The sequence below is a fragment of the Alosa sapidissima genome, chromosome 19 (assembly GCF_018492685.1).
Source record: "Alosa sapidissima isolate fAloSap1 chromosome 19, fAloSap1.pri, whole genome shotgun sequence".
Classification (NCBI taxonomy): Eukaryota; Metazoa; Chordata; class Actinopteri; order Clupeiformes; family Clupeidae; genus Alosa; species Alosa sapidissima.
Genome location: NC_055975.1, coordinates 12,067,692 through 12,195,646, shown reverse-complemented (window position 1 = coordinate 12,195,646; position 127,955 = coordinate 12,067,692). Strand labels below are relative to the sequence as shown.

Here is a 127,955-nt window from a genome sequence, read left to right as displayed (position 1 = left end):
GCAGCTATGGGAGGCTGCTAATGCCTCTGTCCCTTTGAGGCTCTCTTGGTCTCCCTGCCGACCCTCTGAGGGGATCAGGCCGGAAAAGGGCTCATTTTCCCATTTAACGCATGAGCGCGTCTGTTAACCAGCGCCATCGTTACACCATCATCCCAATCACTTCCACACTTTGATGCCAGCATGGGGAAGACTGAGGAGGGGGAGGGGAGGAGACTTGGGGTGGAGGTGGTGGAGAGGGTATACAGATGCCTGTGGTCATTAATAAACATGATCATGAATAATTAATGACACTAAGTGGGCGATATAGATGAAGCGCTGTGAGCAGATTGAGAGCACCGCGGGGGGTGGTGGGGTTGGCAGCGGAGGGAAGATTGAAACTGAGCAGAAGAGGAGCTGCAAATCACAGGCAAGATGCACCCATCCACAACTCAAGGGCCCATCCACAGCTCATCAGGTCTACAACTGAGTTTCAACAATGTTTTACTGCGATAAGCCTCTGAAACCCCCCCCCCCATTTTTTTTGGTTCATTTCTGATTCATAACACATGCAGTTTTCCAACGATGTCTATGGTACGAAAATATTTGACATTCTGGGTTTGTCCTGATATTCACAGATTTAAGCAACTGTTGATACTGCAAACTGATTTAGTTTGTTATTATTATATGGCAAAGATTCAAAGGCAGCACTAGAGTCTGACAATCTCTTAAAAAAATGATGAAGTGCAGAGTTAACAAACCGCATAGGTCATTGAAATTCACCTCATGTAGACTTGCTGTTTCCAAGCCTCCAGACTGAATAGTGTGTGTGTGTTAGGAAAGTGTGTTTGTGCATGTCTGATGGGTCACGTCTTTAAACAAGCAGGGGTTGCGACTGAGAAAACAAACAGAAAACAAGGCAGCCCTCGAGGCTAATGGCGAGTCGTGTACATCTGTTTAAAACAAATGCACTGGAGACAGGACGGCCATGAGTGGGGCAGACTCCGATCCCTAAGTGGAAAAAGTGAAATCACTTATGTCATCAGGATGCTAAACCAGGTGTCATGCCTCGAGGCGGTGTGTTACTCATCGTGTGAAGCTATGAGAAAAATAGCTGGTGCTCTACCTACATGTAAGCCAGTCTTGGGAAACAAGCTCGTCATGACGCACGACCGAATATTGACTTAAGTAAAACAAATGAAGAAAAAAAATATGGCTTAAAAAGGTTTAATTGGAAACGAACAACCATTAGCTTCTTTTTGCACTAGTGTTGTGAATCATAGCCTCGTTTTGTTCTCTAGTGTTTTGATTGATATATCCACAGGCCAAGCTGTATACCGTCCTGTAATCTGAATGTTGTGATGCTCTGAAAACCCAACCCAGTAGGTCTTCTATCTGGCTACCAATACCAATACTGTCTGGGCCACTGTCCCAGAAAGCCTTGTACTAAATAATTGAACTTTAGGGGTCATATAGGGCTGTAGAGCCCTAAGCTTTACTTGTGACATGCTTATGCGATAAGAGTGAGTTCTAGATCCAGCAATACCCAGTGTTATATAACTTTCACTCATGTAATGTATAATGTACATTTATATATTTTATATTATCAGTGTGCTGTCTGTATATGATCTGTATGTTGTCCAGTACATTATCATTTGAGCTACCCATGACAAGAACCAAATGTGGACACGTTACCAAGAAAGTGTATAATGATTCCGACTTACTTTTAAATTGGTTCAATAGCTAGCTGTCTAAAACTGCACTGTGATCAATATGAGCGCAGGTGAAAGAAAAGTACACTGTGTGGAATTCAGTGAAATTGTGGTAGAAGAATTTGAGGAGAGGCCTATATCCGTTTAGATATGAGATCCATGCTCCCCGTCCCATGACAAGTATAGTCATATCTTAACAGTGAAGATTACAATGAACATTTTAGTCTCTGTACATGGCTTGAATAAATCACTCTACAATAAATTAAAAATTACACGTTTATCGTGCCTGTGGAATTAACAATGACCGTTTTACTGTGACAGTCAGTTTGAATGGTGTTTATTATTGATATTTTGTGAAATTCCAGTTATTGTGTTAGCTGGCACTAGGGCATTATTCAAATTGTGCCCAATATAGACTTTGGTCACTTCAGGGCAATGGACACATACCGCCTAACGTTCAACAAACTTCTGTGCCATTTGGCAAATGAATGGATGAACTCTGATCCCATCTTACACAATGAATACTGGCACAGTGTTGCCTGAGAGCTTGAACAGGAGGAACATGTTCATGTATTTTGCTCATTAGCCATCCTTACCCTCAGGTCTAAAGCTGATTGAATCACTCACACACACATACACAACACATCACAGAGACCTAATTGTGGCAGACAGAATTCAGTGAAACCCAAAGTGAAGTGTCTGCCCATGTGACAAATTAAGGGGACAACAAAGTTAAAGTCAGGGAGTGTCATAAGGTCATACGTAGGGCCATGCTCCCAGTCACAATCTTGTCTGCTTTTCAAGCTCTGCACTGACACTCCAAGGGGGTAATAAGGGATCATGGGACCACAATCAGGACAATGGCCCAATCCCAAAGTGAGCCCTGAGGACTAAGGACTAAAGACTCACAGACTTAATTGATCTCAGGTGCTAAGTGAGTGAGTGTGTGAGGCCACATGGGCTCAGATGGGTATAAATAGGATTTGGACGGCACTTCACGAGATCACGTTACCTTGGCGATGTTAAATAACAAAGATGTAATTTCCGGATTTCCCTATGATCACAACGCGTTGAACTGTGGGTAATTCCCTTTGGTGAAGTCTGCACTGATGCAGACTAATGAAAAGGACTCGGTAAGTGTGTACTCAAACCCTAACGCCCTTGGAAATGCGGAACAGCCCTAAGCCCTTATGAATTTCGCGAGAGCGTGCAGCAAAGTCTGTGAGTCCGAACTTTGGGATTGGGCCAATATATTGCAGCACCTGACTTCACTCCCTGATAGATTGTCAGGTGAAGACAGCTGGGTACAGAATTTCACAGATTTGCATCTACGCAATCTACTAAGTGCTATTTGCGGGAAAAATAATAATAGTAATTCTGGACAGGGGACTCTGCTAAGAATCTCCCAGTAGTGCGTAGCTCAAGGAGCCTCGAAATGCACTTCTGAATGGCTGTGACCCTGTGCCCGAACCCAATTCCGAGGGAGCAGAACTCTCTCATGCATCCTCCGGCCCCTGGGAGTCTGCTAATACTGATAAAAGAGCTCCTTGGTTGGCCTTCCTCCAGATGCAGCAGAATTTCACAGAATCTCTCCGCAGACTAATTACAGAGAGAGCGACCGGGCCGTGATGGAGGGGAATAGAGAAAGCAAGTAAGAGTGGAGATACGTTCCGTCTTCCGTACTATTTCCCATCACTTTTCTGAACAAAAGACAATTAGAGTTGAGCAGGAGTTGTGCTCTGTATTATTGCAGAGTCTGCATTAAACTGTACCTTATCATTCATATTTGGGTTTAAGAGACATATGGAAAGGCTTAGTCACAGCCTTAGGCTTAGTCACAGACTATGGATGCTTTGCGAGCATCACGTCAGGCAGTTTTATGTCCAGGCTGCTTCAGAGTCTAAGCGTCTGTTAAACGCATGGCACTGTCAGCTTCGCTCATTTCGGGCACCGCAGCGCGTGGATGCTCTTTGAGAAAAAGACGACTGAATAACCCTCCACCCATCATTTGGCAAATACCCTGGATAACCACTCCAGCAGAGCCACACTGCCCTCTACAGGCTCTTTGGAGCACTTGTGTTTAGAGTAGTGCGTCAGACTTGATAGAACTCTGTGCAACTACTCAGAGACTGATTGTGTATTCCTCTAACAATTTTATTAAAATGACTTACAAATTGAAGAGCACAGTGTTGGATTTGTGCTTGAACGACTCTACAGGAGGCTTGATTATGATTTGATGATAATTTCAGCACAAGCTCATTAGGCGAAGCTCAATCTAAAGCCAGCATGGTGTAGTTTAGAATGTAGAACTCACTGCTCGGATGACTAATCATCTCCACCTGGCCACAGCTGGTACGTAATGAACTCCGGATCTGTGTGAACATTCCACTGGGGGTTCATGCCACGACAATAAAGGATCAGCACAACTATGGTGCCCCTTGGGGCCTGACAAGAGCGCGAATTTGTTTGTGTGTGGTATGAATTGCCTGGATTTATGGCTTGTGCCTGGGTTGGCATGAGGACTGCGGGAATGCCAGTCCAAAAAAAGCCCTACTACTCTCCGGTAGACAGAGACTTAGCACTAGGGTGGACTTGTGACACCCTTGCGGGTGGACTTGTGACACCCGTGCGTACTGCACTTTTCCTAATCGGTCACATCCACATGATATGTGTTGGATTCACAAGTCACTTTCTTTGCTAGATGGGACTGGTTCAAATGGCAACTTTGTTCAGTGGGGGAAAAAAGATCTGTTGCTCTCCTGCGTATACTACTCCTGCACTATTGGCAAGACTGGTAGTGGTTTTTAATGAGGATTGGGCGGTGGTTGGGCAATCTGTGCGATGTAGAAAGCTGGATCCTCTCTAGATCTAGAAGGCATGCTGCTGCCAGATGCTAAAAAAAATGGTTGAATGCATTGCGTGAAGAAAGCTCGTAAAGCAGCATGCCTCAGAAACCAGTCTGTCACTGCTTGTGGGGCTCAAAGACTGTGCGAGTCTATTATACTGTAAAAAGCTGCCAACCCACTTGAGTGTTGTCCGAAACAGGACAATGTGATCTAAATCAACATTTGTGGGATCATGCTGCTGAGGACAAAGGGATGAAAACAAGACGAGCGCAAGTTTCCTTTATCTCTGTCCGCTATGAATGTTATTTACAGCCCTGAGGCAAGAACAGATCCTCTCTCGCTGCAGTTGGCATATGCTGAGACCAAGGCCAAGATGCTAGGCAGGCCAAACTGCAGAATGGTGCACTCGTCGCTTCCTTTCTTTTTTTTTTTTAACAGGGCTGGTGCTTAGTAAGCACTCCTGAAGCGTCAGTACTCTGGAAGGAGAGCATTACAGCGTCCCTGTATATGCTCCCAAAATCCCCCACCCGTGCTGGCTACCAGCCCACCTTTGTTGTGTTGTGTGCCGAGCCCTCACCAGATGGTCAGATGAGCGGTCTCCTCAGATCGACTTCAGAGTGACTGGCCTCCTCAAGCCCCGTAAAATACATCGTTATAAGTCACAGGTGAAAAGGGCCGCTTTCAGGCGGAATGTTGTGATTATTTTTGTGATGCAAATGTGAACTTAAAATTCCATCGCAGCAGATGTGAGTTTGAAGTACATACTATTTTGTACTTCATTTTGTATATGAAAATGTGACAATGATTAACATTATTTTTTTTGTTAGTATAAAAAATGTGATGAGGTAGTGTTTTTGATAGTGTAACATCGACATGATTTGTGCGTAAACATAAATTATTTGTTAAAATTATTTAAAAAAAATGTGATGTGATGAGGTAGTGTTTTTGATAGTGTAACATCGGCATGATTTGTGCGTAAACATAAATTATTTGTCTCTTATCTTTTAATTTCAGCTTTGGACTTGCAACTGACTACAATTCTTGTCAGCTAATGTCATATGTATATGAAAATCTACATAATTTATTAATGGTTAGTATGCGTGGTGCATTAATAGATAATCTTTGAATTTTCACATAATCATATTAATACATGCAGCATTAATTGGGTGAAATTTCCTACATGCCTGGTTATTCTGTTTTTATAGCTGTGATAAGTATTTGCATGCATCTATCATGAGAAAACAATGAAGTTCTTTCCTTTACAAATTTCAACCTTTATCCTCATTTTTCTGCATAAAAACTGGACTGGTTTTTACATTTACATTTAATCCTTTGGCAAACGCATTTATCCAAAGCGACTTTAGAATAACATGGTTTTGCATAATGAGGCTATGACATGGCATTTGTCTTGGAGCTTGAAGTGTGTTTTTGTGAGCCTAAGTTTTGGTTGGTATAAGAATTATCATCACAGAAGTAATCAGAGAAAAACAAAAGCTTTTTCATAACCACAGCTTGGCAAGAGATTAAAGTTAATACAGTCCAATTTAAATGTAAGGTAAAACATATAGTTAAAAGTGCCAAAAAGAAACCGGTCAGATGTGACCTTATTGAGGACTCTTGAGTGCAAGCTGGTTACTGATGTTGACAGCTCTGCCCTACTGCCATGAACTATAGCAAGCCAACAGTATCTAAATAGAAATTATGGGAATTTTGGGAGGCTTGGACACATTCAGATGAATGGCTATGATCAGACCACATAAAGACTATTTTTAAACCATGTAGGCCTAGCGTCCATCCCACACAGCAGTTTAAGTAGCTGCCAAAAAATAAATCACCTAACTTCTTTCAGCAGAAGCAAACTTGGCCTGTAGGCTTCAGAAACTCATGCCTGAGCAAACATCTTTCAGACGAGGAGACTTAGAGAAAATAGAAGACACAAGGCAAGAACGATCAAAAAGCAGCACACCTCGGTTTTCTCATCCTTTCAACCACCCCCCCCCCCCGACAATAACTTTGTGATCTCATGATCTGTGTGCAAAAGAAGCATTCCTCCAGAGAAAATACAGTCCTAAAGCATTTTTTAACAAACAGAGCATGTTTATTTTCAACTAAAAACAAAATGTACCCAACATCCATTTTTCCTTTATACGACTTTTTTTCGGCTTAATTATTGAAATCACTGCAATATGATGAATAAAATCACAGACATTTAACATGGGGTAACATCATATTTCATTTTTTTTTTCTTAAGGTTCCTCTTCAAAGCAACTAGACTTGTACTGTTCTCACTGATTTGCTGTGTATGTATGCATGTATGTATGTGTGTGAGTAGATATATATTCATATATATTCTGCTTAAGAGACAAGAAGCAAGGACACCACAGAGGCATTCATCAAACTTTGCAGCAGTATGTTTTTTCTTTTTAAAACAGAGGAGAGAAATAGGCCAGCAACCACTGTTTTCAAGTATTCAGCCATCGATTGGGAAAAGCCAGGTTTCGTACTCTCTTCCATAGGAAGGTCAAAGCTCTCGCCCCACCCAATTTACATTATGCTAAAACATTTTGGCAAGCAATTTCAACAAAAGAAACCTAGCTTAAAAAGTAGTGGAATTGCATTTAAAACCAAATAAAATATAAAACAGAACAAAACAACAACAAAAAAAAAAACATTACCTACCCTTTATTCCTCTATCGTGAGCCATCTAGGACGTTCGCCATCATAGTGAATAAAATCATTTGTTAGGTGTCAAGACAGCGTGTGTTAACTTTGTGGCGATTCTGTGTAGGGCCACTTAAAACGAGTACAGAGATGACAACTTTACAAAATGATCATTACCTACTGAGTGATGATTATGTCCCCTCAGTGTCTGTTTTCTCTAGCACTGGCTCTGTCTCAGCATCCTCCATCGACCCACTTTGTTCACTGTCAGTGTCCACCACAGGGGGGCTGAGTTTAGCCGGGACATTCCCTTGTTCAGGGGGCTCGTCCGGGATCGGGGAGGGGGATGGTGACTGAGTAGGACTGGGCGTAAAGCTGCAAGCTGGTGGGGTTGCGAGGTCTGGGGCAAAATCTTCGGTGGGCCCCATGTCAGTCTCTTCACCATTCATACATGGAGTAGAAGACTCTGGGGTCTGTGGCTCTGCTGTCTCCTCCTCAGCATTGCTGGTTACTGGTGGGGATTCAGGTAAGGGCTCTGGTTCAGGCTCCGATTTGGGTTCTGGGCTAGGTTCTGGGCTAGGTTCGGGGCTAGGTTCTGGGCTAGGTTCGGGGCTAGGCTGGGGGCTAGGCTCGGGGCTCAGCTCTGGTTTAGGTTCCAACGTGGGTTCCAGTTTGGGCTCGAGGTTAAGCTCTGGCTTGGGGTCTGGTTTGAGCTCTACTTTGAGCTCTGGCTTGTGGTCTGGCTGCATTTGAACTGTTGGGACAGGCAGCAAAGGTGGCCGAGGCTCAGGCAGAATGGGAGGGCGGGGATCAGGGAGAAGAGGAGGCCTGGGATCGGGGAGCAGAGGTCGAGGCGCAGACCCGAGCTGGGGCTGTGGGAGGGGTAGCAAGGGCTGGTTTGGGGCTTGAGGTTGGATAAGAGGGGCAAGAGGGGTCCACCCACCTCCACCACCGCGTTCTCGCTTCCGCTCCTCATCCCTCTTCTCTCGCTCAGCCTCGCGGTCACGATCTCGATCCCGGTCCCGCTCCCACTCTCGGTCTCCTCGTTCTCGGTCTCGATCGCGGTTGCGATCTCGGCCGCGGTCCCGGTCTCGGTCTCTCTCGCGGTCCCTGTCCCTCTCCCGTTCGCGCTCCCGATCCCTCTCTCTGCTGTGCCGGTTGCCGTTCATCTCCCTTCGGAAGTCAAAGTCTCGCTCTCGCTCGTCACGGTCCCTCTGCCTTTCCCACGGTCGCCGCCTGTCATCAAAGTCTTTGTGGACATCTGCGTTGAAGGCAGGACCTCCTCTATTCCAGGCAGGACCTCCTGCTGCAGATCCTGCCCCACTAGCACCACCTCCTCCTCCTCCTCCTCCTCCTCCTCCTCCTGCAGCAGCAGACGCTGAGGCTCCTGCTGCTGCCGTTGCTCCTCCACTACGCATCTCGAAGCGGTTAGGGAAGTTGGCCATCGGCCGTTCTTCCTGGAAACCCTTGGGGGTCCCCGTCGTGGACCCCCGTATGTCCCGCTCGTCAAAGTCTCCTCTGGGTGGCCCCCAACGGCTTTCGCCTCGGAAGCCTCCGGCCAGGGCTTCTTTGCGACCGTCCCCTAGAAGCGAGGGTCGTGGAGGTCTCTCCAGGAGTGGGGGTCTGGTGGTGGCCGGCTCCCGCATCTCGGGTGGGGGGGTCCTTAGCAGGCCGGTGCTCTGTTTCTTCTCTGGCGGGGGGAAGCGGTAGTCCTGGTCTCCGTCCTGCTGAGCGTTGCCCTCTGCCCTGCTTGGGGCCTCCTCCTCAGGCTTGTCTGTGCTAGCAGCTGGGGTGTTAGAGGCCCTGCTGAAGGCCTCCATCTGCTGGAAGGGGGCCCGTAGACGAGCTTGGGCTTGGGCCTGTGCCTGGACTTGCGCCTGGAGGGAGGCGTCCAGCAGGCTGGCCTGGTGGGAAAGGCCTTGTTGCATGAGCAGTGGAAAGCGGGCATTGGCACCCTGAAGGAGATTGGGCCGGAGCTCCAAGGGCAGAAGGCCAGGCATCCTCTGGCCTGCGAGCTGATGGCCAAGAGCTGTCGAGGGGTGCATGCCAAGCAGACCCATGCCGCTGCGCACCGCGTTATGCATCCCTGGTAAAGCAGACAGACACACGTGTTACAGAAAAGCAGAACTCAAAACAGACGATTCTTGCAGAGCATCCATTCCCCACAAGGTTTACATCAGGTTTATTTCGTTTCCATCTGTCATTTTCATTCGGACATGGTTGTCCTTCTATACCCAATAAAACTGACACAGTCCTATGATGCCTCTATTTTCCTCTAGATTATTATACAGGAACATGCAAATGTTTTGCTAATATATAAGCAATGTCTGGAGAGTGTCATAACCCACAGCAGGAGTTCTATCTGACCTTGCAGTGTGAGCTCTGCACTTGCGGCGTCCATGCCCTCTGAAGGCTGCTGTGCTTTTTCCATGCCTCCCTGCTGCTGCTGTTGATGTTGTTGTTGCTGTTGCTGCTGCTGCTGCTGCAGCTGTTGTTGTTGTTGTTGTTGTTGTTGTTGTTGTTGTTGTTGTTGCTGCTGCTGCTGCTGCTGCTGTTGCTGTTGCTGGACTCCCAAAGGGTTGTAGACTCCAGGGATGCCCTGAGGCAAGAAGCCAGCCTGGGGGAGCATAGCTCCGTACAGAGAGTCCTTACTGCTCTCCTGTGTGCCAGACATGGAAGGCTGCACTAGTGCTGCAAGAGAGAGAATGAGGAAAATCTCTTGAGAATGCATCACACACGTGAGATGAAAAGGCTTGACACAATGCAACAGAGAAACATGCCTGAGCATCTATGCTATAATTTCCATGTATTCATTTAGCAGATACTTCTATCCAAAGTGACTTATGCTACCCATGCATCAGAAGACTTTGACAAGATTTGGGGAAGATTCTTGATTGTAGTCTTTTGAGTAAAGGATGAATGAGGGGCATTAGATAAAAGACTCCAATCTTTCAAGAATCTTTCACAAATCTTGTCAAAGTCTTCTGGATGGCTTTACATATGTCAATTGCATTGCAAGGGCCATTGTCCCTAGAGCAACTCTGGGTTAAGTGCCTTGCTCAAGGGGCACAACGGTGGAACTTTTCAGGCTTTTCAGCTCCTTAGCCACTGCGCTACCATCGCCCGCCCTTTTATTTCCATGAGGAATAGTGTGAATGTGAGGATGCGTTATGGTAGTGTTAAATTGTGACTGCACAACCAATAAGAACAAGTTTTAAATGCGAGCCGAGATGTTCTCTCCCCTCATCTACCCCTTCTTCTTCTTCTTCTTCTTCTACCACTTTCTCCTTTGAATATTCTTGACTAGTCCTTAAAACTTTCTGCATTCTTGTCCTCTGGTAGTAGAAGTAGTACTTATTGGTGTAGTATTAGCTGCATTCTTGTCCTCTGGTAGTAGTAGTAGTAGTAGTAGTAGTAGTAGTAGTAGTAGTACTTATTGGTGTAGTATTAGCTGCATTCTTGTCCTCTGGTAGTAGTAGTAGTAGTAGTACTTATTGGTGTAGTATTAGCTGTTGTTACCCAAGGCCTCCTGCATTGTGGCTTTAGTGTTAATCCGTTATTTCTGTAAGTCACTTTGGATAAAAGTATCTGCTAAATGAATAAATGTAACTGAATATTATGGTATGTCAGACATACATGCTGCGGCTGATTGGAGACCAGTCCCCACAGTGGTCTGAGCAACTCCTGGAGGCATGAATCCTGTGAAGACAGGACAAAAAAAACAACAACATTAGGGACCTCACTTGCGGCACGGAGAGCAACAACACAATTACAGAAACAGAAACGGATCTTTTTTCCTTCTCTTGATGCTAACCTGGTGGAGGCTGAGAGGCGTTGAAGCCTGCTCTCATGAAAGGCGGAGGAGGACCAAAGCCAGGCGGGGGCATCGCCATGGTAACCGGAAACGAAGGCGGCACCAGGCCTACCGCAGGGACAGCAGACTGTGCCACGGGGATCTGGAACAGAGACACGAGAGTCCTATTTATTCACCTCTCCATTTCCATGGAAAAAAAAAGTGCCTCTAGTGTGGTCTCTAATCAACAGTGTGACCTCTGACAACCAAGTGGGGATCATGTTCCTTTATGTACATTTTCACAACGCCAAGTAGGACATGAGTAAACAGACCAAGGTGGCGAGATAATCTACTTTGGATAATCAGAGCTCGATAGACAAACAAACAAAGCAGTCTGAGACAGAGCGACTCGTTTCCCTCACTGGATAATAAACTCTGATGGGCTGGGCAGCAGGGGGTAGCTGAGACACCCAAAAGAGTTTCAGCACCAATATAAACACGCTAGACTAGACAGGCAGGCAGAGAATTGGTTGTACGTTTCCTGCTTAGCAAACAAACACAGTGGGGATACTTCAACACACCCTGAGTGTGATTGTGTATATGTGTGTGTGGGGGGGGGGGGGGCAGAGAAGGAGGGTTTGAAAAAGCCATTAACACAACACCATCTCTATTATTGCTAACACACAAGAAAGCCCTCATATACCATGTTTGAAGGGGAGGAAGAAAGGCACTGCACTAAGTTGCCTTGACAATTACATTAACAAACACAAATGTGCACACACACACACACACACACACACACCTGTACAGGCATCATGGTGACGGGTTGGGCGTAGGCCTCGCTCTGGGCGTTAGTGACAACGCTGGCCTCAGCTGCGGCAGCCTGGCTCTGTGTCTCCTTGGCTGCCTCGGCATTCTTCTGAGCCTCCCAGTCTGCAATTGGAACGTCAACAATTAGCCCCGACAACTTCAGAGTATTGGATTCAGAACTTGCAGTTTTTTATATTCATAAGTGGTTTATGTCCTAATGTTTCTGTTATGTATTCTTCTACATGAGATGACTTATTTCATTCTGTTCCTGTACTGTCCCTGCCTATATCTATGTGTGGCTATGTGTTTAGAGATAAGAGGGGATATTAAGACTTTTGCAGAGTTTCACTGTTCTACATCGCTGTAACAGTAACTATCTGCTTCAGATTGCCAGGTTGCCACTAATCAAAGCCTGATTCAGTGTAGTCCACGTGGGATGTGATGACCAACGGCATCTCCCGTCAGCCTGGAAGGATACTCAAACCCTAACTATTTCCATGTCTAGTTAGAGCAGCTGGTGGATCTTTAGGTGAAGTCATGCTGTCTCTCCCTTGATGCGCAACACTAAGTAAAACTGTTCCTGATTTTTCCTACCATTGGTCTGACTGGGTCTTCATTCATCTGTGGTATCAAAATTACCATCAATACCATGACAATTGGCCTCACTGACAGACTACATGAAATGTGCTTAGGTTATTTGCCTGTATCCATGTTAAATAGTTATTTTTACACATTTGATTTGCTCTTACCACTATTAACTGTTTCTTGATCAATCATTCCTCCTTCAGCAAAGCCTTCCAGGTCATCCAGCTTGACTTTTTCCCAAGGGATGTAGGTAACGCCAAGGTCCACATCCCAGAACTGTTTATATTCCTGCTTCACACCCTTATTGAGCGCCCATGCAATCTGACAGGAAATAGAAGAGAAATGGACAATGTGTTCCATTAGCCAAGACAGAAGAGTGCATTAGTGAGATACAAGTAAAAATAGCCAACAGACAGGTGAGGAGGGCTGATGTGAATATGGATATCTTGAGAACATCTGAACCTATGGGATAGCATTTCAAATGACAAACATGATTCCGGTGACATTCACATGACACGATGACATGCTTGTATGCACGTACCTTGATGACCTTGGAACCAATCTTGAAGGAGCCGGTGCTGAGCTTCTGTCGTGCACGGTAGGCATCCTGTCTGTGCACCATGCAGATGTAGGCACAGCCCCTGGGGGGAATCATCTGCAGAGACACCCAGAAAGGAAAATGAGCCGACATGTGTCAAAACCGATACAAGTGGGGACGGGGGGTGTCAAAGAAACGAGACTATGATGTCTGCCGTCTTTGTGCTACAAGAGGCTAAAAAAAGACTGGACTGGACTGTGAGACACTAGTTTCAAATGTGAAAAGAAAACAACAGCGGCAGAAAAGGAAAAAAAAAAAAAAGTGATTTATTCAAGCCTGACAGTGAGGTCTGAGAGCGGTGAGCAGCACAGGGTGCAGGGTTAGATATATGGTGCCACACACAGACCCAAATGACAGAGAGGGGGTCAGGACAGACTTAGCACTCACATTGATTGATTCAATTTGACCAAACTCCTCGAACAGGTTGGTGAGGTCCTGCTGTGTGGCCTTCTTGTCCACTTGGCCCACCCAGAGAGTAGTGCTGCAAACTGATATATGAGAGAGAGAGAGAGAGAGAGAGAGAGAGAGAGAGAGAGAGAGAGAGAGAGAGAGAGAGAGAGAGAGAGAGAGAGAGAGAGAGAGAGAGAGAGAGATTGTCATTATTAAGGGCAAAGGCACATAAACACTATCGGACATGTTGAGAACATGATCGGAGGAAGCACAGTGGCTTACACCAATAGACATGTTTAGAGAAACCAAAAGGTCACTGAGACTCTGGCAAAGATCTAAGAGACAGAGTGCATGTGGGACATCTCAGAGATGATCAGAAGCCTAATCTGAAGCAGTGGTTCTCAACATATGGGGGGTTGTGAGAATTTCTGGGGGTTGCCAGATTGTGTGAACATCTACATTCTACATGAACCAATCCCTTTTCATCCATTGTGTTTAATTTCCATTACCACACATGCATACAAAAAGCATTGTTGGTCATACCAGGCAGTCTTGGCAATCTGGCCTTAGTTATGCAGTAAACTGGCAATAGTAATATTGCAGACTTTGTGCACTAAAACTTTTAGGTCAAGATACATATACATTAGCTGTGCATTGTTGTGTATAGTCAGGAATGGCTGTTATGATATAACATTTGTCTTACATAACACCTGTGATCGCTGGTAAAGTAAAAAATGGAGAAGGCTTCTCAGAAAACAAGTAACATTGTACCAAGTCAACACTCCAATCTTAACCTAATCTAAAAACACAGAAGTAAAGGTAATATAGCAGTGTTTCCCATACATTGTCTTATTTGTGGCGGCCCACCACAATATCAACATTGACCACCACACAATGATTTTCCTGATTGTACCAAATTGGGCTTAAATCTGGTTAGAATCATAACTGCGCTGCAGTAATTTGTTAAAAGCTGTTGCATTCGACTTAATTCTGCAAACCTACCACCACAAATAGAATTCAATTCTGTGGGAAACACTGTATAGAATTTATCATTCTGACTGAAAAAAAAGTGCTGGGAGCATGCAGGTAGAGGTCAAGGTGGTGGGCTGCCAACTTCATTATTCTGGGGGTTTGTGACTCACTGAGAATCACTGATCTACAGTATTACAGGATTTTTAATCAACTTTGTTGATTTACACACTCACACACACATAAAAAACAAAGACATCGGACATTTGGATGCACTCCTGACTGATAAAATGTGCCTACCACTGAGGAATTTGGAGCGTATGGGAGGGAGCCCCTTCTTCTGTCGCTCTTTTTCTCGCTCTCGTGCGCGGCGTTCACTGGAATAGGAGCGTGAGGACTTCCTCTTGCGGTCTCGTGACCGGGAGCGGGAGCGCTTGCGGTGTTTTCGCTTCCGCGACCCAGAGCGTGACCTTGACCGTCTTTTGCGGGGAGATCTAGGGGGGAGATTACAGCTCAGCGGTGCGATTTCAGAACACGTGTGCTGTAGAAGGAACTAGGGATGCACCAGTTGTGAAATTCTGGGCCGATACCGATGCATTAAATAACAATTTTAATAACAAATTTTCTTTGTTTGTTTACTGGGTTTTTGTTGTTAATTATAACAACAAATATTCATAGAAGAAAATACCTGAACCATTTTCACGTCTTTTAGGGCTTCATAGCACAACATTTAGCTTTTGCAGAATTGATGCAAAATAACAAATCAGAAACTGCCATTGGTAAAAGCCATATAAATTTGCCGATAGCCGTTATCAGTGAATAAGGCCGATATTGGTCGATACCGATGTTGGCCGATATATCGGTGCATCCCTAGAAGGAACCAACTGAATGAATGTTCCATAACAACAAAAACAATAAAGGACATCACAGCACATTAAAAAGGCTGTTATCACAGTAAAAGAGAAAAATGTGGAAAAAGTCAGCATAGTAGCCATTGTGGTCCCAATAATTGATCCCACGTGTCTCACCTGGAGCGAGACCTGGAGCGAGACCTGGAGCGTGTGCCACTGGTCTTTTTCTCATCAGTCTCAAACATCTCCTCGTCCATAGTGTCTTGCCCCTCATCTATGTCCATGTCCTACAGGCACAAATGCATCACCATGAACCAACCATCACCAACCATCCTGGCCCAACATAAAAAAAAAAAAACGCTTTCATTTGGCACCTTACATCATGGTATCAGGAGCACTAGCTGTTAGTCTTTCATAATTAGAGTCAAGAGGAAGGACAGAGAGGTCACATACCTGCTGCTGGTTGTCTATGGAGTCATCCATCTTGGAGTCTGTCTCCGGTAGCTGGAGTTGGCTGCCGCCCTGTGTGGGCGTGGATGTGTTATCTGGGCCATACAGGGATTCTTGACTCTCCATCGACATAGTCTGTGGAAAAGGGGGGGGGGGGGGGGAATGTAATGGTAAAGGACTATGTCGACAGTAATATAAATGTCTTATCGCACCAGGCAAAAAACAGACATTTTGATACACACAAAGCAGTTTCGTAAATGTTGTTTTTATTGCGAACCTTCTGCTGATGCTGCTGGTGTTCCAGCAGTTGCTTCTGGAACTGCTCCAGATTCTGCTGCTGCAGCTGCTCAGCCAACTGATGGAAGATGGAGCTGTTGATGGACTCAGACACCATGGGCCTGCAGAGAGAGAGAAAGAGAAAGAGAGAGAGATGGAAGGATGGAGAGAAGGATGAGTTAGAGAGGAAAAATACAGTATGCTACAGCAGGTTCAACTTCATATCAACGCACAGGTCTGCACAGGAATGTCAGCGTGCAGGGCAGAAAAGTGCCAAGACAGCATTATTATACAGACAACATTTTCATACAGACAGCATTTTCATATAGACAGCATTTTCATACAGACAGCACTCACAATTGAGGCTGCGCCGTTTCCTTTTTCGTCTCCTCTTGCCGCTCAGCTTCATTCCCAAAGTCAAACTGCCCCAACAGTTTCTGAGGAGAGACCCACAAAGTTACAAAACATTCCAAATCCTGGGCTATTAGGGAAAAACTGCAGAATCATCTCAAAGACTTGAACTTGAAGCACATAAGCACCCTCAGAATGTCTGACCTCTGATAAAGCGGAATATATGTATGAGGGCCTGAAATTATTCAACCTCTGTCCTGTTTGAAATATGCATGTTAACGAGATCACATACAGAAGGCCTGAGGTCATACAGAGTGGCACATCAATAATGCATCACACGGAAATGTATTTAAAATAATTAACATGCCCCCTTAGCCGGGCACTCTATGGTGAATACATGGCATTTTCCTCTGTCCATCTCCATCCCTCAGGTCAGACAACCCTGCTCCTGTACACTCTTCCCCCTTATTCTCTGTACTCTTCTCCCCCCGCCACACACACACACACACTCCCCTCCACTCCTGCCCACCCACCTTACTCTCTGTACACTGTTCTCCCCCGCCACACACACACACACACACTCTCTGTACACCCCCCCCCCCCCCCCCACCTTACTCTATGTACACTCTTCTCCACCCCTTCTTACACCCTCACTGTACACTCTTCCCTCTTACCCCTCACTCTCTGTAGAACCCCCCCTGCAACCTCACTCTCTGTAGAACCCCCCTGCAACCTCACTCTCTGTAGAACCCCCCCTGTAACCCCACTCTCTGTAGAACCCCCCTGAAGAAACCCCCTGCAACCTCACTCTCTGTAGAACCCCCCCCTGCAACCTCACTCTCTGTAGAACCCCCCCATGCAACATCACTCTGTAGAACCCCTCCTGCAACCTCACTCTCTGTACGCTCGTACCTCTTGCGATGACCTGCTCTTTGCTTCTTGTTTGCCTCCACTGACTACTGACACACTCCTGTCCTGTTTGAGCAAATACATTTTTGGTATACGCTACGCTACGCTACGCTACGCATGCTTAGTCTCCCTTCCTGTTGTGGCTTCACTGAGGCCTTAACCCTCCCGCTCTCGGTCCACTCTTCCCCCTCCCTCGCCCCCCTCACCTTGTTGAAGGAGGAGACCCGCTGCTCCAGTGGGTTGAGTGTGTTGGCGGCGGCGGCGGCCGTGAGCTGGGCAGTGAGGGCCTGTAGCTGTACCACCAGGCCTGCGTCCAGCGCCTGCAACAGGGACGGCTGCGGCTTCTGCTGCTGCATCTGCAGACTCTGCACAAGCTGCTGGAGCTACACAACAGATGGAAAAGCAGTGAGGGTGTTAAGCAGGGACAAACAACGTTACATTTCCACCTTCGCCTTTAATATTCGCTTTATATTAGCCGTTTCTTTGGGAGAGAATTAATTTCATTTGATTGTTGATTTCTGTGACTTCAATGTGCCACTTCGTTATCGTTTCAAAAAAGGATCACAAAAACTGTACTAAAAGATGGCCTGTGCAATCTCTCAGCTCATAGGCTCACCTGTTGGCCCTGGGGGCTCTGTAGAATTTGAGCCACTGCAGCCACCGTATCCGTGTTGGATATCTGTGCGGCCCAGTCTGGTAGACTCTGCACTATGTTAGCAGGGGTCGCTGGAGTGGCAGGAGTACCTAAAGAAGGAAAGGAAAAGAGATGAGAACTCACTGATATATCAGTAAGGAGCACATTTCCATTTCACCACAAGGTGGCACTATAAACCAACATCATGTGCATGCCACCCCCACTAAAAGCTATAGCTTTCAGTGAGATCCTGTTAACTGCTACCAAAGTGAAGGAAGAAAGGGTGAGCACTTAAGGATGGATACAGGGACAGAGTTGGGTTTATTGCCAGGATGATGGGAAATTGTCAGTGCAGATGCCCACCACAATTGATTCCATTTATTCTTTTCTTTTTTCAGCAGACGCTTCTATGCCAAGCAACTTGCATATTTCAATTACATTACAAGGGCCATTGTCCCCGGAGCAACTTGGGGTTAAGTGCCTTGCTCAAGGCCACAACGGTGGAAGCCGGGAATTGAACCCACAATTTTTTTCGGCTACTACATGTTGAGTGTGTGTGCACCTACCAGGAGTAGTGCTGTTGACCGGCGCAGCAGAACTGGAAGTGACTGGTGTGACGCTTGGGGGTGGCAGACCAGCCGCCATATCCAGCAGAGGCTGGATGATGTCACTTTTGAAGACTTGGTTCTTCTGCCACAAGTTTAGGACCCTGACAATCTTACTCTGCATGACACAGGAACACACACACAGGTAGATGAGTCAGGAATCCTTTCATAGTTTTATGGTTCGTAGCTCCAGTTATGCCTACTATTAACATATATCAACATAAGATGACTAAATACTGAATTTCTTCAATTAGGTGAAAAACAATCAACTTTGACAGTTGTCATGGAGTACAGATACAGTAAAATGTGATCATTCGGACATTAACTTTGTGCTAATTCAGTGACCGGACAAATATCCAGACCCTTCAACAGATCACAGGAATTTCAGATTTTAAATACATGTTTGGATCATGGTAGGATGAGAACCCACTTTGTCATCAGATGGACATCGGTAGAGGTTCTGAAAGGTTCCAATGATGTTTTTGCTGAACCGTGGCGCAAACACATCTTTTTCCTGACCGAACTGGTGCCGTGACTGTCGTACAATTGAGTCAATGACGTACAACCCTGGGACCTTGTACTCTGGTTTGCACTGGAATACAGACGAGACCATGTCAGAGGTGAAGTGGTCAACAGAGACAAAGGCAACTCATTCAACCTCAAGTGCTGAATGGCAATTTACAAAAGCCAAAGCGACAACTCAACCTCTCATTAAAATATGTGGGGAGAGATGTGGTGAATAGAGCAATCTTTCACTGGAGAAAACTCACCTTCTGAACGAACTTCTCAACGCTCTGGACCACATGTTTGTAGAACTAAAACAGAGAGAAAAAAACACAACAAACACAGAACATCAGCGACTAAAACGCAAACAATGCACTAAAACGTAAACAATGCAGAGGCTCTAAATTGATGTCAGAATTACAACAGAGCAGTGTCATGACTGGTATCAAAATAAAAGCTGTGGAAAAAATGGCCTGTGTGAAAAAAAAGACTTTGCCACCATACACCAACACTGGAAAAGACAATTTGGTGAAAACCAGTGTGTTCAGAGGAGCAGCAACAATCACCAAGTAAAGCAGGGATATTCATAAGTCGCTTTAGAAAAAGCGTCTGCTAAATGAATAAATATACATGTTTTCAACTGATTGTGACCCAGGGATCTCCAAGTAAGGAACCCGATGACCATCACTGATAAAAAAAAATAAACAGTGATTCCCACAATGAAACTACTTTACTGAATCCATGGTCAGGGACCATCAGCAATGCCTTCACAGACAACCAGTGGGTCACAGACCACTGGTTGAAAACCAGTAAGTGTTACTAGATATGGCATTGTCAGAAGACAGAATGCAAATTCAATTCTGTCTTATCATCATGAGACAAAATTCACACAGTCTGAAATCTTGTTAAGACATTTTTGGCAGAAGAGACAGTTTGGATTTAATATCATGCCACAGAAAAGAGAAGCAGACAAAAGATGTTCAATGACAAAGCCCTGGGTTATGGTTTCTGCCTTGTGACTTAACTTTGAAGGTCAACCCCTAAAAGTATAAAAAGCTTCTGGCTAGGGGAAAAACAGGGGCATGAGCTCCTAATCTGAAGCTTTAGGTAGCACAGACACACAAGTGAAGTGGGCCAGATGTCAATTCAGATGCTTGTTTTGATGCATTAAATCTAAGAGACATGTAGCCAAAACTAGATGGACAACTGCTCAAACCTGACCACTGAAACACCTCAGGGGTAGTTAGTTTGCTGTTACATGTGACAGTGTTACAGGTGTAAACCACAAATCCAGTCATATTTCTGAAAACTACCTCTACCTGTGACTGGTACAACTTCACACGCATCAACAGGAAAACCTCTGCACTCTGATCCTCAGGCAGTAGTTTCTATTTATGCAGTATTAATTTTTAGTCTTTAAAGTCTCCTCTGCATTGTAGCTTTAATGTCATTTCTCATTTGTATGCATAAACACATCTGCTAAATTAATAAATGTAATTGTAATGACAGACGTAACAAGTTGTAGGACCGTCATCATCTTATATAATTGGGTAACATTATGTTATGTTACTGAAATGTTACTTTCAGAAGCATACAACCCTTTTCGGTGCTATATTAAGAAACAAGCACAGTTTTTTTTTTGTGACGTGAACGAATTTATTTTGGGGAAAACTATTCAGCGTTGATTCTGATTTGTCTAGACTTTAGGCCCACACACAAATACTGCACTGAAGCTCCGATCTGCAGTGCCTGATGCATTAAACTGCTGAGAACATTTTACTGGACATCTACACTCAAAGTCATATACTGTGAAGAGTGTGACTTTAGCCTCTTCTAGTCACTTGATTAGCCCAGAAGTCATGTACTGGAATGAGATTGACTTTAGCCTCTCCAAGTAAATTGATTGGTTTAGAAGGTGCCAAATCGACTTCTTCTGATGTGCTTTATTTCTGTCTCATCCACTCATAATGTAATTGGGTTATACCAAATAAATTACATCTGCACTTGCTTTGAAGTACACATATACTTGCAGTATGGTCAAGGTGATTTACCAATCTTGATAATTGCACAACTACACCAAATATATCCTACAACATCCTTTATAATTCTAACAACCACAATTTACTCAGTGCAGTTGAAGCAACTTTATGGGTTTGGTCTAAAACTAAGGACAACAGCCAGTGAAAAACCTTGCAAACACCACCATCAACTCAGTTGGCACTGAAAAAAAAGCTTGCCAACATGCTAACTGGTGTCTTTAGCAATTTAACAGGTTATTTTGTATCATGAAGGCTTATGTTTCCATGGAGTTATCTACACAGTGCAGTCCGGACAGCTAGCGGGTACGGCATTGTGTATCTGTGATTCACGCAACCACATGATGCCGGCACCAAAATTAGAATTTTAACTCATGACTTTCTGCTATATGAAATGAGAGCACAATACTGGAAAGTATTAGAAAAACACTGAATGCAATATCCAAAGCAAACAGCCAGAGGACTTGGGGGAACTTTACCGTCATCACTCGAGTTACATCAGCATCTCTCAATTTGTGGGTTGATGGGTAAAATGTTTAGGTAATTGTCTATACCAGGGGTCGGCAACCTTTTTTGCCTGGAGAGCCACTTTTACCAAATGTATTATTTTTTTAATCTCTGAAGAGCCACATAAAGACGGTTACAAGAAAAAGTTTGGATATTTAAAGTACAGTTAGGCTACTTTCATTCAACAGAGATTTTTAAATAGCCTACATTTTCTACTAGTTTTAATGTGCAAGTAACTTGAAATGTAAAGTGGAATGACCGAAGTATAGGCCTTAGGCTTCCCATGTAAGCTAAACACCACCCCCTATTTTTCCAGTGTCCCTTGGTATGCAAAGTAACATAGTTCACAACACAACACTCAATTTTCGTTGACATGTCATTGGCGAAATTGAACATTAGGGCCTACCAGAGATTTGGTGATGGTCTTGGAGCCTGGATGGCTCATATTCAGTGAGGTGAAGTTTCATGCAAGAATTGAGGCTGTGAGCATTTAAGGGCAACTCCACGCAAAACTGTCATATCCACAACGCCAACTAAATACCATGGCATTGTGTTGCCGTTATGGATGTGACAGTTTTGCGCGGAATTGCCCTTAAACTTGAGCGGCGCTGGATTGCTCAATGAGCGCAGGTTTGTCTTTATATTTTTCATATGCGAGTAAGATTTCTCACATGCAAGTGGAACCGAACAGGGTTAACACAGCAATAGCCTACTAACTAGTTGCAGTGTGCGATATATAACGGGCAGTTCATTTCACGTTTTCAGAATCAGTCTTCGGATGGAAACTTTTCCATTTCAGCCTTGTGGTCACGGTCGCAAGCTGTGGTCGCTGACGTTTCCTTTTTGACATTTTCCTTATCTAGCCTAGGCTACAGCAAGCGCACACATCAACAATAACAATTAAAGTGTTCTCGTTGACTGAAATGGAGGGAAATCGGTGATTTTGTTTGATATTGACATGGCAACGAACCGCGAATGTAACAATATTGTGCAGCTACGGTTACGGAGTCAAGTGATTCATTAATTTCAAAAGCTGAGCCGCATCAGAGGGATCAAAGAGCCACATGCGGCTCCGGAGCCGCGGGTTGCCGACCCCTGGTCTATACAGTAAATTATTGCTGCAACATATTTTATTATAATTCTCTCTTAGCATGTGACTGATATTACCTATGCTACACAGGAGTTTTGCAGGTGTGTTTGTGGTAATTATGTGTAGGTAATAGTTCATAAATATCATATATAGGTAATAGTTCATAAATATATTATATTATATATTTTATACTACGCTGTCACTGTCAAGTGTAGTCAGATTTAGGTTAAAGTGCTGTAGAGATACAAGTATGCCCAAAATGCATATTAAGTTTACTTTATGGTTTAAATGAAGTTCAATGTCACAACTTAATGCAGATGGGAAGCTGAGAGCCCCAAGGCCACACAACTGAGTTAGATGCATTTGTGACGATTAATTTTAAGACACACTTGTTTTTTCGCCAAGTGGGACAGGTTCCTACTTCGTTCAACAAGCCAAACAGTTATTATAAATAGTATCTAATAATATAAACAAGGAACCACAATGAAATCCTATTACTAATGGTCATGGTGGCAGCTGAAAAGCATCAATGTAACTCCTTAGAAAGTTTCTTATGAATTCTAGAAATCAATTAAAAAAAATCTGCTAGTTTGGCAGTAGACAGCTAAACATAATAGCTGAACATAGCCAAGACAAAGACGTCTGGTTAATGTTATTACTCATTTGTTCAACTATTGATGCTTGTTCAGCTCTCAGTTGTCAAATAAACATGACCTAGGTTCCAATCACATTTCAGGGTGAACCAAACGTATGACTTTGTGTTTCAGACTAAATTTTAAGTGCATTACCCATTATGGAACATGTCCAATATTTTGACTTCAGACAATCAGACAAGCATTAATGGCAAGCACAGAGATGAAACCCAACCTAGAGCTGGGTATTGCCACAGATGCCACAATTTATTTATTTTGATTCACAAGCTAGGGATGAGTCAATCTGTTACAATATCAATTGCTTTCTATGTTTGAAGAGTCTAAAAAATTTTTTTTAAAGTGACCAGATCCTGGAAAACATCAAAATGTCCCTTTGATCCAGATTTAACAGATTAAGATCACATTAAAAAATAAAAAACATTTTTTTGATAAAATACTGTTTTTGCACTCGCCTACAGATAAACACACCAGTTCCACCAAACACACCACAGATGACATAATGCTAGGAAGAGGAGGGAGGACACCTGCCTGTTCACAAAACTAAAAGTTAACAGAGCTACAACCCCATCAGCACTGCCTTGCTCTCCAGAAAAAAACAGCATTAAGGCCCCATGTCTAGAAATCCTGTCAATCCCAGACGACCCATCTCAAGCAAGTCCTCTGCATTAAATGGTAGGTTAGGATCCCTGCCACTCAGGTAAAAGCCAACAGACTTAGACCTATGGCCAATGGTTGAGCTCCGAATTCTCACCAACAGTGGTGTGTATGCTACAAGGACACACACATATACTATAATTCTACTGTGTCTGCTGTAATGCAGAAAAACACATTTATTACTAATTCATTACTTATTTGCAGGGACCTCTCCGGGAATTAAGTTGAGATGTGCAAGTGCTAACTATCCATTTTAATGAGATGGATTAAGCATGGGCTAGTGGAAGGAAAAGTGATGAAAGAGCAGGCGAGTCAGTGAGGATGGGATGTGAATGGGCTCAAATATCAAAAACAAACATTATGAGGGGAGAAAATACATAAATAAAATGAAAAAAATATATGAATTATTTGAAATGAATGAATTGGCCAATCATAGATTTTTAAAAAGGTCATCTTCCATCCAAACATTTCCCTGTAGACAGTCACATGCCAATTCAGTACCAAAGTAGATGCCACCCAACACTAGTAGCCAATCCAACCATTCACAAAGTCTTCAGGGAAATCCTTCTCTGTTCCCAAACAGTATCTGAAGTAGCTTAACTGCATACGAGCAGAGACTTTCTAATGAGGCGACACCGACTCAAAGAATACTCCATAGAAATGTATGGAGTTAGTTTGTTGTTGTCTACACATATCCTGCACCTTCCTGTAATGTAAATAACCAATCGCATTTTAGCCTTATTTTAGCGATTTGGGGGGAGATATTTATATTCAGATTCAAACACAGATTCGCCTGATGTACTTTTTTATGTCAATATGTGATGGGTTTTCCCAAATCCCATCACATGGTGACATTTCACCAACTTAAAATTCTGATACCATCCTAGCCATATCCTTACATACATCTCCCCATTCACTTGAATAGGAAAATAGCTGCCAGATAACTGCCCAAAGCGCGTTACCAAGATGGCCGCTGAGTGGGGGGACATGCCTGTAAGGACCTTGATAAAGAGTACAGTACCTACACTGTGACCCACGATGTGCATGGTGGCACAAAGGAATGGTAGAAAGACACTACAAACACTTCACATAAAGTACCTGGTAGAAAGACACTACAAATACCTCACATAAAGTACCTGGTAGAAAGACACTACAAATACCTCACATAAAGTACCTGGTAGAAAGACACTACAAATACCTCACATAAAGTACCTGGTAGAAAGACACTACAAACACCTCACATAAAGTACCTGGTAGAAAGACACTACAAATACCTCACAGAAAGAATCTGCTACCAGGAAAATCTGCATCAAGGAAATTGCAGCAATTGAATGACTAGAAATCTAAAATATTATTTTATATTATTTTTGAAAATGTCAAAAATTATAATGTCATATAATATTTGAAAATGTCATTGCCATCATCAATTCTGGTCAGAACAATATCCAAATCAATCCAAACCAATATGTAGAAATAGGCTACCATCTCAAACAATGAACTTTGTTAATTAACTTTTCTTGCATAGATAAGATTGCAGATTAATATATTAGTCAGCTTGACCACTAAAACCTAACCAAAATTCTTCACAAGTAGAAATACTCTTTAGTGTAGTTGTTTACTAATGTGCCACAGCAGATGAGGTCAAAGCCTAATCATATCTAGATGAAATTAAATAAATGGGATAATCTGAACGGTACTTTTACTTGCTGCAGAATATTTAATTGAATGATATTTGTGCAGGTAGCCTACCATACAGCATTGTACAGTAATGCTCGCCATGCTGTGTAAAACTATGTATGACAAGGGCTCACAGTAGGCAGCTTCACTAAAAGGAGGACAAAAGGGCTTTTACTCATATGTGATGGCATGTGGGAAATCTGATTGGATCTGGGAAATCCCACCATATGGTCAAATTCCACCAGTTTAACATTTTGATACCATCCTGGATGGTATCTAGGATGTTGCTAGGGGATGGTATCCTGGATGGTGTCAGAATATTAAAATGGTGAAATTTCACCAGAGAGGGTTGAAACAAAGTAGTAATCAAGGATTTTTGATTTCACCATGTGATGGGTTTTCTCAGATCTAATCACATACAGGCATGCATATTTAAATCTATGTGAGTAGGGAAACTATACATTTTGTATCACAAACTGCTTAACAATTTCTACTATTCAGGCATTCATAATTCTACTTTTGTTCAGATATCCTGTATTCTGCTGCTTAAGAGCTACATCAGTGCTTTCTGTCCTAGTAATGTAAGTAAAGTAAGTAATTTTTATTTATAAAGCACATTTAAAACAGTGCAAAACTGACCAAAGTGCTGTACAGTGACTAGCTAGAATGAAAATAGATAAATAAATAAAAGCACGCAGTGTACAGTTGCAACACTGACAGCATTGATTAATAAGAGACATAAAGTGAGCTAAGAGCAATTTAGATACATAAAGTAATTAAAACAGTGTCTTAAAGGAAAGAAGAAGCTAAAAACTAAGGGGCAAAGGCTAAAAGTATACATAAAGTACAATAAAAGCAAGATAAAAGAAATGAAGATCTAAGAGGCAAAGGCCAATGTATATGGTAGGTTTTAAGTCTAGATTTAAAAGCAGCAGTCGTGGGAGCAGATCTGATATCGGGAGGTAAACCGTTCCAGAGGCGTGGAGCTGCAATTTCAAAAGCACGATCCCCTTTTTGCTTCAGGCGGGACCGGCCTACATGGAGAAGATCTTTGTCAGTAGACCTGAGGGGCCTGGATGCAGAGCAATGCTGTAGCATGTCTGAGATGTATATAGGGGCCTGGCCATGGAGGGACTTAAAAACTAGGAGGAGCATTTTAAACTGGATTCAAAAACAGATAGGGAGCCAATGTGGTTATGGTCATGCCTTACTATTTCTCTCATCCATGTTCCCATGTTCAGCATTTACAAAGCATCCTTATCTCTACTTGGTCCCTTTCAGCCTTCGAAACAAACTCAGATCGATGACTCAGCATGTTTTGTGCACATGTGAACACACCGAACAAACTCTCTAATGCGAACCGAACTGAGATCACCTCGGGAGGTAGTCTCGGCGTGGTTCGCTTTAAGTCCGCGACACGGTTCGCATTATCTGTGCATTGTGTACACAAATCGCCCTTAACCAAATTTTGCATTGTAGGCAAGCCTATTTTGTCCTACTTGACATCAGCAAAACAGAAGGCATGTTGTTTATTATAAAAAATAATCTATTATCATTAGGCTCTTGATAGGCCTACAGACATTTGTAACATTAAATTGGCTACAGCTAGCGTTAAGGTTAGGCTGAATATATTTTCATCCAAGCTATTTGTAACTAACAATGTAGAAATCAGCGAACTTTGGATAGTATTGCTCACCATTTTTCATGATCTGCCAGGCTATTATCTCTTTGCCAAACTCTCATAGCAAACATATAAAAGAGACTGCGCAGCGCAGTTAACAGGCTGCTGTTCACATATCATTTTGGACGTGAGCTAAAGTTGGACATAGCAACAGTTACTAGGTGGGGCGGGCCTACCAATGAATTAGAAAGTGTAATTGCCTGGCATGTTGACTGACAGTTCAAGTGGATCTTAGCAATAACTTTAGATCAGAATCCATTCTGAAAATATATTATAATATGTATATTTCAGGAAAAAAATAAACAATATTACCACACCAATTATGGGTTATGACAATTATTTCAACCTGATAATGAATGATGATGAAAATACATAACTAACCCAAAGCAACTACATAGCCCATAATCCAAAGCAGGTCTGAGACCTGCAGAGAAGGTATAGGTACACAGAAGAAAACTGAGGCCCCATCAGAGCTAAAGTGCACCAGAAAGAGATCGGAGTGCTCCTTCAAATGAACTAACAATGTGACGGTTTCAGTCACAAGTCATAGGCACTTGAGTAAAACACAACTGAAAATCCTGACCACATAATTGTTAAATACGGTCCTCATCCCCTAAATGGCATATTATGTAGATTTTAATACTGTTCTGAAATGCCTCAAGTTGCATTCAATTTCACTGAGGAAGAGAATTGATACACCAGTAGCCCAACAAACTCTTCACTCTCACTGTTGTCATCTAAACAGCATTCATTTGCGGTTCAGTGTTACTGACACAGATCGACCTGCCTTTGCAACTAGTTGGCTCACAGACAACACCCTGACAAGACAATGACCAGAAAATAGGACTTTGGCAACATCCACATCAGATAAAATCTGGAAAAAGGTCACTCCAAAAAATAAATTGGGTCACTCCAAAAAAATAAAAAACAGAAGACACAAAAGTAGCATCTTAGGTGCTATTTGCCATTTCAGTAAGAGGTCCAGACAAAAATGTAAGGGGAAATGACAGGTCTGACCAACTTGTCAAACTGTCTCTTTTAGTCTTTACACTAATCCTTCAGGTGTCATGCTTCTTTAGACATGAAGACAAGCGAAGAAAGAAAGTAAGTCACAAAGATACTGAGGCAGGAGAGGCAGCAATACGCAAGTGGATAACAGGGTTACATCAGACCATATAGAGGGAAAATCTGTGTGTTGGAGGTCTTAGCACAGTCCAGAATGAGAAGAGCAGCTAATAGACAACCCATTTCAGTGCATGGCATTCAGTCCTGGGCTTAACAGATCAGTTGTGAATTAATCGAATTATCTAATGTTTCTACACAGATCTACACTGACTTGTCTGTAAGATGCTAATTTTAAGCACTTTAATTATTTCACTGGCCACACAGGGCAAAACTACAAAAGCATTCAAAACTACTGCAAGTCAAAAGCTTTGAAGCCTCTGCTAAATTTCTCATCAAACTGTCACTAGTCCACTACATAGGGGTGATTCCTTCTACATTTTATGCATCATTTTGTCAGGTTTAAATATGATACGCACACACACAAAGCACACAAAAAAGATAAAGGACCACCATGTAACTTATTCAAGGTGACCTGAAGTTTTGTTTTCTAATACACAGTATATATCAGTAGGTTGCTTGTCAAAATCATACTGACATGTTTGCAATGCAGACAGGGACTGCAGAAAAAGCTACCATACAAAACTGTTCACAGGCATCAACACATAGAAATTATCTTGAAACTGTACCAGGTTCAAAAATAACTACACATGTAGTCTGTTATAATTGCTTTGCAAAGACCAAAACAAAATAGCATAGTTTTCACTTAAAGGTGCTTTAAGCGATGTTGAGTAACGTCACTACTGTTGATGTTCAAACAAAACAGAGCGAGCTTGCAACTCCCTCCCCCTTCATCCAGTGCAATTGAAACTCTCCTAAACACGCATCTTGTCGGTGATTGGCTGGAACAGTTTTTTTCTGGTCCAGTTTTGCTGTATGTAACAAAAAATGTTTTAGCTTTAACCGTGTGACATCGCTTATAGCACCTTTGATAAAGCTTTTTAACTTGTTTTTGGCAATATATTTTGTCATGTCTTGCTGTAAAACCTGTTCTTACATTACTGCAAAGCACCAGTTTTCACATAAAACTGCATAAACAATTGCATGAAACTACATCACCATGTGCCATTAAAGGAGAAATCTGACAATTTTTCACATAGATCTCTATATAGATAGATGCTTTATCTGTTGGAACTAGCAACTCGAGCAACTCGATTTTTCCGTAACAACAGTATGTTAAAAACTGCGCACAATCACGTCTTAAAAGCTGAACATCTGATATGTATAAATAATTGGTGCCGATAAGGGGGAATCCTGACCATGTTATTAAGATACAACCAAGGTCAGAGATGGATGCAAGATAGTATAGGAAATTATAATCCCAGATAGTGATAATGGTTGGTCAGGATCTTAAGAATAACCCGTCACCCTGCTGTGTTCTAGACAGAATAAAGTCCCTTAGATCCACGATAAACAAACTGATTTGTGACTAATAAGCCTATACTGTGTGCAGCCCTCATACAATGTTAAAGAGGTTAAAATAAATGGCAATGCTTACAATCCAAGCTTGTATTCTGTTTTGCAAGATATTTCATAAGAGTGCATTTGACTTGCTTACTTGCATCAGTGCTTAAGTCCAGGGCTCTGCTAGTCAAATATAATGTTACTTTCAAACAACTGTCAAAAGCCATTGATGAAAAATGCATGTCTGAGCTGTTAATCTGTTAATTACAGTGAGACACGCTACCCTTTGAGACATTAAATGAAGCCAAATGCTGAATGTTGCTCTTCAGGAGCATAGGCTGACTGACTTTGTATTCATCAACTACAACAGACAAAAAAAAGAAAAGACGCTCCGGCTTCCCCAAGCTGGACGGAAATGATGGGGGAGAATGTCTTCCTGTTCTTCATAAGATAAAAATGTTTTTCATCTCTCTCTACCGGAGATTTAAAAACAAAACAAAAAAGTTTTACCTTATATAATTCGCAAGAAAACAATATGTCACAAGACTCCCATGCATTTTGCATGCTGCTCAGGCTTGAAATGTTTCAAAGGCATGGAAGGATTTCAGTTTTAGACAACAAAAAGAGGACTACAACACAGGAAACAACATGCCTCGACATTTTACTTGGGCTTCATCTGATCATTAGAACTATCTTCTACTCCTCCAAAATTCACTAGATGGGAACATGCAGCACCTTAGTGGTAGTATACAGTAGAATAGGAATCCACACACAAGCTACTATTTACATTAAGTGCCTTTCCAGTGACATGGATGGAAACGTCACCATTATTTGGACAGCGAAGTCATACTCAAGGCCAACTTTCTGTTTACATTGGGCATTCACTAAAACGTCATACTGAAGGCCAACTTTCTTTCTGTTTACAATGATGTAAGGTATACACTAAAACGTCATACCAACAGCCAACTTTCTGAATTGCTCTCATTCTTGGAATGACTCTTATTTTCCCCCTCTGTCCAAGAGCATCCAACAAATTTCTGGATATACGTCTTGCGCACAGAGCTACCAGTCATCCCACTGTCCAACTTTCTGTTTACATTGATGTAAGGCATACAATAAAAAAAATGTGCCTTACTGGGGCAACTAAAGTAGTCACCCATGGAGTTAGATTTTTCCTCTGATGGACCTCTGGTTTCCTCTTGCTCATTGATTTTTTTTGCCAATATCAATTTTTTCCATTCAAGAACACACACACACACCACCACCATCACCAACAACAACAACAACAGACACAGGAGATGTCAGTCGACTGCAGGACCCCGTCCCACAGAATATTAGCTTTTTAAGTTATGCGAGTACACAGTCGGACTGATGGACACACACACACAGACAGACAGACAGACCGATGGACACAATTACAAAACCATCTTTCCCTCAACCATGACGTGCCACCTTCAAACAACCCAGTGATATATCAATAGACTATTAAACATATCAACAGTGAAACACAAGTAAGGGATAATGTATAGAACGCCGGTCATTATTGGGAAAATAAGTCCCGACAGGGCGAACCGGACCCCGACGCGCAGTGGAGCCCTGAAGGGACGTTCTATACATTATCCCCCTTATTACACGGCTACTTGCCAAACCGAAACAATAAACTCCCCACGATATGACTCTTTAGCCTACATAGCCTAGGCTATAGCCTATTTGTTACCGTTTCATCGTGGCTTTTGCTAAGAAACAAATAATTCGCAACAGCACACGCTGAACTTGAATCAAACATTCTTTAGAACACAGCTGATCAACTGTCCACTTTCACTTTTGAATGAAGTTCCAGTCCTTGCATAGTGATAGGAAAGACGTGAAATAGAAGCACAAAACCCATTTTCCTTGACAGCGGTCTGTTATACTTAGCAACGGTCTGTTATTGAGAATTAGCAGACCACCGAACGTTGGGAAGGCCCATTCAAGTGAATGGAGCTTTCTTCAGCATTATGAAGAGCCGTGTAATAAGTAAAACTAAAAGTAATTTCTTTGCGACTCATGCCACCAGACAAAATCGATGAATCTGTTTCGATTTTGTAAAAGGTTGGTATTTGAGCTCAACAGCCAATCAAATAATGGCCATTCTAGAACACTGAACAGACAGCCACAGTGATTCTGACAAGTGTGTGGGATTACAAGTCCCTCCTGCAACCTTAGTGTGAGCGTATGTGCATAGGGCTGTATCCAATGATCCTATGACCAATGCTAGATTTCGCAACTTTTTCACCTGCCTGCTCGAGCATTTTAAAAATAGAAAAATCTCATCTAGCAACCAATCTGAGCAGAGGACTCTCAACTTTAGCAGCACCATTTTTCCCACGTTGAGCAACATAATAAAACCACCTTTTCCGAGCGTGTGAATGACATAACTTGCCTTTTTTGTGCTCAGCTCATGAACACTTGTGTGGAAAAAATATGACAACGAGCACCCGGCTGTTATAGCTTATAATATTGTGTGAGACCTTAATCACAATCAGTAAACATAAGTCAGTGTGCCTTGGCATTTTGGTTTAACCTTAGGTGTGCCTTAGCCACATACATGTTGAGAACCTCTGTTTCAGAAACTTGATAAGGTGTCCGATTTAGAAAATGGATTTGTCCTAGATCTGGTACGACAGCCAATTTGGTGCACTTTTCTCCTATTTAAACAACACCTCACTGATACGTGCCTCAGTTCACACTGAAGTATTTCCATAAATGTTTTGTTACTGTGACGGAGTGCCATCACTACGGTTAAGTATGCCTGGCTCTTTGGCGATGCAGTCAAGTTGAAGGCTTAATACCCAGGAGACCCGGGTTCGAGGCCGAGTGGGGTGACTGCTCTCTCCCTTTGCTACATATGGGGTGCAAGTTTGACAGTGTATTTTGCTGACAGTGTATGCACACTGTGGCCAAAGCGAAGTCAAACCAAAGTTAATTAATAAAAGATAGATGGATAAATCAGAATCCCTGGTTGCATGTGACTGGTTTATTCAATTTCAATTCACCGGAGCGGTCTCGCCCATTTCAGTGTCCCCGCCTTGACATAGCATCCTGCTGCCTATATCGCCGCCGAACTCGGGCCCATAGTGTCAGAAGTGGGATGGCTTGCCGTAAGGCCATCGGAGGCGTGTGTGAGCCGTATGATGGACCCCCAGGATAGGTAGACCCCTATGTGACGGACCCCAGAGATGGGTGAAGCACTAGTGTGTGGGGCACCCTGGGATGGGAGCAGCACGGCTGGCGGATGCATGAGTGATGGATACCAGCGTGGTATGAAGTGAATGGGCAACCTTCCTGAAGGGGAGGGCAGTGTGACGGGAGTTCCGTCACAACGGTTGAGTATGCGTTCCGGCTCTTTGGTGTTGCCGTCAAGATGGACACTTGGGTTCGAGGCGCCTGTTCTCCCTTCGCTACAGTTGCATTACTTACTACATTAGTAGTACAAGAGGATGAAGGGATAAAATGGCAAAATAAGGTAAAGGCTTCTTTCAATCACAACCCTTCGGTGATTTCCATGAAGCAGAGTTTTTAAAGGATCTTTTCAATTGGCAATGTGTATCTGACCTCTCTGCTTGAAACGTGACTGCCTTACAGCTAGTTGTGATACCTTTCATTGGTATCTAAGACACTGTTTGTGAGCCTAATATCTCCAAAGGATCTGGAGTCTACAAAATCAGACATTTAGCCTGTCTTTTCAACAAAATACAATAAAATTCTTAATATGTCGAGGATTAAAACAAAAATAAAAAAATAAAAATGAAAAAAAAAGGCCAACTAGGCCCATTCAACCAGACTGACATTTAAGTTTTTGCCATGTCAAATGTCGTTTGTTGACAGAGATCATCTTTCAGTAACCAAATGATCTTCTGATTGGCTGAAGGGGGAACACACCCATCAAACATAGCATGAAAAAAGGTGTTTAGAGCAGACATAACCGCCTGCTGCATTGTCAGCACATTTTCAGTAAGGCATACTGAAAAGTTCTAAATAAGATAGATGACCTGTAGGCTACACTGTGCTACCTAACACAAATATTGCTGCCAATAAATATGTCTAATGGATACAAGCATGTCGACACGTTACAACAACACAAACATATGAGAGCGAAACTGATCTAGAACAAAAGCTTAGTCCTTCAGTTATGTCCCCTACTCTGTGGAAACATTTTAGCCAAGGGTTCCTCTGAAAAAGCTACAATAATGGAAATGTCTGTTTGACAGAAACATCCATGTGATAACAGCATGTTTAAACATTTTAAGAAATAACTCAACAATCTGCCCTTGACACAGGCAATTCTACCAGGTGATGTGCTATTGCCCAAACATCCCTGTAGCTGAATAAATAAAACACTAGCCTAAATAAATAAATTTGTCTTGACAGTCTCATTACGACCCTTAGGGAAAAGACATTCAGTGGCACCACACAGTTTACACTAGATCTCCAGCAGCGAAAACATACTATGGAATAACAACAGCAAACACCCGACCCAGCACGTGCCCAAACACTCTACCCAACAAGCTTATGAGCTCTAAGCAAACACTGCACATTTATGTCTTTACAGCTAAGAAAAAAAATCCTACTGACAAAACTTAGTCACTGCCACATCCATAATTAATCACGGTTTCCTGACAAGCCTGCATAGACAATCCAACCAACAGTAAAGTACACCAAGCAAAACCTATAGCCCTGCTGCTTTTTCGTAATAAGGGGCAACCTCAAACAGAAGTCTTGAATCGTGCAACCACACCACAATTTAATGGCCCTCAAAATCAACCATATTTGCAACCGCAACAAATATTAATAGAGAGAAGGGCTGAGAGGAGAGGTGGAACCTCTGGTCCTGACACCACTCTGTCGCCGAGGGATCTCTGAAAGTACTTTTTTTTAATTATTATTATTGTGTGTATCATTTTATCACTGTGGCTTCTTCCATCTTCCTTTTTTTGCTTTTTGAAAGAGCCCATCTCCTACCTAAGCTGGTTAGAGGGTTCCCTTATCTCTCTCTGAAACTCTCTCTCGCCCCATCCTCCTGCTTCACGCTCAGTGCTTTGTGGAAGCTGGGGGAGCTGCTGAGGGAAGGGGAAACAGGCGTTATTTCACAAGCAAATCACAGTCAGCACAAACACAGGTGCAGAAGAGACAAGGTTATAAAGAGGGAGAAAACAGTTCAGTTCAGTCAGCACTGAGAAGATTGTGTACCTAGACGTCACACAATTAAAATAAAAGATGTTTGTTTTTAAATGTTCCGAAATGTTTTAAAGGTGTGTGTGTGCTTCATCAACTGACTGAGACCAAGACATCTGAGCACATTCAGTCTGTGAAGGTCAACCAGTGATTCCTTAAAATGTGGAAGCTACTAGTGATGATACTGAAAATATTTAGTTGAGTATTATTAATGATTTAAAGTCAGCTAAAACAAAGTGCAACTAAGATCTGGGTCCTATGAAAAAGGAACACAAAGGTAAGCTCAGAATACAATGCATGGCTGGATCAGTGTTCAAACGCTGAATGCATGACACTGCCAATACATTCAAATGTGATGCTGAAGAAGTATGATACTGAAAGTACATTGAAGTGGTTCTAGCTGTCTGTTGAGACACCCAAGTCAGGGATCTGATCAACTACCTCTAGTAGATCACATACATCTAAACCACCCAAACCACACTGCTCAAAAACGGTTAGGAAACACGTTCATACACAGGACTCTAAAAAACACTTTAAAAAGGTTTGAAATGACTAAGGTCAAGTGCAAAGTGAAATGACTTGACTAAGTTCAAGTGCAAATAATACACTTCAGCCACGAAAGTAAAATAAAAATAAAAAATGATTTTGCAATTGCAATGATTTTGCATCTTTCTCAGGTACATGACAATGAACATGAAACTTGTTATTAACGAGTATATAGGCCTATCAATACAGCATAAGACACGATGGCAACTCTAGCTGGGTATACACTTAAAAACTTCTACACTGAAATTGCTTTCATTCCTTATACTCCCTCTAGGGTTGGACAATATGGCTTAAAAAAAAATAAAAAAATAAAAAGTCTCAGAATCTTTTGACATCAAACTGATTTACGATTTTAAAAACAAGTTTTGACTTTTTTGATTTTCCCTTCTGGGATTTGATATATTTCCCCTTGGGGTGAAAGAGCAGCAAGAAGCAAGGCAAGTATTATGGACTACCCATACATTAGAAGACTTTGAAAAGGTTTTTGAAAGACTACAGTAGGCCATCACATCTTCCCACATATAAAGACAAAGTCACAGATTTTAAAGTCAGATTACACAGGCTATGATTTTGCTAGAGCTAGGAATCTTGTATGGTCACTATACAAGACTGCAACTAGATTCCTTTAAATCATTTCCCCATCATGCACCAGATATCAATGGGATATCAACGAGGACTGTATAAACGACCCATATAGCCTACCCTAGGACCTCATAATTTCTGCAGCATTGTTTCATGTGTGACATCCCCAACCTGCAGCGTTATGTAGGCTATAACGACATCACACTAGATGATCTAGCATGGGCAGGTGATGTGTTTAGATCCGTAGAAGTATTTTCTGACAGATACCGGTAATTGAGGTGTTCCGTCATGTGGAATACTAATAATTTCTAAGAAACAAAATAACAAATAATCATACAGGCTAGTCTACGGCTGTTTGGGTGGATTGACATAGATAGAGGAGTGTGCCCCACGCCGTAAAACTCCCATGATTTCATTTCAACTTTGGACATTTAGTTGGCAACTCTTAAATCTCTTGAAAATCGTATGGTCTAAGGCCAGCATTATCAAACGGGATACAGTTTGAAAATGTTTCTACGACTGCAGTTTGTTCTAGTGGGTGTTTGTGCTGCCACGGTCATTTCACAGAAAGCAACACCTCTTACTCAGCTGCATGCTTGTTTGAAGCACTGCAATAAATTTGTTGTGCCGCTACCTTTGGTAACAACATCCTTTAAACACATTTTGCTGCGGGACTTTGTCTGTTCTGGATCTGACACCGCAAAACCGAACCAATTTTCAAAAAACTGATGACACTCTTCCTCTCCTGGGAATAAGCTCTTCCCTGTGCGCTGCCACACTGAACAACGGGAGTCCAAGGGGAGCGCGTCGATGGTGGAAGTTAAAGGGAAAACCAATTTTCATTCAAATAATAATCGACCAGAACGTCAAACTCAAATTAATCGATAAAATCCATTTATGGCCCAGCCCCAACTCCCTCCCTCTCACCCATAGAAATCTGAATCAATAAAATGGAGCCATAGCAATCAACAATCTAGTGAATAACCTATAATCAGTCTGTTTTTTTCTAGGTTTTCTAGGGAGTACACTAGATTACTAGAGACATTTTTGGTCAATAAAATATGCAGACTTTGCATCTCAGGGAATGTTTGGCTAGTGCATGGCATGACTCATTTAAGGCAGGCACAACTGCAATCACTAAAGACTACTTGCTCTTAAGTGGCAATCAAAGATAAAACCAGTGATGCCATTACACAAGTTATAACAGTTTGTTTAATTTAAGGTTCTTTTTCAAATCTAAGTGTCAACCCCAGACACCCGAGTTCAACTGGCCAAACAACTACTATTCTAAAAATAATTCCTGTGCATTTTAGGGAGTTGGCCTTCCCAGTTTTAGACCGAAACAATCAACAACGTTTAATACACCTTCGTAGTGGAGGTCCAGCGTCCACTGAGAACATTATCTTCAAGTAATACAAATAACTAATTACAGGCAAAATGTACTTATGGTAGCGTTGAGTATGCAGTGTATACAAAGTTAATGTGACCAGAGAAAACGTTGCAAAGAGATGCTCGGCACTGGTTAGTTACTAAAGGGATAGTCAACATCAAATCTTGCTTCATTCGCTTTGTTTGACAAAATGCAGACAGTTGGCAAGAAGTTGCATCACCACTGAAACTACAGTGCACGTACGAGATGAACAGTAAACGGTTGGCAAACCCACTATGGGCTCCAGTGAGTGGAAGCAGAGCAGAGTTTGAGTTAAGAGAGAAGCCAAATAGGGAAGAGGGAATGTACACATCAACATAATATGATGTGAAAACAGGCGAGGGTACAATTAAATGTGCACAAATAGACTCTCGGACTTGGCAGTATCTGTTGCATGGTAATGCTAACATCAGGTTGGAACTATTTTTGAGGGGTGGGGAATAAGCAATATTATATTAAATTCAATGTTACTACTGGGGATCTTGTCGAACAGTCCTGACCGCCCTGGACCTCAGAGAGGTTCAGTACTCAGTATTCTGCAGCATTCCGTTTCATGAGAGAAAATGCCGTTTCTGAATCTGTGAAACAGCACATCGCCTGTGAACAACATGATGACAGCATAGTAGAAATGTTCTATTTGGTATAAAAGGATGTTTATGCCAAACAACTTGGGATTTTAGGGCCTGTTATTAAAATTGTGTCGCAATAACGACTTCTTCGGCTTTGTAATTATTATTAGCACACTTTTAATTCTCTGAATCACTACAATGCCACACCAGATGAGTCTGAAAATGTATGGGTGGCCCAAGTCCAGACAAGATAAAGACCTAACTGTATGTGTTTCTTTGTCACTATAATAATTTTAAACTACTTACACACTGGTGTTTCTTTTTTAGCGTTTTACAAGGACCTATTTAGCATCACCACTAAGGATGATGCGCAGTGATGAGTGTATTCACTTGTTTCTAGCACTTACGAATTTTTTCCTTTTCTGTACTTACAAATACCTACCTTTATAGCTTTAATTGCTGACTTTGTGATCTGGGTCATCTTGGCTTTGGAGATCGGAGGCTTGTATTCATTGAGCGAATACAGCTGGAAAAAAAAACAAAACAGAATGTTTAAAATATTTTTGCAACAAAAAGTATCACACATATACCATCTAACAGATACAGCATGACAAATACTTTATGATTTTAGCTTATAGACCCTTTCAAAATGTTCCTAGAATATTTCCAGTTAAAAAACATTCAAAACAGTCAACAAAATGTTGACTTTAAAACAGGGCTTTTTTATTTTTGTTTGTCCCCAAGTTACCATTAGCTCAGTATTGTTTTCTGTGCCACCAGAAATGCCTTGGGAACACACATGTTTCTTTATACTGTTGAAAAGGTCGAGATTTAATGTAATAACTGTTCATCCAATTTGCCCATGTCTTATCAGTTGTACACAGCTAAAAAAAAAAAAAAGATTATGAGCATGATGACTATTGTGTCTGTGTCTGTAACAGAAGTGACTTTATTCATGCATAATAACACTACAACTGGGTAGAAGGACTGAGATATTGAAACATTGTAGGTTTATGGCATGATGATGACCAGTAATGCCGACCAAGACAAAGATAATATTTCCTGTTCATATAGGGGCCTAACAACAAACCAAAACTCCTTGATTAAACTAAAAGCAGATTACATCACACGTCACCACTTGACAGTATTGATATTGTTGGCAATATTCAGCTCCACTGACACTGTTCGTTTTGGGCATGGAAACATGCTGTGCATGTTAGTGTCCAATTTCATATGAGGTAATACCACTAATAGATGTGAATAAAGTGTGTATGCTGAGGCTCTAGATGACTGAATTTGCTCTGACTTGATTAGCTTGCAATGATCACTGGCTAGCCAGCTAGTGCTATGGTCGCTAACGTTCGGTAGTCATCAACTAGATGGGGTAATGTTGGCGTAATTTGGTTATCCGAGTGCGTTGTCTTATCAAGGATGACCGATATTTGAGATCACTTTTCATTCACAATCAGTCAGCATCATACATCTAAGTTGGCGACAGATCTGGCATAAGCAGAGAAACTGACCTTTTCATGACTGTAGATACATTAACGTAACTTCACACTGAAGTCGTCTGACAGCAAACGGTATGCTAGCGTTTAGGTTACGTGTAGTTTAGAGACATGGATATCTATATCATATATTTCATGTTGGTAATAACGTTAATCAATAAAATGCACTAAGCATGAATCAAAAACGTCTGGTTACAGTAAAACAGCGTGGCCTGCAAAACAATACGCAACCATCCAACCTAAAGTTAGCTAACAGCATATTGGGTCTAACATCAAGTAATATAGCTGTTTCAGATGGTCTCGTTTTTGCACCGAGAAAATTATTTATCGGATAAGTAATGTATTGTTCTTTAGACTAGAGTAATGTTAGACTAGCTAACGCGCCAATAACTCCTGAGCTTGCAATCTTTGCCCTGTAGAAGCCAAGCTAATACGCGGTGAGACATCTAACGTTAGCTAACGCTAAATGCAGTCAAGCTAACTTGGAGTTAAACTTTCCGTTGAGTTTAGTGATATTTTTTATCTATCAGAGCACGTTTAATTGTGGGCGTGATTATTGTCCCATTAATTGTAAGTCTATAATCTTGATTTACGAAAATATGTAAGACTGTGAATGCGCAAAAGCGCCCCTGACATTTGTCAGCTCAACAATGCAAGGGTGACAGACTGAGAAGCTATTTTCCACTAACATACCCTGACTACACAGGCAGTACTATAGCTGGTTGCATTTAAGGCCTATTATTTAACATCTATTATTTTGCACAACTTTTCTGAATCAATATAGAAACCAAGCACACCTTCCAGAGATAGGAAACTAGCTAGCTGGCAAACGTTATTATGACTTACGAATGCTAAAGGCTAACGCTAAATGCGTTGTTCGTAGCTAACAATCTACAGCGAGCTAGCCTACCAAATACAAATTTAAGTTAAGTTATAGCCAATTTCCTGAATCAAGAGGTTGGCTGATCGGATTGCAAACAATTGACTTTGTGTAAGTAGAGAACTCGCATAACTCATTCTGATACTAGAATCGAGCAATGCTTTCATTCACACAACATATGAGGCCTATAGGGGTTCATTGACCACCCTCTACAGTGGCAATTCGCTATTGCTACACGCTTCACAGGTCGGAGATGGACATCTGGTCGAATGTAAGCTAAGTTTCTACGCCGAGAGAAGTAATTGTGAGAATATAGGTTTCATAATTGTAGGAAAAAAGACAAACCTCGCCGTTAAATGCTTTAACAGCCTCCATGATGCCGGTTTTCAGGGTCACAACACAGTATTAATATCAAAATGTTCCCGAGCTACACCGGCTCGGAGGCCGCATGCATGCTCTGGAATCGTTGGGTGAGATGGAGGAGCTTGGCAATATGGCGGACAAGCATTGATATTCAACACAAAGACCAGCGGCTCCAAGTGTTAAACATAGGTAATACATGTTTTTCTTTCTTTTTAACCTTTGGTCTAATGGCGACACCTTGTGTCACAAAAGCTAGGACGGACTGAATGACAAAGTTGCATGCTGTGTCACAAATGAAGTAGGCTATTCATTATCTACACTAAAAAAGTGGACTAATTTTATTAAGCACTCTACTATCTTGAAATATGTACATTTCAACAAAGCATCAGTGAATACCTGTACATACATCATAACAAAAATATACACATACTTACAGTGATACAACCTACACAAGGTTTAGCTAAATAAAATCATTTAGGTTATGCCATCTATCGTGTAGGCTGTGTATAATTTAGAGCAGTACATTGTTGAAATATCCATTGAATCATTTAAAGCCTACTGCACACAGTACAAAAATGTAGACATAAAATGGCAGTGGGCATACAAAATGTTCATGGCATTCATTAGTTACATTTAGGCATTAAGGCATTGGTGATGTAGATGGCACGTATCACAGCAAAACATCGACATTCTAGAATAATTACAAATAGACCACAGTTAAGAGCCTGTATTTTTCAAGGTCCTTAAATTTAGTTTAAGGAGCACTGATGTGGTTATGAATATCTCTGACCAAGTCCAAGTCCATTTGGTTGTAAGGACTAAGTTGTCTATATGCTGGTCTCTGCATAAGTCCCAGCAATGGTTACTACTTCTGCTGCTGCTTCTGCTCCTGTTTCTGCAACTGGAGGTTCTGGGATTTCCTCCTGCAAGTTGTGACGCATACAGATCTCCTGCAGGAGCACTGTGTTGGACTCCTTCCATTCACGAAATTTGCTAGCAGATAGAGATGGGTCAGAGAGCACCTGGTCCAGTGTAAGCAGATCTGCCTCTTTAGCCTAAATCAAAGAGAGCAAATGGGGAGGAGGGTTGTATTAATAGCAATGGCAAGATTTCTAGCATTCAATAACAATACATTTAAATGCTTATTGTAGTACTATTAAAAATGTGAAAACTGTATGCTTATAGACCCTTTCAAGAGAGTTCCATTCTCAGCATCATAGTTGGCCCCACAAGACTTCCTTTTTAACATTCCATATGTTATCTTAATGCAGAGGAAGTAGATTGGGGCCCAAATAGAACGTTCAAGCATTGTTTTTGTTTTTATTGTTTAAAGGGTCTATACCAACCTTCAAAGTACTATTTAAAGTTCTGACAACATGTAACTTTTCATTGACTGCATGGTTTTTGCATCGTTTTATGAATGACGCTCTGAATTCCCGCTTAGTTGATGGCTTGCGTTCACCAGTTGGGGAGAGGCTAGCCCGTTTCAGGTCTATGTAGAGTCTTTCCATCTCATCAGCTACATCTTCTAGACCATCTGTGAATAAAAGTGGAAAGAAAAGGACAATGTGGAAAAGTGAGAAGAAAAATGGCACTTTGTTTTGTCAATGTTAGTGTGTCAGACTTTTCCCATTTTCCCACTTTTCCAACATTTTGTTCTTTAAGATGTCAGTTATGTGTGTGTATTTTTGTTGCCATTTTCTTGACTTTTTATGTAAGTATTAAGTATTACTATGAGCTACATTTCTGCCTTTTTTTTCTTTCAAACCTTTCACCCACATTTCCTTACATTTTCAGGTCTGGAAGACATCATTCAAAATTCCATACTTTTCCAGGTTTGCACAAGTACCAAGTGTGACACTTGTTCACCTGAGATGTTACTCTACCAACACACTCACTCGTCTGGCTGGATTCAGCTGGTTCTGACAGTTGCTCAGGTCTCATAAGGGCCTCCGCATTGTCCGCACAGGCCGTGTAGTCGTCAGAGGAAGCAGGGTCTTCACAGGGCATAGAAAGTTCCTTCAGAGGGGGACTCTGTGCATGAACCTGCACAGAACAGACCACCGTATCTCGGGCAGGGGGAGCAGACTGGGAGACCAGGTCTAGCCAGGACTGGCGATGCTTGGCCAGCGAAGAGGCCGAGCTGTGTGAAGTCATAGTGCTGACAGGTGACGACAGAGTTCCAGTGGCTTCACTGGGAGGAGGTGAGGAGTAGGGAGGTGGAAGAGTGCCCTGTAGACAGAGGGATCATGTCAGTTAGAAATCTGACTAGAAATATGTGCCAACATTACAGAAAACAGCACAATTTCTCAGCAGAAGTAGATGGTTGGATAAATGTAAAGCTTCGTTTACAGGGCTAATAGTCTAGAACAGAGCTACACAGGTTTCACTGACCTGTGGCTCACCGTCATGCTGACCATCAATGTGCAAGGACTTCTGTATCACCTGTTCTGTGTATGGGGGCGGGGGTGCCTCTGGGGACTCTGTCTCCTCATGATCACTTGCTTCACTATAGCACTCTAGTTATGACAAAACAAACACACAAACACATACACACACAGTGAATGAGGAAAAATGAATGTTATGGTTTTGCCCTAGTGTACAAGAACAGGCACACTCAACTCCAAAAATAAAATTTGTGTCTTAGGGTGTGAGTCCAAAAAAAGACTATGAAAACAAAGTAAAAAAATGCACTCTCAAGCATTAATAACTCCTTGCCTATGGTGTTAAATTAGCCTAGTTATTAAATTACCTTCACTTAAGTGTAAGACTTAGCACTTCATTGAAATTAGGGCCCATAGACTTACCAGCTGGTTGTGTAGGCTCTGAGGGCTCATACTCATACTGAATGGAAGCTAGCCCAAGCTTATTTAGCCACCTGAAAGCACCACATAAAACATAAACTGTCAAGTTCACATTCATAACGTTAATTTCTAAGGACATTTAGAGGTGTGTTATTGTGCTGCAGCACAGATTTTTGTACATTACGCATATGTTTTGAAACAAATCTGCTGAGCAAACCATTTAAGTTAAGCAGTAAACTAATCATGAGTATGGCCTGAAAGTCTTGAAGTGAACTATTTTAGTCTCTGTCTTTCAGTCCTGGTCATTTTCTCTGTTCCTACTTGTCTCTTGACCTTTGCACCTTTACCTGTTCATGTCCTCCAGACTCTCAGCTGCAAAGTAGAACATCATGACTTGTGGATGGCAGGCTTTGATGGCACTGTAAGAGCAGAAGAAGAAGGGAGGTTAAGGTATGTAGGTATGAAAGACAGGTTAGTGTGGATATGCTGGATACGGATAGGATACGCTTTCCTCTCTTTTGATAGTATCTGCCAAACTGTTAAATGCCAATATTGTCAAACACGTTACCACTGACTGAAAAATGATTAAAAAAAAAGGTTACCACTGAAACTGTGTGACATTGCATTGTGCTTTCAAGAGAAACCGCAGATGTCCCATTTAACAATACACATATGACTGAGAGTAGGTCAGGTTTCACCAGAGTCTTTAGAAAACAAACCCAATTCGTTTCACTTCCACAATAGACAATTAGCCACCAGCCTGGCTGTCTACATGAGCAGGATGAGGACCATTTTAAACACTCAAGGTAGAATGGAAACTCAAAATGCCATGCGGTCTCTGACCACAAGCCATATAACAGGAAATGCAAATTACTTACTATTTTTTCTTGCACTCTACTGCCCTATCAATCATGAAGTCTTTCAAGTTTATGTATCCTTCTGCCTTTTCCGCCTGAAAATAAAACCACAAAGAAAAGTTTAAAAATAATCAACAAAACCTTAAATCATCAATTAACTTCACTCTAAAATGAATTTTACAATGACAACATATTCATTTCTGGAACATTTCTACAAATGGAGAAACACAACTATGAATAAGGTATTCATGTCAAAAGGACTGATTGATATTGACACATATATGAGTAAGCTTCCATTCCAAGAACAGTAACAGAAAAGAGTTAAGTCACAGTGACCTTCCCATATGACAATTCAGCAACAGTGACAGGAAGAGCAGAACGACGTGATGTATGACTCACTGACCACCGTGACTCACCGTCTCACTAGTGTACCAGTACAACGAGGTTTTCTTCAGGACAAACCAATACTTCTTCCACTTTATTCCCAGGAAGCCTTTTCCCTCCTTCTTCCTGTAGAGCCAGCCCTGGTGATCCGCCGGACCCAGCTCTTTCACAGACACTCGCCTTCTGCTCATGGTGACATTGCCTATGGTCACACACACACACACACATGCACACAGAGTGCGTTTGATAATAAGCTGACACATCACACCAATGAAACCACAATAGGGCATCACAATGTGCAAATTGCAAAAGTCTGACACCTACTTCCACGAGTCTTTTTCTTGGATTTGGGTCTGAGAGATACCTGTTCAAACAAAAGGAGAGTGCACAGTCAGAGCTCATTCAGTGCCTGATGGTCCTAGAGCCCTTAAGAGAAACATAAACCCACTCCTACCATTTTAAACTTCATACCCACATTAACACTAAAAGTAAAAAAAAAAAAAAAACATTTGAACACACACAAACCTTCCTCAACACAGTTACATAAATGTTTATGAGAAAGTACAGTCTTTAAAAAAAAACAGCTGTAAAAGACTTTAAAAACCTTGAATAACCTATATTAGTGATATAAATGGACATGCATTTACAAATGTTCCTCTGGTACTTACAGGATTGTACTCATCAGCAGCCATAGGAGGTGCAACAGAAAGTGGAAAAGAGGCCTGCAAGTAAAAAGCAGAAGGTCATTAAAGGCTAAACCAGATCACAACCATATGATAGACAGATAGACTTTGTACAAATTGTCACTTGGTTACACTGTTACCACTATAAGGGGAAGTAATGTAACAGACCATTAGACGGCATTTCCACACAGTGGGCTGCACAGTATTGATGTGCCCACTGAACACCACAGATGACTAACGTTTCACATGCATCACACAAACAGACCGAATAGAGTTTTAGTGCAACTGATGAGGGCATCTATGACAGTAAACTTGAATAATTTCCATCTCTGCCTTAGCCTCATAAGAAGAGGGGAAAAAACACACTGCAAAATAGTTCTCTGTGATATTGCAGTGGAGTCCTTTCAACTGGCACAGTACCTAGTTGTAGAAACTATGCAACAAATAAAAACTGCCAGCCGGCCACTAAAAAAAAGAAAACAAAACTCATCATATCACAGTAATGCCAAGCCTGTCAAAATCAAGGGGTTACTCAATACTGTCGTTTAGTGTTAGTTCCTCTTTACATGAGACTCAATAAACCATGGTAGTTGTGAAAGGTAGCTTTAGAAAAGTTATATTTTACTTTGATGGTCATTTTCCTCAATAAACATGTCATCTCATACAGCCAGGAACACCACAGTGTAAACCTACATTTATTTTGTAGTAATTTCATTGAATTATTCTATGCTAAACACTCTTCCAGATAAAAAAAAAAGGAACATAAGGAACATAAAAGTTACAGATAGGGTTTAGCCTACTCGAGGTTCTCCATCGAAGCGAAATTAGGATTTATGACACCAACATAACAAAGAGCCAGTTAATAAAACGCTAGACGAAAATACTAGCCTAATAGCCTACCAGTTCAGACAGTAGTCTAGAAAACATTTCCTCTCTTCAACCAACGCTCTTTCCACATAAAGCCGCAGCCGCAACACATTTGTCTGTATGACTAGCCTATAAAATGAATCACGCACCTGCTTCGACGATCCAAAACCTGCTCTTTTAGAGCTTCAGCTCCATTAAGACTGCACAGAGTCGGTAATTAGAGTCAATGAGCATTGCTCGTCCGAAACTTTGAGGAAACTTGTCATTATTGCACAACAGAGTTCAGTCAGTTTCCGGACGGTAGCCTACTTTTGGTAGCTGACACACGAGAGGGGTCTCATCACTCCAGCCTTTGTTGTCATGTCAGGGTTGGCTAGTAATAACGTCAAAAGACAGTATAAAAAAAACATAATTTTGTTGACTGATGCAGATGGCGTGAACAGCCACCAGTAGTCTGTAGCCTATTTTGGTTAAGTTCACAGTAATCATCTGTGAGAAAGAGGAACCTCTGCGCAAGTGTCAGCGGCTGAATTCATTAGAGTAGCCTCAGGCTGAATCACATTGCAATAAAATATAACGACTGCAAATGTCCATAGAGACAGCATTCTTGACAAATCTACACACTAGCCTATCTTCCATGCAGTGAAACTACATTTAGCCTAAGCCATATATGTATTTAATCCATCTGTTTTTTTTTTCTCGTTTGTTTTTTCAATGAACCAGCAGTATTCAATCGACTGACATTTAAAAAAGCAGGAGTATCTAGTGACCAGAAGATGTCGCCGTCGTATCAGAAGCAGGCTTACCATTCAGCGTAGACTATAACTGGGCAGCCTACAAGAGTCAGATAAAGTGCATTGCACAGTGAACATCTGCTGACAGCAGTGTCTGGCAAAAACATAAGTAGAAGAAAGTGTAAATAGTTTTCACTTTAGTCTTCTGAAGTAAAGACAGCCCCATGTGTTGGTATTCACAATATGACATCGATCTTAGTTGTCTCTTTACACAAAAAACATGTTGTGTTTGCCAAGGGTAGCTGCAATCCCTCAGAGATTAGTTACCCCCTCTCCTTATGCTGATTTAGCCTGTCATATTTCCCACTCTGTTAAGAGATGTGTTAAGTGTCTCCTAATGTCAATCCAGTGGCCAAGAGAAATGTTTTGATCTTCGCTATCTAGGCCTATAACTTTGGGTTCCTAAATTCTCGAATCATTAAATAATTGAATCATTAAATAATATATGTCACTGTCAGATCAGATATAGGATGCAGTGTCCTGTAAATGCTTTTGTCCAACACAATTTCAGTGCCTGCTTCAGGGAAGCATGGATTGGCCATACCACGGTGGCACAACATCTCTAATAGGCCTCCATGCTGGGAACTGTCACACCAGTTAACTAGATATCCCTATGGGTCCGACCCCCTGGGATATCTGGAGCACAGAGTGGCCATTCTTTCAGAAGAGTATTTGCCAAAAGATTGGCCTGGTGGTGGTATCAAGTTCTACTGCACCACACTGAGAAAATAGGCAAGAATGGCACTGGTAATCTCTCAAGCGTCATTTACAATTGTTCTGTTGGCAGTACTTCCATGCGTAAGACAGGAATTGTTTTGCTATCAGTTTACTCTTAATGACATATTTAGTGATTTGTTAAGATCTCACAGTGGGGTTCTTTCCTGCTTTCTAACCAAGAAATCTACAGGAAAATCAAGATTACCAACTCAATCCCAATCTATGCTGTTTGGCGCCTTTAAAAAACAGCTGAGCAAAATAAACAGATACTCCGTAGTCATGAGGCCATCTTAAAAGCTTTTCATTCTTACAGTCAGGTCTGACAGAACGATGCAGTAGCATGTTTTGTATTAGAGTGCGGAACCTCCGAGGCCCTGCAACTGCAAGTATATCTAACTCTCAATGCCCCATTTCAAGGTTCAAATTCAACTCAGTGCCTCTGCGAGGCATTAATAGGCAAAGTTGTCGTCTCCTGCAGGGGGTGGGTTGGTGCGGGAATACGATCCACCGAGACTCAGATAGTGAACGTTCAGTTGTAGGTCAGGTAACCTGATGCCTGCATGTGGCATACAGCAGCTCCTCTTTGAAGACCAGGCTGAGCTGACGCAGTGGGCAAGAATTGGGTTCTTACCAGTTCTTGTACCAGTGCATATACACTATGGATGTAGCCAGTATATTCAGCAAGTAAACAACAACATTCTAATGCACTGTGCATGTATGCTCTATGCCAGTGTTTCTCAAAGTGTGGTCCGGGGACCACTGGTGGTCCGCAAGCAAGCTAATAATTTTTTTTGTTTTTTAGCTAGGTGGTCCATGAGGCTTTTTTTTATTGATTAAGTGGTCCTTGGTCTGAAAAAGTTTGAGAAACACTGCTCTATGCATTAGCATCACTAGCATTTAGCCTACAGTGTTTGGAATGGAAGAATGTAGATTGTTGATTGGTAAATACAGAATGGACTGAACTGCAGTGATAAATTATCATAACCATAATGCTTTTAAGGCAGCCATTAGCCCACAACACAAATAACATTCTTCACCCTTAAGATGCAATACATGTTTCACCAAAACTAAAGCAACATTTTGGGTCTGAAAGGAAGAAAACTGATATGGTTGCTAATTATGTTTGCATGGTTGTAGTACACAGTGTGTGTGTGTGTGTGTGTGTGTGTGTGTGTGTGTGTTGTTTCTTCATGTTTTGGGGCAGGGTTATCTACTAAATAAAAGGACTCCCTCAGGGGCCCCTTTGTTTACAGCACTGTTGACAAAGGCCCAAAGGTCAAGGCCAGCGGAGTTCCTGTGTGAGCTAAGAGGTTTTTCAGCCTACTCCCTACATAATCATACACTGTGGTCAGTGTAAGGTCAGCTCTGCTGCTAAACATTCCTTATTTTGTGTTTATTTTATTTTTATAAAAACGACTTCTCTTTTCTCCATTACTGCGTGTGCAGTCATCACTTACTGATCTTACTGAACTTTGTTGGTTGCAATGCAATTTCCCATTGCCAACCAACTAAGTTGCTAACAGGTTAGCAACTATGGTTTTGGGAAACGCACCCCTGATCATTCATATGCCATTTTGTTTTTGTAAAGGTGTTACAAGATAGTGTCATGCAGGAGCTCTTACTGCTTGTGAGAAGGACCACGAGCGATGGTTGTATCTGTGAAAGAGACAGAAAATGAGAGAGATGAGCGGGGGAGATAAAACAAGGAACATTAGACCCTGTATACGTTCAGTGAGGTTTCAAAACAAAGGTGATGATAACAGTTGTGATAACAGTTAGTGTTCATGTCTGATTACATAGTTGTGTTTACACTCAAGCATACAGAGTTCGAAGGCCACTTAAATATACATCCACACGAACCACAGAGGCATTTATCGCTCAGTCCCGGACTATGTGTAGCCACAAAAACCTGCACGAATGACTACATGGCATACATATAGAGGGAATTCCCCCAAGGCAGTCACTATGTTCATCCAAGTACCAATACAGTTGGCCGCAATATGCCGTTTTAGTCCAACTAATAGTGAGTGTGCCTCCTGCAAGGGCATTATCTTTCTCACAGAGTCTAACACCCAGATGCAGTTAAAGTTAAAGTGCATGTATGACCTGATCTTAAAATACAGACGTGGGCTCTGATAGAAAACTATAGAGGCACCCTGCAATTTGGGGGAAATAAAAAATGGCTTTGGTTTTCCTCATCTTCCTGTTTGTCAATTCTATATTTTACCCTTCCGAACTCCATACTGGCTACTGTCTGATCAGTGCATGTTCTATAGGAAAACGCTACAAAACAACTACAGCTTTGAAAAACCATTAAATCTAAGGAATTCCAACTATCGGAATATCAATTATGGACCAACTGAGTGCGATCTTCAGAGATTTCACTGCATATACTAATCTAATAAGGCTTTGTTTTTCTTTGATCTAGTGCAAATGAAGTTGATCCAAGTTGTTTCACCAATATATTAACAGACACATGCCTTCCTGTGTAAAATATGACAATGTGCCAATTAACTTGTGTTAATATAACAAAATAGGATTAATGTTAATTGAAGCTGATGAATTTTAATGGCCGAGGTATTTTGGCTTAATTGACTACTGAATTAAACAGTGTGCTTCGGGGGTATATCGGCCAGTATTTGCGGTGAACATGAAAGAATTACAAAGTGGATGAGTGATTCTAGCATTGTTTCAAATACCTTATTAGCTTACAACTCCTCGCATACATGAGTAAGGCCTTAAATGATGTTGTGTGTGGACAATATCTCTGTGCTTAGCCATGTAATGGTCAGAAGAAGCCTTATCTGCCGCTCTCATTAGGAGTGTGACTGACGAGTGGAGTGGAGGCCTTTAAATAGCAGCCAAAGAAGAGGGGCGGATTACTCATCAATCACACCCCTAATGAGGGGAGTCACACACCCTCGGGCCGTGTGAAAAGGCCACGGGCTCAGACCTCAGCTGCACACGTCTCCTCCTCTCTCCTCTTACCTCTCGGTCAGGTTTAATCAGTAAGCTGAAGTGACCCATGCTTGGCAGAGCAAGGTGCATTTCACAGAGGGGTGCTGGGCCCTGATTTGTGTGGCACTCTCTGAGATCTGTGACCTGCCAAGATAATTTTTCCCCCGGTTGTTTCATTGTGCTTGCCTTTCTCTGCAACCCAACACCACGGATCAAAACGAGCATACTGTGCGCACTATGCCTGTGAAGTGAGCTTCATCAGAATTCTGTCTGCAAATGCCTGTCGTGTCGTCTTGTCTGGGCCCCAAAGGACACCATGCTTTTGTCAGCCCCTGGCTGCCTGTGGCGAGTTAATGTGAATGACTAAGAGAGCTACCCATCTTCTTCCCCGCATTCCTGCTGCAGAAAAGCCACTGCATTGCTGGCATGTGACACCGTCAATTAGGAGAGACCAAATTCCTCACGACTTGTCAAAACTTCTCTGTCTGGAGATGAGGGACAGCCATAGTGGAAAGTGAGAGGCGATGCTTTAGTGTAGTGTAGTGTGCCACTGGCGGAATACCCACCTGTCGATGAAGCCCCGGCTGGAATTCCAGTCCGACACCTAGAGCAGAACATGAACACATGTTAACATTCCCTAAGTCTGTCGTGTTGACCTTCTGATCTGTGTGGGGTGGATGAGTGTACTTGAGAAGGCTTCAGAGATATGATCCTGTGTTTGGAGAGCACTTAAAGGTACCCCCCAGTATGACAGTGCTACAATTCGCCCACTACCATTTGAATAGTCCACTGTTCATCTTGAACTGATCTGAGAACTGCTTATGGCTGAGCACTGTGAGCCCTACACAAGCTTTGTAGAAAAGTCTAATCATGAATTAATTGTAAATATACAACTGGTCAACTATAAACTAAAGCTTGAGAAAAAAAGACTTCTCTTAATAATGGACTGAGGGGACTGGCATTGAAAGGCTGATCAGCATTGATGTGTGAGAAGTTACACTAGAGCCAATGAGAAGAAGTTTCTTCACACTCTGACTGTTCTGGTACTCTGTGTTCTAGTGTTGGTATGTGTGCCATCCGTTTACAATCATGCACACAATGTTCTCCAATCCCATGCAGTCGACCACAGGCAACAATATAGCATGCACTGACAACAACACAACACAATACAAAGGCAAGTCAATACAACTATTCATGACCAAACTAGAGCTGGAGAGAGAACAGTGCCATACATGAGCTTTGAGACTCAGCACCTGAAACAGATAAATCTCCAAGGAAAATGAAAACCTTCCATCATACAATGGAACACATATCCATGTGTCTGGCTTTTGTTAGTATTGAAAGGCCAAGCAAAGCAGGTTAAACACACTCTGTTAATTCGTCAAGTAATTCGAACGTGCAGGTGAGACAGCCCCGCAGGCATGCAAGTCAGGGCATGATAGAGGAAAAGAGTGCCAGGAGGCTATAGGCGAGAAAGAAGAAGAATTGGGAGGGGGAAAGCTGAGGGGTGCATTGTGTGTTTTTGTTTTAAAAAAAGTCATCTCAGTGTGGAAATTCAATGTGACCATGCATCTGATTTGTTGAATTGTGTTGCATACACCAAAGGCAGATTTTGACATTTGTTTGTGCTATTTAGCGTTTTTTTTTTTTTTTTTTAAGACTGATTATCAACTTGCCAAAGCCCTTTAAGAAAACAAGAGTCTTTAGAAATGTCTTCATATTAAGTTGCTATATTTTATATATGCTATATGTAAATAACATATACACTAGGTCTTCATGTGAATTTGATCCAAGACTTCATGGTCCGTCAGGCGCTGAATTGCTAATAGGCTTCTTATGTGAGTGTGTAAACACATTTGAAGGCGTCTTAGCACATCGGAAATCCTGTTCCTGATAAACCCTCTTTGAGGATTCAGGGTTCATTAACCCCAGGTTAGTATACTTCCTTAAAATGTTTATTCAAGCATATCCTAAACAAATGACAGTCTGAGCACATTGATTGCATTCCAGTACCTCTTTTTAAAAATAATTATGTCTGTATCATGATAACAATGCCACAAGGTTTATTTGTTACACTGAAATGAAAAAAGACAATACAAAACAGTATTACAATGATCTGCACCTTTAATAAACTATTGACAAATTACAAAAAAATGCAGTTAAAGTACAATGGATTGTTACAGTTTTTGACATAGCATTTATAGCATTTAATACTGTTAAACAATTTCTATTCTGTAACCCTTGACATTGAAAAATTCTGCAGCATTAGGATAGGTTGTCTGTGAGAGAACTTCAGTAAGTTTTCTATAAGTAACACCTGATGATATGTCTGCATGTTTTTCAGCTGTCATTAAGGAAATAATATATCCAAGCACATCATTTGAAAACACAGGAGCATAACCTACACAGTGCGAACACTCAAAACCAGAGCCGATAATTCTGTCACATTGTGACCTATATGTATAAGAGCTCCTTGTGCCCAACATGGGTGGGCAACGGAGACCAGCCACTTTTCTGAATGCATAGCTTGTGTGGATGCTTAAATAAGCAGATGCATGTTTTGAACGGAACACTTATAATGTCCACAACACATTAGAAAAGTGATTTGATTTAAATATATGCATAAGCATTTTCACTCCTCTTTTTTTGTTTACACTGCTTTACTGAGGTAAATGAAGGTGCACGCAAACTGGAAAAAAAAAAACTTTGGCAAGTGAAAATCCAAAACAAAAAGTAACGGAAGGTTTCTAAGAGGTTTCATGCTGAAATGACTTAGTAGTTACAAAATACAGCTTAAAGAACAAATAATTAACCAAGACTGACCTGAAAACACTGAGATAACTATCAAAAGCAATCCGTTCCACAACCATAGCAACTCTATGAAGTTTTCTTTTTAGTTTGTGCTGGTGAAACGTCCCAACTTGATGCATTTTTACATTTCACTTTGAAATGTTCCAGAAAGGCATTGGAGTTAGCAAGTTAGCAGGCTGGGGTATGGGGGCATTAGCGAGGGTAAAAAAGTGAGAAAAACACAGAGAAAAGATAGAAAGACAACAGCATAAACAGCTGGACGAAGGCACTAAAGGACAGACAAAGTAGCCTGGGGACAAGGAAGCGAATGTCAGTGAGTCAATAGCTTAAGCCGTGTGATCCAACTGACCAGTAGCGAAGGCTCTGCGGGAGGTCGTTTCGGGGTGGACGACATGGGGGCCTTTTTGGAGAAGTCCTCCTGGTAAGGGATCGTAGCGCTGTTGTGAAGGTCCACGTTGACGAGGTAACGGCCACTGCGGATGTGGTCGAGGCTGCGGACTGGTGTTCGGTCCCCGTTGGACCTGTGCATCATCCCGCCGGCAGGGCTCTCCTCAGCGATGGTGGGGATTCGCTCATTACTCAGGTATCTGTACAGGAGCTCTTCGCCTGTGGAAAACAGAATGATGAACGTTAACCTACAATCCTTTCCAAGACCCTTCTAAAAGGGGTAGAGGTGTACTTGTCTTCTGGTCCCTTCCACACTCAAACACCAAAACTGGTTTGGGACCTTTGACACAACACATCTGTGAAGTGCATCAGGAGTGACATGGGTCTGAATGACTGGTCAGTTTGTGATTTTGTGAAGTGGCTAACTCAGTTGTTGTCTATTGAAGCTACTGTTTGTGCCAGGTGCAGACAGACACACAAAGTACCTTTCTTGCCTTGTGCCCACGGCTTAGTGTAGCTGTCATTCACACTGAGGCAGGTGTCTACGGGCATGGAGAGAGGCCGCGGTTTACCTGTAAGAGAGATTATGATTCACGGTTAAATACACATTTTCCAGAAAAAGTTGATACTCATTGAAATTATGAGGGGATTCAAAAATGATGTTATCATCAGTATGATACTGCTTTGACATTTATGAGAAAGTCTTCAGGGTGTCACAGAGTTTGACTTTTCAAGTTAAAAAGACTGGCAATTCATTAATTGGCAGACTGGCAGCACAGTTAAAGTATCGGGACATTCATTTTAATGCTCAGTGTCAGTGTCAATGTCAGTCAGACAATATACATGTATTTAAAAGTCTGTTTACTTGTAGTTGCCAGGCATCACAGTCCATGTGGGTTTCATATTCCTTCCAACTCCACATTAACCAAATGAAAAGCTCAAAACAGGGAGCCTTCACTGTCTACATAAATCAGTCTGTAGCGACACCACACAGTTGTCTCAGAGCTCACTCACAAATATCCACCGTCTATCTTAATAATTAGGCTTGCTTACAAGCCTGCAACCACAACAAGACAAATCTCTGAATATTTAGGTCTTAATTCTCTGAACACTTCTGATACAGTAATATTTTTATGTCCTTGCCTATGTTTATGCTATGTCTACACATGGGTGAGAGATTTTTATTTGGGGATGCATTCATTCCCTTCCAACAATTCACTGCTGAAGCTAAAGCTATCTGCAATAGGTGGTGACTTTTTGGCTTTTGGCCTTACTGCGTGAGGTGGTGCGCTCTCTCATTCGTGGCTGGATGACGTTGGCCTCCACTGGGTAGACGTTCAGTTTGTCGTAGTCGGCGATGGTGAAGCGCCGTCGGTTCTCCAGGTCGAGGAACGAGTTAGGTGATTCGGAGCCCTTCCCGATCTTGTGAATGGCAGCATAGGTGCTGTTCCTCATGTCACTGAAGGGCACAGACATAACAGACACAAACAATGTCCTCTAGTGAGACAGTGTAAAGGCACTAAATTGAGCGTAGCACTAGTTTGAGCTGGCCACCGAGTCAAGTTTACGCCTGGCCTCAGCTCATCCCCAGCTACGCCCAACTCCTCGTTTTATGCTGTATCTGACTTAACCAATGTCATGTTGTCATCGATGCTTGCCTGCTCTGTTCTGGAGGGGGGGGGGGGGGGGGCTTCTTTCTGTTGCTATGCCTGCCTTAGGAGGATGTATCATCCAGAGAGAAGAAATACTCTTTCCTGATTGGCTGGTGGGGTGGCTATTAATTCTGAATAACGAGACACCTATGAAGTAGATCTGGTAAAAAAAAGTGTCATATCAATGTTTATGAATGGTAACTATAGGATGACGGTTGAGCCTGGAAGCAGGCTTTGCAGTAATGGAATCAACTGTAAATAAGATATATTTATATATATTAGATATATAGAAGATAACTTATAAAGACTTTATGCAGACTAAAGTCCTAACTGAAATATGAAAAATACAAAAATGTCAAATCATTATCAAATCATTATCAAATCAGCTGTGATAGATGATTAAATCAAATGTTGGAATTCACATTCCAAAATCACTGAGTCTACTGAGTCTTAAATAAGAGACAGGAGCCCAGTGAGTCAGACGCTGGGTGAGAGGAAGTGAGTGAGTAAACCAGAGAGATGGAGGCTTTCGCTCAGTCAAAACTCGGCACGAACGTTGCATAACCTCTGCTGGTGCTCACAGGGCTGCACGGCAGAACAGAATGTGCTGAGGCTTTTACTGTCTAGGGTGGAGGGGGGATGGAGATGGGGGGCAGGGTGGAGGGCATCACAGAGACAGGCTAGAGGGAGCAGATGCATTAGATAGATAGGGTTTAAACCCCCAGGAATGACCAGAGCTAGAGCAGGTCGTTTTGCTCACCGTGGGGTGTAGGGGACTGATGGAGGTGGAGGGATGTACAGGTCCAGAATGGCAGGCTTCTCTTTCCTGGAGCACAACTCTGCCGTGTTGCTGGGAGACTGGGCTTTGGTCGGGGAGTGGGTGTTCTGTGAAAGGGAACATAAACATTCAGCAAACATCCCTCTCGCTTCTGGCATCTCCTAAGCCTGATTCTGGCCATGTTGTGCACATGCCATAGGTAGATGACAATCTTCAGACCCCCATAGGATTGAATGTGCTGATAAGTTACTTCATAGACTTTGGTTAATTGCCTTTGTTTATAAAAGTGCTACATAAATAAATTGACATTGACATTAAAGGAATCTCCATTCTCTCTAGGCACAATGGCATCAGTGTGGTAGACTAAAGACATGCTTAGTTTGGAACAATGTTGCAAAAACTCCTGTTATTTTGTGATTTGATTTTCTTCAGTCACTAAATATTAAAGACATTAACTGTGATACATCAAAATATTTTGTTTTTCTTTTATGTCTCCCAGCTTGTTTCCCATGTAACATGTAGTACTGACTAAAGTTCAGCAACCAGAAATCAATTACACACCTACTAAGCCCAACTCTTACTCGATACTCGATATGTTTTCTCGATACCGTGCAATAACTCATGTTTTCATGTCACAGATCATTCAATCACCTGGCACCTCCCCAGTGCCACAGGCTGACCCTTGACACATCTCTGATTCATCGTGGGTGATCCACCTCTGCTTGTCAGCTAGTTCACCTCAGAGATTTGCCACCGTGATTTCCAGACACCGTGTTCAAACAATTAGGCAGACAAGCCTGGATTGGCCCCCTTTGTAATAAGAGGCCTTTTTGTTTGAGGGAAAAGACTGAGATGGCTTGATCAGATTCGGTCTTCCCAGAGCATACACAGGCACCTGAGAGGCGATGCATGGCTGCTAGCCAGCCGGGCGAGCTTGATTACAAGGGCCTTTTGTTTGTCGAGGATCCCGTTCAAAAGAAGGAGAGTTGGGACAGAACGGCTCTGACAGCCTAATTTCCCCCGATGAACACGGCTTCTGATCGGGATTAGCATTACATAAATGTCTGAATACAGGAATTTGGGAGCCTTGATTATGTTTTTTAACAAAAGGTGTGAGTGTTGTCTGACCTTCTTTTGAGAGGGTTAGTCTAAGCTATTCAAAGAGATTGAAAATAGATTTAAGTAATTTCATTTAATACCTGCTAGCAATGCCAAGAACAGTAGAAATTCACCCCAGTTTTCAGCTAAACAGCATAACCTGAGTACAACAATGGTTGTTCTCCATTGGGAAAGACACTGTTGTGTTGGTCATTACAGATCTAGTCTTCGCCACAGGCCACAGCTGAGTGACATCATAGTGGAATCATCATTCTGTGGAAAACACTGGTATTGTTCGGAGAATAGCAGCATTGTTCCCAACTAGTGCCATGAGCTAATAAGACAAGAACCAGGCCTGCCATTAGAGAATAATGTCATTTTCAAAAAGGAAAGCTCTTGTTGCCAATAACCATCTAGTAGTTGGAATGGCAATTCTCCATTCTGTAACCAACAGACATGAGCATCCCTGGTTATTTTGTCAATCAATTAGCGAAGAGATTTGAAAGAGATAGGCCCAGTGCTGAAGCTGACCTGTACTTGAGGCACCGCAGGCTTCCAGCGCATGTTTTTGAGGGGGGCAGGGGTGAACCCAGAGGTGCCTGTGGGTCTCTTCTTCAGCATCAGCGCAACACCTTTGGGATCCTCCCTGAGCTTGGCCACCAGGTTTTTCAGCTGCCAGCCAACCTGAACAGCAGAGGCAAAGCATGATTGGTGAAATTAAATAATAGGAATCAGAAGAAGGCCTATAAACCTCGAAACGTTATCCAATACAATGTACATCTGAAGCCAGAGTATATACTGTAACACTTTGCAAGATCAGAAGTCTATACAAGATTAAAATATCATCAAGATATTTTCAAGAATCGAGAGCAAAAATGAAATAGATGGAATTCCTTACCACTGTCTGATGGTTGACTTGGATCACCTCGTCACCTGCATGGATCTTTCGTGTCATGTCAGCAGGAGACTGGAATGAGAGGATAGCAGTTTCCAGAGGAGAGGGACAGTGAAGAGAGAGAGGGGGAGAAAGATGTTAGTCCCTAAACCACTCTCTCCCAAGCTACAGCAAGAAATACCTGAACATAAGCAGGGAAAGCCTCATCGAGGCTGTTTAAGACACAGGATTTAGACTTTGTTAGCATTCTCCCTACTCTTATCTGTGAGGCTGACGTGAAGCAAGCCATACCAAGTCCAACACAAACCATAAAGAACAAACCTGAGATTAGAATGATAAAAGACTGAGATGTTTAGCTTCTTGAACAGACGTAAAATGTCAGTGTGATTAATTAGGTGTGATTAATCATAAACTGGACACACATTCTTGAGTGGAGACATGGAAATCTGTTTGGCGTGCTGGAACACAGGACCTGCATTGCTTATGGCGTCGCTCACACCTAAGTGGCGTTTAGCGTTGGAGTCTGCTAAAGGTTCATTACGATGCCCGTCCTCCCCACCTCCAGCGAGGGAGGGTGCGCCGCAGGGGGTTGGTGTGCTAGCTAACACATTTCCCACAGAATGAACAGGCAGCAGGCAGGCAGGCAGGCCACAGATGGAGGGATGGCTAGACGTAACCCACCATTAGCCCCCTGTCTTTCCTCTCCCCCAGAGCTGTTGGCAGGAGCTAGAGACTGTTTACGGACAACATTTGTGTTGCCATGCAGATTGAACTGCGTTGGGGGGGGGGGTAGTCAAGGAAACATTAAAGATAAAAAGAGAGGGAAAACCAGTTGACTATATCAAATGCTTTTTAGCATCTTTGGGGCAACTGATCGATTCACCATCAGAAAATTATAATCAATAAAAGTCAATTAAAATTATAATCAATAAAAGTCAATTAAAAATAAAGTGCTGAAGCAAGTGTAATCTACAACCCAGCTCTAGTAAAGCTGCATGAATTTCCATGGCATGTATTTTCAAGCAAAAGGATATTTGTTAACATGCAAATCAGGCGCCAACTGAATTCAGTGGTATTTTTCCACCCTATAGAGCAGTCGTTATCTCCCGACGTATACAAAAACAGATTGCAAATCATCTATACTGGCTTCAAAGATCATATGCACTTCCTTAATTCTCACTCATTTTCCAGTATACCATGCATCCAGTTTTGTTCTGTTGATCAGAGACATTGGTTGCCAAATAAAGTGGAAGAACTCCACAATTTCCACAACATTTTATCCAATGCTTTATCTCTGCCAATTTACTTAGTTTGAGTATAAAAAGTGAATTTCAACAATTTGTGGAGTGTGTGCGTGTTGCGGTAGCTATTTCTGGCTGGGGTGGCTCACACAAAGCGGATGGGCGTGTGGGTGGCTGTGTGGGAAGGTGTGTGCGAGTGTATTTGTGTGTGTATGAGTGAGTATGTCAGGAGGCGGTCTTCTGGCCTCATCAGACTGCGCCGCGATCAATGTTGCTCAGATCATTCAATATGGTGCCTCGACTCGTGACGGCAAAGCCACTGGGGCGGCTCTGGTTAAATTTATCCATGGCGTACGGAGACAGACACCGGGTGGGCGATCGGAGCCCCCGTCTGTATACGCCTGTCTTACTCACATGCTCCGTGGTGCCGGTGATGACGTGAAGACCATCGTAGGTGGACTTGATGTACATGCCCTGGGGAAGAGGAGAGACGGGGAGTGAGTGAGTGTCAGCCTGACAGCCCTGCACTGTAAATAAGACTCAAAAAGGAGAGGAAACACCAGGCTTCACACACAATGACGCCGGGAGTGAGGGGGCAACGGACGCAATGGCTATGATAGAAGACGGTTATTAATATTATGCTTCTGCCTCCAACGGAAGCACACATATCAGAGTTTGGGAGAACTGTGTGTCTTAATGTGACACTGCAAACTTGATTAATTGCTTTTCAGATGAATGGATTGTGAATCATCTAGATTGTGCCTTAGATTGATTGATATGGCCCCATAACAACATGAATGCAGACAATAATAATAAACATTATAATTTCATAGCTTAATGTCTCACCAGGCCCTCTCCAGGTTTGATGTTGTTCAGCTGGACTTCTTCGAGGCAAGCTGACTGGCTCATTAGGGGGTCAGAGGTCGTTCTCACAGTCTGGTCACAGATGGTGTTCAACACCTTGGACTGCAGATGACAGAGGAGGAAAACCTTTTAACCGCCCAGTTGCTGGTAGACCAATTAGAACAGACACACTACAAGCAACTATTCATTGTCCAACTGTAGATTCATACGCCCCAGGGTTTTTAGCCACCTTGAACCAAACATGTTTACATTTGCAATTGCATGTGTGACTGAGTTCATTTGAACTGTTATGGTCACACATACACAACACACACATATCATTAGCAGTGTCCTTGACCATGATCCCAAACAGAGGCTGGGACTGTGTGGACCCCTCGGAGAAAAGAATGAAGATCATTAACGTGCCATAAATATAGGGTGTTATAAAGGGCAGCAAATACTGGTGGTAAAGTCCCCCTACCCCCTCATCATTAGGGCCAATCACAACACTTTGTCATCATTAGGGGAGGCAGTCGGGTGATGTGAGCCCAAGAAAGAGGCTTTTCTTCTCCACACTAGCTCGTAGCAAGCACCCAAAACAAATGTGAGCACACAAGACACAAAGAGGGACTGACGCACACAAGCCCAGACACCAACTTGCACGCTTGCACAGATGTTAAAGCAACGTCATTCAATTTACACAAACGCAAGCCACTAAAGTCAAGGTATACAACAAACAAACAAACACACACAGAAAAACACACGCACGCACACGCACACGCACACACACACACACACTATAACTGAAGCGCAGTTATAGTAAACCAATTCATCCTCAATTGAATTTTCTGCTGACTGCACAAATATACTAACAGCTCACAAGAGGGAGGGGGGATGTGCAAACAAGACTGACCACAATGAAAACACCATTTCTCAGCTCTGGGCAGCAGAAAGCTGGACCTTCCCTGCCATTACTTCTACAGTTCTGACTAAACACACAGCAAAGGAAAGGTGCAGGGGTGGTGGAGCCTTTCCCGCCATGCGCCGGGTTGCTATGGAGTTCACTGGGGTGTCTGGGAAAAGAGGAGGTCCACTGTCATGGTCTGTGTGTGTGTGTGTGTGTGTGTGTGTGTGTGTGTGTGTGTGTGTGTGTGTGTGTGTGTGAGAGTGAGTGTGAGTGAGAGAGAGAGAGAGGGGGAGTGTGGGTTCTGGAGAGTGTCACCCAACAGGAAGCACTGATGGATGGGAAAAGGCAAATCAGCCCTTGCGCTTTACCAGTGGCCCCTGTCTGAAGCCTTTCTACCACGTGGGGGAGGGGGGGTGCTGAGAGCCCTGTCACTTCACCTCCCTGTAAATGGATTAGCAATTTCCCTTCTGAAATGTTCTAACACCTCCTCACCGCTTCCTCTATTGCCTTGGACGTGTGCCAAAAGCGTAAGAGAGAACCGCTCAAGGCATATACAGTGGACTGGATACCCCCGAGTTCTCCCCCCATGGGAATAAGGGGCAGAAAACATCTGGCCTATAAGTGCAGAGTGAAGAACCCTCCCCGAGGGCTCTGTCAGAAATATTCATTACAACACTCACTTCACTCAGCATCAGCACACACACCCACAGCATAAACAGAGAGGTATTGGACAATACTTACGACTTCTAGAATCTTCTCTTCCATGTCAAAGACAGTGCAGTCCTGCAAAAGCAGATGAGAGACAGCATTGTAAGTTTCAGTTCCAGTACAGTTCCAGTTTAAAAGTTGACACCAAACAGAGCTAAAAAAAACAAATCGAAATAAGCACACATAAACAAAATGGCAAGGTCAGATGTGATATACAAGGGAGATGATGTAAGTAAACATGCGGATATAGAGCTGCTTGTGGGACGAGGAGGTGCCTGAAAATCAACCGTTAGCAGATTTGAATTACATCTCTATGTCAGTTTGAGGACAAGATAATTGCATCATACTGTGTGGGGTTGCGCTAAACTACAGGGGTAGGCTAGCAAACAGGCTTGGCACGCAGGAGCTGGGATCTAAAAGCAGGAGGCCTAGGCAGGAGTCATTGCAGCCCTATGTATTCAAAGAAAATGAATAGGAGTCTGCATGTCTGTGGGCACTGCTGCCTTTTTTAAAAGTCAAACTGGATAACTGGAAAACAAGGGGGTCTTCAGACGGAGGGAGACTGTGATTTTCACATGTGCTTGGCTGTGTGGGAATTGTGCGTTGCTTGGGGCGACAGCTGTGGGTGGATATTAAGTGTCTATCGAGGGGTAGCTGCTGTGTGAGCTGGGAGTGAGGGCAGAGAGAGTGACCCCCCTCTGACCAATGGCTACAGGTGGGACTGATCATTCACAGCTGCAAGAACACAGCTGAGGGAAGGAGGGAGAGGGGGTCATCTTTGTGTGTCTGCATATACATATTGAATGCATGTGTCCATTTTGTGTGCAAGCATTTGTGTGTGTGTGTGTGTGTGTGTGTGTGCGCGCATGCGTGACAGTAAATGTTGAATTTACATGAGCATGTGCATTTTCTACGTGTTTGCAAGTTAAAGCACTGTGGTTAAAGTCTGTGTCTAAGTGTCAGATGTGTGTGCACTCACTGTATGCGTGGGTGCCTTCGTGTGCGTGAGTGTGCGTGAGTGTGCTTTTGCATGTGTCGAGAACAGACGGCTTACAGCACGTCAACAATGCTGGGAATGCGAGGAAGGCACCTGTCCCCCCACTGTCAGCCGTGTGGGAGAGAACGTCGCCCCATGTCCACAGAGCAGGGTTCACACACAGTAACACAATCCCAATCACGGCCTGTGAATGGACGGCCTCTCAAGTTCAGGTGTGTTGTGGCCACAGTTGCATCTGAGGCTTTCAGCTCTTTAGCTGAAGCGTGAACTGGATGGAATGAGATCTTGATAGGCGGCTTGAGTTCATTAGTTCGGAAAATAAATTCAGCTCTCAGAGAAACTATGAAAACCTCGGCGTGAAGGCAGTCGAAACACAAACAGAGATGTCCTAATGGTGTTTAAAAACTCGGGCTAAACTTTCAATTACAGTCCCTCAGTGGTATTCAATGTAAACATGAAAAGAATGTTAATTTGTTTATGTTCTGCGCCGAAGAGAGTGCGGGGCCACAAAGGCATGTCTGTTATAGGCCACGTGAATCTATTGTATGAGGGCTGGACACAGCGGGGGGGGCGCTTTGTGGGTCTGTGCCTGTAACCTGCTCCTGACCAACTCCACTTTTCCAATTCATGGATTGAGATGAGAGAGATCCAGATCGGGTTTTAAAAGTGAATCGACTAACCAAGTGAACCACAAATCAGAATATATCAAAGCGGTCTTTGATATTGTTGTCAAATTCCTCCTGCTTTGCTCAGACTTTGTTCAACTGGTTTGTGTGCTTTTCAAATGTGGATTGGAGAATATTTAATTGCTTCATATCACTCATGTTTTTGTCTGTGGACACAAAGATCAAAGTAGAAAAACATGTATTCTTACTCATTTCTGGATCCAATACGAAAGTTTTCCAAAATGATATTCCAAAAGTAGGTGGAAAGAAATGTCGGTTTTGGAGGAAATGTGCTGTGCATTCCATCACATCAGACAACAAATCATTCTATATTTAGAAAATTACATGGTGAATAAGTGTGTTCCTCAATGATTTAACTTGAGAGCACTGTGTAATCCCAAGACAAAACAAAGCAAACACTGCTGGTCTGTTCCACATCAAAACATCCTCTTAATTAAATCTCCCCCTCACCCCCTCTCCCTGGGTTTGGCCTTTTAGTGGGTCTCTCAGTTTTCACGACGTCTTCAAAACAACATTTTAAAGCATCTTGGCATTTGTACAGTGAGACTTTCTGTGCCGACGAAATCCCCCTCGTGTGGCACACTGCTGTTATCTCAAGCCCATGATCATAATGAGTCAATCTATATCAAATCTAAAGCGGGAAGGAGGCACTGAGAAGCAGAACCCTCCCCTAGGTGTTCATGTTAACACGCACCATCTGATAGAGATCAAATGATGCTGCCGACTGCCATCTTTGATTTGAAACTACAGACATATTGTCCTGCCAAGTGATGAAGTGGCAGAGAGAGAGAGAGAGAGAGAGAGAGAGAGAGAAAGAGAGTGAGAGAGATAAAGATAAGAGAGAGAGAGAGAGAGAGAGAGAGAGAGAGAGAGAGAGAGAGAGAGAGAGAGAGAGAGAGAGAGAGAGAGAGAGAGAGAGAGAAGAAAGAGAGAGTGCTCTGTTGGCAAACCAACTGAGCCAGTGTTGTTGTTCAGCTTGGGGGGCTAGTAAGCTGAGGCTACAAAGCCTGGCCATCACAAATCGAATCCCCCCTATTACATGCTCTGTACAATAACTGCATGTGATTTGCCTTCAGCAATCCCTATATATAGCTAAATAATCTCCCAGCCTCTGGGTCAAGTGAGAGAATGTCTATTGCTGCTATTGTGTCAGAACACTTTTAATTTGTGACAGTGCAGCGCATTGATTGGTCATGCTAGGAGCTTATTCTTCATTAAGTATCCATGAAGGCTCACGAGGTCGGCACCACCACAAATACCCTGGCTGGAGAACAGAATCACAGCAGGCAATGGTTTAGCACAGCTCAGCCCTGGACTTAACATGGGAAAGCCAATGGTCCCAGTACTCTTTGTCATAGATGTGGTTTGTGATGTCCAACTTCAAACACACAAACTACCTGTTCATCCTTTTCCTTACAATGCATACCAAAATATGGTCTTATATTACGTATACAAATATTAGTAAAATATTTTGTATTTCAAACACAATAATATTTGTTTTAAAAATCTCTCAGATTTATGGTAAACAATTCACCCTCCTGAAAGTGCACATCTGAATGGGGCCATCGAACAGTAAGGGGTGAGAGGTCCGTGTGTCAGACCTTCAGGAAGCACCATGACTTCCTACAAGGCTTAAGGTTATAGAGGTCTAAAGAGAAACCACAGGTCTCAAGGCTGGGGTTGCACAGAAACATTTCACTTCAAAGGAAAGGCCACTGCAGGGAATTAACACCCTGACCTTCTCCCACTAACAGTAAAACATTCCCACTACCCCGCTCGAGCTGCCCACTGCTTAATGCGCACAATCCATTCATTCCCAGCCAGGCTAAGGCTTCTTCTCAATCTCAGTGGGCATTCAACAAGAATTCGCAGACTGAAGTTCCTTTCCCTCTGATTAAAAAATGAAGCTCCAAAATAAATGTAAAAGTCTAACAATCTAATACAAGTCATTATCAGTACTGTCCTGTTTCCAATGAACTTCATGTTAAAAGAATGTATATTTCAAATATACAGACTTAAAGCAACACCAAAGAACTTTTCCTCTGTCGCACGCACTATTTGTTTATCCAGCACCAGCTTTGCAAATAACAATGTCCACAGACAATGTAGAATATGTTGCATGATTTTACGAAGTACGATGTATTGCGACATCAGATCAGGTTATAGCCGATAGAGGGCCGCGAAGCGAATGCAGAAAGTGCCGTTCACCCTATTACGAGTTGAACCACTGAAACGATTTTGGAAACATTATTTTAAGGTACAAAAAACTCTTTGGTGTTGCTTTAAAGCATCATTTAAGCGTTATCATGCTATTATTCATAGACCTGCCACTGAAAACTGGACCGCCACCATTTCTTTTGAACGATGGTGGTAATGAAAGCACAGAGACGCGAGCCTCCCATGGTGAACATCTTGCAGGGGTGAAACTGGATCCACATGGCTGTGAGAGGGAGGATGAGGCGAAGGAACGCTGGCGGCCAACTTTTAAAGGCCTGAGGTTTTTTAATGAAACTGTAAACTTGCTGTCTGCGACTGCTACACCAAGGGGTTCCCCTCATTAGCGAGAAACAGAGATCGCAAAAGAAAAAAAAAAAAAAAAACCTGACACTCGTGTTGCCATATGTTAACACGGCTCACCTCAAGCTCTACATCATGTCCAGGCTGTGCAAACTCTGAAGGGATCTCACAATCTGTCAAGAGCAGCCTCAGGACAGGCCAGGCACTGGAGGAAATGTGGATGTTTTACTGACAGGGTTGATATATAGCATGGTAAAGGATGACTGACCTGTTGCACTGTGGTAGTGAGCTCCAGGCAAAGCTGAATGATCTTGTTCTTGGTGGCTGTGAAGTCGCTGATGCCGGTCAGGGGCGTCCTTCAGACAGATAGTGGGGAAAAACAGAGAGCCAGAGTGGAGGAGTTGATGTGGGGGAGGGAGATGAGGAGAAAAGAGGACAGACATGACAGAGACAGCATGGGGAGAGAAGGGAGAGAAAAAAAGATGTAAAAAAATACTTTTGTTGGCATTTTCCCACAATATTCATGTCCCAGGCTGCCCACCCCTGACTGCACGCTGACGGTATATCAAAACAGTGAATAGGCCATCAATCACGCAGAGGCACAACAGAGTGACGTTCTGCTTCCAGGGGCTAATGCAGCCGACGCGCACAATAGCAGAGGCGGCGGCCGGCGGCCTAACCACAGTGTGTCTGGCGACGATAGGGCTTGGGGTCACAGGGGAGGGGAAAAAAAACGTAGAACTGAGGAGTTTCCCACAAATCTGTCTGCCACAAAAAAAGTTGTCAGTTTCTCCTCTGCTTAACTATGAAACAATAGCCAAATGTGGAGGGAGAAGCCATCAAGCAAAAATTAATGGCATGAAGTCAAAGTCTGTTAAAAAAATCACTAAAGAACAGTCTGGTTTCATCGGTTCTACAATATGGTTAGTCTAAGATGGGCCCTCTGGAAGGGCCTCCTCCGTAAACCATAGCACTGAAAACCAAACTCCCACAAGTCCATATGAGTGTAATACATTCTACAGATATCATTTCTGTTGAGTGATGCCCTCCGTTAATATGGGAAGTGCTGGACATTGACCAGACCAAATGAGACGACGGAAACCGACCAGACTAGATCTAGTTTCATTCATTTGCCCTTGAAACATCTATGGAAAAAACTCTCAAGGGTAAAGACAAAAATGACTTGAAATAGTATTTCTGCTGGGTTTGTCTGCAAGCATTTGGGAACCCGTGTTTTAGAGGGAAACAGATCCTTTAAAAGTCATAAGAGGATTTAGTGAATGTTATGGCTCCAGTGAGTGCATGAGGTTATATATGTTTTATCAGCGGGCCCAAATGCTTATTCCACGATCAACATATAATTCTGTGGCTGCATCCATTTGTCCAGATGCTACATCTGTCATGCATGCAGTGTGCCATTAGACTTTGTGGCACTACAGGGAAGAGTGACATCACACCGTACCTGTCCAACCAGGCCAGGAGGCTCTTGGCTGCACCGATGAGCTCCACCACAGAGGTGAGGAACTCGTTGGGGGGCTTGTGGGAGCTGGTGCCGTCGTACGTGGGGCTTTTGCGCCGCTCAGACGTTCCCATGTGGAGGTTGTTGGACGCTGCCCTCATTCTTACCACCAGATTCTTCAGGTTATCGGTCTCCACGCCATAGTTCTAAGAGAAGCACATAAAAAGATGAATTAGTCAGGCAGACTAAAAGTGGATAGCACAATGAATGAGCAACTGTTCTATGCTATATTTAAGCCAAATAGACACAATGACAGTTAACAAACACATGGAAATTAACAGATGCATATATTTAGTGCAACAATTCCACTGAAAATATAGAAAATATGATTATTTGGCAAGGAGTTTAAGATAAAGTGATATTCACTGATGACAGTAGATAAAATATGCACAAGGAGGTTCTGATTATGCTAGTCGGCAGTTGGAACTTTAATATCTCCAAGTCAAAATGTAACACGTTTGCTGGTCAGTTGGTATGAAGTCACAAGTGAAGAGCATCGCACAAGGGTGAGGAGGCCATCAGTCACTGCTTATTTTCAGGGAGGAATTCAGAATTCCCCAGCAGAACCCCCCCCCCTCCTCCCCCCTCTCCTAAACCTCCAGTAGAGTCCTGCACGTGTACTCACCTGATTCCCATGAAGTGAGCAAAGTTCACATTCCTGAGACAGGCTACTTCCTCCTCACACATTCCTCGAATTTGCAGCAGTTCTTTCTCAGACCTTCGCAGATCAGGCCTGCTGCAGCAGGGTCACCTGACAGGCCTTGCGATGCTGGACTACATTCTAGAGCTGACCCTGATCACACTGTACCACTGGTGAGGACTCAAATGAAATGAGCGCAGTAAGCACAACCTCGTGTTTGGAAAGGGATCTACATATCTGCAAATTAACTGCACTTACAGGCAGGTCAAAACTGAGGACAGCTGAGTGTAAGCAGCGCTACCATCAAGCTTTAGATCCAAAAGCCCTTAGGTTTTCAATCCGTCAGAGACCATCAACTGCTAGATTTGACATTTGACATTTTAAATCCTCCAGTTGTCAGATGTTCAGAGGCGGAAAGTTACTCATAAACAGACACCATCATGTCAGTTCAGGTCAGTGCAAAACCATAGATAGATGTGACTGGAAAAGGTAAGGTAGTTTGATCTTATAAGATGACTTCCTGTGTCTCCACCACCACCACATTTAAGAATGTTTTGGCCATTCCACAAGCTAAAAATAAAAATGTACACATTCCACCTTGTTATTCTTCAAACTATCAGTGGTACATGTTGAACAACAGTGAAATAGGTCAAAGACTCTTGAATAGTTGGCCAATAGTTGGTGTGTTGCTTAATTTAGAAACTGAATCTGGCGACTTCATTCCTTATAAATATCATGGAAAGAATGCATTTGAGCCAGAGTTCTTGAATCAGGAGCCTCCTGTTTTGGCCTTTACAGTGAACATTCATGCCAGGCTCCTGCATTTTAACCTGACCTAACGTGCTGAGCAAAGGGAATGGTTTGGATCTAGCTTAATCTGAATTTACAAGTGTAACCCCCTAGTGAGTTACCATTTTAATAGAAAAGGTGAAAGTGAAAGTTGCCATGTGGTAACCAGACACAATTGACAAAATAGTAGAACGTGGTCAGGCAACCAAAACGCATCAGTAATTTATTAAGGCAAAGACATGGGCGAGATCTAATCAGAACACAAACAGCATTGTTGTGTCTAGCACACACACAAATAAACATGCTTCCAGATGTAAGCATCCTTTTGTTCACTACAGACTGCTGAGCAGCTCTGGCGAGGAAGCCATTCTGCCATTTGTTTTGGTTCAAATCTCAAACACCTCTTTAGGCTCTTTCATTAGTCTTAATTGCTCCCAGACCCCTTGAGACTTCTCCACACAGATGTTTTTAACTGTCGCACAGTACTTGGGAGAGACATAAAACTGAGGGTGCAAGTGGCTTCCACCACGTCAGATTAGTTTTAAATTGAAAGCATTCGAAGGCCTCTGCTTGCTTGCTGTGTCAGCCCAGGGACAGCTTTGACAGGTTTACGGCCAGGGCCGCTTTGAAAACGTTCAGCCCGGGAAGCTGTGTGAGCAAACCCATGTCCTGCCAGTGGAGCCACATGAAAAATGAAGCGGGACTATTGAAACAGCAGGTCTCTTCCCCAAGTCCCTGCAGTCAGAGGTGGGAACAGACACCATCACCTGGGATGGCCATTGGGATACCACAAGGGGCTCTGTGGGACGAGCTCCCCTGTTCTACAAGCACCAAGGCAAGAACTTCAGCTTAGCCCTGGTGACAGGTGGGGGTCCACATCTGTTTCTGTCTCCTCCCGAGACACACTCTGGAGTTTTCTGCCGAGGGAGAGAGGGAGAGAGAGAGAGAGAGAGAGAGAGAGAGAGAGCTCTCCTGCACTGGTAATGCACCACACATTCCACCTCTCACTTGGCTTCAAACAGCCTTAATGTCTATTCCAGACCTCTAAGACAATAGGTGGTTTCTTTCCTTAGAAAGGGCCACAAGGCTTTGGAATAGCACTAGAGAGGTGCAGGGTTTCAGAGGAGGTTCTGTTGGAGTCATCACAGCCCATGAATCGCAGCTCTTTTCATTAAGCTATTTCATGACTCCTTTGTGAGAACGGCTTGTTCTGATGGCTTTTACCTCACAGGGGATACAAGATCAAGACCTGAGTAGAAGATGATTCTAAACTAGGAATGAGATGCTATATAGTCTGTATATATGTCAGACAGGCACCGTGAAATGCCAATAACATGCAGAACTACAAAAAAGAGCTTAGAAAGGCTTTCAAAATAATGAAGAGACTCAACCCTTGGTCCAAGTTCATGCTCCATCGGTTATTTGAGATTACCACTAGATATTAGATAAATGCCAGAAATTGGATAAAATATTAGGTTAGAATATACTAAGCTGTATTAGGAGAAGCTCATCTGTGGCTGTGGTACTATGCAAGCTGTCTTGCATAGTCCTACCTACCTAGACAAAGTCCTACCTATCAAGCCATATGGTAAAATGCATGTGATAGGGAAAGGTTTCTGTGTCCAAAACATGGGCATGGAGAACATTCCTTTTAAGGTATCATAACCTTTGAGGAGAACATGGCGAAACAACATGTTTAACATGCTCAACAACGTGTTACTATTAATGAGATCCCAACTGCCTTAGGAGGTGAAGGAATGTCGTGAAAATAAGGTGTGAAAAATAGGCAAAGTCACTGAAGATGATGAAAATGGAGCTTTGATGGAACTTCTCCAGCAGTGACGATGGCCTTGTATTCCCTTTCCAAAGGGTCAGCAAGCGTTCAGCGGCGTCCCCCACACATGCTCCTGGATCTTATTTGTGTGACTTACGCAACTCCTAATATCATTCTCAATTAATGGTGGGTTTATTTAAGATTACGTATCATGTCAGGGAACACAGTGAAAACATAGGCAGAATTTATGAAGAGGATCAAAGGAAAACAATTTGGGCTTTGCTGAAAGTGGTCCGCCTGGGTGGAGAGGAGTCTGGGCCCAATTAGAGGGGTCTATACGGAGGGGCTCTGGACTTGTGGATGTATGGTATGGCTCAAGTGTTACGACATGAGGATATATCAAAGCTTTAAGCAAACTGTCTTTAAATGTTTCCATGTGTCCTCTGCTTTCACTACAAATGACTACACCTTATCTGTTAGACAGGAGATCACAGAGATCTATATGGAGTCGAGCGAGAACATTTCAAAGCCATCTCATGTAGGAGGATTTGTTTCTTCTACCGAAACAGCCATATACACATTTGGGACTGTTTTGTCTGTCTACATAGGATTTTAGGGCATGGGTGGAAAATTGTATGGACATATTGCAATAGCCAAACTCATATTACTGTTAAACCCTGCACTTGAAACGGGGCCTAACACTAATTTGGTGGTGGCACAACTGTGTGCAGCTAACCATGTTTGACTTGCTCCACTTGTCTGGTTGTGTTACAGTATGTAGTTGAAGTTGTATGTGCACATGTACAGTATGTGTCAGGTAAATGCAGTCATGCTCCAACAGGCAGCTGATCAACTAATCAAGCTTTAGCGCATGACTTCACATGCATACTATAGCTTTAGTGCATGACTATTAGAGACTATTCCTGAGTTTCAGGCTCTATAAAATCAGCATTACCAAAGACTAAGAAGAGAAAAGTCTAATGCTAGTGTAAGTTAAAACAAGGGAGTGTAGGCAGGAGAGTACAAGCCAGGAGAGTACAGCCAGTTGAAATAAAGGTAATGCATAGCTGAAAACACATCAAACACCTCCGGGGTTGGAGATTGAATCAGTGAGTCTGTGCTGCCACGCAGCAGTTTTGACACAGGAAGTGGTCAGACAGGAAGTGGTCAAATCCCAAATCAGTCCCATCTACACAAACAGAGAGTTGGCTGTGACTTAAAACTCACTTTGGATGTATTTAGTCTTTCTGCGTATCTCCACCTCTTCTACACTTTCTAGGCTACTCCCTTTCCCCTCTCCTTTGAAACGGTCATGCTGAAGGTCTAGTTAAGACAGTCTAGCCTGCAGTAAATCCACTGCTGGCAGTTTTTTTTTTATAGTCGTCGGCTGACAAGCTAGTCAGATTCTAGCACTCTATGAAGTCCTCCAACAGATTTTCTCATGAGTCTCTGGTTGTGTGCAGACATTTTGTCCTGATACTGGAAAAAGTAAACACTGAGGCTACATCCACCTATGGTTCACTTATCATTTCTGTTTTACTCTCCATAACTGATGGGGCAGAATGAAAGGGCGACACTAGTGTTACTTCACCAACACCACTCATAGCATTGTGATAAGCAGCTGACTGCCACACCAAACTACTCAAACAACCACAAATTTAAAACATGTTCTCTCCATCTCAGATAACATCAAATGACCAATAACTTTAATGGCCCTTCCCTGTGCGAAAGTGCCCGCTCACACTCCCAAGTGAGCAGTGTGGGAATGCCAAGAGGCTTCCTGCTCTATTGACTGGTGCAGCTTGAGGCTGAGGCAGCTAGACCAGGGACTGTTGCCCAGGACTGGTTGGCCCCTAAGCAGGGCACAGCGGAGGGTAGGGTGAGGGCTAGTGGCCCATAGCTCACAGAGCTACATCTCTCTGATCTCTTCTTAATGCTTGGATACGCTCCACCATCTGTCCCAGCCAGCCCGGTGCACTTTCAGGGCCACACAGACCAGACTGCTGTGACAAGCACAACAGCAACAGGAGCTTGCATGCCAAATTTTCACCCAGTACAGTGTTGGGCATTGAGATATTGCTAAGTTCAGACAAAGTGAGCATAGTGAGTAAAACGAGAAGAATAGTGAATATACTAACCAGAGCACAGAGCAGGTCCACCGCCTCCAGGACCAGTTCCTGATGGCCGATCCGGGACACCCCCAGTTCCTCCAGGTCCTGGTGGGAGATCTTTAGCAGCTGCTCCCCATTGATCTTCTCCCGCTCAAAGTTATGGATGTACTGCTGGAGGCTATCATCCAGTCCTAGGAAAACAAGAAGAATGGGGGACAAAGAGACAATAGAAAAATTGATAACGGCATTAGAACAATAACCAATTCAATTTAATTCAACTACGGAATCTTTGTATGCCCACGAGGCCTAACAGTGAAAAACACGGCCTCGATTGTTGTGGTTATATGCTAAAAGTATAAGTATATATACTTTTTTGATTCTGTGAGGGAAATTTGGTCTCTGCATTTAACCCAATCGGTGAATTAGTGAAACACAAACAGCACACAGTGAACACACAGTGAGGTGAAGCACACACTAATCCCGGCGCAGTGAGCTGCCTGATTCAACGGCGGCGCTCGGGGAGCAGTGAGGGGTTAGGTGCCCTGCTCAAGGGCACTTCAGCCGCAGCCCACTGGTCGGGGCTCGAACCGGCAACCCTCCGGTTACAAGTCCAGAGTGCTAAACAGTGGGCCATGGCTGCCCAAAATAAGGACATCTGTGGCCGGGTGACCTCTTAGCATATTGACACACATGTGCAGTCTAACTAAAACAGGTTCCCCGTGCAACAGTTTCAACTGAGCAGGTGCGTCACCCAGATAGATGGAGTGAGAGATAACAGTGGAACCATAACAGATAGGACAACGCCAGATAACAGAGGCCCCATAAACTGCCATCCCATAAACACCTGGCCTTAGGTGTTATGCTGGTTAAACAATGGAAGTAAAAATCTGTTGGGTCAACTCTGGTCACAGTCAGCTACTTTAAATTTATTTAACGACTAATGCTACTCAGGCCCCATTTGGTGGACACACAAAGAAACTGAAGTTTGAAACTGAAAGATCTTATTCTATTCTTAGCTCTGTTCACTGCAGTTATTCCGGTCCTTCCCTTAGAGAAATCAGATGAAGGAGCAAACTGAAGTTAAAATCCCTGAATGGAGCGGGAGCGGAGAGCTGGAACTTTTGTTTGGCCAAAGAATTGTCACTTGCGTGTTATATAATGGCCGTGCTTCCTTGATCCTCTCAGAGAATGCAAATGGACACGCAAGCATGAATAAGAAAGGGTCAGCTTGGCTCTCACAGGAACTCACATCTGATATCCTACCACACACAGACACACACACACACACACACACACACACACACACATATATACACAGACACAGACATAGACACACACACACACACACAGAGAGAGAGAGAGAGAAAAAAAAACAATGGCCCTCTCTCATTCGGGCTGACCACCTCTGATGTGACAGCGGGGCAAAGAATGAGCTGGTGGGGGGTGGGTGGCAGGCTAGCGGAGGGTGGCGTCTCCCCTCTCAAAGGCAGCTCTCAGAGGGGGCAGCTGCAGCGGGCTGGCCCTGGGCCCCGGACTCCTGAAAGGCCCGTCAGCTGAGACACAGCTAAGGCCTCCAGTGTTAGAAGCTAAATACACGTCCTTGGACTCCCCCCCCCCCCACCCACCTCTCTTCTTCACCCATCATCCATCTCCTGAAGACAGGCCACCTAGGAAGGAGCAGTGGATTGTTGTGTGCCGAGAGGCACCCAAGAAAAAGCCTTATGAGTAGAGGCGGTCTGTGCAGAGGGGTCTGTGTGCTGCACACAGCCTGGTATGTTGGGGATGCTCTCCCTGCAGTCACGCCCTGGGCAGTGTGATCCTGTTACACAGAATGTGGATGAGCTAAAGGTCTCGAGTGGACTGTTGTGTTTCCAGATCTGATTTCACATATTAAAGGAAGGTCTTAATCAAGCTGCCCGGAGGGGTGAGGAGTGGGGTGTACGGCTCTACGATGACACGCACCGACACACACAGTCAGACACACACACACGCACAGTTGAGTTGAGCTCAGCTGGTCATATTTGCAGAAAAGATAATGCCAGTCTGCACCAGTAATGCATTAATACGTCTGAAGTCTGTATTGGTTGCTGTCAAAACATTTTTCACATACTCCTCAGAGAATTCCCATGTAAGCAATGCTGAATTTGGGTCTCCTCCATACTTGGAGTGGTTCAGGGCCACAGGAATTTGCTTTAATGATTGACCGCAACTGTAAGGGAGAGACCCCGAATCAAAGTGGAAAAGACCCAAGACAAACAGAGACTCAAAAATCTAACCTCCACCGGATATACTGGAGAAATAGTAATAGAAGGGTGCAAAAGTGTCTTCTTTCGGCTTTCACAGTCTACTTGTGCTAAGCAGGCATTTCCAGAGGACCGGGTGCCATTCTCCCTCGGATCTTTCCGGACACCGGCGATGAAGAGGGAAAGGAGAGCGGCGCTGGAATGCCTTTGAGTGATTACAGGGCACGCTCAAGCCCACTCCTTGTGGTTTGCTTTCATTACAGCTCGACGTGGCTCCGCAACACTGAAATTAACATCTCTCTCAAGCCCTGCTAATGAGAACCCTTCAGTGGGGACTGCAGCCTGTGCCAGGCACAAAGACCTTCTGCATTTCCATTGCTGTTTTTTGACGAAACAAGGATAAGAAAGAAACAGCACAGCACAGGACTGATTATCCTTCTTTTGATAGAGTGGGTAAAAAAATCCAGCACCAACCCCCCCCCCCCCCCCTCTCCATACCCTCTTCATGGGGACTCTGGAATCTGCAGTCCCCCACAGATCCCACCTCACAGGTCTCGGTGTCTAATTGGGTTGTTTTGAAGCTGGGCAGGGCAGTTCTGCTGGCCACCCGCATGAAGCGTCGTCCCACCTGCCTGCTGTCTCTCTCCCACCAAGCAACACTAATGGCTTTAATTGAGAAGTCCTCTACAAGAAGAGGCTGGGGGAAATGCTGTCCGTCAAGTCACAACCTATCTTTCCCATGGGTCTCAAACACACACACAGAGAGAGAGAGAGAGAGAGAGAGAGAGAGGGAGAGAGAGAGTGTTCTCACACAGGGCTGATACAGCATTTTATAACACTGCCAAGAGATCAATGGCTTTAGGGTGTGTGATAGAGACTATCAGTTTCAAATGGTGAGGTAAACACAAAAGAGGACGATAGTGTGTCACTTTAGTGTGATTTGAACAAAGGAGTGAGATCTTTTCAGAGCATGAGAACATGCGTTTGAAAAAGAAGGAGAAAATATTTTCACTGAAATCATAAACACTTAAGATTTTCAGTCAATCATGGGGAGAAGTCACAATAAGGCCACTAGCATTTATTTTACTGAAATACCAGTAATAGTGATGAAATGAAGTGCTCTGAGTGAATCAGAGCAGAATCACTATACAATTGATTTTTTAATAAAAAGCAATTCAACCTTTTCAATTAAAAATATTTGTACTTTTGACAGAGTAATTCAAGTAGTGATTTTTGTTTTGTTATGAGGACCTAATATCTGACAGCCCAAATCCCTAATGAGGCAAAAACAGTAGTGGTGCAAATGAGTTTCACTTGCATGCATCAGCCACAATATCCAACACCAGCAAATCATGGGGACCATACGTCCCGCCTGGGCCAGTGAGAACCCTCAAGAGGTCAACATATGGTTGAGGTTGACTTGGGCTATTTTCTCTGTAACTCGAGGCGCTGGGTTCCCTTTTGAAAGCCTGATTGATTTTCACAACAATGGAGGATGATTGGCCCAGCTCAGTGTGGCCACCATCATCCCGTCATTAGTAGTCTGTCCTTCTATCAACATGACCTCAGAGGGCAACGAGTTTGGGAGGATATGACCAGGGCCCAGGGGACACCTGCTGTTCCGTGTAGGGCTCACAGCATACAAGGCCTCCCTGGTGGATCCTCTCCTCCCCTCCTCTATGGATCACAGACTCTCACAGAATGGATAAGGGCTAGGCATCGAAACTACAAAGAAGCAACAACAGGTCCATGAGAGTTTGCCCTGCATGGCTGAAACTCCTGAAGGACGTTGTTGGCCAGTTGACCTCATCGTCAGGACATGATCAGACTCCTTTTGGCAGCTGCTTCTGCACCCCCTCCGCTGCGGTCTCTTTATTCTGCTCCATTGATGATCCCAAACACTTCCTGACTAACATCCTTAGGAAGTACAGAAACGGCTTGTTTCTTTATTTTGAAGACCAAGCCCTTGAATTTTGGGCAAAAACCAAGGAATGTTCCAGGGAGCCAGACTTTTGGAGATGCATGATAATTTTGTGATTATCCCAGTCTCAGGGAAATTGTACATCCTGAGTGTTTTTCAATTGCATTTTCTGGACACAAAATAGTACCTACTATAACAACCAATTACAACAGATCCCTGCACAACAACATATGGAGAATCTCTTGCTTATTTTTTGAATGCACACAGAATCAATGTTGTCGAATGGATTTTTAGCCTGATGGTGAACTCGATACCCTCACAGTAGTAATGAGCTACAGCTTTTTGGTGCCACGCACATCTGTTCTAGCAGGAAACACCTCGGTGCCCCCCTCCCTTTGACAATCTGGATGCAAACTCCCCAAACCCCCCCCCCCCCCCCCCCCAAACCCTACTCTTCTGCTCCTCACCCAGCCACCTCCTTAAATCCATCCAAACCCCATCCATCCGCCTCCTGCTCGGGTGTATGTATGGTGCAGAGGAGGCTTATGTTCTCAGGGTTTGATTACTACTCGAGGGAGAAAGAGGCTTTCCACATCCCCCAGAATGCAGCCCTCCTGCTGGGGCTCCCTGCCTAGTCTAGCCCCCCTCCTGGGCCTGGCCGTGCCCCGCCACTGGTGGCCACTGGGAAAGCCGGTGTACACAATAGCGTTGTCACTGTAACTCTCTCCCCCCATTTTATTTAGACTTCCAGTGAACCTGTGGGGATCGAAGGAATGTCCATTGTTCTCCAAAGGCGTCCCATTGTGGAAATTCCAGCGGGCCACAATGCTATTCTATGGGCAGACCCCTTGGGCCAGCGAAGCCTGCGAGAGCTGCAATTAAAAAAAAAACCCTGAATGTGCAAAGCTGTCCCCCTAATGCATGACTTCACAGAGCCTCAACAAGACCCAAACAGAGCCTGTGTTAATGGGACAGTTGCATAAGGGTTGAAAGGGTTGGACACTTTGTCTGTTGTTGTGTGTGTGAATCAACAGCCCCTTCCTTATCAATGTTGAAATGTTTCTAAAATCATCATCCAATCAACGGCGGCAGTGGAGTAGGAATGTGAAGTGTGTGTCAAACCACAAGGTTCTCTCTGAAGAGAAAATTAATGGCTTGAGGATTGATGGGCAAAGGTTCACACAGCTCTGATTGCAAAATAAACCAGTCAGTTGGCTTGCACCTCCTCACCATGCTGCCCCGCTGTACTGTCAATTGGGGAAAACAGAGCCTCTGATGGGGATAAGGATAAGCCTGACACTGCGCTAGGCCTCGGGCAGTTTCGGCTGCTGGAGAGGTCCTCTTTTTGACCTTTTGGCCCATAACGCATGTGACCCACGTGGCTGTGGTAGAATGGGGGTGAAACAGGAAGAAAGGCCTCGAGCACAAAGGAAACCTCTGTAACAGGTTCACTTAGCATCAGTTCAAGGGAGGCTGGAGGCTGCTACATATAGGCAAAAATGTAGGTGTGTAACTTGGATTGATTGTACTTGTACTATAAAGCCAATGTTATCTCTGAATCTTTTTTTTTCTTCTCATCTATTTTGGCCAACTGAATGGCAAAAGGTAGACTGGACCGTCCTTTTTGGATCAGCCGAGAGCAATGTCTGGGGGCCTGCGTAATGCTAGTGGTTTTGGAAACTCGTCTCACCCCCCCCCCCCCCACACATAAACACTCATCACTCACCGACATGGAAGCCATGCCGCTCGTTACCACTGACATAAACAACTGTGAGAGTGGCTTAGTAACAAAGGGGCGACAAAAACGTCCCCGGTGTTTTAACATCGGGCGCGGAGCTCTTAGCAGACCAAGTGCGGTTGCTGTTTTTTCAAAGAATGAGTATAGTACTGTATAGTCTTTGTGAAAGGCCTAGCGCAAAGAAAGTGTCAACTGAAAGTGGTTTTCAGAGGGAAAATACAAAAGATGAGAGTCTAAACCATTGTCTACAGCAGTCACCAAAACCTACCAAACTAAAACCATTATTTTTAAATTAAATTACTGTCATACTCAAGCTGACAGAACTCCCACACATTTCATTCAGTCAAGGCTGAGGATACATACCTTGACCCATCCTTAGCTTAGGGCAATAGAGATGCCATAGAGATGTGTTTCTCGATGTTGTTTGCTACAATCTTGGTGGTCCATTAATCCATTATTCAGGAATCTGGTGTTATATTATAATCAAAACCAGTTCAACCAATAAACAACCACCTTCCACACAAATAACATAACATCAAAAGAAAACCGGATTGAGCACTCTACTAAAACTGCTGTGCGGAACCATATGGCTTCTGTCATAAAACACAGTACCTTCCTCTGGTAAATAAGTGGGATAGGTCTCCTCTGATACGCAAATGAAGTTGGCACTTTTTCACAAGCCTCTGCACAATCAGCTGGTGTAGCTATGGGCGATTTTCTTAAGAGCATTAAGCATTAAGAGCACAACTCTTGTGTTTGTGCCAAGCTAAGTGCCAACACTGGGCAAAGGAGAGCCTGTGATTGCATGCTAGCTGGGGGTAAATCAACCATTTATATACAGTCAGTGGGATAAAATAAAAAAAAAGCCCATGCCGCTATGGCAACAGGTTTGTGAGAGATGCGGGAAGCGGGCTTTAGAACACTTTAGATTTACAGCCTAGGCCCTATGCCTTGGCCCCTTTGGGTCACTGGAGGAGGAGATGAGGGTCAAATAGATTGACTGCATCGCTCTTTAAACCAACCTGCACATAAAACACTTTCAAGCTTTGAACACAATTTAGTAACAACTAAGAGACATGTCATTATTTACACATTTACTCTCCTGCTGATCGTTACGGAGGTACAGAGGCTATGTATGGTGGACATCTTGGCACCTGACTATACTGGCTATTTGAAATCCCTGAGAAAAACTGTGCACAACCAGGCCTTATCTGTTGCAGGTAAGGTTCAGCTGGTAAAAGGGATGATACTTGATGTCACCGACTGACACTTTAAAATCGGACTCCTCTGAAGTCGTCAGGACACCTGAGATGGGAACTGGAACTGTGGGACTGTGGGGGGTTTTCAGTGGCAGACTGATGCCTGGTGGTGCTTGTTGATGAGTCAGACGAATCGGGATCTGTGGTATCTGGGAGTGACAGCATGACTGCCTGATCTGACACCCGCGGGGTAGGAGTGAGTCATGGTGCTGATGTCACAAACGTGGGGGGAGGTTGGGGATTTGTTGGCGAGGGGGTTAGTGATGGACTATGACAAAACATAGAAAACTCAAGCTAGAAAACTCACTCACAAGTGTTTATCTTGAATTTCCCCTGGGGATCAATAAAGTATCTATCTATCTATCTATCTATCTATCTCTATCTTATCTGTATCTGCAAAGTGCTGCAATATACAGAGATGGAACCCCCTCTCTTAACCTGAACCTTCAACATGCAGTTGTCTTTCTATCACCATATATCTACCTCCACATCTGCACAAAATCGTGGTACTCTGTCCTAACAGCTTTGTAGTTTTTGTGAAATTATGCTGTCAATGACAAACAAACAAAGAAACAAACAGCACTGAAAATATAACCTTCATGGTGGAGGTAATAAAACATTCTACACGGACACAATGTTTTAAAATCATAAAAGTACTTTCAAAGTAGATCAGTATTTCCTGATATTTATTGGTGAACAAGGTGTAATGTGTATAGATGTAGCCTGTATGAACAGCTGCTATTACAGGTTTAATTGCAGTTCTCTCCTTTCTTCTCATCACTTCCTCCTCAGCTCTCCCTGTCCTTCACCTCGTTCCTCTTTCGTAGCTCTATCTGTCCCCTGGTCAAGCCACAGGCATTGTCCACTCACGTTCTTTTTAACCTGGGTTTCACGTTCCATTTAATAGGGAGATTTGTTTTGGGTTTTTTCCACTTTCATCATGTGTTTGTACTTTGCCATTTAGTTCTTGCTTTCAGTAAAACTCAAAACGTTCACTGTTAAAGGAACTGCAAAATAAAAAAAAATGCCATTGCCTTTTGCCACTATTGTGTTGTGTGAAAGATTTAAACTCGTCAAACTTTATGTAGGTCAGTTCCTGACCTTCTGATTTCAGCACTGACTGGAAAAAGGCACATGGGGGCACAATATAATGGCATCTTGCTTTCCCCATAGTACTTAACAGAAGCAGGGGAGAAGCCAGACAGAATTTCCCAGAATGCCACGCTTCACATGCTTTGTATTTGAGCAGCAACACCCTTCCCCTGTTTACTCAAGTGCAGGTGTTGGATGAGAGACTATTATGCGTTGACCTTTCCAAGCACTCAGAGGAACATAAAATGCTTTAGCGCTTTTCTAAAGCTGTGCCAACTCTGTCGAGGAATAGTCTTTATCTAAAGCTACTTTTACCTTGATTCTTAAATAGGACATTGTGTATACCAGTCTTTAAAGATCAAACATCATGCCATATGTTAATCTGATCTATAGACATTTGTCTTAATGGCCAAACAATATGACCTAGTCAGAGAGGATGTTTCCAGCCAGAGCATTGGTCAGTGAGCTCCCAGTCAACTTTGACTGCAAGTCCGTTGGGAATGACAGAAGGTCTTTACTGACGCAACGTTGGCGACGTTGCCTGAAACTTGGGACAGATCTCTGACAAACCCTGAAGAAAATTCAACCACAACCACCACAAAAACCTTTAGGCAAAACAAGGCAAGGCCTCCAGTTTGAAGGTTACCCACAGCACCAGAACGAGTTAAACAGATGCTAGACAGAGACCAGACCTGTTTTACAGTTGCTTTAGTCATGTGAGGGGGGACGAAAGAAGACATGCTCGGACATGCTCCTACATATAGAAAAGGCTCTAAAATATTGAATATGTAAAAATATATAACAAATAAAAAATATTATGTGATGATGAAGCCAATATTATTTATAATAGTATTCAGTACACAAGACACGTGAAAATCCCCACAGTGTTTTTCTATTTCATTTGACAAGAATCACAAGACATTCCTGCCTTTGAGAAACCCCACACAGCTCACTGACTGACTACAAGTGCATAAAAGGACATTAACAAATGTTTTTGTTCACGAGCCACTGAAGTGGCCGCTTTGCTTTGGTAGCCAGCAACATTCTTGTCATACTCGTTAGTTATTTAAACACGGGCCAGACCATGTGGTTTTGATAGGACTCAAAAACGGTCAGCTCTCTTTAACTAGACTGGAAATAAGCCACTACTCACAAATAAATCCCCCAATTGTTTGACAAAACCTCACAAATAGTCTGTGACAAAACTGAAAATATGTTGCTTTCTGTTTGTGTGTGCTTTTAATAATAGACTGTTGTCCAACTAGCATCTTTTCAGAATCTGGGATGTAGGATGCAAGGCATTACCTAATATCACCTGTTCAGTGATACCCCAGGTGCATTCATTGTACCTGTAAAGTAGTCGGCCAAAGAAGTACAATGACATTCCATTAAGAGTTCACAAGGACAGCAAGCTGATCACATATTCTACCCCCAACGAATGGGTGGAACTGGAAGCTTGCCAAATGGCAGCATTAGGCAAGACTGTAGGCCTCTGCGGCATTCCCCAGCCTCTCTCAGGGAATTCCATCGATCCCGTGGATTAAGGCACTAGCCTCGACGCAGCCTGCCGTGTCCTGTCCATCTTTCTGCATGACTAAGCAACCATGGATGTGCACTGACCCCTGTGTGCCAAGCTACCTGAGGTTGCATTTTTCCCATTGCGCTAAGCTCTGTGTTTTCAGAGGCCAGCGCTATTACGGGACAGAGATGGCCAACCTCCGCAGTCACTAAGCTCAGATGATCTCCAGATTTGCATTGGATGCGGGGAGAGCTTGAGTGGAGTGCCAGCCAACTTGGCACAGGAGCAGGTGACCTTTTTGTCACGTTCGAAAAGTCACGCAGCAGCATTGATTGGAGACTGTGCATATATTTTGGAGATTTTGCTTTTCATCATTTTAGGGCAAACAGCTTATTTACAGAGGGGATAACTGTTTCTTTGTATTTCATATCAACGACTAACAGCAAGAAATGGTTTATACATTTTAATTGAGAAGGCTATAAGTGTGGTTTTACAACAATGAAATCCAAATTTCCTCAGAACACCATGGAGGCACCTTGCTTGGGGGCATACCGAGTTTCTTCACAATGACAGTAGTCACTGTTACTCAACTCAAACACCTGGCTGCTGGTTATGCTGTTTTGGTTATGTTGGTTGTTCCCTGCTGTTGCTTAGACATAAAAACATGTAAGTGTTAAGTCACTACAAGAAGAAATCCACAAAAGTGCATGACTAAATGGGCTAATTTGGAAATATGTAATTTGGTTCTCTCTCATCCTTTATCATGGATGACTCATCTTCTTCAATGATAAAACATCCTCCTCAGGCTGACTCATCAAAGACTCATCAAAGTATTTAACATGTTCATGAACTACATAAAATGTAACACTTTCAACACACACCACACACCATAACAGTTAGAATCGAGATGCTGTTCTGACCTTTCTCCATCCCTGTGAGGCCTCTCACCTGGTGCTGGGCGTGTTGCCCTCACACACACCTGATATGCCTCACTGTGGCCTCTGCCAACGCTTCCCCTTTCATCCCTTCAGATAAAGCCATGCAGCATGTCGGTGGTGGACGCAAGGTGACCAGGTTTGACCGAGCCCACAGTGGCTGCCTGTGCTTCAGACCCCTCAGTGCCGGTCACCTCAAAGGCCCAGATGTAGGCCACTAGATCATCCGCTCTCTAATCATGGCCTGCTACCTAAAAATAAACCAGCGGCAACATTTCTCACGCCCATTAAAGTACTATGATGACCCAGGCTTCCCAGAGTCCAGGCAGTGAAATATTTTCCTGTGGAGAAAACTTTGGGGGATTCCGGGACTGTACATATTTTGAAGGATAGGTTTCAGTACTGGTTGATAAATCTCGTGCCATTTGAATTTGCCTGCAGGGATCACTGTAGTTGTGTTCGTGTTTGAGATACTTCAGCCAACTTGGAGAGGCATGAAAGGCAGTCGGCAGCCTCTCACTTAGGAGTTGGACAAGTAGGGAGAGACTGGTTCGTGTGAGAGGAAAATATTCGGCAGCATTCTGACATTTCATAGTGGGAGTATGATGTGTGGTTTCACATTTTGGATCATGACAACGGTCTTCAGACACAGGCTGTGCATGCTTACGAATGTAAAATTAGTAAATAATAATAAATGTCAAGTGCTTATGGGCTGCTGGGTAACCAAACATGACCATTGCAGGGCAGTCATCATACTGCTAAAAACACAAGTTCAAAACTAACCAAAATCCACAAAAGCATCAGTTCTGAAGGATCTGAGTATCAGTCAGCTACTAAATCAGACATCAGCTTTGAGAACTGGTCCACCAGACAAGCTCTCATCAAAACCCAATGGCTACTGAGGGTGGCAGTTTACATTCCTAATCCTCTGCAAGTCTGCATACAAAAGAGCCTACAGAACGCATGACCTAATATGAGTTTGGTTGTAACATACATTCATAAACTATGTATTCAGAATTCAAGTTTCACTGGAAAGGCTTCTAAGGGTATTAAGAACAAAATAGCTAAACGTTGAGGTCACTTGCTCATAGCAAGCATACTTCGTTATGCTCACAGCGCTGAATCGGTTTCACTGCGTGGTTCTCGGTGTGGAATGCATGGTATTTTCAGGAAGTTTTTTAAGCTTTCAAAAGTGACATCAGAAGTAGCCATCAGGAAATTGATGTAGACTACGACGTCCGTCTGACTGAGATTAATCGATTGAATTATTTGTGTCCCGTGACCGTCTCCAAAACCAGCAAGTGACAGATCTGTGGAGTCCAATCCTTGACTTCACTCATCACTCATTGCTAAACGTATTCCGAGGTGCGAAAGATCATACTAGGTTTACATTTGTAGCTTTCAACAAAAGTTTGGCTTCAACAGAGTAGCCTACCCTCGGCGACCTTCCTTTTTAGGCTACTATTTGGTCTACCACACACTCACAGCTGAACGAATGATCATCCATCCACGGCGACAGGGAAAACACTCAAGAACAGAACACTTTCTGACAACTTGAAAAAGCTACCGGTTGTAAACAAAGCTTGAACCCATGAGTTTATGGACATCCCTAAAGGTCGTAATTTTGCGGTCACATTATCATAGCCTACTTATATCCGTATAAATGACAATAGCCCTGGATTCCACAGTTGTTAAACAAGTTACGCGCGGCCAGTGGTGGCGAGTTGCTGAATAGGAAGCCAGTTTCTACGAAACTCGTGGGCTAAACAAAGCTAGGAAAGACACAAGGCACAGAAGAAGACACTTGGGTATTGCTCCGAAAAACTTTTGGGGCAATTATAATTAAGACCAAATTAGACGAACTTACCTCTCATCCAGTCGACAACTTGCTTTGGCGTCCACTTTGTTATTGGCTCCATTGTTTGCATTTTTAAAAAACAGTCTTTATGAAAACTTCATAGCCTGTTTCAGCCGTTCGGATTGACTGGATGAGTGTTCCTCAATGCATTATTGTGGTAGTTCCATGCCCTGTCAATATGTTCAACAGCCTCTTCCCTGTAAGTCTTGAGCACTTGGCGTTTGGGAACTTTCATTCACGCATGGGTCACAGACAAGCGGGCGGAGAAAAAAGTCTCGGGGGTTTACCAGTGGTTCAAATTGCAGTATAGTCCATCCCTCAAATCAGTACGCTTAGTCGAGGGCTTCAACGAGGGAGGAGCAAATCCTATGTACGGATCCTCTGCGCAAGTTGATGAATAATTTGAAATGATCAGACTGTTCAGTAAAATAATAAATTGAATCAAGACTTACAGTAATAATAAACAGTATTAATCAGTCATTTCTCTTAAATGTAGGCTATGTTCCACGTCTGCATTGCTGTTTTGCTATAGGCGATTGCTTTTTTGTCGATTAAGCCTTTTAAGGCAATTCACTGAAGAATTCCAGTCACGCCGTTTGGATTAATGATGGGTTGATTTGTGCTGGTTATAACGATGATATAAAATCGAAATGAGACATCAGTTCAGCGGCAATTAGAGAGACTGAAACCTGCATGACGGACTGATAGACCTAGCCTGGCTTCGGTTCACGAAGCTATAGACCAATACCAACTCAAAAGCACCCTCTATTGGTTGAATCGAACGGTGGTGGAACTGTAGGCTAATGTTAAATGCTTCATTTTCTGTCACTGTTAACTTGTGGGTATATAGTCACAATTTATAATTTGTTAACTATGTCACAGAAAAATATGTAAATCCTTCAAATTACAGATAAAACATCACAGAAGATGTCCCTCTCTTATGACATAAAAAAAAAAAAACTGTCTGTCCTGTTTGGCATAGACTAGGCCTACTGGTTATGGAAAAGTAGCCTATATTTATTTGTCACTGAACTGAGGAAGTGGGCCTACCATGAAGCTCCAACATTGTTTTCATTGGCTTGATGTGTCAAATCAAAATCTCCCCTTGGCTTGAACAAGGTGTTCCTGCTATATTCATGTAACAAGTCCTTTTGTCTTTGTCCTTTGTCCAGAGAGGCATCTGTCTTTTGTATACTGGCTTCTTGGAGGTCTTCAGTGTAAATGATTATTCTCTTGTTGTCTTTCATGTTGTTGATGGTTGCCAAGTGAATCCTTTTTTTTAGGTCTAACATTTCCCAACTTTCCCAGGGGAGGATGAAAAGCAGCATGACAGCTTTCTAGGGACCACACCCTACTTTCTGCTCTAAGAAAACCTTGGGAAAGACTTTTTTTCTTTTTACTTTTGAGAAGGCTTTTTCATCAGTTTCATCAAAGGCAGCAAAAATGGGAACAAAAGATGTGAACAAGATGTATATGATGAATTTTATATTATATGCTATCAATTTGTTATAACATACGATAACAGCCAAATACAAAAGTCAGGGGAACAAGGGAGTATGAAGAAACTACTCAATGTATTCATTTTTCAAAAGAATGTTCACAGAAGAAGCATGCATTTAACGGATCGTATCTCTGCCTTTCACACCAACACATTCACCACACAATTAGTCATATCGACCACACCACAATATCCTACAGTAGGCCTATGCAATCAGTGACGTATCTGCATGAGATCTCTGTTTTGTCTACAAGGGTGCATGGGTCCATTGCACTTGTACTAACAAGTAGATACAGTACCGTTAAAGTGTGGGTGGGGCTACACACACTCATACAGACGGAGAAAGAGGGACACACACACACACACACTGACAATACAGATGGTGTGTCACATTTCCACAACTAGGGATAGTCCTTGTAGGCTACCGACTGTACCATACACTCCTGCCGCAGTAGGTCTACAGCTGGAATAAGTCAGTGAATCAGTGTCCACCTGCAATTACACTTCAGCACATAGCAATTTGCTAGCAGGCAACAAAATACTGGATGCAGGTACACTGCAATTACTTTTACTTTTTTACCACAACCTTAAGATTTCCCCTGGCATAAACAGCTACAGTTTTTGCCCTCTCTCTGTCAGTCAGTACAGGGAGCCAATCATTTAACTGAAGAATCAGCTAATTAGAGTTACTGCACTATGGGCTTTTGTGTTGTGAAAATACAATGACAGATAAATCAAACGGACATACTGAATGTAAATAATGCACAGTGCATGTGTTTATTTTGATACAAAGATAGACGTGTGACAGATGGAGATTGTGCAGGGAAGTGAGTCAGCATGTCCATGCCAGCTACATGTAAAGTGATGATGGGATGGTGGCAGGGGTTTTGGCCATGCCTTGTCAGTGCACAGCAGCTTTGCACACTTAACAGGAGAAAGGGATTTTCAACACTTTCTCATCTGGACTATCAAGAGAGAACAAAGGCAGCAGCAGCACAACAGCGCAGCCATGCATTCGCACGCTAAGTGGATCTTAATAATAAGGAGTCACATAACAGCTTCTCTAATGAGTACGTACAGTAAGAAATTGATGGCTGACATGCAATAATTGCACATGTGTTAAAATTAGGCACGTAACACACCCAAGACATTTGCTAGTGGTTTTTATACTTGTTTAGACTTGATGGAATATTGGAAAGCAGGGCACAATGAAATGTCACAGAGAGGAACAAGACCAATCTGGATTGAAAGGGCAAGCTGATAAGGACATTCATGTAGTCATATGGCACTGATTCCATTATATTTCATTATAAGGTTATAAGGTTAATGACTTATTTGCCATGCTAATTTAACATATACCGTAATCTAATCTTTGAGTACATATGTATGTGCACGTGTGCTTGTGTCCAATACTGTGTGTACATTTGCAGCATGAGCGTGCAAGGATGTGCATGGTCGTGTGTGTGTGTGTGTGTGTGTGTGTGTGTGTGTGTGTGTGTCTGTGAGTCCATACATAGAAGTGTACATATGCCCATATGCCTCTGACTAATACTGTGCAGAGAGACATCACGTAGGGTGGTAATGAATTAAGACTGACCCAGACCCTGCAATCTGAGACAGTATAAAATCCCCCATGCAGTCACACAGGTGACAGGTGGTCAGGAAACTCTATATGCACAGACACATGAGACAGAATTGATGTCCATACAAAACACAGTGTGAAATTCAGTCACTGTGAAAAGTTTAAAGGCTGGCTGGTAGGAAATAGCTGCTTTGTGGAGGACCAACTCATTCCAACCTTTGTACACCAACTCCTGTGAGTGACTGATATAACTGAAAGTATACTGTATACTGTAAGAACAACATAATGTACAAACAATTGAACTAAATCTCATAAAGTACAACGGCTTATTACACATTTAGAAATCTCTTAATGACATCTTGCAGACGGTTTAGATACTGTGATGTATGCACACAGGGCAATTAAGAATACACCTTCCACTGTCTGGACTAGTTAGTTGGACTCAGCTCTCAGTAATGTAGAGTATAAGGCTAGAAGAGATGACAGGTTTTTACCACCAGAGTAGTCTCACAGTGAGATCAAAGAAGTGGTGTAGTGGGAAGAAGCTTTAGTTTAATCACAATGATCACAGGTTAGGGATATGTGGTATGAAATAAAGCGGCAATTGTTGACAAAACAAAGCAAGTAATATCCCAGTGGGATATTATGCAAACTCGATGGAGAGCAGGTTTCATTGTGAGCAGCTGCTTATGGCAAAAGTTTAAAGGAAGTCTAACTGGGGACACTGTCATTTCACTGTGCTTTAGTTTAATTGAAAGGAGATTAAGAGAAAGGAGATGTTTAATATACATAGCATCTGTGTTGAACCTCATGCTGAGTTGTGCATTGATTGCTTTTTAGTAAGAGGTTCATATGTGACATGTGTCCCATGCAACATGATGTTGTTGATTAGCCTTACCAGAATGATGTTTACCTGATGTTTGGGGCAGCTGTGGCCTACTGGTTAGGGCTTCGGGCTTGTAACCGAAGGGTTGCCGGTTCAATCCCCGACCCAGTAGCAAAAATGTGGGCCGGGGAAGTGGTTGAGTACTGCTCTCCCATGCCTACATCGGCTGGAGTGCCCTTGAGCAAGGCACCTAACCCCTCACTGCTCCCAGAGTGCCGCTGTAGCAGGCAGCTCACTGCTCCGGGTTAGTGTGTGCTTCGCCTCACTGTGTGTTCACTGTGTGCTGTGCATGTTTCACTAATTCACGGATTGGGATAAATGCAGAGACCAAATTTCCCTCACAAGATCAAAAATAGTATATATACTTTAGTGTAGTACTATAGTATATACACTTACTTATACCTGTTTTGTACACAATGGTTTATCCGGTAACACTTACTTGACAGTATCGACATAAGAGTGACATGACACTGTCATTAACACATGACACTGTCATGACACATGAACTCTAACCCTAATTCTAACCTCTAACCCTAACCCTAACCCTAACTTGTTATGACAAAAACCTAATGACACTTAATGACAGACGCGTTATGTCATAAACGTTTATGACACGTTCATGACAGTGTCATGTCACTCTTATATCGATACTGTCAAGTAAAGTGTAACCATTTGTCCTTAGACTCTATCTGTCATTTATGTACATGCTCAAGGTGGGGTAGGTTGAAACCATTGTGTTTCCACAGAGTCAACATCTAACGTGATGACAGCTAAGAGGGAAACATCCGGATAAAACTCCCCTTTGATAAATCATGTTCAGTTGATATGCATGGAGACTCGATTACATGCTCTGCTTCAAAGTCTATTTTCTATCAGTGTTCCGTAATGGACAGAACTCAGCCAGAGAAGATTCACGGGAGGTCTGCACCGGATTAGTGAATCATGGGAACGCGCTGTCTGTAAAGAGGAGGCTCAGGGGCCCTGCCAGTGTGTGTGTGTGTGTGTGTGTGTATCTGTGTGTGTGTGTATGCGTGCGTGTGTGTGTGTGTGTGTGTCTGTGTGTGTGTATGTATGTGTGTTTTTGCGAGTGTGCGTGTGTGTATGTGTGCCTGTGTGTGTGTGTATGCGTGTGTGTGCACGCATGTATCTCTTTGTGCAAGACTATGTGTAGGCTGGGAACACCCAATTCACATGCAGCTAAACAGAGCTCCATCCCATAACATGGAGAATAGCAGAGTGTACACTGTTTCCTGTTTTCTTACAGTGTTTCAATAGTGGTGCATGCTTCCTTCCAAAAAGACCACCACATGAAACAATGTCCGTCTCACCCTCTTCTCAGCCTGACATTCCACTGAGATGTAAACAAAAACACACGATTCCTTCAAAGGTAAACAACACACGCAGAAGACTTTCTTTTATCAGTCTCTATTTTTATTTTGGGGTTGATTGCTTATTTGAAAGAAAATGACAGTTTGACCTCGATATGCAATGTCAACTGAGGTCAAGGAACAGAAAGAATCAATAAAAACATGAAATTCCTGGATAAACGTGTCCTGAAAAGGTACATTAGCAACTTCCCTTGATGTACAGATGTGTTCAGTGACTCAACATCACTGTATTACATTAGCAGCTTTTAGCAACTATACATTCCACATATGATATTACTAGAAAAATACATTATGGCTTTCACAATCTTAATTACCACATGATCTTAACGTCTAATTACAGTTTCAGCTGGATGTGACTGATCATGCATTACAGAGGTCAGGTTCACTTTCTCAGTGAATCAACCAAAGGTCAAATGCTACTGATAAATGTTCTGCACAGATGTCTATTGTCACTGGTTACAATACCAAATGCGTGATACAACTGTATATGTTTTATAGATGTTTCTAGATGTTTAGCAAAAAATAAAACAACAATGGAAACATGTCAGCATACAGCAACAGATAACTACAATTTCATCCTCGGTGGACTTCTACTTTTAGATCGCCATTTCGTTTTTCACAACATGTTGCTAAAGCTGTTGTAACACAAAGTACCAAAGTACACAACAACACTGACTCATAACACTGACAACTGCTCTAAACGTTCAAGCCTTTGCTCTCCCCGGCTGATTCCTGTAGGGATGAATGTTAGCATAAGCACAAAGGTGGGTCTGTGGCAGGGGAAGGATGAGAGGGGCATAAAGACAGCTCTGTTGGAAGCAAACACAGAGAGGACCCTGTATACCGCAAGCACACAGTTCACAGGTTCTGGAGAAGTAGCTGTGAGCCCAGATTTCTTATTCTGGACACACAGGACCCAGAGAGCCAGAACCAGAACCAGATTTGGCTATGATGAGTTCTCTGTGAGGAGGACAGAGCGTTTCTAGAAGACTATAGGAGAAGGTTGAAATGTGAAGGCAGACGAGAACCTGGGATGGGAACCATGACACCTGGGATAGGTGCTGTAGTTCACATGTTGAGGTACTCCAGGACAAAGACCTGCATGATTTTGTTCAGGTTCTGGATGGTGGGCCGGTCCAGGTTCTGCTCGTTGTCGTCAAATGTGTGCCAGACGGAGGGAAAAGGTGTGGGGATGAGGTGAAGTATCCGCACCCCTATGAAGGACATACATAAGAAATCATCACAATAATTGATGAGCTGATCATAAGGCTTGATGAGCTGATCATAAGGATTGATGAGCTGGATCAGTCCAAAGAGCTTCAGCTTTAGTCATCTCATAATTTCTGGTGATGACTGGATCACAGAGCCTCTGACAGTCAAACAGTGTAGGCCCTATGCCCATGTGTTTGTTCATAAAAGCCATGTTCAAATGCTTGAAATATGGAGCATTAAAAATGATTAACAAGAAAATATTTAAAAGCAAACTTGACATTGCTGCTGTTAATCCAGTAGAAAAAGCTGGATAATTAGAACAGAGTGTTTGATTACTGGCCAATATGAGTATTATGAGAATACTTCACATTTCAGGCTAAAGGATCAGTGATAAGGAGACAGAGCCATACCCCTTTGTAGAAATGGTATGTGGTCATCTTGGATTGGTCCCACGGGCAGACCTGGCCAGAAGTATTGGACTTCATTTGCATGATCCTCCAGCTGGCCCAAGTTATGAAGGCGACGTTCTGTAGAGGCAGGAAGACTTCATAAGAGAAAGATACCGCCACCGATCGTGCCTTTAATTCTCATGATAAGAGATTAAGGATGTCATGAGAGCCCATTTACATTTGGCAGATTATCCCAGCAACAATCACTACAGGCAAATGATCAAAGTGTGCAGTGTCTGCTCACTGAACTCTCAGCCAGGGTGGTTGTAGCATTGTATTGAGTTACAAGAACAGTGACAGCCACGTTGGGTGATTGGCAGCACAAGAGTGAACACTGAGACAAAGGCACGCAGAGGAATGAGGACAACAAAAGGGGGAACCAGCAGCAGACGAGGAGAAAGCTCACCGATGTTCTGCAACCTGTTGAGCCATCTGGCCGTGTTGGAGAATTGGTTTCCAAAGCGTGGAGACGGGCCTCCGATCAGATCCAGCAACACAAACAGATCCTGGGAGACAGGAAGAGACAACACACTGAGACTGGCAGCCGAGACTGGAGGAGGAAAAGTGGGTTTGACGTGGTCTCAGATGTGGCTGGGGAAGCCTTCCTGAGAGCCGGGAGATAATCCTGCGGAGCCTCTCTGCTTCCCTTAGGCCTTTGATGTGAACGCTAACGTCTTGTGACACCTTTGGGTGGCCTTGACCTCAAAAAACAAGGAGAATCATGTGGTGTGTGCCTGGTTTGTTTGAAGAAAGTACAGTCACACTACAAAAAATACACTACTCACAACATTATCATTAGTGAATAGTGTTTCATATTTAAAGTCAATTATGAGGAACCCCATCATAGTAATGCACGCACACACACAAATTTGAAGCATGTATGTGTATGTCTGATTCTCGGTGTCGGTGTACTGATGAAAAATAAGACCTACGATGGCATGCAGCTGGTTGGAGTTGGTGGCTCCGGGAGGGTGGGGGCTCTGCTCCATCTTCTGGGCCAGGTGGCGGGAGCCATACAGGGAGTCTGTGTCAGTCCACTGAAACAGAGCCTCTTCACCGTCAAGGAAGAGCAGCTGCAGTGTCAGGTCTTGATTAGAGTCCTGAGAGAAATCAGGAAGAAGGACGATGGACAGGTGAGAGAGAGAGAGAGAGAGAGAGAGAGAGAGAGAGAGAGAGAGAGAGAGAGAGAGAGAGAGAGAGAGAGAGAGGGGGGGGGGGGGAACAGAATGAGAAGAAGTTAGAACAAATAAATATATTACATAATATTTCATCAACACATGCATGCATTACATCTCAATATAACATTACATTACATTTAGCAGACACTTCTTGACCGAAGTGACTTACATATGTCAGCTATATTACAAGGGATCACATTGTCCCCGGAGCAACTTGGGGTTAAGTGCCTTGCTCAAGGGCACAACGGTGGAAGCCGGGAATTGAACCGACAACTTTCAGGCTACTGCACGCTTGCCCAGCTCCTTAACCACTACACTACCACCGCCCAACTACCAACTTACCACAACCAACTTAAATGTACACACACACATGCACCAATACACTTTGACACACAACTGCAGGATAATTAATTTAATGGATGCAAGATTCCAGCAAAGCACACATAGCTGTTTCGAGCCCTTATGCCTGATTCATGGCTACATTTACTCTTCTGTTTTCAGGCAGTGATTAAAACAACTGTTAAATCGTCAGCAACTCTGCCATCTACTGGTTGCATAAATTAAAACATGTTTCATAAATTAAAACATGTTTCATAACATGACTTAATGCCTGGCTCCTCTTATCACCTCACATGACTGAAAACCAGCAAAAACCAGCATTCCAATTGAAATTCTCCAGTCCACATCTCTGCTTTGCTGACCCCAGGGAGTGTACACTACTGACAGGGTTGTCTGGACCCTGCTCTCCAACCTGACCTTGGGGCAACTACACTGACAGTCACACTCCTGCCTCAGGGGTCAGTGTGCCAGTAGAGTGGTGTATTTTAATAACATAGTTGAGACAAGCAGTACAACTATACAGAGGCTGCTCTGAGTAACAGGGTTATAATTATATCTTCCCAAGACAATTATGTTTATTTTGCGTCTAGAATATACTGGAACTATGAATGACTACCACACTTATGCCTTGCAAAAAGGCAGAATTAGAGTTTATATATTTACAAGAGCCATATTATATATGTTCATGACTATAGCTTAGGACTGGTTCAATGTCATCTAATGCCATAAACAAACCTACTGTGTGTAATAGAGCAGACCTCCCCAATATTCTCATATTTTGCATTGTGATGACATTAAAAAATGACACATTGATCAAAGAAAACAAATAAGCCATCAGAGCAAAGTAAGCTAAATAAGCTAAATAAATGATGCATACCTAATTATGCATGGTAAGCAGTCATAAAGATATTGGCAAGCTTTCAACTGTTAAGAATGCTGAATTGCCTACCAGCTGAAATTACAACAGAGATTTTGAGTCACCCTTAAACACAGAGGCCTTGTATATTAAACATCTATCCTATCTCTTAATCCTCATTCACTGATCCCATCATGTGTAAAGGGCTTTAATAACTATAATACTATATACTATATTATATAACTATAATGATAATGGCAAAAATGATCATTCTAGCTAATATGAATGACAACATCCACACATAAACTATAACTATAACAACATGAAGAACGATATAGTTGGGCATCACTTTCAGAGCGATTTTGAGAATGATAAAAAGCTGACAGCCAATCTGAGTCCATCAAATTTTAGCCATCACATTCATCAACTTGAGGAGACTTATTCACTGCTCAGTGTGGACGCTTTTATCGTTATGGTTATAGTTAGGGTTATAGTTATCGTTCCTGGTGTGAACGGTCCTTAAAGGAGAAATCCAGCCGATTTTTACACGGATCTTGATCGCTAAACGTCGCCGAGTACTGTTGATAGGACAACAAACGACCAAAATTGGTGCTACCGAACTGGAGTAGCTGCAACTAATGGCCAGTACTCCCAGTCAGCTACAATGATAGGTCTGGGGGCATGATCTAAATGTGCCTTTTTTGCCTCTTAACAGACTCAAAATGCCATTAAAAGGCCTGTACTATATTAACAGAGTCCTTAAATTTGACAAAACAATGCATTTTCTACTCATTAGCTGTGAAGAAACCATCTAAATTCAAAGTTTGTACTGTCACATCTGCACACTACTCTGCAACTACTCTCCTGCAACAACTGAATTCCCACAATACTTCAGCGCGAGAATAGAGCTAGCTTTCAGTAACGTACAAGCTTAAGCATCATTTGGACCGTTTCCATGTAGTTACAGTCATTAAATTGTCATAACCTTTACAGTGCTCAAGTACCTATTTTGAAGTGAAATAAACTTCAAGTTTTCGTTGCGAAGCCGGCATAAGCTCAACAACAGACTTTCTTGGGCTTTTCTGGAAGTGACTGATGGAAACTGAGGTATGTGACAGTACAAACATCGAAATGAAATCGAATGCAATTAATGAGTTGAAAACACATTGTTTTGTCATGTAAGGGCCCTGTTCATGTTGCACAGAACTTTTAATGACATTTTGAGTCTGAAAAATGCAAGTTTAGAGGCAAAAAATGCACATTTAGATGATGCCCCCAAACCTAGCATTTTAGCTGACTATGAGTACTGGCCATTAGCTGCAGCTACTCCAGTTCGGTATCACCGGTTTTGGTGATTTTTTTCCTATTGACAGCGCTCGTCTAGCAATCAAGATCCGGATCTTGCTTGTCTAGCAAATCGACTGGATTTCTCCTTTAATACCAGTGACGAGCACATTCCATTAAAAGTAGTAGTTGTATAGCCTGGGTGCCATTCTGAACTTAGTCCCGCCCACAACGTTTGAGTATGACTACGTCAGGCTAGTAGTTGTAGGTAAGTAGGTATTTTTAAGATGTAACTGCTTACATTCATCTCAGGTCATTTGCAGCATGTCATACATGGTGTAGCACTGAGTAAACTGTGAGTAAACTGTGATTACCAGAGAAAAGTTTGTGTAGAGAAAATTCATCAGTGCTTACCTCATGCTATTTACACAGACACAATGTTAAAGGTGCAGTCAGCAATTGCATGATGTGATGATAATTAAGGAAAGGTTTGGTTAATTTCATTTCATTTCAAATTAATTTCATTAATGTAGCCTATTTATGTGTGTTGTAGTCTATGTTTCAGAATGCTGCGCACTTACCGGTATATATTTTCATCCACTCTGCACCTAGTGATTTCTGAATTAAGTTCTTACTGTATAAACGGGACAGAGTGAACAACTAAGATTGAATAGTTCAAAGACAGATTGCGACTGTATCTGATTTAAAGGTGCAGTCAGCGATTGTGCAGGAAGTCGCGTTTGTTTATGTTTATGTTACATTTCTTAGCAGATGTTTTTGCCCAAAACAATGTACATTTATATTTTAACCAAGGATCAAACCTGACAAAAAATGTTATGGGCTTGAAATTTTGTACGATCGCTGACTGCACCTTAAATTCAAACTTTCTGGATAATTTCTTTAAAAAAATGTAATCAATATCTGACACATGTGACACATCACTCCTGTCAACATTTCAGGAGACAGTGACACGAACATGTTTACAGGGACATGGACATTCTAATTCAGACTTGTTTAACAGGTTATATTGTGCAGGTGCACAGAATAAAGAGAGAAAATGGAAGTGAATGTTCTGAGGTATATGAACTGTTTTCAAACATACTGTCCACATACCTTAACACCACACATATAATGCACCCTGAACATAGCACTGTTTCACATAAAAAAAAACCCATCACCTTCAGTGTCTTGAGCTCCTGGTCCAGGGCACGAGCCAGTTCTAGCATCATGGCACAGGGCACAGCGGAGTCTGTGGCACCCTGGAACTCCCTTCCATGCCACTGGGGGGCGAAATACTTGGAGTCGAAGTGGCATGCCAACACCAGGCGACGTTTCGCAGAGGGGTTGAGAGTCGCAATGATGTTTGTGAAGGGCATCTGGCCGTAGGGGGTCTGGGCGCGGAAGGAGTCCTCACTCACATCCCAACCTGCTGTCAGGCCACTGAGGGTGGATTTGATGTGCTGGACACAGGCATTAGCAAACATACATGCTCAGAGACCTTACAAGAAATACCCTCGTAGTAATAGACTTAAAAAAAAAAGACTTTTGCAAACAGTTGTGCACAACTGTGATTAGTGCAATACCCAACAGGCCCATAGTTGTCCTTAAACTGTGGTTCACTTATTGATCATTCAATGGTACTGGTTTGTTAAGCAGGAGGCTAGTTAGTTCACTCGTCCACAAGTCTCACCTTCTGCACGGCCAGGCTTCCAGCGGAGCCTGGGTAACGGGTGACCAGCAGGGGCGTCAGGTCCGTCTGCCACATGCGCGTCAGGTCAGTGTGAGCCAGCACATCCTTCAGACTGTCAGCGGTCAAGGTGCTGGGCTTGTGGAACAACTGAGAGACGCAATGTGCAACACATCAACACAGACAAGGCAAATAACTGAGTTAGTTCAAGAAACTACACAACAGAAAATGTATACATTCCATACCGACTTACTATACAGTATAATATATATACAGTGAGGCTCATACGTTTTTGAACCCATGCTAAAGTTGAGTAAAAAGAGGAATATAAAATGATCTTTTGGAAATTGATCTTAATACCTTAAGTAAAAAAATGAGGAAATATCTATTCGTCGACACATTATTTTCTAAGGGGGTGTTTTGTCTTTACGCAACTGCGGTAACCTATGCACGGTGTGTATGTGTATGCATACACTGTTTAGATGTTTTCTGTCATATCTCCTGACTCATGTTCATGAATCAATGTTTGCTTGTAAGCTGGTATGCTATGTATGGTTTAGCCAAGGCAATAACACTTAGTGAGCTCTGAGACTAATGTTACCTCTCCAAGCAATATTGGAGTCCTCCAGTGGCAATAATACTTTTAGTGAAAAGAGTCATAGTTGGTGGTGATTAAGATTTTGTGGAAGTAATGTAAAATAAAACTAAACAACCTATTCACTATCAGACCTGAGATTTTTTTGTTATTTTAGATGGAGGGAGAGAAGTACATGCAACTGAGGTGAAAGCAGCCGCCTGCTGATGGCAAACATGACCCCAAGGACCACGATGGCATGGACATGGGACATGGATGGGTGGTTTCTGGATGAAGAGGAAGACAATGATGTGCTACTAGAGGAGGAGAGTAATCTCCCATCATCCTCAGCTGGGTAAGCATGTTTGTGTGTGTGTGTGTGTGTGTGTGTGTGTGTGTGTGTGTGTGTGTGTGTGTGTGTTCGCCCAACTGGGAGTATGCACATTTCTGGTTGTGATAAGTGTTGCTTATAACAATAATGACAGGGATTATAGTGATAATAGTTTGGTTAGATTTGCTTATCTGACAATTTCTTTATTTTGAGCTTGGTCCAGTCTCATGTCAGGTAGAAAGCATACACTTTGCCTATCCTTCTAACACAGACAGGGACACCAGCTCTAGTAGCATTTACACCTCATTGTCTGCTAGGCTTAGATGGACACACACACACACACACACGCCACAGCTGTGACAACACACACACCACGGATCTGGTGTGAATGCAGCGTTAGTGTATCACCTTATGTGTAGGGCAAATTATATCGATAATTATATACTGTATCGAATTATATGCTGTATGGTTGTTAAATGTATTGAATTTCTTCTAATGTTTTAATTGTTTATATGTGTGAATGTTAATATGAATTGATGCTTTGTTCATCATGTTAAAGTATTTTGTTGATCTTTGTTATACTGTTGTCTTGTCATTCTTGTAGTTCTAATAGTTACTGCTTGTTTGTAAACATATGTTTATGTTATTTACCTGAAGTTGTTGTTCCTGATTATTTAATGAAATTGTTAAAGACTTATCTAAATAAAATTATGTATTTCCTCTTTCGTAAACACATGTGCCAGTGTCTCTTATTCTTGTTTTCATAGTAGATTGAAGCACACGGAGAAGCAGTTACCATCTGCCTAGTCTTTATTTCAGCCTTTATCTTTCCTCCCCACAATTGATTTAGCCTCTTCAGAGTACAGTAAGACATCCTGTATTTAGCTATGCATCTTGTTTTGATGGTAAAACATCTTAAGTTTGTTACATGACCATTATATCTGTGTATTTTTGGTCAGATGTCAAACCAGGAAAGGAAAACACCCTACTCTTTAAAAATTCTACATGTTACTGCGACTTGCAGTTATGAGTAAATTAATCATAACTTCTGAACCAAAGGTGATAAATTGATTCTGTTTTTTTCACTGAGGAGAACACAACACTGTCTATCTTTCACACACTATATCTACAATACACATTAGGTGAAAAGTAAGATTCATCTTGACAAATTGATATTTTCGTGTTTTTTGATGTTGAATTTTGAAGGTATTGTTTAAAAACAATGTGTGTTGCACTCAAACTTATTAACCATGATATGTACCATTTTAAAGGGCTAGTTCTCCTGATTACAATGGTGGTATGGTATATCTTATGGTATATCTAATGGTATATCTTATCTCTGCCATGTAGCATGGCCACACAATAAGCCTTTTTGTCTCACAAGGGCATCAAGTATGAAAAAACTGAATGTTTCGTGCCGTCTGCAAAGGTCTAATAAATGTATCATAACTTTTGAACACTTTTATCACTGAGTAGAGGACAAAATTGTGAATCTCCCGTACACTCTAAGTTTATATCTCTGTCATGTAGCATAATCACATAATAAGCCTTTTTGTGCCATAAGGCCATTGAGTATGAAAAAATGGAATGTTCGGCGCGGTCTGCAAAGGGTTAAAATGCTAACTGAGAAAACATTGGAGAACCCTTTTGCAATTATGTAAGCACATAATGTAATCTGAAAACTGCTGCCCTGAGTAAAAATAATGCAAATGATCTCAGCTGGTATTCTGTCTATAATGGAGTGGAATGGAATTGTTTAAGTGTCTCCAAACTTTTGACTGGTAGAGTATATATATACATACACTGTATATAGGCCTACTGTATACACACACATATATAACACTTACTATATACTTCAAGGCTGTGATTCAAAGTGAATAGATTATACCAACTCATTCAGTGTTGCACAATGCACTGATACTAGAAAGGTATTGTGATACCCTAAAATTAAAAATGTCATGATACCTCATTTTTCTAGTAGTTTTAAAAAAGAATTTTAAGTTTCATGTTCTGGTGTTTAGGGGAGCTCTACAGTCGCCAGAAATATCTAAACCTGCATAGTGTACGTTTAACTGCAAAACACTCATTTACATAATACTACAATAATTCGTTTGTTCAGGGAAATTTGACAGAGCCCAGGGAGCTCTTTTACAACGAAGCCCTGATGACAAACAGTCCAAAGAAAACACAGCACAAAATAGAAAATTGAATCCAAGAAGAATACAATCAAAATGTAAGAACACAGAAGAAAAATAAAAACATAAAACAGGCAAAAGCAAGTTAGTTAAAAACAGGAACACTGTACCATAGCCTTAAGAAAACACTTGAAATTATCAACTGATACAAATAGGCTTAGTTTCAGACTTTCTTGCAGTTTGTTCCACTTATAAGGTGTAAAAAAGTTGGAAGCAGATTTCCCAAAGTCAGATCTCACAAGTGGGGTTTCAAGGGAGACAAGACTCAAATTTCAACAGGGAGCTAAGGGGGTAGTTTCCCTGCTAATGCCTTATAAATGAAAAGAAGGCAAAGTCTACCCCTTCTATGTGACAAGGAAGACCAACCCACATTCTGGTAAAGTGTGCAATGATGAGTTCTAAAACCATCACCGGTAATAAAACGTATGGCACTGTGGTATACTGTATCAAGTGGTTTCAGTGTAGAGGTGGAAACATGCATATACACAACACTGCCATAGTCTAAGACTGATAGTATTATTGATTGGACTATCAACAGTCTATTTTCCTGCAGAGAGACATGACCGAATTCTGTATAACGCACCTAACTTCACTTTCACCTTCTTAGCTAGTTCAACCACATGTGTTTTAAAAGATAGTCTGTAATCCAGCCAGATGCCCAGATATTTATAATGACTGACTCGCTCAATGTTTTCCCCATTAATGTGTAATTCCAGCGAAAATTAGATAGATGATAGATAGATAGATACTTTATTGATCCCCAAGGGGAAATTCAAGGTCTCAGTAGCATACAGACATCACACACAACATGCACTTACAGCAAAAAAGTAATATACATATATAAATATAACTAAATCAAATATCCACATAGTGTGCTTAAAGGATGATCAAGCATGATGAGCTTGCAGTGATTGGCAGGGACTGAGCCTGTAGTTCATCATGCATGGTAAGGAGCTCTATGAGAGTGAGTGTCATGGTGATGGTGCAAATAAGTAAGTGCAACAGTGCAACAGTGCAAGAATACAGTCTAGAGACCATCATAAAATAAATATGGACATATAAGAGAATAATGTAGACAAGTAATATAAAAACTATATCAGTGCAAGAATGGGTTGAAGTAATAGGGTAACAGCCATTGGTCAAGTATTAAATAAAAAGTATTAAGTATTAAGTATGGCCACAATCCAGTCTGTGGGAGGGAGGGAGGGGATATGCATACAGCGGGGAAAATATGTATTGAACACGTCAACATTTTTTTCAGTAAGTATACTTCCAGTGAGGCTATTTGCATGAAATTTTCACCAGACATTAGTATTAACTTAGGTAATCCACAAATCCAAGTACATAAGTAGAGTTATGAGTAAAAAAGTGGAATGCCACAGGAAAAAAGTATTGAACATACCTACTGAAATTTCTTAAATACTTTGTGGAAAAGCCTTTATTTGTAATGAGAGCTTCAAGACATTTCCTGTATTACGAAACTAAGCAGTTGCAGTATTCAGGTGTGATTTTGGCCCATTATTTCAAACAGATAGTCTTTTAATATTGAAGATTCCAGGGATCCCTCTTGTAAATCCTGATCTTTAGTTAACTTCCAAAACTGTTCAATTGGATTCAAGGTCGGGGCCTTGATTTCCTTTCTCTGAAACCAATTGAGAGTTTCCTTTGCTGAATGCTTTGGATCATTGTCCTGCTGGAAGGTCTAGCCATGTCTCATCCTCATCATCCTGGTGGATGGCAAGATTCTCCCAGAAAAAATGGCTCCATTCATCATTCCTTCAACTGTATGAAGTCTGCCAGTACCATGAGATGGAAAACAGCCCCACACCGTGATGCCTCCACCTCCAAACCTCACAGTTGATATGGTATTTTTAGGGTGATGCACAGTGCCATTTCTTCTCCAAATATGGTGTGTAGTATGACATCCAAAAAGTGAAATTTTGCTCTAGCCTGACCAGAATACATTCTATCAGTATTTCATAGGCTTGTCCAAATGTTGTGTCGCAAACGTTTAACGAGCTTCGACATGTTTTTCTTTAGTAATAGAGTCATTCGGGGTGAGCGTGCATAGAGGCCATGGCGGTGGAGTGCATTACCTATGATTTTCTCTGTAACAATTGAACCTGCTGCCTCCAAGTCTTTCTGGAGCTTTCTCCGAGTGGTCCTTGGCTCTTAGGCTACACTTCTGACTATCCTTCTGATTTCCTGGTCAGAAATCTTGTGAGGAGATCCTGTGCATGGCCGATTGATGATGCAGTGATGTTCCTTCCACTTGCAGAACCAATACTGCTTACTGGATGATTCTGAAGTTTTGAAATGCATCTGTTACCAATTCCATTGATAAGTTTTCCAACAATAATGTTGCAAAGGTCTTGGAAGAGCTCTTTGCTTTTACCCATCATGAAATGTTTCTTGTGTGACATCTTGGTAACGAAAAACCTTTTTATAGCCCATCAATATGTACTAACCCAGCTTACATTAATTTGCACAGATAAGAGGGATAATTCCTCTCTAACTATGTATAGATTCCATCTCATTCCTTGCCATTCCGTGCCTTTGTGTACTGCTTTTTCTTAGCGTGTTCAATACTTTTTCCCTGTGCCATTCCACTTATTTACTCATAACTCTATATGGACATTAATGTTTGGATTTTTTAATGTGTGGATTACCTAAATTAATACTAATGTCTGGAGAAAATTTCATGCAAATAGCCTCATTGGAAGTATACTTACTGAAAAAAATGTTGACGTGTTCAATACTTATTTTCCCCGCTGTATGTGCTAATATAGCATGTAAACAGTGTAGCAGTAAAACAGTAGGCTAGTGGACAGTATGTACACAAGCATTGACAGAGGTGGAAAAAGTACGAAAATATTGTACTCAAGTAAAAGTACCAATACCTTGATGAAATATTACTCAAGTACAAGTTAAAATACCGATCTGAAAATGTACTCAAGTAAAAGTAAAAAGTAGTTCATTTAAAATATACTTTAAGTAAAAGTTACTTAGTTACTTTTTTTTTGGGGTGGGTACCAGAACAACCAGTTTTACCAAAGAGGAGATACAGCACTCAAAAAATCCTCCATAGTAATGTATGGGGTTAATATGTAACGCCAATATGGCAGTTGTCTACACATCATATGTCTACACATATCACAACCCTTCCGCGGAAAAATGTCGACATGTGAACACATTGAGCCAATCATGTGGTGTGTTGTAAAATACATTGAGCCAATCATGTGGTGTGCTGTGAAGACATCGTGCCAATCATCTGTTGTGATCTCGCTGCTGGAGCAAGATTGGTGTCGTGAAGCCTTACGCACACGCATTTCTGCTGAAATAGATGCATGATAAGTGCCCAAAAAGTGTTGCAATATGGCTGCTGAGTGGAGGTACTTGCCTGAAAAGGACGTTGAGAAATGGAGATCTATGTGAAAAATCACCGGAGTTCTCCTTTAAGTTTGAGCAGTAGTTGATTTTCAAAGTTAGTTGCACTCATCCTTGGGTCGCTTTGCAGTGAACAGTAATCCAGCACAACTGAAAAGCCCCTCACAGGCAGCTGAGGCAGGCAGGCCAATATTGAGTTGCAGAGTTTTTTTTATATTTGGAAATGAGCAGAAGGTTCAGCAGATTAAAGGGCGTTGTACTGGGGGGGAAAGTGGGAAGTATAGGGCCCCAATGGAGGAGAGGGCCTGTGAAAAGTGGAATACAGGGGGCACAACATTTTCACCAGGCATTAGTAATAACTCAGGTAATCCACTCATAAAAAATCCAAACAACTCCATAAGTAGAGTCATGTAATGAAGTGGAATAACACAGGGGAAAAGTATTGAACACGCTAAGAAAAAGCACTAAGGCAAGGAAAGGGAAGGAACGAGCTGGAATCTGTATAGAGAGTAGTTATCCTTTCTATCTGTGCAAATTAATATAAGCTTGGTTAGTAGCCTACATATTAATGGGCTAGGTTTTTCATTAGGTTTCATCCAAGGTGTCACACAAGAAACATTTCATGATGGATAAAAGCAAAAAGCTCTCCCAAGACCTTTGCAACCTTATTGTTGCAAAACATCAATGAAACTGGTTACAGATGCATTTCAAAACATCAGAATCTTCCAGTAAGCAGCATGGGAGCCATTATCTGCAAGTGGAAGAAACATCACTGCATCATCAACCGGCCATCCACAGGATCTCCTCGCAATATTTCTGACCAGGGAGTCAGAAGGATAGTCAATTCCAAGAGCCAAGGACCACTCGGAGAAAGCTCCAGAAAGACTTGAAGACAGCCAATTCAATTAAATAGTTCTGGAAGTAACTAAAGATCAGGATTCACAAGAGGGACCCCTGGAATCTGTTTAGAACAATGGGCCAAAATCACACCTGATACTGTGACTAATAAGTTTTGTCATATAGGAAATGTCTTGGAAGCTGTCTTTACAAACAAAGGCTTTTCCACAAAGTATTGAAGAAATTTCAGTAGGCACGTTCAATACTTTTTTCCTGTGTCATTCCACTTTAATACACAAAACTCTTATGTTTGGATTTTTTATATGTGTGTTAATATAATGTTTGAAAATTTTGAATAGACTCACTGGAAGTTTAGGCTAGTTACTGAAAAAAAAATAAGCGTTCAATACTTGAACCATATATTTATTTTACCTGAATATTTTAACTTCCAAATTAAATGTCAAAATGAATGTCAGACGAAATTTAAAGTTTGACTGACTGGATTTTGTATACAAAACATAGTGAAAACTGTGTAAGGTCACTCTCACTCTCCCTTGCTAAAGAGCTAAATGGTTTAGTCCGCCTGCACGATTCATAAGGTAGTCTATCTTTTGTTTATTTAGTTGAGCATCGCTAGTAGTGGACCGCTAATTGTTTTGCTGCTGGTGCAATGTCTTTCTCCAAGTAAGGTTACTAAAAACAAAGGCCAAAACAGGAAAAAGAGAGACATCAAAATGAGGGGAAACAACAACTGCTAATAAACTTCTTTCCAAAGAAAGGTGAGCACAAACGTCAAAACACGAAATCCCATGGTGTTTGCTTAAATATCTCCGCAATCATTAGTGCTAAAATGAACTGAGACAACCGATTGGAATAGCGGAAAATACACTTTCATACGTTAGGCTAATCTGATGCATCTCGTGATCCAGCTCCATCACTTTCAGAAAGACTGCATGGCGTCAGCTTGATTCATGTCCTGTTGTAGACTACATGCTGATCATTATCACTAGGCTAGTGGTTTAGGGCGCGATTTTTTTCTCTCCCTTTCCGTTTTCGTCAGTCTTAACTTTTTTTTTTACTCAAGTAACGGATGGGATTTTTGATGTAGCGAAGTACAATACTTCACTCAAAATGTAATCAAGTAAAATTTAAAATACCGATTTTATAAACTACTTAAAAAATACAAAATACACACAAAAACTACTCAATACAGTAACGTGAGTAAATGTGTTTCGTTACTTTCCACCTCTGAGCATTGAACAGTTCAATGGCCCTGGGGACAAATTACCTCCTCAGTCTGTCAGTTGTGCATGACAGTGAGCGAAGTCTCCAGCTGATCAAGCTCTTCTGCTTTGTAATAGTGCTGTGGAGTGGATGACATTCATTGTCCAAGATGTTGATCAGTTTGTTCAGGGTCCTTGTGTCAGATATTGAAGTGATGCACTCCAGTTCGGCTCCCACGACAGAGCCAGCTTTCCTTACCAGCCTGTCTAGTCGCCCAGCATCCTTCTTCTTTGTGCTTCCTCCCCAGCATACCACAGCATAGAAGACGACGCTGGCAACAACAGACTGGTAAAACATCCTGAGGTACTTATTACAGCAGACATTGGTCCTCGAAGTGTTGAGTTGAAGGTGGTTGAGTTTGCACCATTGCACAAAGTCCTCCACCAGGCTCCTGTACTCCTCCTCTAGCTCGTCCCTGATACACGCCGCAATTGCAGTATCGTCAGAGAACTTCTGCATGTGGCATGACTCAGTGTTGTAGCAGAAGTCAGATGTGTATAGTGTATCAGGGCCATTGTTAGTAGGCGGTGTGCAATTTCGAGCAAAAACTCAAACTAGGGGGGGTAAGTGTAAAGATTTAAGATGAGAGATAATGACATATTAAACCACAGCAGTGTTGAATCCCCAAGACAAACACTGATATATTCCAAAGTTCCAAAAAACATAAACATGCTTGGAAAATATTTTCCAAGAAATATTTTCCAACAATTACACATCTTGAACCACAATCTCCATTATACACACATACAAGACATGCTTTAGCTTTTTCTGCTCAAATTACACATATTATGGTCCATTATCGTGTTCCAAATTCATCTCTTCACTGTGTCATGATATACCTAAAACCTTATAACTTATAGCTCTTGTATTATGATCTCAGATGTAGCCCTACAATTTTTGAGAGCAGTAGCCTATACTCACTGCATGCACCGGTCTGGAGGCAATTACGCACAATACTTCACAAATGAGCTCAGTGTTGCCACTAAATTAGGCTATTCATATAAGTCCAGAATGGCATTTTTTCCAAAGTAATTTTGCTTTATACTGATTGTGTGACCGCACAGTGTTTCACTGATGTCTTTCTGGCTTAGCAAGTGGGCTGCTCTGAGAATCTTAGTTTAACACACTATCGTGTGCTGTGTAGGCTATCACTGAAAGGTTGAATGGTACATTATTGCACTCTATCAAAATTCTCTGCATAGCATTGAGAGAAAGTGGAATAGAACATTATGTCCAATATTCCAATATATGGTTTAATGTTCTGCATTATACCCAATATTCCAATATGTGGTTTAATGTTCTGCATATCTCATTAGTAGGTCACTTTGATACTAAAAGTATGATTCTATGTAATGACTGTATGATATCTGTACTGTCCCTGTGTATATCTGTGTGTGACAGTATTTAGAGATAAGCAGGAATATTATGTGTTTCACTGTTCTGCATGGCTGCGTTAGTAGCTATCTGTTCCGGATTGCCAGGTTGCCACTAATCAGAGTCTGATTCAGTGTAGTCCACGTGAGATGGGATGACCAACGCCATCTCCCGTCAGCCTGGAAGGATACTTAAACCCTAACTATTTCCTTGTCTAGTTAGAGCAGCTGATGGATCTTTAGGTGAAGTCATGCTGTCTCTCCCTTGATGCGCATCATTGTAAATAAACTCTGTTCCTGATTTTTCATACTATTGGTGGGATGACTGGGTCTCTATTAAATCTATGGTATCAAAATTACCATCAGCATTCAGCATACACACACACAGCTTTTATTCCAAATAAGACTTGCACAAGCTTCATAAATATGGAGTGTTCCTGCCAATGATGTTTGCTAGTGGTTAAGAGCTCGGCTGCCAGGTACACTTGGCAGTACCTTTCACCACACATTGCACAACATTTGATTCCATAATCTATTTGAATATTGGCCATATTTACATCCTGACCATACATTTAATATATAATTTTATACTTACACAGTGTATTTCACCGTTTTGAACACAGTATTTCAACACATGCAATTAATATTCAAAATCAATTCTTAATCCAGAACTGCCGTGTACACTATGATTATGATCCATAATAAATTGAATGGAAAGAGGCACTGTGCTATGCAAACATAAGTATGGCGAATTGAACAGATTATTTATGTTTGGTCTCAAAGTTCAAACCATCTTTCACATCGATTTTTTTCTGAGAGCTGGTGTTTGTTTACTGTTTAGGAGACAGTAAACCGGGTCAATACTTCACAAATGAATCCGCAGCAACGCATTCGCACAGCTTGTAGCACAGTGGCTTCCCATCTGGTTTTCAATCAATTGCTGAGTTGCCAATTATTAATGTGGGAGCTGGGGAAAGAGGATCTGATGGCGATTGGTATTGTGGAGCACGTTCTCCAGGTCTGTAGGGATTTCAGACTGAAAAGGTCAGGCCCCATGGATAGAAGATGTCTGCCTTATTTCTCACTCAGCTGTCAATGAGAATTACATGACCTCACAGCTCAACATGAATAGAAGGGTAGGGTTTGTAAAACCAAACACGGTTCCATTTGAGATTCTTTGAAGCCATAGAATATTATGTTTAAAAGAAGGGCAATATGTTGTCTCTTCCTGTTTTTTGCAGACCACAAAATGTCCCTCTTGTAAAACTAGTGACGCAAGATATCATAACAACCCCCAGTATGATCAGTAGTTACAGCAATGATTATAGGAACAGCAATAATATAGCCTACATACATATTCCATATTCCGAGATGTTTTGATGGAACTGATAGAGTTAAACAGACCCTGCTCTAGACCTATAAATATAAAGATCTCCAATTGGTGGCTCAATAATGATGAGTGTGCTACCATGGCAACAAGACAAAAGGGTCTGGGGAGACTGAATAACATGAAGGGGTCTATGGCCAATGAATCCTGATGATCTTACCAAGCAGTTTAAGATATCAGAGTTATTGCTCTTATAAGGATGCTGACCTGCAAACTGTCCAACAAGTTATGCATCTATTCATGACATAGTCTGGCCTACTTATAGCCTAGCTTACTGGCTACTTCAAGTGTTACACACAAATGGGCTCCATGCTTTTCAAATGTGTTTTAGTTAAGTTTTCACAGAAATGAATAACTAACCTTTGATAAAATATGAAACATAATATCCAGCTTGAAGCATCCCACACTTGAAGCATACAAACTGGCAGATGTCTCAACTTACATAAATACATCAATCTCACTGCAATAGATTAATTAATCTTATAAACCACAACAAATCTGATCAAAATACCCAGAACATCAGCTAAAGAACTCCAGTGTAACCTATTTCGCAACAACATAGCGGATGCTTACAGTTAGATGCCTGAGAAAGATAAACTTGAATTGCTTACCCTCTGTTGAGTCCACGGAATTAAACCTTCCTGGGCACTGATGTGGACGACTATCGCCAAATAAACGCAGATCACTGCGAGAGTATGCATGGTTGTACTGTAAATGCTCTCCTATATCTTTTCAGTTCTCATGAGCTCCTCGACTAGGCTACAGTCAAAGATCATGTGAGGGGCATGAGGGAGGACCTGAGGAGCGCAGCGCGATCCGGCTGCTGTGCGTCACAACTCAGCCGAGTCTTCCCTCCCAGTAGTCTACTACATGTGGAGAGAACAAAAATGTGGGGTTGTAACGTGAGATTTGTGTGTGTGTGTGTGCAGACTAAAGCTTGTTTTAGTGATTTCTGTATATACTGACTTCGTTAGGCTACTAAATTTATTTTAACAAATGTACCACACCCTACATAATTCAATGCACTCCTTTCCAAGCCATTACCAATGTGCGCAAATTACTTTAATTTAAGATAAATCTGAAGACATAGGCTGTATGAAATATGATCCGGCGTGCAAAATAAGGTTATGGAAAAACCTCTCAGAAAAACCTGTAACCCCCCCCCCCCCTCTGGTCATGTGATCTGCATTACACGTGGTTCGTAGTCCACGTGGGTTAGTGGAGTAGCCTACAACCAGGAAATGCAGAACTGCTCGGATTGTTGAGTTGTTTATCTCTCAGTTTTCTTCTTTCTTCTGTTTTCTTCTGGCCTGAGAAACATGGAGGACGTTTTGCAGTTGAAGGAGCAACTTAAGGAAAAGGACAGAGAATTAGCCATATTGAAGAATAAACTTGCTCAGTTAGAAAAGGTAAATCTCAATGTAGACAATCGTGATTAACGTAGGCTACTACCACCCCTTGATGGCGTGGCTGTAACAATGTTGGGATGCTGTAACAATGTTGCAGATGAATGTTGTTATGATTGGTGGCCTTGGTCACTGCGTTGTGATAATCTGTCTCTTCAAAAATGTTCTAATGACTGGTCTCTCATTCACCATGTCAGTTTTCTGCTAGCAACTGCTTTCCAACGGATCTTCAGGACAAAATAACGGTTTTAGCCCCACTTACACCAAAAACGTCATTAACCAATGAAGACATCATGCGATTTAGTCGACAGCTTCTTCTACCAGAACTTGGTGTAAAAGGTGCATAACATAGCCCACTGAACAACTACACAATACTTACTTTAATTATTTGCCCATTTTGTCCACAAAATGAATTCAGAATTAATCTTTGTTCTTCAGGTCAACTTGGATTGTCCAAGACGTCTGTTTTGGTTGTGGGTTGTGGAGGACTGGGCTGCCCACTTGCTCAGTACTTAGCGGCAGCTGGCATAGGTCAGTTTTGTTTTGTAGCCTACATTATGCAACCCTTTCACTAGTTATTCCACACGTTTTATCAACCTTGTATTGCAGTGGATATGTGAATGAACCATAATAGAGCATAGCACACTTAAAGAACAATAACAGCAAACATATTATGAATTCAATCTACTTTTCTACACCTATGTACATTATGTTTAATCACGTGCCAAAGCTCATGCTCTTTGCTGGCTGTGGTTTATCTGCAGGGCGTCTTGGTCTGCTGGATTATGATGAGGTGGAGCTCAGTAATCTGCATCGTCAAGTCCTACACTCAGAACTGACCCAGGGTCAACCCAAATCACAGTCTGTTGCTCAGGCCATCAGAAGGTACAGTACTGTATCTCAGACCTTTCAAAGACATCATCTGCAGATCTATCACACTTAAAGCACTCCAGCATTTTTTCACACAGATCTCTGTTTCTTGAAGGCACCGAGTACTGTCGGTATGGAAAAAAACCCCAAAAAACCATCGGTGCTGCTACCTAGTTGGAGTTGCTGCTGCCAACAACTAGAGCAGTCAAGGGGCGTGATTTTAAAGTTGCCCCCAGAAGGTAGCACTGTAGCTGACTGTCTGCTCTAACTGTTGGCTGCAGCAACTCGAGCTAGATAGTACCGTTTGTCTCCGTACTGACAGTACTCGGTGACCTCAAAACCGGAGTTCTCCTTTAAAGCGATGGTTCGGAGTAATTTCACCCTAGGGTCCTTTGCACCATGACCCCGAGCCAAACACCCTCCCAAAACGTGTTTTCCCTTGGTCAAACCCTGGTCGAGTAGCGCTGTCAGAAACTAATGACTTTCTGCAGGCGTAATGGAACCAACTTTTATCTCGTAAATTACCCCACTAATAATGCCCTGAATGGTACGAAACTTCTACAGTAGTGCTACAACTATGTTCTTTACTCATAAAACGAGGCATTGAAAAGTTTGTAAGTACACCAGGAGTTTATTTAAATAACACTTGCCTGATGGATGCTATTATCTGCTACTATACCGCTGCGTCGACGTTACTTTCGTGATTTGGGAAAAGCCCTTAAAAGTAATAATTGTGGTAATTTTACAAGATAAAAGTAGGTTCTATTACGCCTGCAGAAAGTCATTAGTTTCTGACAGCGCTACTCGACCAGGGTTCGACCAAGGGAAAACACGTTCTGGGAGGGTGTTTGGCTCGGGGTCATGGTGCAAAGGACCCTAGGGTGAAATTACTCCGAACCATCGCTTTAACATGTTGTGGTATAATGTGTTGTAACATGTTGTGGTATAATACATTGTAAGAAAAAATTACTTTCTCTTGTGTTTCTCATATGTTCCTCATGTAATCCTTTGCAATGTAGCTTAAATGTTATTCTCCTTCTGTACGTCACTTTGGATAGAAGCATCTGGTAAATGAATACATGTAAATGTACATTTCAGGAGGCAGTGATTGGGATTTGTAAACATTGATGTCTAGTTCAGATCATTACTTTGTGTATGGAATGGAAGTTCACATGCATTTTCTTGCTTATGCTTGCCTCCATATCAGGCTGAACTCCACAGTCCAGTGCATTCCGTACCATCTCCAGCTCTCCCCTGACAATGCTCTGCAGCTCATTCAACAGTATCCTTCTAATCTGTCTAACCAGTAACATGTGGAAGTGTCCATGTTAAATATAAAACTGTTTTATGAAAGTATATACAAAGTACTTAGTTGCTGCTACTGGAAACAACTGGAATCCATGCATTTCCACAGAATTATTTTTGGAATCTGTGATTTATTGCATGGCTAGGCCGATGCCCGTGGCACCCCCTTTGAAAACCTGTTGGTAGCATCGGCTAACTAGCGCCAGATTTCGGAGTGCAGGGGACACGCCGAGATGAGCTATGAGACAAAAGTTCACACTCGGTATCATGTTTCAACACACTTTAAGTCAATACCACACCGAACTTCTCCTTTAAGAGATGCCGGGGGGAGGGGTGCACAACACATTGTTCATGCGATGGCAGTACATTTCCATGTTCATATACTATATGGACCATGGTTTGGACAGAGAGAGAGAGAGAGAAGTACCCATCAAAAGATCACTTATTGGTTTCCAATTAGTATTGAGGTAGGCCAATCCTATGACAATCCTATGACCCCAATCCTATGTTTGGACCATTTCATGTAATAACACAAGTATATGTGTGTGTGAATGTTTGACTCCTTGACGCTGTATAACATGTATGACATTGTGGCTGACTGCTCCGATAACGTCCCCACGCGGTACCTGGTGAATGATGCCTGTGTGCTTAGTGGGAAGCCCTTAGTGTCTGCCAGTGCCCTGCGCATGGAAGGACAGGTGAGCTGATGAACTCTCATGGAAACCATCATCCTTTTTTTATTCTTGTTTTATCCAGAACTTTCATTGAACATTAACACTTTGAATGCTGCGCTGTTTTTGGAAGCTTTGGTCCAGAGTGCCAGCAATCTAGATCATTGTTGATGATTTTTGTAGAGCCAAAGGTACGCAGGCCTAACGGTAACAATTGAATAATAGGAGGGGGAGCTTGTTTACTATTAAACTTAAGTAAGGGCTAGTTTTTCTAATCCCTTACATTATAGCTATGGACACATACTATGGGTCATTTGAAAGGTGAGACTTTGAGCTCTCAGTGGGTACAAACCATTTATTTCTACATGCCTCTGTTCCTGAGAAATTTTAATTTTCCCCTTCAGCACCTGAGAAGTGTTGCCTATAAAGTTTCCGGGAAGTGACCTAGCAAGACCTGGGCGAGACTGCCACCTAGTGATAAACCCACGAAAATAAATGGCCTGGTTTTGACCTGATGTGCATGCGTCACTGATTCCACCCAAAGCGGCAACCATTAAAAGCCGAGTTATGATAAAATGTCCAGATAAAATGTCCACAGGTTTTGATCGTCATCTATTTCAGTTCTATTCATCATAGAGTTCCCAAATCCGCACATAAGGTGTGTTAGAGCGTCTATTTTTGTAATAAAAAAAAAGCTGAAAACGCAATATTGCGTTTTTGACACTACGCATGGGAACAAAAAATGCAATATTGCATATTTGGCACTCAAAGTGTTAAATGCTAGGTCCTGTGTGTGTGTGTGTGTGTGTGTGAGTGAGAGACAACACAACTGGTATGGTAAATAGTTGGTCAGCGGCATGAGGCATTTTCACCTGTGTTTACAGCTCACTGTGTATAACTACAATGGAGGTCCCTGCTACAGGTGCCTTTACCCTGCGCCTCCACCTCCAGACACAGTCACCAATTGCTCAGACGGCGGGGTCCTGGGTGTGGGTGAGTTTGACACTTTAAACCATTTCAGTCTCTTTGGGTATTTCTGTTACATCTAGTTAAACCGCTTTGTGTCTATGCTGTTTATTAAGTCCGATGTTGTGTGATGGTTGTTGAAGGGAGATGTGTTTAAAGCAGAAATGAATCTTTAATCTCCTAAGTCACCTAATGTCCTAAGTCACCTGTTGTAAACAACTGCTGTTTTCTGTTGTGTTAGTACCAGGAATTATGGGTTGCCTCCAGGCATTAGAAGTTCTGAAAATCGCCTCCGGCCAAGGATGTATCCTTCAAAAAATGAGTGACACACACACACACACACACACACACACACACACACACACACACACACACACAAAATGAGATTTTACTGAGTGTTTTCCTCAGCAGCCATCAGCTTCATGCGGGCAGCAGTTGTTGATGTTCGATGGTGAAGGTTCTCGGTTCCGCTCCATCCGTCTGCGGCCCAAGCAGGCGGGCTGTGCTGTGTGCGGGGAGAACCCAACGGTCACACAGCTGCAGAACTATGAAACATTCTGTGGCTCGGCGGCGACTGACAAGGTTAGAGACAAGGGCTCTATGGCTACATGCGTACATTGCCAGTGTATTGCCAGCATATTTTAATTATTTTTACTTGAACACTCTTTAGACAGGGCAGGTGATATCGGAGTAAATAGTTTTCCTCTGTCAAGTGGAAGTTCCTTAAGTCCACGAAAGAACATACAGAGGAACACTTAGATTTAGGTGATTTAAAAATCCTGCTGCTTATAAAGTGGGTAGTGCAGATTAATTAATGTCCACTAGAGGGCACTGTAAACCCTCTAATTTCTGCTAACAGCTGGGCAATTCCACACAAAACTATCACGTCCATAACGGCAACTAAATACCATGGTATTGTGTTGGCATTATGAACGTGACAGTTTTGCGTGGAATTGACCAGCTATATTTGTGTACCTTTCATTTGGTAGTTTATTTGGCTTGGTATCTTATCACTGACATAATCTGTAGTCATTTGAGGTTTGATATAGGCATAGTTATGTATATGATGTATACTAGTTATTTGAAAGTATGTTAAGCCTGAAAGATTTGATGTTTGAGACTACTAGCTTTTATTCTGATAATTATCATGAATATTAAGCAGGAGAGATGGAAACCAGCATCCCTTCTTGCTACTTGTTTTACATGAACATACATATGTACATACATACATAATATACACATGTGGTGGATAAGTGTTGCGGATGTTGTAGAGAAATATCAGTGTTTCTCACAGCAACAAGTTTGACCTCAGTCACTGATTTTCTGGAGTTGGACCTGAAAATCTAATGGAGATGAGGTTGCCCACAGTTCTACCATACAGTTGAATTTTGTAAATGTAAGGCATTCATTTTAGGTGTAATAAATGCTCACTGACTTGTTAGCCAGGTTGTCTTGCCTCAGCATTAATAAAAAAGGCAATGTCTACATTCTTGTACCTTACAAGTCCTCCTTTGTTGTCAGATGACAGAAATAGGCTTTGGGTTTGAACTGATCTTTACTGAGCTCTTAACGGGCTCCCTTATCAGGCTGCAACATCTAGAGCCTAATTTAACTGGGTGTTGAAATGATGCATGGCCTGGATTTTTTTATACACAACCTGTCTGATTTTTAAACTGCCTGTTTCTCCTGCTCTGGAATTTGCAGTGCAGAAGACTGAATCTTCTGTCAAAGGAACAGCGGATCACTGTACAGGTATGTATGATCCTTACAGCTGCAGTGCTAACTGGAACACTTATTTACAGTTGAAGTGAAATAAAAACTGTTTATCTTCTATTCATTCATTTGTTCATTCATTAGTTCATTCGTTCATTCATTCATTCATTCATTCATTCATTCATTCATTCATTCATTTGTTCATTCATTAAGTGTGCACTAGATATAAAAAAGAATAGATATAGAATAACTCCACCCCCCCCCCCCCCTCCCATGTGGTACATATGGTATAACTGTCATTTTAAGTTGAAATAAAATTAAAGTTAAATACAGTGCATCACATGCATCATAACCATCAACATGACTCCACCATACTGTTATCTCAGAGGTGCAGTACCAGGGGCGTCACTAGGGGGGTCCCTGGGCATCCTCCCTCGTAAGAAAATTGTGTATATTTTAACGTTTAAATGCATCAATCTAGTGCAAGAAATTCAGAGGTTAGGCTTGATTATTTTTTATATATGGATGGATATATTTGTACTGTAGCCTAAACTATTTTGCGATTCAGAATTTTAACCATGCACACACAGGTGGGATAGTTATGATGATAGTGCAATAAGTTCACAACCACAAAGCATATTTGCTAAGTTTCACAATGGTCAAAAATAGTGTACATTTCAGCACTCCATTAAATTATGCAGTAGCCTAGTGATCACCTGTGTTGTTCAGCTAGTTAATCTAAGATAAGCTAGTTATATTGGTCATTAACTTATATTGGTCATTGTAATGGCCATCTATACATGCTATACATTCCTTTTTCAGGACAATCTGGGCAATCCATATCTGGGAAAGTATGATGTGATAATATTTGTCTTATGTAATATGTATTATGTCAGCCTTATATTATATCAAGAAAAAATCATTTGCGTCTCATGATTTTTTTTCTTCATATTTTTCCGTTAATGTCACTAGAAAGCAATATATTATATATTTATATTCATATGTGTAAATGGAATTGTCTGGAATCTGGCAACATAAGAACCATGATGGTGGGATACTCTGGCTATGCAATTTACAAAAATGTTTGTACTGACATAAATAGTTTAGATGAGAATACATTATAATTTTGGCCCAAAGTTGGAGACCATATAGAAATTTGTTGCAATTTCAAAACTGGATTACTGGGGAACCGCTTGTTGTACAGATGCATGCTTTATATCCTCGTATTCGGTAAGGTCTGCTGTTTATTGTGATATATGGTTTGCATGTGTTGAGTGAAGAGTTTGTGAGATATTTCACTGAGAGTAATGGCTGTGCAGAGATGTGTGCAGAATGCAAATATGATTAAGAACCATTTACATGAACCATTTATCACAGCAACATGGTACTAATAACATTGGAAAGCTCAGATTCCACTCGTTGACGTGATATCTGTATGGTATCTGTGTGACGAGTACCTCGCAATTCAGTTTAACCTGGACTTCAGATTTTACTGGGGCACTACAGTTCAATACTGGGGTACGTGCCCCAGTAAAAAGGGTCAAGTGACATCCTTTTGCAGTACTGTGGCTATATTTCTATAGTAGGTTCAACAACAGTTTTCAAAAATTCAGGTGTGTATGTTTTTGCCATTAGACTTCATAAAACTAGATAATCACCTCTCTTATTCCTACAGGAGTATAAATCCATTGTGGACAGTTCAACCCCTCATATCCTGCTCGATGTTCGGCCGCGTGTGGAAGTGGATATATGCCATCTGCCTTTTTCCCTCAGTATCCTCCCATTTGATGTCATTAGAGCATTAAACAAATATTGTTTTTACTCTGTAGGCTTATGCAAAATATGTGTAAACGTAGTCTGGTTTGGAATGTTATGGATTGATTGGATTAATGTAATGCAGCTTGCACAAAACCAATGAAAGCATTTTGGCCACTGATCTTTGTAAACATTATTTTTGTGTCAGCTGCTTTAAATTATTTAACAATCTAGTCCTATACTTGCTCGTGCTACTTTTTGAAATTTAACATGTTCATGTTTCCTTCTTGGTTTCCAAATTATGCAGGACCACGTTGAAATTACTGATATGTTTCCTTATAGAGCTCTTAAGATATTCCCCTTGCTAGCATAGAGGATAGGAAAGCTGAACACATCCACCTGCTCAAGGAGAGGATCGGTGAACTCAAGCAGCAGTTGGATGCTCAGGCGCATGTACCAGGTCAGAAGCTCCCAGTGGCCATTAGAATCCTAAAAGGGGTGGTGGTAGCATAGTGGTGAAGGAGCTGGGCTAGGCAAATAAGTTGCAGGTTCAATGCTTGGCTTCCACCGCCTAAAGCAAGGCACTTAACCCCGAGTTGCTCCGGGGGCAATATAACAATGTCCTTGTGAATTGACGTAAGTCGCTTTGGATGAAACTGCTGAGCCCCCTCCTGCAAAACACCGGCACGGAGCCATGCATATTAAAGCAGCTGCATCACGTGCACTCAGCAGCAACAACAACAACAACAACCGTGCCACGCTCGTGCCAATACCTGCACTTCCCTGCGCCTCAATGGCCGCAGTGTAGCTCCATATTCAGAGCACAAAAGAGGAGTAATTGGAGTTTCCTCTGGCTAATTAAGCCTTTGTAGCCGCACTTTTGCCAGATTATTGGTCAGTTTCGGATAGTGGAGTAGCAGCGGAGGTGACGGGTTGCTAGGCAATTATTTTCCACCACAGAAATATCTTGATGAACAGCTGGCCCCCTCTTGAATAATGAAGATTTTATGGGTGGAAGGTATACTTTCAGGGTGTCACTGGGTCATTTATTCATGACGTGTTGTTTTCGCTTGCTATTTTGAGAAAGGCATTGTAACTTGGCAAGCTAAGATTGCCCTAGATGTCTGTTTTTTGTCATGACAAAATACAAACAACACAAACGTATGTATCCTATGAGGGCATACCTGTATCAGAATGTTGTTGTTTTTATTAATGAATTTCCCTTTTTTCCTGTTTTCTTTCCTGGTTTTTTTTTTCAGTGTATGTGGTTTGCAAACAGGGCAATGACTCCCAAAAAGCCGTTCAGATCCTGGAGAAGTTGTCTGGTCAGGAGGTAGACTGTGTTAGCGTGAAGGACATCTGTGGTGGTCTGATGGCTTGGGCCCAGAAGATTGAACCGTCATTTCCACAGTATTAGAAGCATTAATTTACCCACCTTACCTGTTTGTTTAGCTGTGCCAATAAATCTTTGTTTTTACAAGTCTGTCTTTATCACTTCGATATCAAAATACTACTGGTCCTCTTAATTTGAGTTCAGTGAAGTTGCAGTACATTGGCTACTTTAATGGGCAATAACATGCCAACTGTCAATGTTTACATGCTCATAAATCCCATGTTTACTCTACTCTTTCATGATTAATGAAGCCAGCAGTAGTTGAAGGATGGGCATAATGGTGGACACACAACTATGTGTTAGCCTACTAATGAAAGACTTCTGCTTTTTAGACATAAACATTAGCCTACATTTAATTATATCATTTTAAAACGGCAAGCAAAAGACAAAAAGTCATGGGGTAAAAATTGACACAAAGAAGATTTACGTCGGCAATCCATATGAATGTGTGTGAAGTATTCTGACTTCTAACACTTTTGTGGAGCGCCTAGGTAAGGAAAGCTGGCTCTGTAGTGGGAGCTGAACTGGAGTGCATCACTTCAATATCTGACACAAGGACCCTGAACAAACTGATCAACATCTTGGACATTGAGTGTCACCCACTCCACAGCACTATTGTTAAGCAGAAGAGCCTGATCAGCTGGAGACTTCGCTCACTGCCTTGCACAACAGACAGACTGAGGAAGTCATTTATCCCCAGGGCCATTGAACTGTTCAATGCTTCACTTAAGGGAAGAGGAGATAGACTTCTCTGCATAGTCTGTCTGCCTCTTCACCCCCTCCATGTTTGAATACTGTCTGTCCACTAGCCACTTTTTACCACTGTCTTTCTGCTTCACTTTTTGCGTGCTATATTAGCACATATGCATAACCCCTCCCTCCATGCCACAGCCGAACTGTGGCCACACTTATACCTTTTCTTAAAATAGTTATATATATAGATATATAGACTTTATTCTTGCACTGTTGGACTTACTCATTTGCACTATCACCATGACAACTATCACCATTGCACTATCACCATGACACAGAGCACCTTACCTTACCTTACTATGCACAGAGAATCACAGGCTCAGTCCCTGCCTCAGTCATTGCAAGCGCCTCTTGATTTTATAATCACCACTATGTGGATACTGTTTTTAGAATTGATTTAGATTAAATGTTAGTTAGTATAATTTGTATTTTAGTATATTTAGTATATTCTTTATCTTCTACTGTCCTTATTGCTTAGTTGTGTTTTTATATTATATAGGCCTACTTTTAATTCCTTTTTCTGCTGTTAGTGAATGTGTGTGTGATGTCTGTATGCTACTGAGATCTTGAATTTCCCCAGGGGATCAATAAACTATCTATCTATCTATCTACTGGAAAAACAATTCTGCTCTTACTCAGCTGTGGACCGATAGATGTCGCGAATATCCCAAGTATTAGGCGTGTCTCACCCACATAACGGAAACAGTGGCATGGAACAGGCATGCGCGACGTTCAAGTAAAAAAAAAATCCGCTGCATTTGTGTAGTTGTAGTCAACTACAATTTTGAGAACGCCAAACTCTTCTGTCGACTGAACTTCAACACCCAGACAGCGCTTCTCATCTTTTTTAGCGGAGACGGGGGAGCAGTCACAGCTGGAGGGATAATCAGATGCGCATGAAGTAGGTATCTGGCAGCAAATAGAAGATAACAGAAAGTTTTCAAAGAGAGTACAGGTCTCCATTTCCAGTGGTGGCTTTGTTTTTACAAGTGCATCAGTAGGTCTACTGCTGGGCTATTTACTTAAATTTCCAGAAAAGGAGAGGTAGTTCACATAAAATCTCCGTTTAGTGGTTGGTGGAATTACAAGTTTTTGCAATTCACTTGGCAGGATAAAATTAACGTCCTTTGCACAGAGAGTAGAGGTAATGTATCCCATATCTTAAGCTTGCCTTTAAATACTGACTCGTTTCTTGTATACGGGGAAAGAATATGTCTCTATGTGTTTTTAAAGGACAAACAAAGTATTGTATAACTTGTTTTGCGGGGGCATTTGTGAACTCGTGCAGTTCTTTGCCAGCTCTCCAGTCGGGAGTGGGAGGGTCCAGATGTTTGAGTAGCCGTGGTTCCAGATGTTGGTTCCAGTTGTAGGCCTACTTGGTGACCAAGCATAGATAAACAAGTTAAAATTACAATGAAAACATTGAACACGTTAAACCTCTTCCAAAACAGGTAAGGCTAGGAACATCTGTAGTTCTGTAGTTCTGAGTTCTGTTATTATCTGCCTTTAACGCAACGTGCAATAGTGTGTAAATTAGTTGTAGGCTATACGTTTAGTAGGCTATGCTATATCTGTGTTAACTAATCGAAGGGGGCTGTCCCAGATACTAGCTCTCTATGGACGCTGACCAGATTCTCTTACGAGTTGGTCGCATAAAGCATCAAATAACCTAATAAATAGGTTAACAGTTGACTTAATGGTTTTAGGCTTAGTGATGTCGTCTGAGTTATCACCAAGAGAGAAATAGCCCCCCTATGCTGTCTGAATCGTCTATGTTTTTGTTTGAGTTATTATTAGTTTGATGCCTTTTTGTAACAGTTTTTTTATATCTCTTTTCTGAGTAGTTTCTGATCAGAGGATAGCACTTGGATCTCTTGAAACAGTGCACGGACTTTCTTCATTTCAGACCGTGCTGGAGCCACAAAAGCTGATCTGGGGAGCAACTGTGTTGGATACGCTGCGGTGTAGTCTCAAAGGGCATCTCTCCATGCAGGACTTGGATTTTAGCGAAGAAGTGAACTTCAGGCACCAGAAGATGCGTTTGGGATCACCGTATTCGACCGCTGCCTGCCTTTCCGTCCGAGTTGGAGAGAGGTGTCTCTTAATGAGGCTCACGGTGCTAATGCACACGTCTTCTAAACTTTGAGAAAACTCATGTAGGAACTTTCTCTTATTGGACTGGGTGCCTCACCTACGTAGCCTGTTTAACTTGTGCAGTTCAGTAGATCACTGAACTGGCTGCTGTGGTTGATTGAGACCACAAATAGTTTTTTTACACAGTGATCATCTCAGCGGTTTGAGGACACCCAAATGTCTACCTGCAGCAGTACGACTCCTCCGACCTTCCCTAAAGCCTATCTCCATTCTCAACATCCACCCGCGCCACCATCTCCCTCCACGTCCCCAAGCCCTATCCTATACAGCCGCCTCTCCAACGGGAGTTTGAATGCTCCAAGTCCAACGAACTCCAGGAGCTCGTTCCATGGGGTCTCTTTTCTTCTTCAGATTGGACTCACCCGTGAAACAGTTAACCTGGAGCCGAACGACTTGTCATTATCTGCTGTGAAGGACCTTGTTTGCTCCATAGTCGACCAAAAGGTATGTGCAAGTTACAATGCATTAAGCTCCATCAACATTATGAATATGACAGATACAGACCAAATTGATCCTATACCACACTGAAACACACACACACACACACACACACACACACATACACAGAGAGAGAGAGAGAGAGAGAGAGAGAGAGAGAGAGCATGCACTGACACACTATTGATATAATAAAAGGTTGTTGAGTTTTCAGTGGTGTCAGAGAGATAAATAAAGAGGAAGATTCTAAGTTCCGCTTGTCCCTCCTCTGCATTATGTAACCTATGTAGCCTTGGTTACTACTGTATGTAGCCTAAGTGTTCTTGGGCAAGGGCAGGTGTTACTTTTGTGGTAAAGAAGAAAATAAAGGGTTTGGATCTTTCGGACTCTGAGTCACTGCCTTAGGGCATTGCTAAGGTCAAGCAGTGCCGGTCATACTGACAAGGGCTGTTGTCTTCTTGTGTGCCCTCTAGATCATTCCAACCTATTACTCTTTTTGCCATAGATCTCTTACTCAGTGGGGCCAGTCACACACAGTACATTTTAGTTTGTGAGATCAAAAAGTAGACGCTGCATTGATATGGTTCTACGCAGTCCCCCAGGCATCATATTTTGCCTGAATATTTCCTGAAATTTCTCCATTTGAATGAGCACCCGTTCAACTCCTGCAGTACACTTTTAGGGCATTTGCAATCATATAAGTAGTGGATAAGTTGCTAGGTTTTGGTCTCCCTGTGGGCTTTGGAAGACAATGTTTTCAATCATCTGATCTTTTCTACACCATTAGATGTGACTTTCTTAGTCATTCTCATTTTTTTTCAAAGTAGAAAAAATCTCAACATTTGTTGAGGTATGTGTTTGACCTGGTCCTGTCATGTCATATACTAAATTGATGCATTTCAGCATCTGTGTTTGGAATTTGGTAGGCCAAGAATGAAGGGAGTTGATGGAAGGTCCATGGTATAGGCTGGACAATGGTTTATGTGTTCAAGAAGCTGACAGTTTCCATTAATGTTATTAGGCAGCGATGTTGAACAATGAACACTTGAAATAGTCACAGAAATAGCTTAGAAACACAGACAGTCTTTACTGACATTCCTAAAATATACAAAATGTGAAATGTTTCTTTTATGGTATTTAGTAGGCGACATAACCATGGACAATATACAACATGTTAAACAGCCTGGTATCTGGACTTAATTGTCGGCTAATGCTGAAGATATATGATATAACTCATAGGATTCTGGGCAGGATTGTGCACAATTCGAATTGCAATTCTGCTTCCTGTTTGCTACCTCAATTGAAATGCAAGTGAAATTCATGAATTGAATTGGAATTTAAGAGCCAGTTTCAATTCAATTCTGGAATTTTGCACAAGCCTGATTCTGGGCTCCTTCCATTTCTGAATGTTTAAAAACATCATGTTCAGCAAATAGCATGAATCTCTGGTACTTGAAATGCATCAATCTGGGTCATACAGCCTTACAGCTGTACATCTGAATGAAAAAGACAGATGTGGAAACCTTCCCAATTTGACTGACTGGCTACTGACCAACTGAACGGCTACGATTGTACAGTTCTGCAATTCTGAGCTATGTTGTTTCTGCTGCCGCAGAATGCCGAGATGATCACATAGGCTACATTTCACTTCTAACTAATTAATTGGCTTTATAGAGTTGCAGTTTGTTTATGTTTATAGTCATTGGTATTATTCTGTTCAATTCTGTTTAATATTACCAATATTATATATTTTTATTTAGACTGTATGTTACTTTAAACTATAATGTTAATGTAATGTTTGTTGATGTCATTTAAAATTGCTTTGGGAAAGCGTCTGCTACGAACTATAAACATAACACATAAAACATCATGTTCTATCACTGGCCTAATACTGTTACTATGCTACTGTTACTGAATGAAGCAATTTGATTAGCACATGTGTAAAGGTGATGTTACAATCAGGAAATGGTAAGGTTGAATCACTTTTCCTGATTTTTTTCTTCCTTACATAAGGAGCTACGCTTGATGTATGGCAGTGATGATGATAATTGTGTGTGCATGTGTGTTTGTGTGTGCAATGGTGTATTTGTGTGTGTGTGTGTGTGTGTGTGTGTGCGTGTGTGCGTGTGTGTGTGTGCGTGTGTGTGTGTGTGTGTGTGTGTGTGTGCTGTATTAAAAACACTCCATAAAAAGCATCCAAAACTACTCCCAACAAGAGATCCAAAGTCAATATGAAGAAGTCTCCATCAGCAGTCTATGATCTATCATCTGACCATCTACCAAATTGCATCTAATTGACACAATTATAGGCTATTAGTATTCATTTTCTCAGTTTGTTTTGACTCTTGGGAAGCATTTCAAGAACTCTTATTGATGTTAAACATTCTCTCCTTCTCTTCTGTAAGCAGCCACCGGTGCTATTGTTCAGTCTCCTCATGCTGATCAGTAAGTTAAGATAAATTCTCACTTCTTGTAGCTGCCCACTTACTCCGGCCAGTGCTGGAAAGCGCTGTAATATTTTGCTGCACAGCGTGTCATTGTCGGCAGAGAGAGCGAGAGAGACAATGCGGCCTTGTTGGATAAAGCTGAAGTGGCCCACGAGTGAGAAAGGAGTGATAAGCGTTGCATGACATTCAAACACACTGTAGGCCCGCAGTGTATACAGCCAATTTGTAACATAACTTGACAGATTGTGTTAATAACTCACAGTGCTTTGCTGTCTGTGTACTTAAATTTGGGTGTAAATGAGGTCAAGTACACATTCCTTTGGACCAGTGTAATTCTATTGTTCTGTAAAAGGCCTGCTAGTGCTGCTGTCTGAGCAGTGATCTGGCTTTGCTTTGTTTGAGCGCAAAATCCCATTGATATTGATGTTTACCGTACTTGTGTATAGGTACTGTAGGCATGAGGCTGAGGTACAACAGGCAGACAAAGAAGGAATGTGCACTGAAGCTAAAATTGGAGTATTTTTTGTCAGAAATATATAAAAAGTATAAAAAATAAATATGTGAGGGGGAGATATATGAGTATGAATCGCTTGTGTGTAAGTCTCTCTTTACTGAAAGAGACATACCGGTAGATTGTTTCGGAAGATCAACATTAATGTTGTCAGGTCTGCACATAGTGAGTTTGAAGTATTGAAGTATTATATTCTGTAGATTTACCCTGTAAATGTTCTAAATGTTCAATACGTTAGTATTGTCTACTGCCATATAAAGTGGTCAAATGTTCTAGCTTGATGTAGTGTTGATGAGTTTTCTTTCTGGAGCAACAGTCGTCGGGGGGTTTGTCCGTGACAGGCTGCAGCTCTGCTTTTTCCTCCACCCAAGCTACTCTCCTCCACACTCTTCCGTCAGATGTCCAGCTGAGCTCCAGAGGGCACTGCCCCTCACAGCGAGGCCTCTCTGCCCACTCACGGAGCTCCCAGCTGGGGTACCTCCTGACCTGCCTTGGCCAGGCATGAATTCCTGAGCTCAGCAGAAAAGCAGCAGGCTTCTGAGTCAACAGGGAGCAGAACAGGAAAAGTGTTTTATGCTTGATATCTCATTAGATATGCTGGGGATGGAGCTTTCACCCTGGAGAACCTGATCTCCCTGGCCTTGCTTCCTGGGCAATGGCATGTGTGAATGTGTTTGTGTGTGTGTGTGTGTGTGTGTGTGTGTGTGTGTGTGTGTGTGTGTGTGTGTGTGTGTGTGTGTGTGTGTGTGTGTTGTGTGTTTGTGTGGTAGTTGCTTGGGAGGTGTTGGGACAGTAAACGATTCACCAGTCATAACAAGTGTGTGTGTGTCATACATGTGTGCATATATATATATTGCTTTGAATATGACTTACTGTGAATGTTTTCTTAGCTGAGAAAATACACAGGTTGGTGAATCTTTGCCACACTGTTGGCTTTTAACATTAACTTGTTAGGGTACTCAAACATATTAAAATTTTATAGTATGTGCATGTTGATACATGTGTTTGCTACAGTACTTTGCCAAAAAGATAAGGGTTCATATGGTTAATATGAATGTCACAAGTTCAGGACGATGGTATTTCACATTGGCTACATGTCAATACTGGTTCTGGTAACTGGTATGCATAGTACCGTAACATATAGGGTACTCTCCGAACATGCGTTTCATATACTCATATTTCCTAACAGGGACATAGAAATCATATATGATTTAGAATGTATTTTTCCACACAACCACGGAGAGTGTCCACTGAAAGACTGTAATTTTATTGTTTTCTTTTTTTTTCTGTTTTCTTTCGTCTCTGTCAAGAACGCCCCGTGGTTTGAGCTGAACTGCGTCTAACCTCTGTCAGTGTCTTTGCAGTATCATGTCAGCCCCCGATTGACCCTTGGTCTTATATACCTACAGTCAGAGTTGAAAAGCAATTATTTATAATGGAGGAACATAGAGCTGGCCACACAGGGCTCATTTATCTGATGGCGAAATGTGAAAACCACATGACTTGGCTGTGATTCAGCGCACTCAGCCCCTGTCCTCTTCTCCAGTCGATGGAGAGAGAGAGAGGGAGAGAGAGAGAGAGATGCTCAATGACCCTGGCAAGTGCACTCACTGATGGTTATCAGGAATTTGGGGTTCTCTGACTTTCTGGTACCAGCAATTTTTGCACAGCATAGGCAGCTGAAAGGGTCTATTGTATATAGCCATACAAGTTTGTGGCCAGGGGTAACATCAATAATATGTTTATTACAGTACATGGAGTTGGAGAGTATCCAAAGTAGTTGGATGTATAAGGATCAATTGAATAGATCTCTATGATGTAGTGCTGTTTATGTCTATTAATGGGTGCACATTGAAATGGAAAAAAAGATGTGTTCTTTTGAATTGCCTTAATGGCTGCTTCAACTTCCTGGTAGTCTATTGGGCTATTGTGTGTCTGCGTACTGACTACACCCTTTGCGGTGTCGTGCTCTCTGCTGGTTCGTATAATGAACACTTTAGGGTGGTGTGAAGTAGGGAGAATAAACATCGAT

At 42.3% G+C, this 127,955-nt stretch overlaps 5 protein-coding genes across 20 annotated transcripts in view; 2 read left to right on the top strand and 3 right to left on the bottom strand.

Annotated features, from left to right (window-relative positions):
• Positions 1–6,608: 6,608 nt before the first annotated feature.
• scaf8 (SR-related CTD-associated factor 8) lies at positions 6,609–40,976 on the bottom strand. 5 transcript variants are annotated; one of them, XM_042073023.1, is made up of 21 exons: positions 40,818–40,976; positions 38,527–38,610; positions 19,187–19,231; positions 18,847–19,008; positions 18,378–18,534; positions 17,794–17,921; positions 17,384–17,560; positions 16,275–16,354; positions 15,919–16,039; positions 15,645–15,776; positions 15,369–15,478; positions 14,641–14,834; positions 13,369–13,469; positions 12,925–13,038; positions 12,548–12,704; positions 11,791–11,921; positions 11,010–11,151; positions 10,832–10,894; positions 9,741–9,886; positions 9,563–9,704; positions 6,609–9,281 (listed from the first exon to the last, which is right to left on the bottom strand). In XM_042073023.1, exons 1-21 carry the CDS (start codon positions 40,845–40,847, stop codon positions 7,387–7,389), a joined length of 4,311 nt encoding a protein of 1,436 aa, XP_041928957.1. In that variant the 5' UTR covers positions 40,848–40,976; the 3' UTR covers positions 6,609–7,386. The 5 variants fall into 5 exon arrangements, with proteins under 5 accessions (XP_041928957.1, XP_041928958.1, XP_041928955.1 ...); XM_042073024.1 differs by adding an exon at positions 34,746–34,843 and having other exon boundaries at positions 9,563–9,886; positions 40,818–40,835; XM_042073021.1 differs by having other exon boundaries at positions 9,563–9,886.
• A 165-nt stretch (positions 40,977–41,141) lies between these two features.
• LOC121693538 (connector enhancer of kinase suppressor of ras 3-like) lies at positions 41,142–86,102 on the bottom strand. Of its 8 annotated transcripts, none has more exons than XM_042073026.1 (25): positions 85,827–86,102; positions 73,280–73,443; positions 67,882–68,084; positions 66,688–66,775; positions 62,253–62,294; positions 60,608–60,727; positions 60,176–60,235; positions 58,524–58,592; positions 58,157–58,309; positions 56,510–56,634; positions 55,372–55,556; positions 54,583–54,669; positions 54,060–54,316; positions 51,466–51,503; positions 49,564–49,597; positions 45,549–45,602; positions 45,205–45,244; positions 44,913–45,082; positions 44,518–44,591; positions 43,987–44,058; positions 43,643–43,713; positions 43,230–43,354; positions 42,734–43,067; positions 42,182–42,372; positions 41,142–41,890 (listed from the first exon to the last, which is right to left on the bottom strand). In XM_042073026.1, the coding sequence occupies exons 1-25, from the start codon at positions 85,885–85,887 to the stop codon at positions 41,663–41,665; spliced, it is 3,045 nt and encodes a 1,014-aa protein (XP_041928960.1). In that variant the 5' UTR covers positions 85,888–86,102; the 3' UTR covers positions 41,142–41,662. The 8 variants fall into 8 exon arrangements, with proteins under 8 accessions (XP_041928960.1, XP_041928961.1, XP_041928964.1 ...); XM_042073027.1 differs by having other exon boundaries at positions 43,281–43,354; XM_042073030.1 differs by lacking the exons at positions 60,176–60,235; positions 60,608–60,727; positions 62,253–62,294; ... (2 more) ...; positions 73,280–73,443; positions 85,827–86,102 and adding an exon at positions 58,842–59,270.
• A 5,094-nt stretch (positions 86,103–91,196) lies between these two features.
• LOC121693315 (glutaminyl-peptide cyclotransferase) lies at positions 91,197–110,594 on the bottom strand. Its single transcript, XM_042072668.1, has 7 exons — positions 110,156–110,594; positions 98,180–98,326; positions 97,668–97,949; positions 93,765–93,932; positions 93,239–93,338; positions 92,794–92,910; positions 91,197–92,385 (listed from the first exon to the last, which is right to left on the bottom strand). Exons 1-7 carry the CDS (start codon positions 110,243–110,245, stop codon positions 92,240–92,242), a joined length of 1,050 nt encoding a protein of 349 aa, XP_041928602.1. The 5' UTR covers positions 110,246–110,594; the 3' UTR covers positions 91,197–92,239.
• A 132-nt stretch (positions 110,595–110,726) lies between these two features.
• Positions 110,727–119,710, top strand: mocs3 (molybdenum cofactor synthesis 3). Its single transcript, XM_042072667.1, has 13 exons — positions 110,727–110,953; positions 111,148–111,289; positions 111,389–111,481; positions 111,715–111,835; positions 113,028–113,102; positions 113,706–113,823; positions 114,681–114,789; positions 115,004–115,066; positions 115,181–115,344; positions 116,467–116,514; positions 118,151–118,247; positions 118,583–118,690; positions 119,490–119,710. Exons 1-13 carry the CDS (start codon positions 110,864–110,866, stop codon positions 119,645–119,647), a joined length of 1,386 nt encoding a protein of 461 aa, XP_041928601.1. The 5' UTR covers positions 110,727–110,863; the 3' UTR covers positions 119,648–119,710.
• A 1,427-nt stretch (positions 119,711–121,137) lies between these two features.
• prkd3 (protein kinase D3) overlaps positions 121,138–127,955 on the top strand; it is a 47,796-nt gene continuing 40,978 nt past the window's right edge. For 2 of the 5 annotated variants that reach the window (XM_042072748.1, XM_042072743.1), the window contains exons 1-2: positions 121,223–121,520; positions 122,221–122,974. In XM_042072748.1, the coding sequence (XP_041928682.1) occupies positions 122,687–122,974 (288 nt within the window). In that variant the 5' untranslated portion in view covers positions 121,223–121,520; positions 122,221–122,686. Of the gene's footprint in view, positions 121,521–121,664; positions 121,828–122,220; positions 122,975–127,955 lie in introns of all 5 variants that reach the window. The other 3 variants (XM_042072746.1, XM_042072744.1, XM_042072745.1) reach the window with 3 other exon arrangements.

Bases quoted from the DNA above. Each gene is read 5' to 3' on its own strand.
- scaf8 (XM_042073021.1), bottom strand. From the start codon at position 40,847: ATGGAGGCTGTTAAAGCATTTAACGGCGAG. The intron at 38,611-40,817 runs GTTTGTCTTTTT...TTTTTTTTCCAG, and splicing joins TTAAAGCATTTAACGGCGAG to CTGTATTCGCTCAATGAATA. The intron at 17,922-18,377 runs GTAGGTGCACAC...TTCCTTCTTTAG, and splicing joins GGTCAACAGCACTACTCCTG to GTACTCCTGCCACTCCAGCG.
- LOC121693538 (XM_042073026.1), bottom strand. From the start codon at position 85,887: ATGCAAACAATGGAGCCAATAACAAAGTGGACGCCAAAGCAAGTTGTC. The intron at 66,776-67,881 runs GTACGGTGTGAT...ATCTGTCTGAAG, and splicing joins CTCCTGGCCTGGTTGGACAG to GACGCCCCTGACCGGCATCA. The intron at 58,310-58,523 runs GTAAGGAATTCC...TCTGCTGTTCAG, and splicing joins AAGTCAACCATCAGACAGTG to GTTGGCTGGCAGCTGAAAAA.
- LOC121693315 (XM_042072668.1), bottom strand. From the start codon at position 110,245: ATGCATACTCTCGCAGTGATCTGCGTTTATTTGGCGATAGTCGTCCAC. The intron at 93,933-97,667 runs GTGATGGGTTTT...GATTTCTCTCAG, and splicing joins AGGAGCTCAAGACACTGAAG to GACTCTAATCAAGACCTGAC. The intron at 92,386-92,793 runs GTATGGCTCTGT...TGTCCTTCATAG, and splicing joins CATACCATTTCTACAAAGGG to GGGTGCGGATACTTCACCTC.
- mocs3 (XM_042072667.1), top strand. From the start codon at position 110,864: ATGGAGGACGTTTTGCAGTTGAAGGAGCAACTTAAGGAAAAGGACAGA. The intron at 116,515-118,150 runs GTATGTATGATC...TTATTCCTACAG, and splicing joins AACAGCGGATCACTGTACAG to GAGTATAAATCCATTGTGGA. The intron at 118,248-118,582 runs GTATCCTCCCAT...AGAGCTCTTAAG, and splicing joins CCATCTGCCTTTTTCCCTCA to ATATTCCCCTTGCTAGCATA.